This window comes from Micrasema longulum, unplaced genomic scaffold (genome assembly GCF_059751315.1).
Source record: "Micrasema longulum isolate JH-2025_06_02 unplaced genomic scaffold, ASM5975131v1 h1tg001080l, whole genome shotgun sequence".
NCBI lineage: Eukaryota > Metazoa > Arthropoda > Insecta > Trichoptera > Brachycentridae > Micrasema > Micrasema longulum.
Genome location: NW_028278268.1, coordinates 1 through 144,179, shown reverse-complemented (window position 1 = coordinate 144,179; position 144,179 = coordinate 1). Strand labels below are relative to the sequence as shown.

Here is a 144,179-nt window from a genome sequence, read left to right as displayed (position 1 = left end):
CGTAAACCCGATAAACATGTAAAATTTCAAGCTAAAGCATGCCAATCCATCTTCATCCACTGTTTTAATGGTGAAGAGATTTACGAAAAGCCGGAAGATCTACCCCAAAGTTGTGTGGCGAACTGACTAATCTACACATTCTGGATATCGGGGTATAAAAACAAAAGTTGCTATTAGAAGATTTAATAAATAGCAGATTTCGATTATGTCGAGATTCTTGCATTATATAAGGCTGAGACAAGCATTATCGACTAAAGCTAGATCCTTGCAATATGATGGAGTGCTGCGTTGGCTTGGACATGTAGAGCAAATGGATGGCAAAAAAAACAGCTTAAGGGATTTACCATGTGAATGCATGTTCATGAATGAACAAAATAAGGAAGACCGAGCTTTCTCGGTCTTCCCATGACTTTTCTTGAAGAAGACGAACCATCTGTCATTTAAGTTAAAATTTAGGCAAAAATTGTTTTTTTTTTTAACTCGCACTTTCGAATAGTATTATGAACGTGTGACAAGCATGGACGAGAAACGTAATAAAAAAATAGACGTTGATTTCAAAATCGTAAATCTGCTCATTGATTTAGTATTAAAAAAACACTTATCTGTCAATCCAATAAAAGGTCGGCATTTGAGTCACACGGATAATAATCTGCCATTGCGGATTGTGACATAAAAATACCAAATCAGCTTAGTTTCATTACTTAAAAGAAATGTTTTGCGTAAAGCAAAAAAATAGCCACAGAATTCCTACCTCAGTAAAAAAAATATGCTTGCTCAAATTCACCTAAATCGACAAATGCCTGTCTTTGTTTTTATGGTTAGTATACATTTATAGTTGGAAGTTTTATTGTTCAATGGAAGAAGTTGAGGAATAGATTTAGTTAATGAATTTACGCAATATAAAGGCTAATATTATCAAGTGTCTTGTAGCTACAAAGCGCATGTAGTAATAAAATTCTAGCAACGAAGAACACATTTTTTTTTAAATTTAGCAAAAATAAATGTATTGAATAGTGTTCCTTTATTATTAACTTTATTTTGTAACTTTATCAACGTTTTTCGGTATGTTTCTTAAACATAAACATGTCTTAGATGCTTTTTTATTGCATTTAAACTTGGCAAACATTTGATGAAATGTCAGTTAAGGTGGCAATTATCTTGTGTTCGGTTTATTCGAGAAAAAAAAGCTTTTTTATTAATGGGTTGCTGTGCTTTGTTTTTACAGCAGGGTCAAGAGTACTTTCTCTATCATGAACTTCAGAGTGACTTTCAGAGACATCTTTGAAAACACAGCCAAAATATAATGATTTTGTAATGGTTTCATTTTTGGGTTATTTCTCTAAGCTTATATTTTTTGCTAATAGATCGGCAAACCGAGAAAGAAAAAAACTAGTCGAAGTAAGCGAGTAACGCCCTTAATCTGGGCGGTGTTGGTTTAATCACAACCCCCTCTTTTTTTGGTTTAATGCATAGGCCGACAGGTAGGTCCCGTCTTAATTTTATACTCTACTATGGTTTTAACATTTTGCCTAATCTGTGACTTTATCTATGGTTCTACTGTCAAACGCTAAGTGGTACGCGTCCCCATCTAGTTGGATAATAAATAATAATATTGTTGGACGAGTAAACGAAGATTTCACCCACAAACGTAAGTAAAGTAAGTAACAAATATATATTTGGTTTCTAGCAAGCACCACAACTGACCAGTAGCTCAATCACAAATAACTACGTCGTGCTAATAAGCGACGTGATTACAATTTCTCACATGGTTGTTTGTCGTATTCGAGATCACAATGGAACATCCGTGTACACCTTGAATGTTAATTTATTTACGTTTCGCGACGTATAATCCTGCTGCGCAATCACATATTTGAATTTCACCGGTGTAAATATGGAAAATATTCCAAAACAGCTATTTTTTTTTATTCTTAATCATGCTTTTTATTGCATTTAGCCGGCGGTTAGCAAGCCAAATGTCAAGAAAAGCAGTCGCCATAGTAATTGTAATTTAATGTTCACTTTTTTGTATTAGATACTCCTAACTATTTTGTAAATGCCATATATTGTATTACTTTTTATTGTAAACGCCGATTTTTCGCCAATGAACTGTATTTATTTACGAGGAAAACAAAAAACAAACCGACACACACGTTGACTGCGATAACTTAAGCATCTTTATTATAATTCAATGTGATCGCTCAAATAATAATGGTTAATTAGCAAAAATTACAATTTCTTTATCTGCTACATACATACTAAGGTAATAGATTTCTCTGGATTATGTATAGTCTGAATGACAAGGTACAACCTGTTTTAAGGCAGACATTTTTATGCAAAAATAAACAATTACATCACTTCTTTCTAGTTAATTTATTATAAAGTTATACAATATATATATACCATTTATTATTTTAGAATGTTTTAAAAATGCAAAGTATGTTTTACGCACATCGATATTTATTTGTGATGGAGTTTCGATTTCTATTGATGGATTTCGATTTTCGATTGATGGAATTTCGTTTTTGACAGGAGTTTCGATTTTAGCGGTTAATTACCGCCAGACTTGAGAAAGGTCATATTTAGTTATTGTGATCTCACCGGGCATCGAACCTGGACTCCCGTGCGTGAGGCCGTCCAGGCGTCTTAGCTGAGGTGAATTCTCGAATTCTTCTGCTCCTCGCGCCATGCCTTCGGCGCATGGCGGCGCTGGGTATGGCTGACGACAGTCGCCTTAACCATAGACAGCCATCAGTTACATATTCTTATTATTATTTAGGAATAAAGCTATCAATTGATATATATTAATTATAATCGCAGTGGTGGTTGAGAAAATATTATTTTAATCAGTACAATTATTCTTTCAGTTGGAGGGCATGCCTCTTTTTGGAGCCAAGTTTGTCCTCCGGCTTCCTATTTGAGTGTAGTGTCGTCAGCAACTCTTCTTTCGCCTTCTTCTATTTTTTCATGGGTCGATTACAATTTTTCGTAGGTCGTATAACTATTTGCCTGTGTCTAGGCGTATGAAGAATACAGTTATGTCTGTGAATGAGAACTAGAACCCTGGAGAGTGTTTTCGACCCGATGCCTACTCTCCGGTAAAAATCCTTAGGAAGGAAAATGAGTGGGGATAGGTCGGCCTCGTAGTCTAGTGATTGGCGAGCCCGCCTACCGTGCTTGTAGTCCCTATGCTAATTCCTGAAAAGACGCGAAGAAATACCGATTTAAAAGGTTTCTGGATTTGTACCTGAAGCGTGGGGCTGATCACCTTTCCTTCACGTAGAAGATGATCGGTATATGCTGCATCTAGATGCTCTAGTGTACGAATGCAGTTCCTTATGCACCACCGAATGCGGAGGGGTGTGATGATTAGTTTTAGTTCACAAAATGCGTAATTTATTAAACTGCCATCTTGTTATTTTTGATCGCTTTTACCACCAGATCACATGAAGTTCATTATCAGAAGATGATGCGAGTAAGGGCCGATTGTTGAGCCACTAAAATTCCTCATTCCAGCATCTTATTACATAATGTGTGTAATTATATTATTTCTGAAGACAACGCAACATTATTTCTTTATTTTGAAATTTGTGATTTTATTTTTTAAATGCATGATTTGAATAATTTTCTGAATATTGATCTGCAGAACGAACTGTCAAAATTATGGAAATCGCTTCCGTGAATATAAAGGCTGAACCTGGGACTGGCGATCCAAAAGGAGATATTCTTCATGCTGAGGAAAAGGCGCCATGGCCTCACAAAACCGAGGAGTCAGGTATTGCTACCGTGAAGGCTGAACCGGGGACTAGCGATGTCCTCCGAATTGCGGAAAAAACTTCATGGCCGTTCAAAAGCGAGGAGCCAAGTGTTGTTTCCGTGAAGGCTGAACCTGGGACTAACGATATAGAAAGAGATACTCTTCGTACTGGGGAAAATACGTCACGGCCTTACAAAAGCGAGGAGCCAGCTGTTGCTACCGCGAAGGCTGAACCGGGGACCAGTACTGACCAGCCTAGAATAACCAGTGATATCATTATCTACACAGAGATGGATATTGATCATCCCGACATTAAACAGCAATGTTTGGACTCCTCTCGTCACAATGAAATCGCCTCAAGTAAGTTAGCATTCTTTTGCGTTTTACTATTTATTTAATTTTTCTCATTTAATACATTACAATTACGTTTCTTACATTATATGTAAGTTGTGACAATCTCTTGTCCTTGGAGAGGGGCTTACGCCGAGTTGATAGTAGGTACAAGTATTTTATGTAATAATACATTGTCATTTTTCATTTGGGCTTATAAATCCTGCTCCCAAAGAAAAAGAACAAATTACGGACAAAGGCACTATAATTTTCTGGCCCCTAAGCAATACAACTTTTTAAGTATGGACATATCGGTAAGCAAAATAAAAAACAATGTTTTAGATTTTATGTAACTCAATTATAACTAATGCCATAATAGGATGGGGAGGCACTCATAAATCAATATTAAAACCTCTCGAATCTGCTCAAAAATCTGTTATTAAAATATTTTTTAAAAAGCCCTTCAGGTACCCCAGCGTCAAGTTGCTTAAGGAATTCGATATATTAGGTATAAGGCAATTATATATATCTAGAATAATTGTGTTTGTGAAAGCAAATTATTCTACCAAATCCCAAAAGGAACACTCCCACACTACCAGGAGTCAAACTAGAGGATGGGTCACGGGGTCTACCGCAAACTCTGAATTCGGGCAAAGGAATTTCAGGTTTCTGGGCCCAAAAATATTTAATATGTTACCCGAACATTACAAAACCATGGCCCGAATTCAATTAAATATTTTTTTAATTAAATGTTAAACTTACTAAAAAACATTCTGAATTAATAAATGGTATATATATTGTATAACTTTATAATAAATTAACTAGAAAGAAGTCATGTTATTGTTTATTGTTGCATAAAAATGTCTGCCTTAAAACAGGTTGTACCTAGTTAGGCAGACTAGACATAATCCGGAGAAATCTATTACATAAGTACGAGTATGTATGTAGTAGATAAAGAATTTGTCATTTTTCTTAATAAACATTATCATTATAATTTTAACTTGTGTCCATAAATTGATTGCTAAAAAAACAAGACAGGAAGCTGAGGAATATGTTTCATATATAAGAACATAATATTTATTTCTTGAAAGTCCTTTCTTGTTTTATGAATGTAGGTATGTTTTAGAATCTTTTTTCATATTTCTTTTGAATCTTTACACAATAATTGATGTGAAAGTGTGTACTATTATAAATTAAATAAATAATACAATGACACTCCGGAACGTGCCTGTGGGCCAGTGGAGTGGCTACACCCATAAACAAAAAGGATATTATATTTAATGTACCTATTTTATACACATTTTATTTTGTAAACTATGAACTTGTATTATATATTGGATTAAATAAATAAATAAAAATATAACAAATCAACAATGTTTGAGTATGTCCAAAGCTTGCAGACTGGCTGGATTTCCTCCCTAGGGAGTTGTTTATATTTAAATTTGTTTCAACAGAGAGGGAAAACATTTTTGAGAAGGGAATATGGAAGTCTAGGCACTTACAGTTCTTATGGCCTGTCATTGGCTGGTTAAAGTAACCACTTTACACACTGTGTAACATTCATCATTCTGCCTATGTTTAAACATCTACATATCCCCAACTCTTCCATCTGTTGACTTTTTGTGACGTAAAACCTGGGAAAAGAAGAAGTATAAAAATTGGAAAATTGTTTTCAGGTGTTGCCTAGTAGGTGATTTGGTTCAGCCGGGTGAATCTCACCCGCGTGATAAGGGTTTCAGCTCTTTTACTTCACAAAAGTCAACAGATGGAAGAGTTGAGGAAATGTGGATATTCAAACATGGGCAGAATGGTGAATGTTACACAGTGTGTAAAGTGGCCACTTAAATCAGCCAATGACAGGTCATAAGCCCTGTAAATGCCTAGACTCCCATTATTGACTTCTCAAAAATGTGTCCCCTCTCTGTTGCAACAAATTTATAAAAAAAAAAAATCATCTCAAAACTCATAACTCATTATCTAAGGCTTGAAAACTATACAATGAGTTTCCTGAAGAAATAGGAAAAACCGTCAAAAGTATGAGTTTTTATACATTTTAATAATGGAAACTATTTTCTCAATTTTAATACGAATCGTATTTTAAGGGAATTTTATCCACCCTCTTTGCAATACTTTAACTTTTCACTCCTTTTAATTTTTCCTTTTTTTATTATTTTTTTTTTTTGAGATTTTCGATCTCATCATTCTTGTTTTTGTTTCAGGTTCACAAGCAAGCCAAAAACATTTCGAATCTTCGAAAAATCAGTCTAAGTTTTCTAAGAAGAGTTATCTAAAATCACACGACATATTAACTCATACCGGTGAGAAACCATTCTCGTGCACGGAGTGCCAATTTAAGTGTTCAGGAAAAAGTTATTTAAAATCACACATGTTAACTCATACCGGTGAAAAACTATTGTCATGCTCAGAATGCCAATTTAAATGTTTTTACAAAAGTAATTTGAAATCGCACATGTTAACTCATACCGGTGAGAGACCTTTCTCGTGCTCAGAGTGTCAATTTAAATGTTCGTTTAAAAGTAATTTAAAATCACACATGTTAACTCACACCGGTGAGAAACCATTCTCATGCTTAGAGTGCCAATATAAATGTTCCCAAAAGAGAGATTTGCTGTTTCACATGTTAATACATACCGGTGAGAAACCATTCTCATGTTCAGAGTGCCAGTATAAATTTTTACGTAATAGTCATTTAAAAAGACACATGATTACCCATACCGGTGAGAAACCATTCTCATGCTCAGAGTGCCAATATAAATGTTCAAGAAAAGGCGCTTTAAAATTACACATGTTAACTCACGATGGTCAGAAACCATTATCGTGTTTACACTGCCCATATAAATGTTCACGCAAGAAAGATTTGCAATCACACATGTTTAAACATACCGGTGAGAAACCGTTCTCTTGCTCAGAGTGCCAATTCAAATGTTCAGGAAAAAGTTATTTAAAATCACACATGTTAAAACATACCGGTGAGGAACCATTTTCATGCTCAGAGTGCCAATTTAAATGTTCTTATAAAAGTAATTTTAAAAAGCACATGTTAACTCATACCGGTGAGAAACCATTATCATGCTCAGAGTGCCTGTATAAATGTTCCAGGAATGGTACTCTAAAACGTCACATGTTAACTCATACCGGCAAGAAACCTTTTTCATGTTCAAAGGCCAATTGAAATGTTCCTGGAGTGGTACTTTAAAATGCCACATGTTAACACATGCCAGAGAGAAACCATTTCCTTGCTTAGATTGTGAAAACACGTTTTCCAAAAAAGAGGATTATATTCGTCATTCATTCAATCACATTGGTGAGAAAGCTCTTACTGTGAAATTACTAAAATGAATATCTAACTAAACCTGAAATAAGTCAATGATCCTTTATTTTTTTTTTCTCTTCTTCGGGATTATTCTTGTGGCTTTATTTGGTAATATGGTGAATTTGTTTAAAATTGCGCATTCTTTGTCATTCAGTGACTGTGTTGTGGTGATTTTGCATGAACTTTATCAACAAATCTTCTGCTACTTCCAAAAAATTACCGTTTTGCTCTTGCAATATTGTTCGTCACGTTTATGTAAGTTTTAAGTGTGTATGGTTTAGAAATATTGATAATTTATGTATAGTATAATAATTAGATTTAAGTTAATATTAGGACTTTCAAATTTGTTGCAACAGAGAGGGAATTTTTTTTTGAGAAGGGATATGGAAGTCTAGGTATTTACAGGGCTTATGACCTATCATTGGCTGGTTTAGGTGGCCACTTTACACACTGTAAGATTCACCATTCTGCCTATGTTTAAACATCCACATTTCCTCAACTCTTCCACCTGTTGACTATAGTAAAGTAATGGAGCTGAAACCTTTATGATGTGGGTGAGATTAATCCGGCTGAACCAAATCACCTACTAGGCAACGCCTGAAAACAATTTTCTAATTTTTCTACTTCTTCTTTTACCGGGTAGTTAATTCAACAATGTTTGAGTATGTCTAAATGCTTGCAGATTGGCTGGATTTCCTCCCACACAGTGTTACACAGTATGTAAAGTGGCCACTTAAACCAGCCAATGACAGTTTATAAGCCCTGTAAATGCCTAGACTCCTATATGCTCTACTCAAAAATGTTTTTCCTCTCTGGTGCAACAAATTTAAATATAAACAACTCCCTAGGGAGAAAATTAAGCCAGTCTGCAAGCATTTAGACATACTCAAACATTGTGTAATATTAGGACATGCATATAAAATAATGTTCATACTGTTTTGAGACCAAATAAATAAATAAAAATTTGAAATAACGTACAGTTTTTAAGTCTTTCTCTTCTATACATTTTTTAAATATAAAGCCATAATTTTAAGAAATATCAATTTATAAATGTCAATTACGTTGACATTTAGAACATGTCAGAAATTTGCAATATAAGACAGACAGATAAAACATCCTCTATGAGTATAATCATCTTCTCTTTTTTTGCCTCGGATTCTCTCTTGAATTGGACGGGAAAGTAAATAATTTCTCAAATGCGATTCACATCGATAAAATAAGGTAATGACTCGCCTACCGTCTGCATTGAATTCCGCAGCGAGACTTATTTTTGGAATCTCTAAGCTCAGTCATATCACTCCACTACTTCGGGAATTACACTGGCTACGTTTTCCACAGAGGGTGGAATACAAACTCTGTTGGCTTATGCATAAGTCACTGCTCAACTCTGCTCTGGAATATCTAAGAGTACTCTGCATTCCAGATGAACTAGCTGACAGACGTCTTACGCTTAGATAAGCCACATCTGCGTCGAAAGGAAAGGTTATTATACGTCTACGCAAAAAACGCACCAAATTCGGCGAACGCGCATTTGCGGTCGCAGGCCCTACGGCATGGAATGCTCTCCCAGCAGAGGTCCAGCACTGTGAGAGTGAATTGATGTTTCGGAAGAAACTTAAAACCGTGCTGTTCTCTAAATCATTTGAATAAATTACAAACAAATTACTTTGTAAAGCCCCTTGAGGTATTGAATTACGAAAATGGCGCTTTATAAGTTATCCATAATGTTTATTTTTTTAATCGCTTTGTAGAGAAGTCGAAGACCCCGTACAGACTAAAGAATTAGATCAAAAAAGTGATATTGACCATGAAGATGAAGTTGAACAATTTGTGCTCAATTCAGAAACTAAGCAATCTGGTGAGGTTACAAATGAAGAAACAAAGCCAAATGAAGAAATCTGCCACTCTGTAGCACTAACTATGCACAACACTCTTTCCTTTATCGTTCTTGCTCTAACTATAATGTTTTTTTTTCATCTATTGATATATTTAACATACACCTTAATTTATTTAAAAATAAATTAAGACTTATTATTTCTGGCTGCGATACGATCCCACTTACTATTTAATCATGCACACACCTGAACACTTACTGCCACACTAATACACATAAACACACATGTACACTTACTCTCCTACAAATACACATAAACACATCCTTTTGTTGTAACACAATTTAATAATATGTATGATTTTTATTTAGAAACGTTGCTGGTCTGTCTTTAAACAGTATTTTTTTATAAATGTTATTATATCATTGTCGACTGTTTGTTTCTTTAAAATAAATAAAGAAAAACTTCTGGGGAAAGATGGAACGTGCGAGTGGACCATCAAGCCACCCAAAAAGGCCTTTTCCTAGTTTTAAAAGTTTTGACCGATGTGTGGAAAAATTGGCAGAATAGCTATGCTCCTTGCGAGAATCTCGCTGTTGATGAAATGCTTCTAATAATTCGGGGCAGGTGTGCGTTTCAGCAACACATACGTCGAAGGGAGAAAAGCAAGCACCAGTTTGTTTGGTTTCCGTGACGACAAAGGTTTGGTTTCCTACACCCCGCGCGAAAGAAATAAAGTTAACCTTGTATCAACTATGCATGGCGACGACGCCATTGATCCTCAATCTGGATATTGCAATTTGATCAAGAGTGGTGTTGATACAGCAGATCAAATGTGCGCTTCTTACAGTGTGAGCCGAAACACGAAGCGTTGGCCAATGGTGATATTCTTCGCTATGTTGAATGTTGGCGGAATCAATTCGCATTAAGGGGAGATCCTTAAGCCCATCATTCACCCGCAGCTGTTATAGAGCCCTGGGGGACTGTCTGTCAGCTGCGCATAGAGGAAAGTTATTATAAATATTCCTAAGGAATACAAACTCTATGCAGATTAAGGAGGGGGGAGGAGGATATATGGACAGAGGCCAACACGTCGTCCCTACCGCTCAGGATCCCCTCAATGCCTTTGTTCTTTTAATTCAAAAATATATATTTACGCAAGCAATTTTTTTAAATATATATTTGAACCCCTGTATTTAGTAGCCTTACGTGTCATGTACAAGGCTAAGGTACTTGGAAAAAATCGTTTTTGTTTGTCTTGGAAATGGGATGTTCGATCACTGATTTTGGTTTATTACCTTTATGAGTCCAATCACCACTGTCGCAAAGTTCAAGAACAATGGCGCGTGATACCTTTTTTTAATTACAGTGTGAATATCTGCATATACACAAGCAATTTACAAAAATAAACGTATCCAAATATACAAAAAACTATTGCTGAAAACTATAGTAACACAACAAACATAAGTAAAAACATGGATATTTACAATGAGAGAACGGCTCTGAATAAAGAAGGGCTCCCTGGGTGGTCAGAGGCAGAGGATCCGAAAACCACCCCGTAAAGGGAGAACAAAACAAAAGAACGCGTGCGTTCCTCTCGGAAGGAAGCCCAGTCCCAACTGATTGAGCGTCCCACAGGAACAGTTGCCTGTCCCACCAAAACAAGTATCTATGGCGAAAATGAACGGCAACGTGAGACGAGGACGACCGAGGAAGACGTGGCATGATCAGATAAACCAAAATCTTAAGTCTGGTCATGTCAAAAGCAGATAGAACCGAAGGGCATGTATGACGAGATGTATGAATGTGGAGGAAGCTAGGAATGTATGCCAGGATAGACGTGTGTGGCGGTCTATTCTCTCTGCCTACCCCTACGGGGAAATGGCGTGATGGTAGTAGTAATAGTAGTAGTAGTATAAAATCAGCTTTAAAACTAAAAAAAAAAACTAAAATAAACCTAATTACTAACGACGTTCTTACAAAGTTACATCATCTTGCAAAAACGTTAGAGATGGGACAAATTAATCAATATAATTTAACGAATAAAAAAATTATTCGTTTGATGTTGTTTATGAAAAAAGTATAAATGTCTCATTTTTTGGTGAACAATTATGTTAAACACACTATAATAGGTTTGTATTTTCGTTTTTTATATCAATTTTCGAAAACAGAGTTTCATGATTGCACGAAATAACTGATACAATCGATTTGATCAGTGATCAGTAATTCCCCATCACTTAGTTTGAAAACTGTCATTCTAATTAAGCTTTTTTTTTAGGACTTTAGTCGGTGTTGGTTTAGGGTTAGACAATCAGGTAGGTCCCGTCTTAATTTTATACTCGTCTATGGTTTTTAACCGAGCGTGCCATTTTGCTTAATCTGTGACTTTATCTGTGGTTCTACTGACAAGCGCTAAATGGTATGCGTCCTTTGCGCGTCTCCATCTAGTGGATGATAAATACACCAATTACAATATTGTTAGACGAGTGATTGAAGATTTTACGTACAGATTGCCGCAAAAAGTAAGAAAAAAATATATATTTGGTTTTAGCAAGCACCACAACAGGTCAGGGGTGCTGAATTATCGTCAGGCTTGAGAAAAGTCATATTTAGTTAATGTGATCTCACCGGGAATTGAACCGTGGTAAGACACGGTCAGGGGTGAGATGACGCTTATAAGTTTTAGAACACAAAATTCGTAATTAATTTAACTGTCATTTGTTATTTTTTTATGACTTATCACCAGATCAAATTATGTTTATTAACAGATTATGTTGCTACAAAGGGCCGATTGTTTAATCAATATTATTAGTCGAGAATCAATAAAATCAACAAAAAGCAGCACTACTTATAAATAATCAACAGGCCTTAGATGTGTACAGTTAGGTAAAATTTAAAATAGTCAAAAAATATGTAAATTTTTTATATACGACTGAATGTTTGTAGACAGACTGGATTACCTCCCTACGGAGTTATTTAGATCTACATTTGTTGCAATGGCAGGTCATAACCCCTGTAAATGCTTAGACTTCCATATTTCCGTCTCTATTCTTTTTCCTATATTTCAACAAATTTAGAAAATTATGACACTTAGTATTTCATCTTGTCAACGAAAATTAATGAACTCTTAACCACCATAAAAGTTCGTAAAATTTTATATCTGGGGCATATAATGCGTGGGGAAAAGTACCACTTGCTTCATTTAATTCTGAAAGGCAAGATTGAGGGTCACAGAGAGGCTGGAAGAAGACAGATGTCCTGGCTGCGAAATATACGAGACTGGGCTGGCTTCAGGACTGTGGAGCAGATTTTCCGGGCAGCACAGGATAGGGAGACTTTTGCCAGAGTGATTTCCAACGTTGGGAATAACTGACAAGGCACTAAGAGAAGAAGAAGAATGAAAATTAATATAAAATGTAACTTAAGTAATTAATTACTCTTCTTTTATATTCGCGATAACTCACTAATAACAGTGGGTTAAGTGTTATTTGAGAACGTCAAAATGACTTTAACTTTAATTTCATCACCGTTCTTCAGTTCAGTGTTGAAATGCGGCGTTTATTAGCAAAAATTCAAAGCATCTTTTTGCAATACAAAAATAATTTAAAACAAATACATGAATATATTACAACAGAGATGAAGAACATTTTAGAGAAGGGAATATAGAAGTCTAGGTATCCACAGGGCGTATCACCTTTCATTGGCCTGTTTAAATGGTCACTTTACACACTTTGTAACATTCACCATTCTGCCCATATTTGTACATTAACACATAAAACAACAACAAACCATCACGCCGTTTCCCCGTAAGGGTAGGCAGATCTTTGTATACAGATCTCGCTTCCTCTACATTCATACATCTTCTCATGCACGTGCGCCGATTATTCCGACTTTTAACATGTCCATCTTCAAGTATTTGTTGGATTTGGTCATGCCATGTCTTTCTCGGTCTTCCTCTATTTCTGCATCCATCAACATTCGCATTGTAAATATTCTTAGCCGTTCTTTCGCTGTCCATTCGTTCTACATGTCCAAATCAGCGCAGAGCTCCTTTCTTGATTTTGTCGATAATGCTTGTCTCAGCCTTACAAAATATACGGATCTCTACATTTGTGCATCTATCGTACACAGTTTTACCACACATTCGCCCGAGAGATCGCATTTTGACAGCATTTAGCCTTCTTTCATCCTTGTTTCTCCAAATCCATACTTCGCTCCCATACATCAGGGTCGGGACCAGGACTCCGTTGTGAACTGCCGATTTTGCCTCTTGTGACAAACATTTATTTGCCAAGGTCGATTTAAGTGCGCCGTTCACTCTGTTCCCGGCACTCACCCTCCTTTCAATATCTTTCTCAGTCATTCCATCCCTGGTAAACATACTTCCCAGATACACAAATTCCTCTACTTGTTTTAGTATAACTCCATTCACAGTGATTTCACATTTAGTCATACTTTCATTTCTTTCAAAAACCATCACATTGGATGTATCCACGTTCATCAGCAAATGGCTTGGCTCCCTCGCATACAGCGTAGACCTTTGTTATCAAGAATTGCAGTTCCTCTTTGTTGTTAGCAAGAAGCACGGCATCGTCAGCATACAAAAGAAAATTGACATTTAAATCACCCATTTTTGCTCTCATTCTTAAGCCTTTCAGTTATTTCATGCGGTTATCGATATACACGTTGAACAGCCATGGTGACATATATATTTTTTCTATTCTTTCATATGTGTATGTTAGTAAAGTTAGAGAGCTGAAACCTTTATTATTGACCCGTGGACTTCTAGGTTTGTATATTCCCTTCTCTAAATGTTCTAAATGTTTTTCATTCATCTTAAGTGTTATACTAACAGTTTCCTGAATTTGAATCCAGTCCTTGTCTACAAAAATTTGAACAAACTCAAATCATTGTTGTTAAATAAATATATTTTCTTTAATGTGAAATTCATCATTATCATTCCCTTTTCGCACCTAATGGTGCATAGGGTACTGCATTGGTTAAACAATCGCAGCGTATCTTGATATTTTTTTTGTTACATGAAGGTAAGATGATCAGTCCTTCGCTTCAGGTACCAGTACAGGGACTTTTAAATATTCTAGTGTGAAAACATCCTTTTAAATAAATATTTCAAATCAACCATGTCGGGAATCGAACCTGAGATCTCTTGCATGGTAGACAAACGCGCTGACCATTACACCACGAGGCCGACATGTAATTACATGAATGTATTACTAGCAGCTTCAGATACAAAAATATATGTTTAAAGCCACGTGTTAGGTACATATAGTTGACATATTTGTATAACATTATTTGCGTTATTTTATTATTTTAAAAGATAACTTGTATTTGATTTTATTTCCGAATTGTGATTTTATTTTTTATTTAAATGATTTTTTATAATTTGCTGGGTCTTCATTTTCAGGTTTAAGTAAGAGAAATATGGAATTCGCTCCAGTGAATATTAAAGCTGAACCGGGGACTGGCGATGTAGAAGAAGGTACTCTCCTTACTGGGAAATGGGCGCTACGTCCTCCCAGTGGCGAGAAGCCAGATATTGCTACCGTGAAGGCTGAACCAGAGACTAGCGATGATAAAAGAGGTACTCTCCTTACTGGGGAATGGGCGCTACGTCACCCCAGTGGCGAGGAGCCAGATATTACTACCGTGAAGGCTGAACCAGAGACTAGCGATGATAAAGGAGGTACTCTCAATACTGGGGAAAGGGCGCTACGTCTCAGCAGTTGCGAGAAGCCATATATTGCTACCGTGAAGGCTGAACCAGAGACTAGCGATGATAAAGGAGGTACTCTTCTTACTGGGGAATGGGCGTTACGTCACCCCAGTGGCGAGGAGCCAGATATTACTACCGTGAAGGCTGAACCAGAGACTAGCGATGTTGAAGGAGGTACTCTCCTTACTGGGGAAGGGGCGCTACGTCCTCCCAGTGGCGAGGAGCCAGATATTGCTACCGTGAAGGCTGAACCAGGGACCAGTACTGACCGGCCTAGGATAACCAGCGATATAAAGAACTTCACAGAGATTGATGTTGACTATCCCGACATTAAGCAAGAATGTTTGGATCCCTCTCGTCAACATAAAATGGCTTCAAGTAAGTAATATTTTTTGATACGCTGTAACTCTGTCTTTCCTCAATTTATTTATTTGGAAGAACAACACAAGATTCTTAGACAATTGACATGAGTCCAATGAGAGTTTTTCACAACTAAAGTTATCACTTTTTGTGAACATACTAATTAATAAATCGAGTTGGAAAAGTTACTTTGTATACAGATCTCGCTTCTTCTACATCCTTATATCTTCTCATGGACGCCCACCGACTATCTAGACTTTTGACATGTCCATCTTCAGGTATATGTTGGATTTGGTCATTCCTCGTCTTTTTCGTCTTCCTCAATTTTCTGAATCCATTCGCTCTACGTGTTCAAACCAACGCAGAACTCTCTTCTTGATTTCGTCGATAATGCTTATCTCGGGCTTGATGTAGGCTCTCCTAAACATTGACCAAATTTACGTGCTCATAAGTGAGATTCACCCGGCTCAACCAATTCACCTACTAGGCAACGCCTGAAAACAAATTTCTAATCAATCTAAAATGCCAATCTTTTGGGGCTTAATTAAGCCTGTTGATTGGCTTAAAAAAAAGAGCAGTCGTTTTCTGAAACCGGTATTAAATTCATTTAAATATTTTAACACAAATTAAAGACGTTGTTTTTTTCCAATTCTCCGGTTTTTCAAAAGCGCAGTTTATTCTACAAATGTATTTCTTTTACCCCTTTTTTGTAACTTTACTTTATAAATTACATTACATTATTCTTGTTTTTGTTTCAGGTTTACAAGCAAAACTGAATGTTTTCACCTGTTCAGAGTGTCAATATAAATGTTCCACGAAGAGCAAATTGGGATCGCACATGTTTACTCATACTGGTGAGAAACCATTCTCATGCTCAGAGTGCCAATATAAATCTTCCCATAAGCGTAATTTAAAATTACACAGGTTAATTCACACTGGCGAAAAACCATTCTCATGCTCAGAGTGCCAATTTAAATGTTCACGAAAAGGAGATTTAAAATCACACATTTTATCTCACACTGGCGAGAAACGTTTCTCATGCCCAGAGTGCCCATATAAATGTTCACGAAAGAGAAATTTGCAACCACACATGTATATTCATACCGGCGAGAAACCATTCTCATGCACACACTGCCAATTCAAATGCTCTCGAAAAGGAGTTTTGAAATCACACATTTCAACTCATACCGGTGAGAAACCATTCTCATGCTCAGACTGTCAATTCAAATGTTTACGGAAAGGAAATTTGAGAACACACATTTTATCTCATACCGGTGAGAAACCATTCTCATGCTCAAAGTGCCAATTCAAATTTTCACAGAAAAGTTCTTTAAAAAGTCACATGCTAATTCACACAGGTGTTAAACCATTCTCATGCTCGAAGTGTCAATATAAATGTTTTCTTAAGAGAAATTTAAAACATCACATGTTAACTCATACCAGTGAGAAACCATTCTCATGCTCAGAGTGCGAATATAAATGTTCACTAAAGAGACATTTGGAGTCGCACATTTTTACTCATACAGGCGAGAAACCATTCTCATGCTCAGAGTGCAAATATAAATGTTCACAAAAGAGATCTTTGCAATCACATGTTAAGTCACACCGGTGAAAGACTATTCTACGTTTCCTCAACTCTTCAATCTGTTGACTTTTGTGAATTAAAAGAACTGGAACCTTTATCATGTGGGTGAGATTCATCCGGCTGAACCGACACACCTACTAGGCAACGCTTGAAAGCAGATTACTTCTTCTTTTACCAGTTTCTTTACTTAAAAATGTTTTTAGTATGTCCAAATGTTTGTAGACAGGCTGGGTCTCCGCCTCAGGGAGTTGTTTAGATCTAAATTTGTTGCAACAGAGAAGTTAATTTATTGTCCTAGATTTAATTTTCATTGTATTTTATTTCGAGTTTACCTCTACCTATGTGAATCGAGTTGTGGTGCCGTGGCTAGTGTCTCGGACTCACGGCTCGAACGCCAGTGGTTCGAATCGAGCTATTTACAACTCGCTGAAAATGGCCTTCAAAACTAAATATTTGCGTTAATCATAAGAACGCCAATATTATTTTTCATTAATAATATATTTTAAAGAAAAAATATCGTGTTTATTCATTTATTTAACTTTGTGTATATAATATTATTTGTACATTGGCGGGCTCATTGCCAAATGGCAATTTCTTCTAACCAACCATTAAAATAATACAATATTTTGAGTTTGTCCAAATTTTTGTAGACAAGGACTGGATTTAACTCCCTGGGGAGCTGTTTATATTAACATATTACAACAGAGATGAAGAACATTTAAGAAAAGGTAATATTGAAGTCTAGGCATCTACAAGGCTTATGACCTGTCAATGGCTGGTTTAAGTGGCCACTTTACACACTGTGTAACATTTGCCATTCTGCCTATATTTGAACATCTATATTCCTTCAATTATTTTATTTGTTGATGTTTGTGAAGTTAAAGAGCTGAAACCTTTATTTATGCGGGTGAGATTCATCTAATTGAATTATTTCACCTACATACTAGGCAACGCCTGAAAATGTTATTTTTTCAATTTCTATACTTCTTCATAGACCAGGTAATTTATCAACAATATTTTGAGTTTGTCCAAATTTTTGTAGACAAGGACTGGATTCAACTCCCTGGGGAGCTGTTTATATTAACATATTACAACAGAGATGAAGAACATTTAAGAAAAGGTAATATAGAAGTCTAGGCATCTACAGGGCTTATGACCTGTCAATGGCTGGTTTAAGTGGCCACTTTACACACTGTGTAACATTTACCATTCTGCCTATAAATATAGAACATCTATATTCCTTCAATTCTTTTATTTGTTGACGTTTGTGAAGTTAAAGAGCTGAAACCTTTATTCATCTAATTTCTTTATTACCTTTTCTTAAATGTTCTATATCTCTCTTGTAATATGTGATTAAAATAATAGTTTTATTTTTATAATTCAAGTTACGGAACATGTTACAGAAAATAAAGATTAATAAGCTTAAGATGTATAAACATAGGAATAAACGTATTTGTTTATAAATTACCTTAAATCAAAACTATTACTCAATGGGAAAGGGGGAAAAAGAGAAAAGAGGAAAGGAGGAGAGATTAAGGAAGGGAAAGGAGATGTTTCTTCAGACGTGATTTAAATGAAGATTTTACTGTTAATGGATAGAACAAGTTCGTAAATAAATAAGATTTATTATTTTATGCTTCACAGCAGGTCAGGAGGCTTAAATACGGTGGTGCATTACAACACAGAACACCCGGACTTAAGTAATATCACATTTTATTTTTGTGTTATCACCGGGAATCGAACCCTGAATCGTCCGCGCGTGAGTCAAGCATCTTAACCAGCACACCACGCAGACCGCCCGTTTTCTTAATAAAACAAAAAAAAAATTAAAAAATAAAAAACCCCTCTCCCCCTTATTTTAAATTAGACAAAATGCAAAACTAGAAGCGGTTAGTCGTAAATGAATAGCTGGCGCCTAACAAACCCTTGAAGATAGCTTCCAATGTTTTTATAATACATTTTATCTTTCTTATTTTTGTTCGATTGCAAATATTATTTTTTGCTAGTATTTTTTTTTTCATTTTATTAAAAATTAATGCCAGCAATTTTTATAAAAAAATTAAATATATGTAAATAGGTAATATTATAATTGTATATTTTACATTTCTACCCCTCTGATGTGGATGCTGGCTAAATGATGAGTGGAATCTGGATTCTGAAATACAGAACTTATGCTGGAAATAGGTACTATAGTCCTTAAAATGTAACACGATTAGAATGACAGTTGTCAGAAAAAGTGACGACATAACTTTGTAGTAACGTCAGAGTAGTTATTTATATTGACACACGAAAAATCATTTGTATCTGGCGTGTTAATTAATGTACAAAATCAGCTTTCAAATTTAAAAAAAAAAACGAACTAAACCTAATTATTAACGACGTTCTTACAAGGTTACATCATTTTGCAAAAACGTAAGAGATGGACAACTCGATCAATGTAAATTGATTGAATAAAAAAATAATTCAATTGATGTTGTTCATGAAACAAATATAAATGTCTCACTTTCTGGTGAATAATTGTGTTAAACACACTATAATAGAATTGTTTTTGCGTTTTTATATCAATTTTCGGAAATAGAGTTTCATGATTGCATGAAATAACTAATAAAATCGATTTGATTGATCATTATCAGTAATTTGCCATCACTAATGAAATCAGTTTGACCGCTGTCTTGTAATCAAGCTATATTTTAAGGACTATAATTGCTTTGTCATAATGCTATTCTTGAAAGCCCCCCGACAATTTAATTATAAAGACGAATGAGAAAGTGGCAGCACTAACAAATGCGTATTTATCTATGGCCTATGGCTTTTATTGCTTCTTGTCAGACTTCTTCCGTTGAATATTTTGTGTATGGAAAGAAAATGTTTTACTGAAACACTACAACATTTAGAATTATTATTTGCCTTTGACGTAACTCACATCTACATGTTATTAAATATATTTCATATCCATTTTTTAATGGATTTAAAAAACATATTGTATAATATATCTCAAATTCGTGTTTTGGCATTGACAAGCGATAAAAATAATTTTTAAATAATGTTTTTAGTGAAACTTCAATTGATAATGGATTAAAAAGAAGTAGTTATATTTGTTGCACATTTGTTGATACGCCCTCATCATAACATTGATCAGTGTAGCTAACGCGCTACCAGCGTCGTGTTGTGGTCCCGCTGCAGTCACTACGCACACGTCCCGGTCCGCTGGTTGTAAGGCAGTGGAGGCTAGGCGATCTTGTTGACTCGTTGAGGCCGGAGATGTCCTCAGAAGGGCCTCTTACTTCAGGTTGAAGTTGCCGGTTCCCGTGGTCAGGAATCCGTAGGGAGAGAAGTCCAAAATCCAAGTCCAGGGTGAAGCGAAGGTGTCAAGCGAAGTAAAGTGAAGTCGAGTAGAAAGCCGGGTTGGGGAGTAGCGAGTAAAAGCAAAACGTCGGAGAAGAAGTGATCGTTTATTTTCAAAGGTGCATGTTATATACAGTTCGCGCTACGTGCCCCACCATTCACCCTGCCGAGCGGGCCTAGCCGTCGCATGCCGCGCGGAGAGAGAGAGAGAGAGAGCGACAGAGAAGGCCGCCTGCCCGCTCTATCTGTCTCCCCCCTCCAGTTCTCACGGCATTCTAGCGGCGGCAGCGCAGCGCGAAACAATGAACATTTAAAAATACCAACTTAAACTAATTTACAAACTAAATGCCTATTCTAAATGCCTCGGTATGGAAAAGGCTACCCCCGAAAGTGACAAATACTAGTCTTTATTAGAGGGCAGCTCATTTCTAACACATACCGAGATCCCTAACTAACACATCTAGCGCGATGGCGGTCCCTACAAGGGCCGCATTCCATATTGACGTCCATCACAATCAGTGTTGTAAATTTTACGTTAAAATAAAACAAAAATGCCTAGTCGTCATTCAAACATGAATGCCGAGAGTTTTACAAGAAGGAAGTTTGACAGCTGGAGTACGATGTCGCATTCGATTGTAAATGTTGAGTGCTTTGTGGCACGGGTGGCTGTTACTCGTCGAATTACGGAAGTTGAATACGATTCTAAAGACGTACAAGTCCAGCATAATGCTCCAGAATTGAAAATGCAAGACCAACCTTTCATCTAATGCAGAAACTCCTGGGCAACCGAGATCTGAAACTGAGCAGAAGATGGAGATCAATAAAAGCTTATGTGTTGATAGTGTTGCTCAACAATGAACAAAATTGAGGCTTTAGAATTTTGGATGTGCAGAAGAATGCTTCGAATCTCATGGACTGGTCGTTTTTCTTTCACAGATAACATCAAACGCTATAATGCGATCCGAAACGTCGGTAAATAGTACAAACGACACACGGCACACTAACCAAGAAAAACTTATTGTGCTTTATTGTTTGAGAAATCCTAGAGCTAGACCTTTTGCGTGATAGGCAAACGTACTGACCATTACACCACAAGGCCGACGAATGTATTTAAAGTATTGAAATGTATTGGAATGTACACGAACGAATACACGTTATATCCCAATCATAGAATTAAGAATAGTCCAGAAGGAGCGTAGAATCATATTTGAATACATCGGAATGTGTCAGAAAATCTCCCCACTATGCCCCACTTTCGCCACGCGCATTCATGATAGCACCGCGTAATGTTGCACGATGGGAAAAAATATAATCATAATACAAATGTAAGGTAAAAAAAAGCAATCTTTTAATTTCTCTAAAATTTTATTTTGCACGCGGAAATATTGATTGACACAACAAAGTAGATAAGTAAAGGGTCATTTAATAGGAGTAATTGAATTTATGAACTTTGAACTTTAAATATAAAACAAACTTTATTTTACATAAAACGGATATTTTTGTATCACGTTAACTAATATTTGATGTTTTAAAGTTAATGTCGGTCAAATGTCCACTACAGAATTGTTTAATCCGAGGTCTAATTTTTATTAGTTCTCTCATTAGATAAGCAAAGTAGGGTAAACAAATTTACTACCCTGGCAACACTAACGAAATGTCCATTTTGATTTCTTCGACAATCTGACAGATAGAAAGATAATTCAATTTTTAAATAATGCATTTGCTACTTACACATTAATTTTCCAATTCCACATGAAATGTGATTCCATCCTGTTTCTTTAAGATTCAGAAGTATTTCTACACTTCAAAAGAACATAACACGGCATAGTTGAATTCAAATCAGGAGTTGCGTACTAAGCGACGTTTACAAAGAAACTAATGGGTCAACACGTAAAACGACTATTTTATGAGTAGTAGTCGCCTTCTGTTTGATACTCGTGTGCAGTTTCTGGGCTATTCCTAATTCTTTGATCCCAGTACAAATTTTGCATAATTGCTTATTTTTACGGAAATAAAAGTTTCGAAAGGATCAAATAAAACCATTATCCCAGTCAAGCACTAATAGATAACCTGTAGCCATAATTTCTATTTGTTTGTGGATTGTCTCTTAAATATCACATTACATTTTATCTGAGGCTCTACTGTCAAATACCAGGGATGCGCGTCCTCGTCCAGCGGATAATAAATAGATAAATTACAATATTATTGAACCACTAAACGAATACTTTTCTTACAAATCGCCGCTAAAAGTAAGTAACAAATATATATTTGATTTGTAGCAAGCACCAAAGCAGGCCAAAAGTTTCAATTGCAGCGGTTAATTACCGCCAGTCATAGAATCAACAATAGTCATGAAACTGCATACGCGCATCAAACAGAAGGCGACTAAACTACTCTTAAAGGAGTAGTTTTGCGTTTTACCCATTAATTTCTTTAGAAACGTCGCGTCGCTCAGTACGCAACTCCTGATATGAATTCAAATATGCCGTGTTGTATATTTTTAAATTGTAAAAATACTGCTGGGGTCTTAAAGAAACAGGATGGGATCACATTTTATGTGTAAGTAGCAAATGCATTACTTAAAAATTGAATTATTTTTCCTTTTGTCAGATTGTCGAAGAAAACAAAATGGACATTTCGTTAGTGTTTCCAGGGTAGTAAATGGTTTTTACCCTACTTTGCTCATCTAATGAGGGAACTTATAAAAATTGGACCTCGGATTAAACAACGCCGTGGTGGACATTTGACTGACATTATCTTTAAAACATAAAATTTTATTTCACATGACATAAAAATATCCGTGATATGTAAAATATTTTTTTTTTTATTTTTTAAGTTTAAAGTTCATTAATTAAATTACTCTTATTAAATGACCCTTTATTTATCGATTCTGTTGTGTCAATCAATGTTTCCGCGTGTACAGTCAAATTTAAGACAAATTAATAAATTGCTTTTTTTTAAATATCACTATCTTACATTTGTGTTATGATTACATTTTTCGCGATCTGAAAGTGTGGTAAAGTGGGGGTTTTTTTGGACGCAGTCCGATGTATTCAAATATAATTCTACGCTCCTTCTGGACTATTCTTCATTCTTTGCGGCCAGTCTTGAGTAGTCATATTAAGTTCTCGTGATCACATCGGGAATCGGACGCGGAACTTCCGTGCGTGAGGCGAGCGTCTTAGCTAGAGATAAATTCTTCTGCTCCTTGCGTCTCGCCTCTGGCGTGTGCGCAGCAGTGTTTTGCTGTGGATCGATTACAATTTTTGCTGTTAATTCGAGACTCGGGCACGCCTTTACATGACGGGAAACTTTTTTATTGTGTTTGGTTTTCATTGAGTTTTAACCATCGAAAAAGGGAATGATTCCAAATTGAAAGCTTAAATTTGATGTCTACTGTGTTCATAAAGTGTCGATCACAGAAAAATACAAATAAGAAATCATAGCATTTTAAAAATTGATTTATTGATTCACCGATCATGATCATGTTCGTAATTTATTATCAATCCACACAATGATTAAATAATATAATTATTATTACATGAATTTATGAACTTGTTGGAGCTTTTAAGGTTGAACCCGTCCTAACCCTACATTCGTTAACTATATTCAGGGTTACAATGTTCATAAACATGTCTGTAAATACAAATTACTTTTAAGGTCACCTAATTTAATAATTACGGGAGATATTGAAAAAATCTACATCAAAATATTTAAGGTTCATACAGTAGACACTCTTTATAAAATAAATTCTATAATACAAAAATATATTTAAAAAAATTAAAAAGAATTTGAAATGAATAAGTCACTCAGATACCAACATAATATCAAAATTCCTAAATTCCACACAAGTCATGGTCAAAATAGCTTTCTATTCAAATGTGTAAAAAAATATAATAATCATCCTAATGAAGTAAAAACTATGAAAAATAATATATCAGTAAATAAATTTAAAGTTAATCTTAAGAAATTTTTTGAACTCGTGTAAAAACAACATTAAATTTCAATTAGTATGAATGTATTATTGTTTAATGGTTTTTATTTATATATCCTATATTTTTATTTTTCTTTTCATGTACTCGTATTTAAAATTATATAAACTCTTATTAATAAACAACTAAAACAGTGTAAGTCACTCTCCAAGCACAAGAGTTAGTCTTTTTTATGGAGAGTTACAGTGATAACATTTACGAGATGTGGAAAAGTAGATATGTTTAGAATTTTACAAAAACATGTACTTTTTATGAAATTTATGAATAAAAAAAAAAATATTTAAAAAAAGATTATTAAGAAAGAACTTTTATTTGGCATTAAAACATAAAAAACAATTTTAAAAATCAGAGCATTCTAGGCACAAACTACAGCGATGTTCTATGCACATTGCACGCCGCGCGCTGTGACAGTGTTAATACTTAAGGGTGTATTAGAGACGTGTGTTTATGAATCTAGGGTTACGCCATAATAATAAACAGGGGAAAAAAAATCATTTATTCATAATTTGAATCATTTTTAGGATATTGATCTGCAGAATTAATTATCAAAGTTATGGAAATAGCTTTCGTGGATATTAAGATTGAACCAGGGAACGGCGATGTAGGGGATATTCTCCATACTGGAGAAGAGGCGCCATGGCCTTACAAAAACGAGGAGCTGGATGTTGCTACCGTGAAAGCTGAACCGGGGACTAGTGATATAGAAGGAGATATTCTCCATACTGGGGAAAATAAGTTTTCCCCTTACATAAGCGAGGAGTCAGGTGTTGTTACTGTGAAAGCTGAACCGGGGACTAGCAATATTGGAGAAGATATTCTTCTTACTAAAAAAGAGGTGTCATGGCTTTACAAAAGCGAGGAACCAAATGTTGCTACTGTAAAAGCTGAACCGAGGACTAGCGATATCGAAAGTGATATTCTCCTTTCTAAAGAAAAGGCGTCGTGGTCTTTTAAAAGCGAAGAGCCTGGTGTTGCTACCGCCAAGGCTAAACCAGGGACCAGTACTGACCAACTTTGGATAACCAGTGGTATAATGATCCACACAGATGTGGATATTGATCATCCTGACATTAAACAGCAATGTTTGGATTCCTCTCGTCACAATGAAATCGCCGCAAGTAAGTAAAACTCCCTTCCACATTGTCTCCTCTGAGATTTCACGTTTGAACTATAAAATTGCACGATTGTTGACACGAGGCGGCAGCGGACTTGTATCATTTATGCCGTCCATCGAAAATATTGCAACAATGGATAAGTAGGTTATTAATACGGTGTAGAAAAATTAATATTACGTTTCTAAAAGTTGTAGCTTTCTTTAATTCAATTTCACTGTTTTTTTGCCACTCTTATCTTTTATACCTGGCAGAAAAACGAATTCCATGCGGATGCGAGGCGAGAAATAGCGGGGGGTGAGGCCCAAGGACTTCTACGATATTATTTAGCGGAGTGGACTGAATGTAATTTTAAAATTATATATTACAGAATGAATTGTTCACTGTTGTGATTATTTCTGTAAAACTTTTAATTGTAAAAGGTTCATTGAACCGTTAATATATAAAAATAAAAAACAATGCATACTCACATAATTTGCAACCAATACCTTTGAATTATTTAACTACTAAACTGTTTATTGTTTGCGGTCTTATTTGCTTCCGTTACTTTATTATAAGATTTACGTTCGTTATTTTTATTTTTGTTTCAGGTTCACAAGTGAGACAGAAATATTTTGCCTGTTCCGAATGTCAATACAGGTGTCTAAAGAAGAGCAGATTGGCATCTCACATGTTCACTCATACCGCTGAGAAGCCATTATCTTGCTCAGAGTGCCAATTTAAATGCTCGCAGAAAGGTGCTTTAAAGTCGCATATGCTCACTCACACCGGTGGGAAACCCTTTTCATGCTTAGAGTGCAAATTCAAATGTTTACGAAAGAGAGATTTGAAACCCCACATGTTAACTCATACCGGTGAGAAGCCATTCTCATGCCCTGAGTGCCAGTACAAATGTTCACAAAAAGGGCATTTGAAATCACATATGTCAACTCATACCAATGACCAACCATTCGTATGCTCAGAGTGCAAATTTAAATGTTCGCGAAAAGATAACTTAAAATTACATATGTTTACTCATACCGGTGTGAAATCATTCTCATGCTTAGAGTGCCAATTTAAATGTTCGCAGAAAGGTTCTTTGAAATCACACATGCTAACGCATACCGGTGAGAAACCATTCTCATGCTCTGAGTGTCAATTTAAATGTTCACTTAAAAATCATTTGAAATCGCACATGTTAACTCATACTGGTGAGAAACCTTTCTCATGCCTTGAGTGCCAATTTAAATGTTCACGAAGAGATAATTTAAAATTACACATTTTAACTCATACTGGAGAGAAACGATACTCATGCTTAGAGTGCCCATTTAAATCTTCAACAAAGAATAATTTGAATAGGCACATGTTAACCCATACCGGTGAGAAACCGTTCTCATGCTCAGAGTGCCAATTTAAATGTTCGCAGAAAGGTGCTTTGAAATCACACATGTTGACTCATTCTGGTAAGAAACCATTCTCATGCTTAGAGTGCCAATATAAATGTTCGCAAAAGAGTAATTTGAAATCACACATGTTGAACCATACCGGTGAGAAACCATTCTCGTGCTCAGAGTGCCAATACAAATGTTCTCGGAAAAGGGATTTGAATACACACATGTTGATTCATACTGGCGAGTAACTATTCTCGTACTCAGATTGTGGAGATACGTCATAAGAAAAGGGAGATTTAATTAGTCACTCATTAAATCATATCGGTGAGAAAGTTATTGCTGTGAAATCACTTAAAATGAACATTGTATCAAACCTGTAATAATAATAATAATAATCACCATAGTTAAATAACAAAAATTACAATTTCCTTATCTACTACATACAAACTTATGTAATAGATTTCCCTGGATTTTGTCTAGTCTGCCTAACTAGGTACAACCTGTTTTAAGGCAGACATTTTTATGCAAAAATAAACAATAACATGACTTCGAGCTCGACATAAATTTCGAAACCAAAATGCTTGATTGTGACGTGAAAGCGTGTTTGGATAAACGTAAAAAATTGATGTAGCTTTTCATTGGTAATAGGTACTTGTTTTTGGTTGAATTCCAAAACTTTTAATAATTAATTTTCAAATATAGAATTCTTTTTGCGAATGTCAAACTCTGCTCTTCTCTCCAACAGGGGTGTACTTAATTTAGGAATACGATTTTCAAAACTGTATTGAATATCGGTTGATATTATTTTTGTATTACCAAAAATCCTGGAAATAGAAATAAATGAGTTAAAATTGTAAGCAATTTAAAAATATAATCTGATTGGGATCCATAAAAAACGAATGTTGTTTGTTAACATTAAAAACATTTTTTTATACACAAAAATTAACCACTTACCATTTTTTTATAATTCATTCTCGACGAATGCAACCCGGTGAGCGATAAAAAAAATCATTTTGGCTCGTTACTTTTTTCTAATTAATAAATCGCAGGTTTTAAGAGCTATAAATATGCTCGTGGCAAAGATCTATATTTCACTGAAAACCGGACGTAAATTGGTCCAGTAGTTATTCAGTCCGTCGAGGACACATATACGAACATTGCCTTTTACATATATAGATTAGATTCTAAATACCTATCTATCTCTATGACAACCGTCCGCCTTCAAAAGATGATGGTGATGTATACTAAACTTGAAGACCGGAAAAACAGATTTTCCGGTGACTGTATTGTCCTATACGAGACCAACACAGTCAGCCACAAAAGCAAAAAGTAAAGGCAAAATTCTCCATGTCTCGTTTACAGACATCTTTCAATCGCAATCGCTGACCACCGTGGGATCTTTCATTTATTTTATAAACATAAATGGAAAATCTGCCTTTTACAAACATTTATAATACTAACATATTTGGCTTAATATATATATTTTTTTAAAACATGAATTACCTTATACCCAAGATTTATTTTTTAAAAAATTAAACCAAAAATTATACAAGATTGATATAAAAAAAAAATAACCTAATAATTATACAGAATATTCAGTAGAAAGTTTAAATAATAAAACATTCTACAGTAAAACAACAAGAAAATCTTAAGCACTGTTTCACACAGCTAGGTAAAGTGAACAAAAAACTGTAAATATATATATTATGAAATGCATGATATATCAATATGATTACCATTCACCATCTTTGAAAAAGTTCAAAAGGTTTGTTCTATTGGAACAATACCCTACACTAAATATATCAGATACGTGGGAATAACTATTGCCGAGTTCATGAAGTCTATTTAATACGGCATTACAAGTATACACTGTCCGTGAATTGTTGCTACAAAACGGTGGCACCTGTCTAGTCATTCTTCCAGGCACCCTGAAGTTGATGAGAGATAATAGTTCAGGGCAATCCCATATTGAATTTACAATTTTGAATAAATTTAAAAGGTCTATAATTATTCATTTTTCTTCTATGGTTAAGTTTTGACAAATTTAATGTTTTTAGTTAAAAATCGTAGTTTAAAAATTCATGACTGATTCTAAGTTTAAAATTTATATACCGTAAGAATTTTTTTTGGACTTTCAAGAGAATTTTGGTGACAGTTGTAGTAAGGAGTCCATATTGTAGAATTATACTTTAACTGGCTTCTCACTAATGAAGTATACATCAACTTCAAAGTGCCTATGTTTTTGAATTCCTTAGTCACACGTAACATGAAGCCTAACATTTTTAGAGATTTACTAGTTATATTATTTATGTGCCTAATAAAGGATAATTTTTGATCAAAAACGATACCCAGGTCGCGCACCTCAGAAGTTGGGCCATATTTTAGCATCACAAAGCTCTCCATACATAATATCTTTCAGTATTCGGCCAACCTCCATTCGGCTCACATGACCGAGCCATCGCAGGCGTCTTTCTTTTAAGATCGCCATCGCCGAAGACTTCCGAGTACGGGTTAGTATATCTGCATTTGTCACTTTGTTCTGCCACGTCACGCCAAAAATACGCCGCAAACATCACAAATAAATAGCGTTGATTTTCCTTTCTTGGCGTCTGTAAGTGCGCCAGGTTTCACCGCTGTATAGGAGCGCGCTGAGTACACAGGGTTGATAAACTTGTACTTTGGTAAATATGGTAAGTTTATCATTTTTACAAACTCTGTCTTGGAGCTTTCCAAATGTGGTAGCTGCTTTTTCTATTTTATAATTGATTTCCTATTCTATGGTTGATTTCCTGGCTAACGAACAATCTCCAGACATTGTTGAACTGAAGTAACAAAACTTTGAACAGACCTGCAGTATTTGACCATCGATTTTAATTTCTGGTCTCTAATCTGTGTCTTGCCTTAAAACAACAGTTTTTTCAAACTTAATTCGATAGCAAAATTTTTACACACTGCCGCTGTTAAAAACAGATCCATGCAAAGTTGTAGATCTTCCTCGGAGTGCGCAATAAAAGTAGCATCATCCGCAAAAAGCAAATCTTAGATGAGCATCTGTCTTCTTTTAGAATTAGTTTGTTGGTTTCGTTTTAATATTGGTTATAACCTACTTCCACTAGCTATTAAAACAACTGGAAACTAGAAAGTATTCAAAAAGACTATAAAAATATGGATGAGGGAGCTAGGTAGAAGTAAAATGGAATGTGTCTCATTTGCCCAAACAAATATTGAATCGATTGCTCCACAAGTGTATAGCATATGTGAGATTTTTGTTCTTTTTTTTTATTTTTTATTTATTTATTAAATCATACAAAAATTTTTTTTGTACTCCCAGGAGTTAGCACAAACTCATTTTGGGACAGAAAAATATTTACATATAGGTATGTTAACAACAATAATATAGCAACAAATAGTAATAAAGTAACGAGTAATAATATGTACATAAAAACTGAAATAAGATAGCAAGCAAATATATGATACAAATTATACATCCGCTTGCCATCCTTTAAACAATCCATAGTAAAAATTGAAAATAAAATTGTTATATTTACATATTGCAAAAAATAAATATTTAAGGGAAAAAAGAACTGTGCGTTCATTGTGCGTTTTGTAATATAAATAATACAGATGTAATAAATTAATTATAAACATAAATACACAATGTTTAAAACTCTGAACATTTTGTTAATTATTTATGTTTATTAAATTAATCTTCTTTGTTTATTCGCAAATGTAAACATATTTAAAAAAAAGAGTAAATTGTTAAGTGTCCTCGGCATGGGTTACCCCAGTAAGGTCACATTATGTTTATTATTAATTATAGTTTGTAAGAGAAAAAATATTAATAAATAAATAAATGGCGTTTAGCAAAGCGATCTTGCATGGCATTTCATCTGACCTAGTGTGGAGGTATACCCCGCAGATTAGACTACACCATCTACTGACATGCATTACGTCTTGTTCAAATATCTTTCATAAAATAAATAAAATTAATTACCTAGTCAAGTACTAATAATAAACAGTCATCCTTAATTTCTTATTGTTTGTGGGATTGTCTATGGTAATAAATTTTGTCTGTGGTTCTACCGTCAAGCACTAAGTGGCACGCGTCCTTATCAAGTGGACAATAAATACAGCAATTTCAATATTGTTGGACAAGAAATTAAAGATTTTACATATAAATAAATGGCCGCAACAAGTAAGTAACCAATATATAACAGGTTTGAAGCAAGCACCACAATAGGCCAGAAGTTCCAATGGCAGTTGGCAATTACCACCCGGCTTTAGAAAAGTCATATTTAGTTATTATGATTTCCCCGGGAATCGAGCCCGGAACTCCCGTGCGTGGGGCGAGCGTCCCAGCCAGAGGTGTATTCTCCTGCTGCGCCGCCAGTACCGGGTGTGGCAAATGTCAGCCGCCTTAACCGCAGACAACCTTCAGTTGCATCTTCTTATTCTTCTCTTCTTTTCCACATCCGCTCCTAAGTGGAGCATGTGGACATCACCAGTTGCCTCCAGGAGACCCTATCGCCAGCCACCATTTTTGCCCCTTCCCACGCCAATCCAGCGCCCCTTAATTCCGCCGAATAAAGTCTAAAGATCGTCATTGACGGCCTTCTGGACGGCGTGAGCCCGCGGGTTTAAAGAATAGGCACCTTGGGTTAGGGTTCTCCTGAGGCATGCGCAGCACGTGTCCACTGCATCCTCAAAAGGCTCGTTATAGGAGGCTGCTGCGTCCGTTCTCGGACTTCAATGTTAGTTATAAAATCGAACCACCTAATATGCTTCTCAAGCACTTACTCTCAAAACTCAGATATTTGGTGTTTTGAGCTTTGGTAAGGTGCCAAGATTCGCACCCATATAGGAGTACTGGCGCTATACAAGAGTTGAATAGTCGGCATTTCGTTTTTACCGAGTATAGACTAGAGTTCCAGACAACACGCATCATGTTAAAAGTTGCTCCAGCAATTCCTAGGCGGGTGTCGAGGTCTTTGCGCATGCTTCCATCCTCAGTTATGTGAACTCCCGAGTATTTAAAGCTGTCAACTTTTTGAATCCTCTGTCCATTATTATAGACAGGCTGACATTATCAGGACAGGATTTGTCGCACACAATCTGAATCTTTTTTGCATTAATATTAAGACCCAGACGAGTTAAGTTTTTCTGCAGTGTGTCAACAATTTCCTGAAAATCACCAACAGACTTTTAAAAAAGAACTGCATTACCTGTATACTCCAAGTCGCGCAACTTTAGAAGGGAGTTCTTTTCTCTACCTCAATCAGGTCGTATTGATTTGCGTAAGATCTTCTTATTATTCAGGAATAAACGACTCGCACACTGAAGGTTCCGGGTTCGGTTTCCTGTAAACAAAAATACAATAAAATGTGATTTTTCTCAAGCCTGGGTGTACTGCGCTGTAATCAACCACTGTAATTGGGCCTCAACACCTGTTGTGGTGCCAAAATAATACAATATTTGGAATCGCATGGTAATCAATATATTTAGTCAATTATCAAATTATTACTTATTAGCCATACCATGGATCTTAAAAGCATACCTTGGTTTTATTCCTATCATGTTTTTACCTTGTGTTTTTCCAACGATAGATTACAATTTTTCAAATGTTATTTAACTTTTGTCTGTGTGCAGACGGTTAAATAATTTGAAGCGATGCTCGTTTGTAAAAATTAAAACGACCTTATTTAATACATTCTATCTTCGTATTAGATAATTTGTATAAAATTATTATTTTTAAAATTTTGATTCTTATTTCTCGCATAAATATTTTACTGTGTTTTCCGGGATCTTCATTAACAGATTTATCTATAAAAATTATGGAATTCGCTCCAGTGAATATTAAGGCTGAACCGGGGACTGGCGATGTAGAAGGAGATATTCTCCAGGCCGGGGAAGGGGCGCCACGGCCCCGCAGCAGCGAGGAGCCGGCTGTTGCTGCCGTGAAGGCTGAACCGGGGACCAGTGCTGGCCGGCCTAGGATAACCAGCGATATAATGATCTTCACAGAAATTGATGTTGACTATCCTGACATTAAACAAGAATGTTTGGATTCCTCTCTTCAACATAAAAATGCCTCAAGTAAGTAATACTTTTGTACACATTATCTACTCGAAAATTTTATCTTCGGACTGGGGATGATGGTTCGCAGATAAATTAAAATCCTTTTGCATAGTGGCATATGGCAGCGGAGTTGCATTGTTCATTTAAAAAGTGTATCATAAAGGTTAGTCATAGCGGCGCGCTACGAGAAATTTGAACACGACATTTATGATGCCAGTTTGACGTCAATCGTGTTATTTTCATGTCGATTTTATTCGACAATCATAGGCAAAATGGTAAATGCTACACAGTGTGTAAAGTGACCACTTAAACCGGCCAAAATATAAATGCATAGACTTTCATATTCCCTTCTTTAAAGTGTTTTCTATCCCTGTTGTAATTTGTTAATCTCAATGACTCCCTATGTGGTGAAAGCCAGTTTATTGTCTACAAACATTTGGACAAAAAATATTGTAATAAATATCCGTTTGCAAATAGAATCCAGATAACGCGTCTTATAGCTCAATCACAAATAACTATCGACGTGCTTAAAAACATGCCAAGCATTTGAGCGACCACAATAAACAATAATGAACATCAACAATATTTTGAGTTTGTCCAAATTTTTGTAGACATGGACTGGATTCAACTCCCTGGGAAGCTGTTTATATTAACATATTACAACAGAGATGAAGAACATTTAAATCTTAAACCAGCCATTGACAGGTCATAAGCCCTGTAGATGCCTAGACTTCTATATTACCTTCTCTTAAATGTTCTTCATCTCTGTTGTAATTTGGTAATAATGAACATGTTTAAGTTATCTCAGTCATAAGTCAACCCGTGTGTAATCTCTAAGTCAACGCTCGTGTTGGTTTGTTTTTTGTTTTCCTCGTAAATAAGTACAGTTCACTGGCGAGAAATCGGCGTTTACGATTAAAAAAAAAATACAATATATTGCATTTGCAAAATAGTAAGGAGTATCTAATATAAAAAAGTGAAAATTATATTACAATTACTATGGCGACTGCTTTTCTTGGCATTTGGCTTGCCGACCGCAGGCTAAATGAAATAAATAGCATGGTTTTATTTCTTCAAGTTAACTGCTCGTTTACATCAATTTTCTTTCCATCTTGGATAATTAAGCCGATCGCCTTCTTTAAGTTGATTCCTTTGGTTTTGTACTGCCGCCAATAGTTCATCTTTTTTCGTTTGTTTTTTATTTGATTAGCTCACGAGAAACATTTTTATCATTGTGTTGATTGATTCGTGAAATGGAGATCTTTCGGCTGATATAATATCCTCTTCCTTCATACTGCAGCCAACGGATGTAGCTATGCCGCAGAAAAAGATGCGAAGATTAATTGAAGTGTCTTCAGGAACCCCCTGTATTTCTAGGTTATTAATGTAATTGGACTACTCTGCTTTCGAGCTGAATCTCTCTAATAATAACATTACTTCTTTTAGTTTTAATTTTCTTGTACTTTTGTAATATGATATTCTATATAGGCAAATTTTTCGATCATATTGTTTTTAAGTTGTTCAGATGACTGTAAAAGTTTTTGCACCTCTCACCTTTTCATTAGTTTCGTTTATTTCGTCATAGCCATTTGCCATTCGTCGTACGTCTAATTGTAACCCAGATACGGCATTTAATAAATCTTAATTTTTTCACTGTTTTTGTTTCAGGTATAAGAACAAGCCAGAACAGTTTTGAATGCTCAGAGTGCCAATATAAATGTTCTCGGAAAAAGTCTTTAAAACGTCACATGTTAACTCATACTGATCAGAAACCATTCTCATGCTCAGAATGCAAATTCAAATCTGTACATAAATATAATTTGAAAACACACATGTTAACTCATACCGGTGAGAAACCATTCGCATGCTCAGAGTGTCAATATAAATGTTCTCGGAAAGAGTCTTTAAAACGTCACACCTTAACTCATACCGATCAGAAACCATTCTCATGCTCAGAATGCAAATTCAAATCTGTACATAAATGTAATTTGAAAACACACATGTTAACTCATACTGGTAAAAAACCATTCACATGCTTAGAGTGCCAATACAAATGTTCACGTAGTAATATTTTAAAAATCCACACGTTAACTCATACCAGCGAGAAACCATTCTCATGCTCAGAGTGCCAATTTAAATTTACACAAAAACGTCATTTGACAACACACATGTTAACTCATGCCGGTGAGAAACCATTCTCATGCTCAGAATGCAAATTTAAATCTGCGCATAAATGTTATTTGAAAATCCACATGTCAACTCATATCGGTGAAAAACCATACTCATGCTCAGAGTGCCCGTATAAATCTTTATGTATTAGCAATTTAAAAAGACACATGTTAACTCATACCGGTGATAAACTATACTCATGCTCAGAGTGCCAGTATAAATGTTCAAGGAAAATTAATTTGCAAAAACACATCTTAACTCACGCCGACAAGAAACCATTCTCATACTCAGAATGCCTATTGAAATTAACACAAAAACGTCATTTGAAAACACACATGTTAACTCGTACCCGCGAGAAACCATTCTCATGCTCAGATTGTGGAAACACGTTTTTCGAAAAAGTGGACTTAATTCGTCATGCATTAAATCACATTGGTGAGAAAGTCCCATCTGTGAGATTACTAAAAATGAATATCTAACCAAACGTTAAATGGGTCGGTGTTCCTTAATATTCTATTATTTTCCAGACCTAATTATTTTTCCGGTTATACTTTTGACGAACTTACTATGTTTTTTAAGCTGTGCACGTTTCATGACATAGTAATAAGCATAATTATAATTAATAATTCATATTTCACGGACAGTGTATACTTGTAATGCGGTATTAAATAGACTTCATGAACTCGGCAATAGTTATTCCCACGTATCTGATATATTGATTGAAGGGTATTGTTTCTATAGAACAAACCTTTTGAACTTTTTCAAAGATGGTGAATGGTAATTATATTTATTTATTCATGCATTTCATGTACAGTTTTTTGTTCACTTGACCTAGCTGTGTGAAACAATACTTATGATTTTCTTGTTGTTTTACTGTAGAATGTTTTATTATTTAAACTTTCTACTGAATATGCTGTATAATTTGTAGGTTATTTTTTTAAATATAAATCTTGTATAATTTTTTTTTTATTTTTATAAATCTTGTTTTTAAAATTCATGTTTTTGAAAAAAAATATTAAGACAAATATTATAAATGTTTGTAAAAGGCAGATTTGCCGTTTATTTTAATAAAATAAAATAATATATCTTCAAGTCGATACATAACATCTTATCCCTAATTTAACTCAAACAACTATATAATATTTTCTGTAACTCAATTATAACTTATGCTATAATAGGATGGGGAGGCACTAATAAATCAATATTAAAACCTCTCAAATCTGCTCAAAAATCTAAAATGAAAATAATTTTAAAAAAGCCCTTCGGGTACCCCAGCGTCAAGTTGTTCGAGGAATTTCGATATATTAGATATAAGGCAATTATATATATCTAGAACATTTATGTTCAAATCCCCCCAATGAACTAAAAACTATTAAAACTATCTATAAATTTTTTGAACAAGTGTAAAAACTGCTTTCAATTTTAACAAGTACGAATTTATTATTATTTTCTGTTTTTCCTTTCTCGTATATTCAAAATTATATAAATCCTCACAAACAAATCACTATAACAGTGTAAATCATTCTCCAAACACAAGAGTTAGTCTCTTATTTTCTCCAAAAAACAAAAAACTCTCCAGTTACAGTTATAACAACATACTACAACAGAGATGAAGAACATTTAAGAGAAGGTAATATAGAAGTCTAGGCATCTACAGGGCTTATGACCTATCAATGGCTGGTTTAAGTGGCCACTTTACACACTGTGTAACATTCACCATTCTGCCTATATTTGAACATCTATATTCCTTCAATTCTTTCATCTATTGATGTTTGTTAAGTTAAAGAGCTGAAACCTTTATTTATGCGGGTGAGATTCATATAATTGAATTATTTCACCTACGTACTAGGCAACGCCTGAAAATATTATTTTTTCAATTTCTATACTTCTTCATGGACGAGGTAATTTATCAACAATATTTTGAGTTTGTCTAAATTTTTGTAGACAAGGACTGGATTCAACTCCCTGGGGAGCTGTTTATATTAACATACTACAACAGAGATGAAGAACATTTAAGATAAGGTAATATAGAAGTCTAGGCAATTTTTGATAATGTAATATCCGTTTTATATAAAATATTTTTTTTTTCATATTTTAAGTTCAAAGTTAATTAATCAAATAACTCTAATTAAATGACTCTTTACTTGCACAATAAGTTTTTCTGGGTTATTATGCCGTGTGTCGTTCGTACTCTCTACCGACGTTTCGGATCGCGTTACAGCGTCCATCATCAGGGTTGATGTTGATGATTGACATCAACCCTGATGATGAACGCTGTAACGCGATCCGAAACGTTGGTAGAGAGTACGAACGACACACGGCATAATAACCCAGAAAAACTTATTGTGCATCTTAACGGCCGTGAAAATCTAAGAAGTTTAATTGACTATTTACTTATCTACTCTGTTGTGTCAATCAAGGTTTCCACGCGTTCAATAAAATGAGAATGAGAAATGAACAAATTGCTTTTTAAAATTTAATATTTGTGTTTTGATTATATATTTTCCCATCAAGCAACATTACACGGCGACATCGCGAATACGCGCGGTGAAAGAAGGGCATAGTGAGGGAATTATTGGACACAGACTGATGATTCAAATACGATTCTACGCTCTTTCTGGACTATTAATTCTATGCCTGTAGCCATAATTTCTATATTTGTTTGTGGATTGTCTATCACATAACATTTATCTGTGGTTCTTCTGTCAAGTGCGAGCAGTACGCGTCCCATCCCCTAGATAATATTAATGGACGAGTAAACGAAGATTTCACATACAAACCGTTGCGAAAAGTAAGTAATCAATACGTATTTGATTTTTGTTCATTTATTTGTCAATATACACGGCACGTAGTGCCTTTTACTTTAAAAAAGTACATCTTGTTTAAAAATAAACACTTCAAAAATTATACAGTAAATAAACGAAAAAAAAAGCATAAAAAGTTTATATGTAGTGGTTTAATTCAATGAACAAGTTAACATATTGTGTTAAAAATAAATCATTAAAAAGAATCATAGCGATAAAAATAGTCCAGAAGGAGCGTAGAATAACATTTCAATACATCGGACTGTGTCCAAAAATTCCCCCACTTTCGCCGCGCGCATTCGTGAAATCGCTGCGTAATATTGCCAGACGGGGAAAAATATAATCATAACATATCGTTTTTTTCGTAGGACTTTTTCAATGTACAATACAAAATTTAAAAATATAGATTACACAAACATCACTCTGTCAGATTTAAAATTTACACTAAAAATGTATTATGTAACTTAGTAGACATTATAATAATAAATATGTACATCTCCCCTCCCCTCCTTATCCTCTCTTCAAGCATTTTTGTCCTTATCCCGCCCAATTTACAGTAACTTAATGTTCTTAAAATAAATATTTAAAACATCTTTGATTATTGAGTACATGAAAATAACATTTTTATATGTATAAATTGTATGTATTTATTTGATATGTAATATATTTTCTTTACTAACTTTGTATACTATGTGGAAATCTGTTATTAGTTCTGAGTTTATACGCTATATCTGTTTTTTTACTAAAATATGTATGTAGAACTGTTGATTTCCCAAATAAAATAAAATAAATAACGCAAATGTAAGGTTAAAAAAAGCAATTTGTTAATTTCTTTAAAATTTTATTGTGCACGCGGAAACATTGATTGACACAACAGAGTAGATAAGTAAAGGGCCATTCAATAAAGAGTAATTGAATCAATGAACTTTGAACTCAAAATACAAAACAAATTTTATTTTACCTAAAACGGATTTTTTTATATCATTTTAAATAATATTTGATGTTTTCAAGATAGTGTCGGTCAAATGTTCACCACAGCGTTGTTTAATCCGAGGTCCAATTTTCGTTAGTTCTCTCATTCGATGAGCAAAGTAGGGGAAAAAAATACTACCCTTGTAACCCTAACGAAATGTCCATTTTGTTTTCTTCGACAATCTGACAGATGGAAAAATTATTACATTTTTAAGTAATGCATTTGCTACTTACACATGCATTTGCTAATTACACATGAAATGTGATCCCATCCTGTTTCTTTTTCCCAGCAGTATTTCTACACATTAAAACGACACAACACGGCGTAGTTGAATTCAAATCGGAGTTGCGTACTGAGATACGTCTACAAAGAAACTAATGGGTCAAAACGTAAAACTACTCTTTTAAGATTTGTTCAGTCGCCTTCTGTGTGCTGCGCGTTTGCGGTTTCTGGACTATTCTTTATTTTATGAAAGGAATATAAAAATCAAAAAGTATGAAAAATGTTTTTTGGTTTAAAGTTTTTTTTAAAAAAGGACAGGTAGGTATATCTTTAATCATTGGTACATTGAACAAAAAAAAAAATATAACAAAATGTAATTAAACTACAACAACAACAACAACAACAACAAACCATCACGCCGTTCCCCCGCAGGGGTAGGCAGAGAGGATAGAACGCCATAACACTCTATCTTGGCATACAGACCTCGCTTCCTCTACATTCATACATCTTCTTATGCACGCACGCCGATTATTCCTACTTTTGACATGTCCATCTTCAAGTATTTGATGGACTTACTAACTAAGTTTAAGAAAAATAATGTTTTTTTAAAAGTAAAAAAAAAGTATCACAAAAACATACAATTCATAAAAATATACAAAAACTAGAAAAAAGTAAAGAGAAAGCAAATAAAATTTAAAAAATATATAATTTAGGTACATAACTTTAGCTTGACAAATGTAAGTGAACGTTCATCATCTTTGAAATAATACAAAACACTTGATTTATATAAACCATACTTTATGTTAAATATACAGGGTGTTCTTTAAACCCTGTCACATCCGAAACCACGATGATCAGTATGGGCAAGAAGACATATTAGCATATTAAAAATAAAATTTAGAACAAAGAAAAAAAAAAAAATATATATTAAACAAAAAAAATGGTAGCTCACTTCTGCACAGGAAAAGCGAAGGGAGCGCGGCCGCGCATTTTTGGCGTATCAGACTTCCCCTCCCCCCTCCTCGTTTCTCCCTTGCAGACGTCAGAAACCATTTGCTTTTTCTGAAATTATATTTTTTTAAATTTTATTAGTTCTAAAAATTTATTTTTGAGTGCCAATATGTCTTCTTGCTCATATTGATCATCAATCATAATTAATGATTTTATTTTTGAAATGCATGATTTGAATAACTTTCAGAATATTGATCTGCAGAATCAATTGCCAAAATTATGGAAATCGCTTCCGTGAATATTAAAGCTGAACCGGAGACTGGCGATCTAGAAGGAGATCTTCTTCATGCTGAGAAAAAGGCGCCATGGCCTTACAAAACCGAGGAGTCAGGTGTTGCTACCGTGAAGGCTGAATCGGGGACTAGTCATATAGAAAGAGATATTCTCCATACTGGGGAAAATACGTCATGGCATTACAAAAGCGAGGATCCAGCTGTTGCTACCGTGAAGGCTGAACCGGGGACTAGTCATATAGAAGGAGATATTCTCCATACTGGGGAAAATATGTCATGGCATTACAAAAGCGAGGAGCCAGCTGTTGCCACCGTGAAGGCTGAACCGGGGACTAGTCATATAGAAGGAGATATTCTCCATACTGGGGAAAATACGTCATGGCCTTACAAAAGTGAGGAGCCAGCTGTTGCTACCGTAAAGGCTGAACCGGGGACCAGTACTGACCAGCCTAGAATAACGAGTGATATTATTATCCACACAGAGATGGATATTGTTCACCCTGACATCAAACAGCAATGTTTGGACTCCTCTCGTCACAATGAAATCGCCTCAAGTAAGTAATACTCCCTTCCGCATTATCTGCCCTGAGATTTCGTCCGTGAACCATACGTTTATTTATTTTTATATTAACGGTTCAAGGAGCCTTTTACAATAAAATGTTTTACAGAAATAATCACAGCAGTAAACAATTCATTATGTTATATATAATATGAAATATAACTATATAATTCAATTGAATAATTAAAACTTTACAAACTAAACAAAGTAAAATATATTTTTTTTAAAACCTACAAAAGAGTAAAATAGAAACATAAAATATCCAGGATGACAAATAAAATATAACAAAGTAAAATTAAAAATAATTTAACATAAACATTAAGTGGCTATTATTTAGCTAGGTAAGGAAAGAAAAAGGCTACAATAATACTTTATAAAAAATACGTTTTTTGGATCAATATGAAAGCTTAAATAATCTTTTTTTTTTATTTATATCCCTACAGAGATGAGGTAGAATTTTTTTCAAATTTAGGATTATGGATATTCGAGCGTTTACAGGGCTTATGACCTGTCATTGGCTGGGTTAAGTGGCCACTTTAAGTAGGTACTACAACATTCCCCATTCCGCTTATTAGCGAATATCCACACCGAATTTGAAAAAAAATCTACCTCATCTCTGTAGGGATATAAATAAAAATATATACCTACTCCCCCTTGGGAGAAAATCCAGATTTGTATGTGTACAAGTACACGTACCAAAAATAATGTTGTTAAATAATCTTAATAACACCTTTGTTTTATCAGTTGGAATTTGGCAATAAATCCGCAAAAGTATAATTTATATATAAAGAAATAAACAAAAATACGTATCCAAGAAAACAAAGTTAAATTTAATAATATGTTTTTAAATAAATTTAATCCTTTTCTAAAAAATAACGAGTGAGATTACATTTAAATGTATTAAATGAGTTAGTATTGAAAATATCAAATATTATTTCGAACTTATTTCCATACCTCTGTATTCTGGATATAGGTGAATGCATTTCGAAGTTGGTACGAGAATTGTTACAATAAAATATTTCTGTTATTCTAGTGCACCTACCAGGTATTCGAATTTGAACTAGTTCAAGTAAAGCGGGGCTGTCAATTATTGATTTCATTATTTTAAATAAGAATAACATATCGGCTATAACTCTTTTAGAATTGCATGATTGTTGACATCAAACGAGGTGGCGGCAGATTTCAGAGACATTCGCGCCGCCCTGCGAAAATTTTGACACAGTGGAAGTTTGTGAAAGTCACAGCCGTGGAATGTTAATAGACCCGCGGTCTTGACTCCCCGTTATTTACACCCATGGACAAAAAAAAGTTCGCGCTCCTAATGAAATTTATTTAACTAAAGCCTGGATGTTCTAACCACTGAAATAAGGCCTCATAGCATATTTTAGTAAAAAAAATACAGAACAGAAAATGATTGAAAAAAATGTTTTAATTAACCATTCATTAACTCTCTCTTCCCCGTGATGTGAAGCTAGTACACATTGCATCTAATAACTTTAATATCTCCATAAATATAATAAATGATGGGTTGAGATTTTCACTATTCCTTCGTTATACATTTACGAATAGGTAAAAACTTATGTAGTAGGCGATTTGGTTCAGCTGGATGAATCTCACCCGCATGATAAAGGTTCTAGCTCCTTTACTTCACAAGAGTCGACAGATGGAAGAGTTGAGGAAATGTGGACATTTAAACATGGCCACTTAAACCAGCCAATGACAGGTCGTAAGCCCTTTAAATGCCTAGACTTCCAAATTCCCTTCTCAATAATGTTTTCCCTCTCTGTTGCAATAATTTTAAAAAAATATTTGAATTAACTTAATAAAACGCGAATGCTCGCTTGTAAACACATGTTAGAAATAATATTGATGTTTGATGATATTTCTTGATAACACTCCATAATGAATGATTTTGATAAAATTAAATATAAATTCATAACTTCAAACTTTTTGAATTAGTTTTACTTTTGGTCCAAGAAATAAACAAAAAATAACTGTTTAGCAAACTATAGTCCTTAAATTATAGCTTGATTAGAATGACATCAGTCAAACTAATTTCATTAGTGATAGGAAATTACTGATCGCTGATCAAATCGATTTTTCAGTTTTTTCATGCAATCATGAGACTCTGTTTCCGAAAATTGATATAAAAACGCAAAAGCAAGCCTATCATAGTGTGTTTAACACAATTATTCACCAAAAAATTAGACATTTATACTTTTTTCATGAACAACATCAAATGAAATATTTTTTTATTCGATCAATTTACATTGATCAATTTGTCCAATCTCTAACGTTTTTTGAAAAATGATGCAACCTTGTAAGACCGTCGTTAATAATTAGGTTCATTTTAGTTTTAAAGCTGGTTTTATATATATTTATGTTGATTTATGTGTCAAGCATTGTATAAAAAAATAAATTAACACGCCAGATATGAATGATTTTTCGTGTGTCAATATAAATAACTCTTTTGACGTTACTACAAAGTAAAGCTAGGGTTTCCTAGGACAGTGGTGCCCGTAGTTTAACGGCCGTAGTGAACGATGATGCAGTGGACAGCCGTCGTAACGGTGACTAGAGTATGGTTTCCTAGGAAAACGGTATTATCAACACCATTTAACACCGTTTACCTCGGAAACCACTCTCTAGTCGACGTAACGACTGCTGTCCACTGCATCACCGTTCACTACGGCCGTTAAAATACGGGCACCGCTGTCCTAGGAAACCCTAGCTTTATGTCGTCAGTTTTTCTGACAAATGTCATTCTTATCATGTTATATATTGTTATTATATTATTTTTTATATTTTAATAGAACACTGTTATGTTAAATGTATCTGTTTTTTGTTTATTAAAGGCCTTTGTGCCTTGTATACACTAATAAATAAATAAATAATATAAATCGTACTTAAACGACAATTTCCTCCATCCGCTTTGAAATGAAACTCTGATTATTCTAAAAATACTTTTTGTTAGAGGTTTTTCGATTTCATTATTCTTGTTTCTGTTTCAGGTTCACAAGCAAGCCAGAAACATTTCGGATCTTTAAAGTGCCAATATAAATGTCCGAAGAAGAGTAGTTTGAAATCACACAACGTATTAACTCATATCGGTGGCAAACCATTCTCATGCACTGAGTGCCAGTTTAAGTGTTCGGGAAAAAGTTATTTAAAATCACACATGTTAACTCATACCGGTGAAGAACCATTTTCGTGCTCAGAGTGCCAATTTAAATGTTCCTATAAAAGTAATTTGAAAACGCACATGTTAACTCATACCGGTGAAAAACCATTCTCATGCTCAGAGTGCCAATATAAATGTTCAGCAAAAAGCTATTTAAAATTACACATGTTTACTCATACCGGTGAAAAACCTTTCTCGTGCTCAGAGTGCCAATTTAAATGTTCGTATAAAAGTAATTTGAAATCTCACATGTTAACTCATACCAGTAAAAAACCATTTTCATGCTCAGAGTGCCAATTTAAGTGTTCAGGAAAAAGTTATTTGAAATTACACGTGTCAACTCATACCGGTGAGAAACCTTTATCATGCTCAGAGTGCCATTTCAAATGTTCGTATAAAAGTAATTTGAAATCACACATGTTAACTCACGCCGGTGAAAAACCATTCTCATGCTCAGAGTGCCAATATAAATGTTCCCAAAAGAGGGCTTTGCAATCACACATGTTAATACATACCGGTGAGAAACCATTCTCATGCTCAGAGTGCCAGTATACATTTTCACGCAATAGTCATTTAAAAAGACACATGTTAACCCATACCGGTGAGAAACCATTTTCATGCTCAGAGTGCCAATTTAAATGCTCACAAAAGAGTTATATGAAATCGCACATGTTCACTCATACCGGTGAAAAGCCATTCTCATGCCCAGAGTGCCAAATTAGTTTTTCGCATAAGAGTTATTTGAGTTCTCACTTGTATACCCATACCGGTCAGAAACCATTCTCATGCTCAGAGTGCCTGTTCAAATGTTCCTGGAGTGGTACTTTAAAACGGCACATGTCAACTCATACCGACAAGAAACCTTTATCATGTTCAGAATGCCTATTTAAATGTTCCTGGAGTGGTACTTTAAAACGCCACATGTTAACACATGCCAGTGAGAAACCATTCTCTTGCTTACATTGTGAAAACACGTTTTCCAAAAAAGAGGATTTAATTCGTCATTCGTTAAATCACATTGGTGAGAAAGTTCTTACTGTGAAATTACTAAAAATAAATATCTAACTAAACCTGAAATGTGTCGATGGTCCTTTATATTTTATGTTATTCATTTTATTTTTTTCCTCTTTTTCGGGATTTTTCTTGGAGCTTTTTAATAATATGGTGAACAAAAGCGGCTGAAAGAGTTGAAACTTGAAGGGTCTTTAAATTGATTATTATATTTTTATTTAACTAAATTGGTTATTTCACACTAAAAACACCAATAAAAATACATTTATATGTATGGAGGCAGTCAAAATATGATACGCAAACGCACAAAATATTACTTTTTATTTATAAAACCTAAAAACCCGTCAGAGTTTAATTAAAAATATTATACGGTCTAATCATGTTATGACTCGTCTGGTTGGTGTATTTATTTAAAAAAAATATGATGCCTGACGGCTTATCTAAGCTAAAGGAATATAAAGTGTAGAAATTTTATGATTTAGCTATTTAAAAACACCGTTTTTGTAATAATTGTGGCCTTAAAAAATAAAGTTTATCAACATTAGACAATAATCATTATTTTTCTAAATCCCAAAAGGCGTAGTCTGCTGGTATAAAAGTATTCATATTTCTAAAACATTTTTTTAAATTTTCTGTTTTTTTATTTAAATTGAAAACAAATGAAACATAATTTTATATAATATTCCCAAGGAGTTTAGGGCCACGCAGATAACAATATTTATTTACAAACGTTAATATATTTTGAATTATAACATTATTTACAAAAGCAGAATAAAAATAATGATACACTACAAATTAAAAGGGGATGAAAAAGTTTTAAAAATTGCAAAATAAACATAATGCAAGGTATGGAAATAAATTCAAAATGATATATACGCAATACAATCGGTAAAAGAAAAATTTAAAAACATAAAATTTAAAAATTAAACAAATAAACCATCACGCCCTTTCCCCGTAAGGGTAGGCAGAGAGGAAACAACGCCATAACACTCTATCTTTGCATACAGATCTCGCTTCTTCTACATTCACACATCTTCTCATGCACGCGCGCCGATTATTACAAATTTTGTCATTTCCATCTTCAAGTATTTGTTGGATTTGGTCATGCCATGACTTTCTCGGTCTCATCCATCAACATTCGCATTGTAAATATTCTTAGCCGTTCTTTCGCTGTCCATTCGTTCTACGTGTCCAAACGAGCGCAGAGCTCCTTTCGTGATTTTGTCGATAATGATTGTCTCAGCCTTACAAAGTGTACGGATCTCAACATTTAAAAATTACATGCATGTATATGTACAAGATGAACGAGTACGAGAGTGCAAATGTTAAAAAATTACATGAATGAAAAAGTTTTTAAAACTAACAAAATATATGTACTCAATACAGGTTAAAAAATTATCAAAAGCGTATTAAAATTACATAGACATAGTACAAGCTAAAAATGTATGAAAAAGCGTAAATATTATTTCAATAGTATTAAAAATTACGTATACAAGCAAAAACGGTAAAATATTAAAAGTTATATGTTCAAGATGCGCATTCTCTGTATCAACTTACATTATTTATTCGAAGTGCTTCTAGAATGTACGCCAGTATGTATGTATTCCAGCTGCCAGGCACATTGCGTCCGAACTCGGGTAGCCCGGGGTGCGCCCGATGGAGGGTCAAAAGTAATTATCTATATTTGCTGACGTTATAAAAAAAAATGAGCATCAAATTCAATAACCATTTGATAAAAAATGAACTGGTACAGCAAAGTATTGCCCGTACACTTATGTTAAATATTTTTACTGTTTTAAATATAAAACGAGAATCTGTTAAATTCTGAAACAATCAGGTGTGTCCCGTTTTACTTGCAAATCAAGCAAATAACTTTTATCGGGAGCTAAAGAGGGCGAAATAAATCTAAAAACCTAGTCAAGTACCAATAGTTAACCTGTAGCCATAATTTCTATGTTTGTTTGTCGATTGTCTATCACGTTACATTTTATCTGTGATTCCTCTGTCAAGTGCGAGCAGTGCGCGTCCCCTCCCCTGGGTAATATTATTGAACGAGTAAACGAAGATTTCACTTATAAACCGCCGCAAAAAGTAAGTACCAAGTCTAAATTTGATTAGTATAAGCACTACGACAGGCCGGGAAGTCTAATTTCAGTGGCTAATTACCGCCAGGCTTGCGAAAAGTCATATTTAGGTATTGCGATCTCACCTGGAAGAGAATTCTTAGCTAGAGATGAAATCTTAAATTTTTCTGCTTCTTGCGCCTTAGTGTTTACGGCACTGCCAGTATTGGGTGTGGTAGATATCGGCCGTCTCAACCGTAGACCGCCATCAGTTACATCTTATTATTATTATTCAGAAATAGAGCTGAGGTGTTATTAAGGTGAAGACTCTGGAGATTTAAGAATCCGCCCCTCCGAATCGTTAAAATAAACGTTCACTACAGTCCAGGCAACATAAGAAGATACTTTTGACAGTTTAGAATAGTCAACAATATTTTGTCAATACAATGAGTTTGTCCAAATTTTTGTACATAAAGACTGGATTCAACTCCTCGAGGAGCTGTTAACATTAAATTATTACAGCAGAGATGAAGAACATTATAAAGAAGGTTATATAGAATATATAGACATGTTCTATCACAAATTCTGAATTCGGGCAAAGAAATTTCAGGTTTCTGGGCCCCAAAATATTCAATCTGCTACCCAAAGATTGCAAAACCATGACCCGGATTCAATTTATTACATTTGTAAAAAAAATGGTTACTGGGTTTAAGTCGAGAAAAATCTGAAAATTTACTCAAAATACATTCCTAAATAATAAATTAATATTGTGTAACTGTATAGTAAATTAACAAGTAGGTAGTAATTTTATTGATTATTTTTTGCATAAAAATGTCTGCCTTAAAACAGGTTGTACCTAGTTAGGCAGACTAGACATGATCCAGAGAAATCTATTACCTAAGTGTGTATGTAGTAGATAAAGTAATTGTTATTTTTGTTAATAAACTTTGATTATTATTTTTATTAGCAATTACTGTGCTCAGTGTGCCGTTCATTTTGTTGCCCGCATTCACTCTCCTTTCAACATCTTTTCCTACTCTTTCATCTCTTGAAAACATGCTTTCCAGATACACAAACTCTTCTACTTGTTCGAGACATTCGTTGTTTATATTTATTTTGCAGTCAGTGACCTGACTTCCCCTTTCAAATACCATCACCTCTGACTTCCTTTCGTTCATCGCCAATTCTCTCTCCAGGCATACATTATACATTCTAGAGTCTATTTTTTGCAAGTCCACGTTACAGCTTTCAAAAAGAACTGCATCATAAGCATACAACAAGCAGCTTACTGAAAAATTTTCCATTTTTGCTCCAATACCCATACATTTTATCTCTTTTATGCCGTTGTCCATGTGTAGATTAAACAACCATGGTGACATAACACATCCCTGTTGCGCGCCTTTTGAGATCGCAAACCAAGACGTGAATTCCCCATTCGATCCAATCTTCGAATAAATTGAATTAATCATATTGCGAACTCCTTAAAATTAACATATACAATAATTTGTTTCTTACGCTAAGTTGTCAATAACATGCAAACGTCAAAAGTCTCTTCTTAAATTGCCTGTAGATAGATTAGTCCTTAGAAAGCACGCTTTTAATTCCTGTAGTTTCTGTCCGAAGCGTATTGACTGAACTAATTTTAAGAATGCGGAACTCACTGGGCGTTTTCGAGACTATTTTCTAATTATTTCAATGCAAAATTGCAATTACCATTGCGGGACTGCCCCTCTGAATTAATTCTGAGACAGTCAGGTCTCGTCTTCATTTTATAGTTTATGGTTTTGAGACCCATCCCTGATCTAGCGCGCCATTTTGTATTGATAATGGTTTTTTACATCGAGCATTTCAAAAGATATCAATCTATGCATCTGTGCTTTTATCTGTGGTTCTACTGTCAAGCAACGAGTGGTACGTGTGGATAATAAATTTGTTAAGTACATCATTGAACGAGTAAACGAAGGTTTTATACACAAATCGTCGTAAAAATTAAGTGACAAACATATATTTGGCGTGTAGCAAGCACCACAACAGGCCAGAAGTTTCAATTACAGAGGTAAATTACCGGCAGACTTAAGGAAAGTCATATTTAGTTATTGTGATAACACCGGGAATCGAAATCGGAACTCCCGCGCGTGAGGCGAGCGTAGCAATAGGTGAATTATTATACGCGTAGTTATATTATTTAAAATGAAAATTCATTTTCGTCTATTTTCGATAAAGCTTGTTTTATTCTTGAGTATTTCAACTTGTTATCGATTTTAAAAAAAAAATATTATATTACATTATTCTTGTTTTTGTTTCAGGTTTACAGGCAAGACATAAATATTTTACCTCTTCAGAGTGTGGTTTCTCCCTGGTATGAGTTAACGTGTGTTCAGAATGTATCACACATGTTAACTCATACCGGCGAGAAACGATTCTCATATTCTGAGTGCCAATATAAATGTTCACATAAAAGTCAGTTGGACACGCAATTACTCGTGCTGTTATTAGATTACTTACTAAACGAAATATCCCGTCGTTCGCTTTTGTTTGTTATGGCTTATGACGCGGTTACCAATCTATACTTATACATGAACGATAATTGACGGCTAAAGGTCTCAACACGCGAAGATAAACCATAACTATCGAACTGCGCAGTTTTATGGAATGCTCCCAGTGTCTCTACACGCCACCGACAAAACTTTGGATTGGTCTGGTCGGCTGGAAGATATTGCTTTTAGCAATAAGTCTGCTAAAGTACTTATTCTTTGTACTTGAAGATTTAAATAAACAAGTAAATAAAAGCATCCCTGAAAATAGGCTTGAAAATGAATGCTTCAAAAACTAAAGTAATGAGTAATGAGTGATGCAAACCAATCATGTAACATCTTAGTAAATGGACAAATCATTTAAAAGGTTGATAGTTATATATACCTAGGACACGAAATAAAGCTAGGGAAAGATAATCAAGAGGTAGAAATAGAAAGAAGGCGAGGTTTAGCATTGGCCGCCTTTGGTAAGCTCTCATATATCCTCAAATCTCCGAAGTATTCACATTACTTAAAGAAGAAACTTTTTGATGCTTGAGTTCTCCCTGTACTGACATATGGCTGTGAAACTTTTGTGTTCACGACAAAATTTTACACAAATTATCAGTGACACAGAGAGCCATAGAAAGAAGAATGCTGGGTATTTTGTTTAGAGGCAAATTACCATTTCATAGATTAGAGCGAGAACAAAGGTCACCGATGTGGTCCATAGGGCTACCAACCCGAAATAGAGCCGGGCTGGTCATATACCCAGAATCACAGACTCTAGATGGACCAAAAAAGTCCTGGAATGGGTAGAAGTGTCGGCAGGCCTCAGACAAGGTGGTCTGATGACATGAGACGAGTTGCAGGAAGTGGTTGGATGCGGTTGGCTCAGGATAGGGAAATATGGAGACTAAAGGGAGAGGTCTATGTTCACCGTTGGACAAGAAACGGCTGATGATGATGATGATGAAATAAAACTGAGTCGATCGTCAGTTCTCTGCAAAAGCTTGCGTGAGAAACATTTCATCCACAGTCGAAGATAATGATGATAATGCGTTTTGGAAAACTAAATTACTGGATTACTAAATGTTATTTAATATTTGCATATCACCACTTACCGACTTTTCTATGTCTACCGGTTTCGAGACGTACCCGTCTCTTCGTCAGGACGCCAATTAAACCAACATGCAAAACCCAAGATTTTGGGTAATGCAAAAATAATATTATCTCACATAACGTATTCCTATCAGTTCAGCCGTGTAAGAAAGAAGAGCTTCGCAATCGCTCCACTAGGCTGGACGGCGCAGACAAATAAAACTACAACGATTTGTCATATACACGTTCAGTAAAACTGCGCAGTTCGAACTGCACGGTTTAATCTTTATGGTTTATTGTTACGTGTCTAAGAGACAATAGTGAATGTAAGAAAGTGTGTTACGTGATCACTTAACTCAGCCAATAATGACATGTCATAAATTTTCTAATTGCCGACACTTTGTTCCTAAAAGTTTCATTTCTGTTTAAAACAATTTAATAACCATCTGTAGTTGTATTTTTATGGAGAAAATTAAATTGTGGGTAATGTGTCATTGGTGGATGTACAAAAGACCCGTTTAATTCCACCGTCGCATTACATCATCTTCTTCTTCCGGGGACGCGTCGGGTCCCCCCGAAGTTGGCGATCACTGCAGCGAAAGTATTTCTGTCCTGCGCTTCTTTTATATTCCGCAGCCTGGACGACTGCTTATTGATGTACTCGCTGTAGTGATTTCTGGGAAAATACGACCAGAGTGGTTTCCCGTTGCCTACTCTGGTGCATCTTCCCTTAGTTGGTCGGTTCTGGTTTGGAGGCGGAAGAAACTCGCCTGTCATCCTCTCGTTATTTTCTGTGTATACACCATTATGAGTGTGATTCCATTGCCCAGGGTTGTCTACCAACAATTATTTGTTTTCAATATTGTTAACTCCCCTTCGCGCTGCTGCGGATATCCTAACCAATCTTCTGAACACATCCTGTGGTCTTGTCCCTTTCCCCTTCTCTATGATTACCGAATGGAGCTTCTCGCTACTATCCGTGACCCTGTTATAGGTCCTGTCGGATATACAGATCTGGTGGTTTCTAAAATGAATTTCAAGGCTTTTAAAAAGTTTTGTAATCATTTCGGCGAATTGATCATGTCCAATCAATTTAATCCCAGTCAGTGAAGAATTCACTTCCCTCTCTTCTCAATCCAATTAAGTACATATTATGTACTTCTGGATTACTTTCTTTCAGCACAAAGGCTACCAGATTTCAGAGAGTTCCTTCAGGCAGCTTTTCTCGTTTGACAACGAGCAAATTTTCCGTGTATGTGGGCACCGCCAAGGAGACTTATGTCCTCAGATGCGGTTTGCGGTATGTGGTGGGTAAGCTGCCCAGGGTTGTCCATCGCGACGTGGACGCAAACGAGTTGGACTAGTCAGTAGTGTTACCGGCGAAATGCAACTGGGCGTTCGCAGCATTTTATACAATAATACCCTCCAGTAAGATGTGACTCACTGCGACCCTACTGATAGTTCGAACCCCTAGAACATCATATGTGTTATTTTGTTTTTTTAAAAGATAGCGTAAGATTATTTTTTTAATGCATAATTTTTGATTTTGTGTTTAATATTCATATTTTGAATAATTTTCAGGATATTGATCTGCAGAATCGATTATCAAAATTATGGAAATTGCATCAGTAAATATTAAGACCGAACCGGAAACTGACGAAGAAGGAGGAGATATTCTCGATACTGGGGGAAAGGCGACATGGCCTTACAAAATCGAGGAACCGTGTGTTGTTGCCGTGAAGGCTGAACCGGGGACTAGTCATATTGAAGGGGGTATTCTCCAAACTGGGGAAAATGCGTCATGGCCTTACAAAACCGAAGAATTAGGTGTTGTTACTGTGATGGCTGAACTGGGGACTAGTGACATTAAAGGACGTATTCCCCATACTGGAGAAAATGCGTCCTGGCCTTATAAAATCGAGGAACCGTGTGTTGTTACCGTGAAGGCTGAACCGGGGACTAGTGATATTGAAGGAAATATTCTCCATACTGGGGAAAATGCGCCATGGCCTCACAAAACCGAAGACTCAGGTGTTGTTACCGCGAAGGCTGAACCGGCGACTAGTGATATTGAAGGAGGCATTCTCCATACTGGGGATAAGGCGTCCTGGCCTTGCAAAAGCGAGGAACCAGGTGTTGCTACCGTGAAGGCTAAACCTGGGACCAGTACTGACCAGCTTTGGAAAACTAGTGATGTAGTAATCCACACAGAGACAGATATTTATCATCCCGATGTTAAACAACAATGTTTGGATTCCTCTCGTCACAATGAAATCGCCTCAAGTAAGTAATACTCCCTCCCGCATTATCTGCCCTGAGATTTCGCCTGTGAACTAGAATCGCATGATTGTTGACATGAAATTGAGGTGGTCCATCGAAAATATTGCTTTTGAGCGTTTTGTCACCAGCTGTTATTTTGAAGGGTTTAATACATTTTATTTAGGCCTTATAATATAAAAATTGGAACTAAGTGTTTAATATTGAAATGAAATAACTGGTGAAAACGTGTAAAAACTCTACGGCCGTTTTTGTTTTTGTGATATTTATTTTTATGCTTAGTAAACTAAAAACTAATTCGTTTTAATAAAAAAATATCATGCAATCTGATACCTAGATCTCGTTCTATATTTCTTTTCTGAGATTTTGTAGCCAGGGTATTAAACATGTTAGCTGTCATATTGTTTTACCTGTTATTTGAAAAAATTCAAAATATTTAAGTTAAATTTATTTCAACAGACAGGGAAAAAATTTTGAGAAGGAAATACGGAAGTCTAGGCATTTACCTGACCTGTCATTGGCTGGTTTAAGTGGCCACTTTACACACTGTGTAACATTCACCATTCTGCCCATGTTTGAACATCCACATTACCTCAACTCTTCCATCTGTTGACTTTTGTGAAGTAAAAGAGCTAAAACCTTTATCATGCGGGTGAGATTCATCCGGCTGAACCAAATCACCTTCTAGGCAATGCTTGGAAACAATTTTCTAATTTTTATTATTCTTCTTTTACCAGGTAGTTAATTCAACAATGTTTGAGTATGTCCAAATGCTTGCGGACTGGCTGGATTTCATCCCTTTGAAGAGTTGAGGAAATGTGGATGTTCAAACATGGGCAGAATGGTGAATGTTACACAGTGTGTAAAGTGGCCACTTGAACCAGCCGATGACAAATCATTAGCCCTGTAAATGCCTAGACTTCCATATTACCTTCTCATAAATGTTTTCCCTCTCTGTTGAAATAAATTTAAATATGAATAACTCCCTAGGGATGAAATTCAGCCAGTCTGCAAACATTTGGACATACTCAAACATTATTTCGGTTAGTTTATTTTGTAGTCTTGACGATGTAACAGCCGTGTTCTGACGCCGGTCGGCATGTTAAATTAATTTTAGTAATTTTACACAAAACTACGTAGTTAATTATTTCAATTTCCTTGCTGTTTATTTTTCAATGTAGATGGTTTTATTCTAACTAACTAACTAACTAACCATCACGCCATTTCCCCGAAGGGGTAGGCAAAGAGGATAGAACGCCACACCACTCTGTCCTGGCACACTTCCTTTGCTTCCTTCACATTCATTCATTCTCATGCACGCACGTCGATTATTCCGACTTTTCACATGACCGCTTTCAAGAATTTGTTGTACTTGATCATGCCATGTCTTTCTCGGCCTTCCTCGACTTCTACAACCAGACACATTCGCATCATAAATCTTTTTAGCCGTTCTTTCATCATTCATTCGCTCCACATGACCGAACCTTTTATTCTAGATTTATTTAAACTCTTTATCCCTTTCTTGCTTAGTTTATTTTTTAAAAATACATTACATTATTCTTGTTTTAGTTTCAGGTTTACAATCAGCACAGAAATGTTTCGCCTGTTCAGAGTGTCAATATAAATGTCAAAAGAAGAGCAGATTGACATCGCACATGTTAAGTCACACCGGTGAAAAACCGTTCTCATGCTCGGAGTGCCAATTCAGATGTTCACAAAATAGTAATTTAAAAACACACATGCTAACTCACACCGGTCAGAAAAAATTCTCATGCTCCGAGTGCCAATTAAAATTTTCTCACAAACATACTTTAAAATCACACATGTCAACTCATTCCGCCGAGAACCCGTTCTTATGTAAAGTATGCCAATTTAAATGTTCTCATAAATTGATTTTGAAATCACACATGTTAACTCATACTAACAAAAAACCATTCTCATGCTCAGAGTGCCAATATAAATGTGCACGAAAAAGTCACTTGAAGTTACACATGTTAACCCATACAGGTGAGAAACCATTCTCATGTTCAAAGTGCCAATTTAAATGTTCACAAAGGAGTCATTTGACGTCACACATGTTAACTCACACCGGTGAGAAACGATTCTCATGCTCAGAGTGCCAATTTAAATTTGCTCATAAACATACTTTAAAATCACACATGTTAACTCATACTGCCGAAAACCCGTTCTCATGCTCAGTATGCCAATTTAAATGTTCTCATAAAATTACTTTAAGATCACACATGTTAACTCATTCTGGCGAAAAACCATTCTCATGCTCAGAGTGCCAATATAAAAGTGCACGAAAAAGTCATTTGGCGTCACACATGTTAACTCATACCGGTGAGAAACCGTATTCATGCTCAGAGTGCCAATTTACTTGTTCACAGAAGAGTCATTTGAAATCCCACACGTTAACTCACACCGGTGAAAAACCATTCTCATGCTCAGTGTGCCAATTCAAATGTTCTCACAAACATACTTTAAAAGCACACTTATTAACGCATACCGGTGAAAAACCATTCTCATGCTCAGTATGCCATTTTAAATATTCTCATAAAATTACCCTAAAATTACACATGTTGACTCATTCTGGTGAGAAACCATTCTCATGCTCAGAGTGTCAATATAAAACTGTACGCAAAAATCATTTGAAGTCGCACATGCTAACGCATACCGGTGAGAAACCGTTTTCCTGCTCAGAATGCCAATTTCATTGTTCACAAAAGAGTCATTTGAAATCACACATGTTAACTCACACCGGTGAAAAACCATTCTCGTGCTCAGTGTGCCAATTTAAATGTTCACAAAACAGTTCATTAAAATCACATATGTTAACTCATACCGGTGAAAAACCATTCTCGTGCTCAGAGTGTCAATATAAATGTACAAAAAAGAGTTCTTTAAAATCACACATGTCGACTCATACCAATGAGAAACCATTTTCATGCTCATAGTCCCAATATGAATGCTCTCAGAAAGGTGATTTGAAATTACACATGCTAACTTATACCGGTGAGATCCATTTTCATGGTTAGATTGTGGAAACACGTTTACCGAAAATGGGGATTGTCATTCATTTATTCAAATCGGTGAGAGAGTCTTGTCTGTAAAATTACAATAAATGAATATCTTTTCAGATCTTGTAAAGGTCTGTGACATTAACAGAATTTCGCACTGAAAAAAGGAGTGACACGAAAACGCATACATATTTAACAAATTACAACAGGGATGGAGAATTTTTAAATTCTGTAATGTCCTGCCGGTAAAACAACTTTGTGACTACAAATTGATTGTAGATCACTTTGTTGATCCGGAATGTAAAAAAAGAGTTTCCCATACTCAAAACACCAGATTAAAAACTAAGGGCTCTCTGTTTGTTCCCCGAATTACAAATTACTTCGGAGAGCGAACATTAAATTGCGTTGTTCCAAGGTTGTTCAATGATCTCCTACAAACCATCATTAACATGAAAGATCTTCAAATGAAAAAAAAGAACTGAAGAAATATCTTTAAGATACTTTATAGTGCGTGTTTATAAATAAATTTGTAAAATGTAAATAAAATAAATGTAATATAAACCTGTCATAAAAAAAATGTGTCTCTCCGAAAAGTCTTTAGACTTAGTGGGTAACAAATTTTTATATGTATTTTTTAATTGTAAAATAAACGCTGCTCTGCAGCACTGAAACTGAAGTATCGGTGGCCTCCGTGGTGTAGTAGTCAAGTTTGATTGCCAGAAACCTGCCTAGAACTTACCACTTAAAATTATTTTTTTAAAAACTAGATATACTCTCACAGAACGACTAAATTGAAATACCTATTTATCAATTTACTCTCAACACATATCCTTACAATTTATGTAATCCAAAACACAAAAATAATGTATTTTTACATAACTAATTTTAAAATTTGTTGCAACAGAGAGGGAAAACATTTTTTAGAAGGGAATATGGGAGTCTAGGCATTTACAGGGCTTATGTCCTGTCATTGGCTGGTTTAAGTAGCCGCTTTACTCACTGTGTAACATTTACCATTCTGCATATGTTTGAACATCCGCATTATCTCAACTCTTCCATCTGTTGACTTTTGTGAAGTAAAAGAGATGAAATCTTTATCACGTGGGTGAGATTCATCCAGCTAAACCAATTCACCTACTAGGCAACGCCTGAAAACGATTTTCCAATTTTGTATACTTTTCTTTTACCAGGTAGTTAATCCAACAGTGTTATGAGTATGTCCAAATACTCGCCGACTGGCTGGATTTTCTCCCCCAATATCACCCACATGATAAAGGTTTCAGCTCTTTTACTTCACAAAAGTCAACAGATGGAAGAGTTGAGGAAATGTGGATGTTCAAACATTAGCAGAATAAAAGTAAAGTGGCCACTTAAACCAGTCATTGACAGGTCATAAGCCCTGTAAATGCCTAGACTCCCATATGCCCCTTCTCAAAAATGTTTTCCCTCTCTGTTGCAACGAATTTAAATATGAACAACTCCCTAGGGAGAAAATCCAGCCAGTGTGCAAGCATTTTGACATACTCAAAACAAAGCTGAAACCTTTATTGTTGTGAAGAGATTCATCCTACTGATAGACAATAATTGATACTAAACATTCGATTGTATTCGTTTAATATACACACGAGTATGTACTCAAATCTAGCCGTAGCAAAGCATTGCCGGGTTCAGCTCTTAATAAATAAATGTGTAGTTTAAGTTTAATACTAAGTTAGGTTCGTCACTGTTTAATGTATGTATAAGAATTTTTTAATAAATCATATCGAGTCACACCTTTTTTCTCTCATTGATAAACCCCCCCCCCCCCTCAACCGTTTTTTAATTAGACCGAATACGAAACTAAATGAGGCGGTTAAAAACCTCCACTTTGCAAGATCCCTGTTTTTGAGAAGACTAATTAAACCAGCGACAAAAATACTATTTCTTTTAAGTTAAATATGCGATTTGTGCGTGGCGTAACAGGTAGCAAAAAGACTATTTATTTTAAGTTGAATGTGCACATTGAACTTAAAAGAAATAGTCATTTGGCTACTGCGGTCTGATTCTGAGTCCGTGCTATGAAATTAACTCATAAAAGATTGTGGTAAATTATCATTTTGCGCGCGGTGATGTAACATCGTGTTACCATTAGTAAAAGGCGGAATATTCTAAAGTTCAGACATTTGACAAAAAAATAAAGTGACATACTGTTTAATTACATCCGTTTCCCTAATTTATGCGAATAAACATATAATTTAGCCCTGTTTTAAAACAATCAATTAAAAATCAAAAATACGCCGCTCATGTTACGCGCGTGCGTCCCCTATCACTGCCATCAACCGACTTTAGATTTTAGACAACACCCGCCACAGAACAGCGTCTCTGTCGTCTATCTTCGTGCTCGCAGACATTTGACAAAAAAAAACATGGAGATATACTATTTAATAAATCCGTTTCCATAACTTATGCGAATAATTTAGCCCTGTTTTAACAAAATAAATTAAAAATCACAAATAAACCGCTCATGTTACGCGCGTTTCATCAACCGACTTTAGGTTTTAGACAACACCCGTCACAGAACAGAGTTTCTGACTTCTATCTTCGTGCTCTCTCTTGTATAAGGTATCTGTATAGATGTGTTGCTGAATTAGCGGACATTCATACTTCGCGTAGCAAGGATAAATATTTTTTGTATTAATATTTAGCATACCTGCTCAAAGGAGCTCGTGTTAAATTATCGCGAACTTAGAATCAGACTGCTTGTTTCGTTTCAAGCCGTGATTTATTTTAAAGATAACCTACAAAAAATGTTTATCAAATGTACCAACATATCGTGGGCATGCAAGAGAAATTGACCAAGTGACAAAATCCATTATGTTCAGGGGAGCTATTTTGGTGTTTTTCTAGAGTTAATTGTTTCTCAAAGATCAGGTTTTTCAAGTATGTGGTTGGTAATTTTACATTATATGTGCGGTACTTGCAACTTTTACGTAAAGTATAAACGTATTTAAAAAACACTATTACTTTTATATAAAAAAAAGAAAACCTTAGTCAATTTTACCTGTAAAATTTGACATGAAATTTTGCGGATAATCATTTTTGTTTCGTTCATTGAGGGGGTATTATTTTATTGAATAACTAATTATGTAACATTATTTTTTGGTACGTGTACTTGAACACACAAATCTGGATTTTCTCCCAAGGCGGAGTAGGTATATATTTTTTATTTATATCCCTACAGAGATGAGGTAGAATTTTTTCAAATTCAGGATTATGGATATTCGAGCGTTTACAGGGCTTATGACCTGTCATTGGCTGGGTTAAGTGGCCACTTTAAGTACCACAACATTCCCCATTGGGCTTATTAGCGAATATCCACACCAGGTAACATTTTTGATTTTTGTATTTATGTTACGAATTTGAGAAACCATCCACAAGCGAGTTGGAGCGCCATCTATGTATTGATATTGAAGTTAAGTATTTTAATTAAGCAGATTACTTTATTTTATGTAGTAAAGACTCTTCCGACTTAAATTAAGTAAAAGTAAAGTTAAATTAAGTACTAATAATCGCCCAGGCGGTCAAGCATTATGCGTCAAGCATTATGCTGATATTCGTACTGTTAGAACTTTTGACGGTGAGCGTTACACTGATAAGTTGTAGAAAACTTATAAGGAGGCTATGTCAGGGGTAGTCTTCTTCCTCAGGATTGTCCACCAATGATAACACTCGTACTTAGTAATTAAGAACTTAATAATTTATTTTATCAAGAAGGGAACAAGTATAATTATTTATGCAGGCCTATAACTATCGAATAATAATGACACAGTTGGGATGTGCAATTCCCCTTTTATATGGTTCAATTACCACAAATATCCCGTTTATTCACCTATTGCGTCGTATTCCAGAACTTACTAATAGGAATTTTTAATGCATCAACAGGATAAATAATCAGTTAGTTATGACGGGATTTCAGGAATTAAAAATGCGTATTTTCCATATATAAACAGGATAAAACTATCAATTCAATATAAAATTAGCTTCAATTTAATTATCAAAAGGAAGACGCTTAATCACAAAATGACAACATGGAAAAATCCCAATTATGAGTATTGGTAATTCATGATGGGTTAAAACAGTACGATGTCAAAATGTCAATAATCTCAATTTCGTCATTTTTGCAAATGGTCACTTTTACTTGTATAACCTAATAAGTACAGAATATGTACCTACGGTCGTTTGTTTATGGCCAAAATATGAAATCTTCTATATGTATGTAGAGGAAGCGAGGTCTGTATAAGATAGGGAGTTATGGCGTTTTATCCTGTCTGCCTACTCCTACGGGGAAACGGTGTGATGGTTTGTTTGTTTTGAAAGAATTAGTAAATTAATGCATTCGATTATTTTCATTCGAGTGGACATCTCTAAATTTCGGCGTAATCTGTGATTTTATCTGTGGTTCTACTGTCAAACGCTAAGGGGCACGCGTCCCTGTCCGGTGGATGATAAATACATAAATTACAATATTGCTGGACGAGTGAACGCCGATTTTGCATACAATTCGTCGCATAAAGTAAGTAACAAATATATATTTGATTTGTAGCAAGCTCCACAACAAGTTGGGAGTTCCAATTACAGGGGTCAACTACCGCCTCGCTTGAGAAAAGCCATATTAACATGATTAATTTTGATCTCACTGGGAATCGAACGCGGGACTCACGCGCGTGGGGCGAGCGTCTCAGCTAGAGGGGAAGTTTCCTGCTCCTCGCGCCTCCGCGTGCAGCACTGCCAGAACTGGGCATGGCAGAAGATGACAGCCGCCTTAACCATAGACAAACATGAGTTACATTTTTTTCTTATTATTCAGGAATAAAACTGTCAATTTATGTTAATTGGAATCGCAGTGATGGTTATCTTTATACATATAACTAGCGGACCCGACAGACGTTGTCCTGCCCGAACATTGGCTTGCCTGCCAATTAGCTGGTTCAGCAAACGTACTGTATTGTTGTTTATGATTTTTTCTCCCTCTAGAGAGGGCTAGAGCCAACCTTGAAATAAATGGCGACCGTAAAACGGGGCGACATTTAAATCGTAAGGCGACTTTGATCAGCGGATATATTGTTTATATTTATCTCTATAACTTCTGATCATTAATGAATTTCGGTCAATTTTAACTGTTTTTTTTTATGATAATGCGGAATACGCTTTAAATGCAATTGTTATACAACTTTATTTCAAGTAAGAATCGTCAAGCTAATTTTTTAATTATTTAGTTATAGACTATTTATTTAATGATAAAAGTAATTTCGTGTAATTTGCACTGTCTTGACATCACTGGGATTTATATCACTGAGTATCCATTATTATTATTGTTTTCATATTTTAATTTTTATTTAACGAATAATAAGAAGTTTTCTAAAATTAGCTGATATTCATTTTTTTAATAAACCAAGTGACATTTGCCCATATTTGAACATCTATATTCCTTCTATTGTTTCATCTGTTGATGTTTGTGAAGTTAAAGAGCTAAAACCTTTATTTATGATACATCCACCTGGTCCATGAAGAAGTATAGAAATTGAAAAAAATAAATTTTTAGGCATTGCCTAGTATGTAGGTGAAATAATTCAATTGGATGAATCTCACCCACATAAATAAAGGTTTCAGCTCTTTAACTTCATAAACATCAACAGATGAAAGAATTGAAGGAATATAGATGGTATGGGCAACTGTCGTAGCAAATAAGTGTCTATCGCAAGAGGCTAAATTAGCAGTTCATAATGGAGTTCTGGTACCAACCCTAATGTATGGAAGCGAAGCATGGAGTTGGAAAAAAAGGGACGAAAGTAGACTGAATGCTGTTGAAATGCGATCCCTCAGGCGAATGTGCGGAAAAACAATGTATGATAGGTGCCCTAATGTCGAAATTAGAGCAGAATGCAAGGCTGAGTTAAGCATTATCGACAAAATTAAGAAAGGTCTTTTGCGATGGTTCGGTCATGTGGAGCGAATGAATGATGAAAGAACGGCTAAAAAGATTTATGATGCGAATGTGACTGGTTGTAGAAGTCGAGGAAGGCCGAAAAAGACATGGCATGATCAAGTACAACACATTCTTGAAAGTGGTCATGTGAAAAGTCGGAATAATCGACGTGCGTGCATGAGAAGATGTATGAATGTGAAGGAAGCAAAGGAAGTGTGCCAGGACAGAGTGGTGTGGCGTTCTATCCTCTCTGCCTACCCCTCTGGGGAAATTACGTGATGGTTAGTTAGTTAGTTAGTCAATACGGGCAGAATGGTGAATGTTACACAGTGTGGAAAGTGGCCATTTAAACCAGCCAATGACAGGTCATAAGCCCTGTAGAAGTCTAGACTTCTATTTTACCTTTTCTTAAATGTTCTTCATCTCTGTTGTTATATGTTAATGTTAACAGCTCCCAGGGTAATTGAATTCAGTCCTTGTCTCTAAAAATTTGGACAAACTCAAAATATTGTTTTTTTATCTCTGTTTAAAATATGTGAGTAATCTGCCATAATTGTACTCGTATCACACCATAAGTTATGTAATGTTATTATTTAAAAATATGAAGTTTCATTATTTCTTTGTTTTTTAATTTCTGACTTATATCCACAATTTGAATAACTTTCAGGATATTGTTCTGCAGAATCAATAATCAAAATTATGGAAATCGCATCAGTGAATATTAAGACCGAACCGGGAACCGACGATGAAGATGGAGATATTCTCAATGCTGGGAAAAAGGCGACATGGCCTTGCGAAATCGAGGAACCATGTGTCGTTACCGTGAAGGCTGAACCGGGGACTGGCAATATAGAAGGAGATATTCTCCGTACTGGGATAGAAGCGTCATGGCCTTACAAAACTGAGGAACCCGGGTTTGTTACCGTGAAGGCTGAACCGGGGACTGGCAATAAAGAAGGAAATATTCTCCGTACTGGGAAAGAAGCGTCATGGCCTTACGAAACCGAGGAAGAAGGTGTTGTTACCGTAAAGGCTGAACTTGGGACTAGCGATATAGAACGAGGTGTTCTCCATGCTGGGGAAAAGGTATCATGGCCATACAAAAGCGAGGAGCCATGTGTTGGTACCGCAAAGGCTGAACCGGGGACCAGCACTGACCGGCTTTGGACAACCTGTGATACAATTATTTGCACAAAGACGGAAATTGATCAACCTGATGTTAAACAACAGTGTTTGGATTCGTCTCTTCACAATAATACCGCCTCAAGTAAGTCATACTCCCTTCCACATTATTTGCCCTAATATTTTGTTTGTGAACTGTAGAGTTGCATGATTGTGGATATAACATTGTGGTAGCAGCAGAATTGTGCTTTTCATGCCGTCCATCGAAAATATTGCAACAATGGAATATTGTGGAAGTCACAGCCGTGGGTTATTATAGTCCTATACTAATAAAACAATAACATGAAAAAAAACTAAAACTACTTCATTATAAATGTCTAGCTAATCAAATGTAAGAAATTAAAAATCATTATTATACAAATATAAAGTATATATATGTGCCGAGAATACATTTATTTATTTATTTATTTATTTATTTATTTATTTACGGACAAAGTCCATTATAAACATTACAATTAAAAGAAATTTTTACAAAGGAATAAAAAAATATAAGGAACAGAAATAAGCAGCAAAGACAGATGATAGATTTTTTAGATTAAGTAAAAAGCATAGGCTAACTATACAGATTCTTTAGCTGATTTGTAAAGAAAGACATCCTTACACCATAATAATCAAGATCTTGATGATCGTTCACCCGCCTGATCATTCTGGGCAAAGGCGACTGTGCACCATAATTGGTCCTGTAGTGACCGAGGAAAAGCATTTCATTATTTCTTAGTCTACGGGTGGGAACGTTAAAAAGAATCTTTTGCAAAATTTCAGGGGCATCAATGAGACAGTTCATAATTTTATACATGCAGATTATATCTGCAATGCATCTGCGTTTTTCAAGACTTGATATGCTTAAAAACCTCTCCATATCAGAATATGAATAGTCTCCTCTTTCCAATCCCATCTTCCATGCAATTTTTCCTATAAAACGATGTTGAACTGATTCAAGGCGCTTGATATGAACAGCATAATGAGGGGACCAGATTACAGATGCATATTCAAGAATAGGGCGAACTAAAGAGCAATAAAGTGTTTTAAGTGTAAGCATACTTTGGAAATCAGACGTAGTTCTATTAATAAAGCCTAAAATTTTTAAGGATCTGTTTACTATATTATCAAAGTGTTCCAGAAAAGTTAGTTTATTATCTAGGATCACTCCAAAATCTCTTATAGAGGTGACAATCGAAAGAACTTGGCCATTAAGTTTATAATCAAAAATAAAAGGATGTTTACATTTATGGTATGAAATAATTTTGCATTTATCGATGTTAAGTTCCATGTTATTAGTTTTGCACCAAGTATGAAATGCATTTATGTCTTCTTGGAGTCTGACACAGTCATCAATATTTTTAATTAGCTTAAGTATCTTGTTATCGTCAGCAAAAAGCCAGAATTTTGTAAAAGAAAAAACATTAGCAGCATCATTAACAAACAGATTAAATAGAAGAGGGGCCAAGTGGGCACCCTGTGGTACACCAGAAGTTACTAGGAAGCTATTTGATATGAAGTTATTGATTTTTACACTTTGTTTTCTATGTGAGAGGTAGGATTTTAAAAACGATAAAAAGGGATCTCTAATGCCTACAGCACGAAGTTTAGCACATAAAATGTTGTGATCAACTTTGTCAAAGGCCTTGGAGAAGTCTGTATACAGTACATCAGCTTGAAGATTATTCTCGAACGCTGTAAAAATAGTATCAGTAAAAGAAAGCAAATTGGTCGTCGTTGATTTGGCTGTCCTAAATCCATGCTGCTCCTCAATCAGCACATTTTTAAATATAGGTGTTATTTTTTTGTAATAATTGATTCGAATAGTTTAGGTACAGGAGATATCATTGAAATGGGTCTATAGTTAGTTACGTTAGATTTATCACCAGATTTGAATATCGGTCTTATTATAGAAATTTTCCAAATATCAGGAAATACACTCGTTGTTACATGTTACTTAAACATAAATAATGTAGTATAAAATATAATAAAACAAATATAAAGCAATGAAATACATAAAAATATAAATAATATGTGTACCAATTATATAAAGTACTACGTTTATTGATTTACATATATTTTTCAAAAAAATCTCTCGCTACACTATTTATATGTGCAGTTATTTTTATTTTAAAATTTGTTTTACATTTTGAGTCTTTTATATTTGGCAATGAATCATTAAATACTTTTGGAGCAATTACATTGTATTGCTTTTTACAAAAGGCGCAGGTGGTTGATACAAATGGGACAATACAGTTAATTTGTGTTGCTGAACGAGTGTTTATATTCTGTTGGGTTCTTTTGACCTCACTTAATTTATCATAAAATTTAAGTAGTAGGCACCTTACAAACAATTGTCTTACATCCGATATCTTTAACTCAGCGAATAGATCTTCCGTTGAATACCTCGAGGGTTTTTTGAGAATGATCTTCATGATCCATTTTTGTGCTATTTTTACTGGTTTAGGATTGAACGAGAGCAACCTCCCCGAGCTAAATTGCAATATGATAGTTTGCTTTGGCAAAAAGGAAAGTAAATTTATCTCATAAGTTGAGCATTCAAAATATTTCTTAGGCTTTTATAAATTATTACTTTTTATACAGTGGACTGTATTTTAAATTTAATATATAATAAATAAATGTCCTCAATATACGGTATGCAATGTTAGTAAGCCACGACCCCAGCAAACGAAATGGATTAGGAATGGAAGCCACTAACCTGGTTCGTTCAATTAATGGAATTGCAATGGTCCGACTGGTCGATTGCGAGCGGCTCCAACACTAGGACAGGCCCCCGACCTGGAGCTGAACACTGGTGGTTGGTGGAAACAAAGAGTTTGATGCGGCACACGTTCGAAAACAAAAACGCGCCATTCACTGCCCGAGGTCTTGCTGTGGGGGGTTATCAAAGGATACTGGCGGTGGGAAGTTAACAGATGTTGTGGGTAAAAAGTTGTGACAATAATCGACACATGTATACCCACATAATTCGCAACACATTTACTTATCTATTATAAAAGTGTATTTATTTATTTATTCATTCAAAATTACAAAATTAAATATTTATGAACTTATTAAGGCTTTTTAGGCTATGCCCGTGTCAAGCCACAATAAATAACAATAAATATACATAGTAAAATTAAATAGATCAAATTATTATGACATAGAATAACAATCAAGAAAAAAAGGTAAATGTAATAAATAATCTAATTCCAAAGAATACAATGCAAAAAAGATAATCAGAAATAATTTCAAAAATATTAATTATACAAATTAAGAATCACACATAATCAAATACAGAAAATAGTGGTATCAATAAAATTAACAAAATAATAGTAAAATATCGTAGTATTAAAAAAAAACTAAATAAGAGTATCATTTAAATCAACAGAAAAAGAATATATGTATAAAAGCACACAGAAATAATAATTGAGATATGTTTTCTAGAAACTCACTCAATACTATAGTAAGAAATAGGAGCAACAAATCATACATTTCTTGCTTTCCTTTCTCATTGAAGACTATAAAGGCTTTCTACAATATAGTGGTTTTATTTCCAGTCAGTTTTTCTTTAGGAAGCCTGAAATCGTCTCCACTTCTCGAGTGATAGTTATGAAATAATTGTATTTAATACATGATGTAATAACTTATATTTCCATATAAGTTATTAATTTAAAAAATACTTGGTACACTTCCACTTATTTATTTCGACCAATTAGCGCTTTCACCCTCTAATGGGCATCTTCAGACTTGTGAATATTATACAGTGTAAGGGTAATTTATATAAAACTAGTTATTATCTTAAGTGTAGGTGCATTTAAAAATAAGTTGAAAAAGATACAATACGCAATATTGCAATGGAACAGAGTGAGACAAATTATTGAAACATGTGTTGGCGGCGGTGTACTTTAAGAAAATATTCTATTATATGAAATATATTTATTGTTTTATTACAATGTACAGGTTCTAACTAAGGGGGCTAATAAGTAATAAGTATTTAATACATTTGAAAGTTGTTCGGTTTTTTTAATGAAATCGTACGGTTTAGGATTCTTTCTTCGTACATTTTAAATGCCTTTTTTATATATATACTCTACCTCTTTCTACCTGTAATTTTTTGTTGCTTAGACATATCTATCCTATAGGATTGAAGGGGTTTAATATTATTCTTGTTTTGGTTTCAGATTCAAAATTTACTCGTCCAAAGAAGGGCAATTCGAAATCACACAACGTGTTAGCTGAAGGCAGCGAAAAATCTTTCTCTTGCTCAGAATGCCAGTTTAAATGTTCACGGAAATGGCATTTGAAATCACACATGGTAACTCATACCGGCGAGAAACCGTTCTCATGCGTAGTGTGCCAATTTAAATGTTCGCAAAAAAGTAATTTGAAATCACACATGTTAACTCATTCCAGTGAGAAACCATTCACATGCTCAGAGTGTCAATTTAAATGTTCACAAAAGAGCCTTTTGAAATCACACATGTTAACTCATACTGGTGAGAAACGATTCTCATGCTCGGAGTGCCAATATAATTGTTTACGAAGAAGTGATTTAAAATCACACATGTTCACTCACACTGGTGAAAAACCATTTTCATGCTCAGAGTGCCAATTTAAATGTTCACGGAAAGATAAGTTGAAATCACACATGTTGACGCATACGGGTGCAAAACCATTCTCATGCTCAGAGTGCCCGTTTAAATGTTCTCAAAATTTTCACTTGAAATCACACATGTTGACTCATTCCGGTGAAAAACCGTTTTCTTGCTCAGAGTGTAAATTTCAATGTTCTCAAAAGGGTAATTTGAAATCACACATGTTAATTCATACCGGTGAAAAACCATTTTCATGCACAGTTTGCCAATTTAAATGTTCACATAGAGGTACTTTAAAATCACACATGTTAACTCATACTGGTGAGATACCTTTCTCATGTTCAGAGTGCCGATATAATTGTTTTAGAAAATGTGATTTGAAATCACATATGTTAACTCATACTGGAGAAAAACCATTCTCATGCTTAGAGTGTCAATTTAAATGTTCACGGAAAGATAAGTTAAAATCACATATGTTAACTCACACTGGTGAGAAGCCATTTTCATGCTCAGAGTGCCAATTTAAATGTTCACAAAAGATTCATTTAAAATCACACATTTTAACTCACACTGGTGAGAAACCATTCTTATGCTCGGAATGCCAATTTAAATGTTCACGGAGTGATAAGTTGAAATTACACATGTTAACTCATAACGATGACGAACCATTTTCATGTTCAGAGTGCCAATTTAAGTGTGCACAAAAGATTCATTTAAAATTTCACATGTTTATTCATACCGGTGAGAAACCACACTCATGCTCCGAGTGCCAATTCAAATGTTTGAATAGAGGTGCTTTGAAAGCACACATGTTTACGCACACTGGTGAGAAACCATTCTCATGTTTAGAATGCCAATTTAAATTTTCACGGAGAGACAAGTTGAAATCACACATGTTAACTCACACCGGTGAGAAACCATTCTCATGCTTAGAGTGCCAATTCAAATGTTCGCGAAAAAGTCATTTGCAATCACACATGCTAACTCATACTGGTGAGAAACCATTCTCCTGCTCAGAGTGTCAATTTAAATGTTCACGTAGAGATGCCTTAAAATCACACATGTTAACGCATACGGGTGAGAAGCCATTCTCATGCTCAGAATGCCAATTTATATGTTCACATAGAGGTACTTTAAAATCGCACATGCTAACTCACACTGGTGAGAAACCATTCGCGTGCTTAGAGTGCCAATTTAAATGTTCACGGAGAGATGCGCTAAAATCACACATGTTAACGCATACGGGTGAGAAGCCATTCTCATGCTCAGAATGCCAATTTAAATGCGCACATAGAAACACTTTAAAATCACACATGCTATCTCATACCCGTAAGTAACCATTCAAATGCTCAGAGTGCTTATTTTTTTTTTTTAAGTTAGGGTTCTTTTAAATTACACATATTTACTCATACTGGTGGTAAACCGCTCTCCTACTCAAATTCTGGAAATGCATTTTCCAATCTAAAGGCTAATTCGTCAATTGTTTTTTTTTATTTATTTATTATTTTTTTTTATATATATTTTTTTTAAGCATATATTTTTATTTTTTTGCACCACAACAGGCCAGGAGGCCCAATTACAGTGGTGAATTACATCACAGAACACCCAGGCTTGAGAAAAATCACCTTTTAATGTTTGTGTTCTCACCGGGAATCGAACCCGGAACCTTTCGTGTGTGAGTCAAGCGTCTTGACCACTACACCGCGGAGGCCGCCAGGAAAGGAATAACCCGCTAAGCCTCTATTTTGAGGCTTGTCAGCAGGTGGGATAGAGGGGATATGGAAGAAGGTAATGAAAAATACACCACAAAACCCAGACCAATTGAGAAAAAAATCTTTCTTGGATTTTTTTCTTGCAACTGGCGGGAATCGAACCCGCGACGCCAGTTTCACAGATAGCCGTCTAACCAACTGCGCCACGGCGCCTGTCATCTTTAAAATCTAAAAATTTAAATTTAAAAGTTAAATCTAAAAGTTTCGGAAAAGTTTATTCTTGCAAGGTGTTTGTTTAATCTGCAGTACCCTGGGCGGGCTCTGCTGGGCTGGGCTTTATTATGGCTAAAGCAAACCTTTGCGTGTACTCTTTTATCAGGTTTCTCAACACAGACGCAAGTCTAGACAGGGAATTGGGGAAATCTATATTTCTGTACATATCGGCAGCTTAGCAGGTATCTGTTTTCTTTTCACTAACTTCTAACTTATGTGTAGAGTCAGCATTACGTGGTGGGTTAAGCAACCCTCGATGTAATGCACGGTGTTGGTATAAAACTAATATAACACATGAAATAAATGGCAAAAATGTAGTAGGCTGTATTTGTTTTCTGTTAATAAATAAATAAATAAAGAATGCAGCAATTATAAATACAGTATTTGAGTTTGTCCGAATGTTCGTAGACAAAAGACTGGATTTCACCCATTTGGGAGTCATAAAGATTAACAAATTACAACAGGGATGGAGAATACCTTGAATAAGAAAATATGGAACCCTAGGCATTTACAGGGCTTATGACCTGTCTTTGGCAAGTGGCCACCTTACACCCTGTGGAACATTCACCATTTTGCATACGTTTGAACATCCATATTTCTTCAATTCTTCCATTTGTTGATTTTAGTGAAGTTAAAGAGCTGAAACCTTTATTGTTGTGAAGAGATTCATCTTACTGAATTATTTCACATACTAGGATAAGGAGATGTGTCACGTCTGTGGTTCTGCAGTACACTCACATCGTCTCTACCATGAAGAAATGAACTACAAAGGAACGTCGCCTATAAAGAGACCTCAGGGCGTGGCAACGCCAGTCAGTCCAACAAGTTCAGTCAGTCTCACAGTTCCAGCATGTAGTTTCTGTGCAGTCTCTTCATCCCATCATCGCCGCTACGCTCGCTCCACACAACCATATTATTCGCCATGTAATGAATATGCATTAAACAGCAATCTTGTCTTCTGTCAATCTCTAACTGGGGTAGGAACTCCAACCAACCCTTTTAACTACCAAAATCCTACACAATCATTGGAATTAATCGGCACCCACCTTAAAGCCTCTCATAATTTCACAAAAGCTATTATTGAGAACAACATTCCAGCGCCCTCCGACATACCCGTTAGAACAGATGTTCTAATACACGAAGGTGCTGGAGCTGAGGTTACTGTTCGTGAAAGAAGCACTCACACACTTCTGGTCGAACAATGAGAAGTCCAGCAAAATGTTCGCACGAGGTTTATTTACCCAGAGCACGAATTTTGTCATACCAAAAACCCGTACGACTTTTGGTCAAAGACATCTTTTCCTTATCGCACTGAGTGTTCAATATGTCGGGATAAAAACCACTTTCAAGATAGAAGTTATGGACTGGATTGTCCTTAGTGGGAGGGATTTGAGTGGGAAACTCCTAGGAATGCTGGGCTACCAATCATTGTTGGGGAGAAGGAATATTCATTTGGGGGTTCACTTTTTTCAACTCATTGGTGGCCGCATACATAATTCCGATATTCTGAATGAATTCGGTCTATTTGTCCCTGATAATTATCCTCGACCAAGGCAACACAGGTTGTTCTACCTACCACGATGCGGAACCGACCTGCCAATGGTTACGCCGGTAGGTAGAGCAATTGTGTTATTAAATCGTATCGCCTCGGATGTCGATATATTTCACCACATGTTCCTCAAGGTTCGCATCTTGGACCCTTATTTTTTATTATTTATATCAATGATACAGGTTTATGCATTCAAAACTCTTTTTTTTTTGCTATACGCTGATGACAATAAAGTATTTAAAATTGTGTCTTCAATAAATGATTGCGAAGTTCTTCAAGCTGACTTCGATAAAATCTGTTGCTATCGCAAGGACAATTAGTTATTATTGAATTCTGATAAATGTCTTGTCATGTCATTGACTCGAAAGAAAAAAAGTATACTATTTGACTACAAACTATCTGGGAAAATTGTCAATCGTTCAATGAAAGCGAGAGATTTGGGTGTACTGATGGATGATAAGCTTCTATTTAGAGATCACATAAATACAATAGTAGATAAGGCGTACAGACTTCTAGGGTTTATCTTACGAATCTCCGAGCCATTCTCATCACCAAATACATTCAAACTTCTTTACTATACTTATGTGCGAAGTCAACTCGAATTCGCTTCATTAGTATGGTCCCCTCAATATAATGTATATATTAATCAAATTGAAAACATTCAAAAGAAATTTATAAGGAGCCTGGAATATCGTTTTGGCAACATTGAAAATGATTACGGCGCATCTTTGATCAATTTTAATATAGAATCACTACAAAAAAGGCGCCTTACATGTGATTTAATTTTTATTTTCAAAATTTTCAATAATATAGTTGATTCGCCGTATCTTTTACAAAATATTGGTTTCCGTTGTCCTCTTCGCTATACTAGATTAAATTCCCTTTTTTATGTACCAACTTGTAAAAACAATTATACCTCGAATTCATTCATTAAACGTGCCTGTAGAAATTATAACGGACTCCGTATTGACGTAGACATTTTTAACTGCACGTTGCATTTGTATAGAAAATTTCTTCATGGGGTCGATTATTTGGGATAGTTGCTGAATGTGCATCTTGAGTGGTTTATGCTATGTATATGTGCCACATGTAATGTATGTTTTTGTATGATTTATATGTGCGTTTATGTGTGTGCGTGGATGGCTCGGAGTGTACATTCGGTATTTTCATTTATTATCTCCATGGAAAACGCAAATGTCAACAATTATTCTTTTCTCACTCGTAATTCTTTTTTTTTTTTTGTCACATTTAATGTTTATATCTTTTGCATAATTTATGAAAACTTAATTGGTCTTTTTATGTAAAAAAAATACTGTTTTTAATACTTATTATGTATGACTGTATGTTTTATTAATTAAATAAAATAAAAAAAAACAGTGGGATTTTTCTTAGGAGGGCAATTTCCAAATTGTAATATGTATGTCAATTTTACATGACAATTTACATTTTTTTATTCTCTTTTCTTTGTAATAAATCTGATTTGTATATTTTGTCTTGTGTTGAGAATTAATTGGATACTTTGTAATGTTCTCAATGTAACTAAAATAAATCAATTAAATGAAATGAAATGATTTTCCGAATGAATGTTTGAGTTTGCTGTTTACCATCAATGTGGTCCACATTTCTTTTATTTATGATTATTATGTTTCTGATCCTGTATGTGTAATGTGTCTGGTTGTAGAAGTCGAGGAAGGCCGAGAAAGACATGGCATGATCAAGTACAACAAATTCTTGAAAGTGGTCATGTGAAAAGTTGGAATAATCGACGTGCGTGCATGAGAAGATGTATGAATGTGAAGGAAGCAAAGGAAGTGTGCCAGGACAGAGTGGTGTGGCGTTCTATCCTCTCTGCCTACCCCTCCGGGGAAATGGCGTGATGGTTAGTTAGTTAGTTAGTTAGTTAGTGATCCTGTATAATATTTGTGGTGATATACTCGTACGGCTGTGTCGACTTATTGCTTGTCAACTCAACACAGGACTTGTAGTTCCATGGAGTTGGGACTCATGTCTCAAATAATGTGTAATCAACTGTTTACAAGTAATTAATGTTAGTTAATATAAGTATTTAATCACTTACCGCCTTTTGATGTCTACCGATTTCGAGACGTGCCCGTCTCTTCGTCAGGACACTCACTACACCAACATGCAAGTACTAATACACTTTCACCTTTACCATCACCGTAGTGTACACAGTATTTACGAAAAAATACATAAATTACATGCCGAGTTAAAGGGGATGCGAACACCACCATGTCCGAACATGCACTGAAATCAAGTTAATAATATTCAGCGATATGTTGCAGAATGTGTGGTGGTGGCGATTGGGAGGGGGAGGGGCTAAAGGGTTGAACGTTACAGAGGTGTACGTCCCGAAACCGGTAGACATATAAAGTCGGTAAGTGATTAAATACTAATATTTTTTTTTATTTTTTATTGAATATATTTTTTTTTTACAAAATACATTTTTGAAATACAAAATAGGTAAATATACAGAACATCTTATATATAACGTTTCTACCTCTCTAATAAAGTAGATACTTGTGTTTAGAGAGGGAGTTCGTTTCACATTTTTTTATTTTTTTTATAAACAAAGTAAATTAAAACAAAGTAAATTAAAATTAAAAATAAACAAGGTAAATTAAAAATAAAAATAAACATTCTTTGGTATGGAGTCTAGGAAGGGGTGAGTCTTAAATGTTTTTTAATTTTAGTTTTAAAAGTTTGATAATTTTTTATAGATTTTAAGTTTTCCGGAAGTTTATTAAAGTTTTTTTTACCTATGTACGTATAATGGTTTAACGCTGCTGTTGTTTTACATCTGTGCAAAATTAAATTATTAGAAAATCTAGAGTTACTTGAATTTTGCACTTCAATTGTTTTTTCTTTAAAAGTTTGTAAGATGGAGGCTTTATTAAAAATTTCTTCAATTGTTGGTATATTAAGTTCTTCGAATACTAGTTTTGATGGGTAAGTTCTGGGCTTTTTAAGAATTATTTTTGCAATCTTTTTTTGAATAATAGAGTGATTTTAAGTTTGTCCTATAAGCTCCTCCCCAGCCTATAATTCCATACTGCAGAATTGACTGTATTAAAGCATAATATACTGTTTTTATAAGTTTTAGAGATAAAATATTTCTTAGTCTAATGAATACATAAATAAGTTTCCTAATTCTTTTGACCATAGTGGCTATTTGTACTTCCCACTTCAAATTACTATCAATTATAATGCCTAGGTACTTAATATTATCCGCTTTTTTAATTGTCGAGCATAATTGGGGGCAAGAATGATTAATATTGTCATTTTGATTATGGATCGTGGTATTGAAATTTACTGGGAGGTCAAATTGGTTAATGGAAAAGGGTAGAAGGAAGTTTTTTCACTGTTTAGTGATAATAAATTACTATGAAACCATTTTTTTAATAAATTGATGTCCTCGTTGGCATTGTTCTTTACTTCTTCCCAATTAAGTCCATTTATAATTAGGACAGTGTCGTCAGCATAAGATATTATTTTCCCATTTAATTTTAATTTAAAAATTTCATTGACATATATAATAAACAACAAGGGGCCTAGTACTGTGCCTTGGGGTATACCAAAATTTATTAATTCAATTTCACTTAAGATGTTAAGAATTTTTACTCTTTGGGTGCGACATGTCATATAGCTTTTTAGCCATAATAGAGCTTTTCCTTCTTTCCTTCTATTTACTAAGATTTATTAAAATGTTTGACTATAAAGTCAAAGCTTTGAACACAAATACTATGTTTATAAGTAAATAGAAAATAATAAAAAAACATATTTGAAATGATAATAATTCATTGTTCAGAGCAGGTTTAGCATTAAACATTGTTTTTGTGTTTTTTTTTAAATATTGCAACAGACGGACCTACAAATCGATTAAAACAGCTTCTTATGCAGTATCCGAAGTAGGCAGAGGTTATATTGTAGTTTTTACAGCGCATTGAGCTCCGAGGATTGGTTTCGGATAATGAATTTGCACATGCAGGCGTATATTAGTTTTTTTTTCTGTGACGAAGTTGCATTTGTCGCAAGGAATATAATTTTCCTGGGCGTCCTCTATTTCTACGGACCACCCTAGTACTGCTGACATCATCGTTGTCTAAAATAACCAGAGATCCAACGTCCATTTTAACAGCGTCTAGCGAGCCTCTCGATGTCTTTTGATCGGGTTTCTCATTACTTTTAACGCCAAATTCTGGAGTTTTACATTCACTTAGTTGTATTTCTAGACCTGAAAATTAAAATAGTCAAATAAATCGAATATTCTACACTAAAGGGTACTTATAATTTAACACAGGGTAAAATTAGTTATTTTTACCTTTATGTGTTTCAGCGTGTTCTTTCAATAGCTTTGATGTTCTGGATCTAAAATTGCATTCGGAGCAAGAGTACGGCTTGCCTCCTGTGTGACAGCGCGTGTGGACACGAAGTGCATCGGTCGTCTTAAACGCGAGCTTGCAATCGGTACAGGGATACGGCCTCTCATCTGTGTGCGTTCTCAGGTGGACATTGCGAGCGTACTTTTTGGTGGACTTATAATCGCATTGCGGGCAGTAAAACGTTTTATGCGTTTTAGTATGCTTGACTCTTCTATGATTGTGCATGCTGGCGTTAGTTGAATAATCTTGTTTGCAATCCGGGCACGAGAATCTCTTTTTCAAATGTATTCCCGATATGTGATCCTTCAGCGTTTGCTTCGTCTTACAGGTGTAAGCGCACTCGGAGCAAGAAACGCTTCTCGTGTCTACGTGGACTTTAATGTGGCGCTTGAGGGTCTGTTTGGTATTCGTGTAATAACCGCATTCTTGACAAAGATGTAAAAAATTAGAGAAATGGGCTGCCATTATATGAGATTTCAGTCCGTTTCTATCGCCAAATTCAGCGCTACATTCGGAACAAGATAGATTTCGTTCCTTTGAACTCAGATGTTTGATTGCGTGGATTTTTAAAAAGTATATTTTTTTGGTGGTATAATTGCAGTCGTTACAACGAAGCGTTTTAGATTTCTTTATTTTAATCTTCGGTCGAACTGCTTTTGAAGAATATGGTTTCGTCACTGCCTTATCATCAACAAAAGTTTGGTTTAGCTTTATAAGCGACGTAAGATCTTCTTTTATATTAAAAGGAGAATCATCGAGTTTCACTAATGTAGTAGGATTCGCAACGGGAGTTTCTTCAAACTCCATTAATGACGAGTGGTCTTTTTTCATCTCAACGGGAGTTTCGTCAAAATTTGACGATATTACTAGTGCCGTGGCTATTGAGTCAGTGGGGGTTTCAACAAAGTTCCCAGAATCTTCTACCGGAGATCCAGTACCTAGAAGGTATCATTATTTTTAAAAAGCCGTTAGTGTTGTACAAGAAATACTATAAAGTCCATCATCTTATGTCACCGTGTATTTTTTCAGGTCGATTTTTAATTTGTCTCGAGTGCAATTTTTCAAGTGGTGCTTCGAATATCGACTCTTTCAGAGGATAGCATCCTTTTTCTATAATTGCTGGGTATTTTTTTTTTACCATTAATTTTTTCGTGTTATGTATGCCTTGAAATATTTTTGTAATGTACATAAATGTATATAACATGTGTAACATCGTTTGCTAAGAAAAGTAGCATGGATGATTGGCCTCGAGAGGGGAGACTACACTTACGGAGAAATGGAGTCAATGTTCAAAATCTCAAGTCTACAAAAACGTAGAAATAACATTGACTACATATTTATGTTTAATTTGCTGAATGGCTTAATTGACGTACCATCGTTACTGGAATAAGTGGCATTCAATGTTCCAATCCGCCGGTTGCGAAATAATAATGTGCTGTTCCTCGATCAGCACAGCACAAACTATGGCTCGCATGCACCAATGTCCCGACTGTGTCGTATTGTAAACTCGAGACAAGATCTGGACTTTTTTGGTGTAAGTCTTTATAGATTTAAAAAATCACCAAGATGGACCGGATCTTGTCTTGAGGAAGTAATTTTTTTTTCCTAGCTTTAATTTTATTTAGTTGTATTTTATTTTATTAGTGCCTAAATTTAATATAAGAAATTGTATTTACTTGCAATTGCAAATTGCAATCGTACATTTGGTACTTTTACTTCATCGCCGCGACAGTGCGACACATTGATGAACTTTTGATTTTGTTGGTGATTTATCTCCGATTTATTATTTAATAATAAATTATTGCAATCTTTACATAAATGTATAGCGGAGAAATACCTCAAAATTTTATTCAGCATTCATTATGTTTATAGAGATATTTAAGTTTTTGGGTGCAACGTGTACCAGCTACGCGTCACCGGAAAAGGAGAGTTAAGTAGCTTTTGTGTAAATGCTCTACGTATGTAGACAGGACATTGTTCCGAGACATTGTCTCAGAGATAGACGGACAGGCTGTCACCGCGGGACAATGATTACTCCTACCTTTAATGTTTTTTTTATAGTTTACTGCGTCTTTAACAATCCCAATACATCTTGGTATTTTTTCATAGAAATAACCCGCGCAGCTTCATTTTAGAGGCTCGTCAGCAGGTGGGAAAGAGATATGGAAGGAAGTTATGAAAAATACACCGCAAAACCCGGACCAATTGAGAAAATATCTTTCATGGAATAGAACCCGCAACGCTAGTTTCACAGTTGGTCGTCTAACCAACTGCGCCACGGCGCCTGTCGAAGAAAGAAACAATACACTATAAAAATCATAATTTTTCGCGAACTTGCTCGTAACAAACGCCGTCGTGTTTTTTTCGCGTTAACTGCCACCGAATTTTCGTATTTCCCCAACGTCCTGTCCTGCGCGGTCGGGGCTGTTCACGGAGCTGGGACGAGACAATAGTGTCCTATCTATTGTATTGTCCTCGTATACTTTAAAATAGTTATTACCGCAAAATGGATATCCAAGTGAGGCGTCTTTTCTCGGGCGTCCTCTTCTTCTGCGGACCACAGTACGGCTGACACCATCACTATCTGTAACAACCAGAGATCCACTGCTCGTGTTGTTAGTACTACTAGTATATCGCGACGATCCTCTCGACGATGTCTTTAGCCCGGGTTTTTTATTATCTTTAATGTTGATTATTTTGGTTTTACCTCTGCTGAGTTCTCCTCCTGGAAAATAACAGTGTGTATTTTTGTACTATACATGTGCATTACACCGCAACTGTATCTTCTCTGACATTAACTTACCTTTGAGGACCACGGCAACAGGCGATTCGTCAAGCTCCATTGATGACGCGTGATTTTCTTTTAATTCGACAGGAGATCTGTCTAACTCCACTAATGACGCGTGATCTTCTTCTGAGTCAACAGAGGCTTCGTCAAGCATCACTAACGTCGTAAGATTGGCTTTTAAGTCAGTGGAGACTTCGACAAACGTCATGGATGCTTCATCCATAGCAGAATCTTCTACCGGCGGTCGACTACCTAAAATGTAACATATTATCTTATCTGCTCCAAATGATGAATAGGGCGTTGAATTGGTATTCCAATGCAGAAATTTGTGGCCGCTCAAATTTGTGGTACGATCAAATCAAATCACCATAAAACTCGTGTGAATAAGGACAATATATATATATTTTTTTTTTTCATTTAACTTTTTGAACATAATGGTAATTGTACATTGGCGCGCTTATTGCCAAACGGCTTTTTTCTTCCAACCAACCAATAAAATAAAAGTTTTATTTTTATAATTCAAGTTACAGAACATATTCAGTAGAAAAAAAAAGATTAAAAAGTTAAAAATATATAAAAATAGAAATAAATGTATTTGTTTATAAATTACCTTAAATCAAAACTATCACTCAATGGGAAAAAGGAAAAAAGAGGAAAGAGAAAAAAGGAAAGGAGGAGAGATTAAGGAAGAGAAAGGAGATGTTTCTTCAGACGTGATTTAAACAGAGATAATGTAGTAACATCTTTGATGGTGGATGGGAGATGATTCCACAGCCGAGCCGCATGGACACTATATGAGTTAGAGAAGAAAGAGGAGTTGTGGATGGGTATTAAGAGAGTGCCTTGAGAATTAGAACGAATAGGTAAACCATGAACTGATAAGCGTTGAAATTTTCACTCAGGTATATAGGAGCGTTAGGACTATGAAGTACATTGAACAGAAGTGATAGGGAGTGATAGTCTCTCCGCTGTCTAATTTTGAGCCATTTCAGTTGCCTACGATAGTCAGAAATGTGGTCATATTTCCTAAGACCAATATTGTCCTGTCTCTGTCTAGAGCCACGTGGGCGAAGCCCACGTGGCTCTAGACAGAGAGCTGTGTAAAAATAAAATAGCATTTTCTTTGCTCAGTTTAATAGACTTTTAACAAACTTTAAAATATTCACTGATTTTCCTTACTCTTACCAAAGGAAGATTCTCGCATGAGAGTGGTAGTTAATTGGACACGCGTTGATGTAATTTTTTTCTTCTTTTTTGATGTAGATTTGATCTCAAACGGTAATGTCGCTTTAGGCCAACTAGTTTCCCTTTCTACCGAGGGCGTTACTGAAACAAAATACAAACGACATTATTTCGATTATGTCCAAATGTTTGTAGAAGAGTATTGTTCAGTGGGGATGGAGAATTCTCATCATACAATTTTTGAAAGAGGCCGATATCTTAAAAGATATACGAGTAGATATGAACAATATTTTGAGTTTGTACAAATTCTTCAAAGTGTTGAATTTCGTGAAGTTACAGAGTTGATACCTTTATTGATGCGAGTGAGATCCATGAGAATGAATTAATTCATCTTATTATTTCTTAATAACAGACGAAAACGTGCAAAAAAATACAAAAATGATATGTTCAACCCGAAGAAATCGAAAAATTGTACGTTTCTATGTAAGGCATTTTATTTATCAACAATATTTTGAGTTTGTCCAAATTTTTGTAGACAAGGACTGGATTCAACTCCCTGGGGAGCTGTTAATATTACTATATTACAACAGAGATTAAATCGTACATTTGTGTTAACATTTAAACTACTTACAAATACCCGGTTTCTTACCTTTGTGTGTTTCAATAATATGTTCTTTCAACAGCTTTGATGTTGTGGATCTGAAATTGCATTCAGAACAAGAGTACGGCTTGCCTCCCGTGTGACAGCGCGTGTGAACTCGAAGCGCATCGGCCGTTTTAAAAGCGAGTTTGCAATCGGAACAAGGATACGGTCTCTCCCCCGTGTGCGTTCTCAGGTGGACGTCGACAGTGTACTTCTTGGCGGACTTATAATCACAGTACGGGCAGTAAAAAAATTTATGCGTTTTAGTATGCTTTACTTTTCTATGCCGGTGCATGCTGGTTTTAGCTGCGAAGTTTTGGTTACAATCCGGACACGAGAATCTCGTTTTCAAATGTACTCTCGATATGTGATCCTTCAGCGTCTGCTTCGTCTTACAGGTGTAAGCGCACTCGGAACAAGAAACGTCCCTCGTTTCTACGTGGACTTTTACGTGGCGCTTGAGAGTCTGTTTGGTATTCGTGTAATAACCGCATTCTTGACACAGATGTAAAAAATTAGAGAAATGGGCCGTCATTATATGAGATTTCAGTTCTTTTCTATCCTCAAATTCAACACCACATTCGGAACAAGATAGGTTTTGGTCGTTCGAACTCAGATGTTTGACTGTGTGGATTTTCAAAAAGTATATTTTTTTGGTGGTGAAATTGCAGTCGTTACAACGAAGCGTTTTCGAATTCTTCATTTTAATCCTCGGTCGAACCGCTTTTGCACAAAATAATTTTGTCATTGATCCACAACGATCACTTCTTCTTTATTTGATTCAAGCCCCAATGTCTGTAAATATATTAATAACTGGATAAATGACAGGGTACAATTATTACTGAAATTCAAATTCATTTACTGAACCAAAATAACATTACAAATAAAAAAGAATACTTAAATTAAGACAACATATCAGGCCAGGAACCCTTCCGTAATGGCCCGATATTGTGAAGGCTCGCGGAATACTCGCGAAGTATGCTTAAAATTTTGTCGGCCTCGTGGTGCAATGGTCAGAGCGTTTGCCTACCATGCAAGAGGTCTCGGGTTCGATCCCCAGCATGGTTGATATGAAATATTTATTTAAAAAGGTGTTTTTTTTTCTCAATTGAATATTTCATAGTCCCTGGACTGGTACTTGAAGCGTAAGACTGATCATCTTACCTTGACGTAACAATTTTTTTTTATCAAGATACGCTGCGATTGGTTTACCAATGCACCATTAGGTGTGGAAAGGGAATGATGATGATGCTTAGAAAGAAAAGACAAGTCTATGAATCGTGTATACTGCCGGTGACGACATGCAGACTAGAAACCAGGTCTGTAACACAGAAAAGTAGCCAGAAACTAAAATGCACGCAACGATCCATGGAAATGAAAAAAAAACTGAATAAGAAATGAAGAAATAAGGACATATTACAACAGAGATGAACAACATTTTAGACGAGATAATATAGAAGTCTAGGCATCCACAGAGCTTATGACCTGTCATTGGCTGGTTTAAGTGGCCACTTACACACTGTAACATTCACCATTCTGACCATACTTAAACTGAAACCTTTATTTATGCGGGTGAGATTCATATAATTGAATTATTTCACCTGCAAATTATTGTTATTTCACCTGCAAATTATTTCTATACTTCTTCGGGGACCATTATTAATAATAATAAATCATTTTCAGGCATTTCCTAGTAGGTGAAATAATTCAATTAGATTAATCTCACCCGCATAAATAAAGGTTTCAGCTCTTTAACTTCACAAACATACTCAGATGAAAGAATTGAAGGAATATAGATGTTTAAATGTGAGCAGAATGGTGAATGTTACACAGTGTGTAAAGTGGCCACTTAAACCAGCCAATGACGGGTCTTTATCCCTGTGGATGTCTAGCTTTCTATATTATCTTGTCTAAATCAAAGAAAACATAGATAAACTAACTGTATTACAAAATAAAGCCTTTAGAATCATTTTGAAAAAAAACCAGATATACGAGGGTAAAGTCGATGGTAAATGAAATGAAATTATTAACATATAAACAAAGAATATTTTACAATACAATGATATTTGTTCATAAAATTATAAACTCTAATAAAAAAACAGAATTTTGGAAAAAAATTGATCGGAACCAGCGTGAACACGATCACAATACTAGAGAAAAGAACAAAATTAGACTTCCATTTAGGAAAAAGGCAAAGTCACAAAACTCCATTTTATTTAAAGCAATTAAAAAGTATTACGAAATGGAAAAAAATATTTATGAAGAAAAAAACATATCAAAATTTAAAATAATGGTCAAGACATATGTGATAAACAATTTATAAATTAAATATATTTGCAATGTTATTATTAGAACACACATATCAATATGTATGATATGTGTGCCCTACTTTAAGATTTAAATAAAATAAAAAATAAAAAAAAATCTCTTATTATTAACATCTCCCCAGGGAGTTGGATCCAGCCCTTGTCTTTAAATATTTAAACAATAAAAAAAAAACTGGTTTTTCATCAATTACACGTAAACATTAAAACGTTCGTATTATCGACCGCATTGAAGCATTTGAAATGTGGATCCCCGTAGAGTGTTAAGAATATCTTGGACCGATATGATAACCAACAATGAAGTATTACGTAGAGCCAATACTAACAGAGAACTATTCACCACTGTTAAGCTCCGTAAGATTTCATATTTTGGCCATGTGTTGAGAGGTGATAAATATGACAGCTTTCCTGGCTTCGAAACATCCGAGCATGGACCAGGATTAGAACTGTGAAGGAGCTGTTTCGCACTGCTCAGGACAGGGAAGCTTTCTCCCGAGTGATCGTCAACGTCGGGGAGACCCGACATGACACGTGAAGAAGAAGAAGACTGATGTGAAACGTGTCAATCTTTAAAATGACCGCGTTTAGATGCCTGGTGCTTTTGGTGGTTTTGGAAGCCGGGAAGTAGAACAGTCTGCACTGACTGACACGCCGGAGATATCTATCCGAAATGACCAACTTCTCGATATAATCTCTTATCGGGACCTTACTAGGTACTTAAAAAATTACATTAATTCATTTATTCCATTAAGCGCGTCTATGTTAATATTATTAATATGTCAATACCTGTCATACATTGAATTCTTACACATTTATCTAAAATATCGCATTTCAATCACGTTCACTCTGCTTACATCGTTTCTCTGCCAGTTCCACTTCTATATATAAGTGTTTAGACTAAAACTCCGTTGTACACGACCAGTCTAGCTTCAAATGCCATATTTTATTGGCAATTACTGCGCTTAGGATGCCGTTCATTTTGTTGCACGCATTCACTCTCCTTTCAACATATTTTTCTACTCTTCCGTCTCTTGAAAACATGCTGTATTGTTAATATATATGAATATATTTAATTAAACTAATTAAACCTTTGAAAAATCAATTCACTGGCCACACAACGCGTATAATATGTTTGTTTATATACTGAGATTTTTGACATTTGGCACAACAAATGGCGATTTCCATAGACAAAGATGTCACGTGGGTAGCGTTTGGTCATTACCAATTACTGATCGTCTATGACATTTCTTAAGAGATTTTCGTACCTACCTGGTTGAATATTTACAACTTTTACACCTGTTTTATCCAACCAATAATTATAAAATCGATTATAAGTTAAACAAAATGAATAATCATACTGGGAAATAAGTATTTGAGACCAAGAAACCAATTATTTATTTTTAAACTAATCGTAGCTGCAACGGCTAAAAAATTTTCGGCTGTAAAAAATTCTAAATTCCAAGTTTAGTTTAACTATTCCAATTGATCATAATCGATTTGCGATTTTAATCGGATTGTAGTCCAATTGATTACATTCGGTTTGTGAAGGAACGCTAATATTTCCGTTTAAAAAAATCACATGGTGACAAATTGTTAAATAATTGCCTTTCTATAATTTACAAAAAATATTATAGAATTTATGGCTGTTATTGCAAAATAAATTATAAACCATAAATACACTGGTCATATTAACAAGCGCGCATTTCTGTCTACTGCATACTCTAAGTCTAATCCCAATAACCAACTGATTGAACGAATTTCTTCTTTTGATTCTGTCTCTTTCAAACGGACACCGGCCACAGAACAGCGTTTCTGTCTTCCCTTTTATAGATTCTCTTCTCGTGCTCTTTCTTTGTCAGTAAAACATTTTTTTTTGCACTTCAACAGGCCAGGAGGCCCAATAACAGTGGCGAATTACGTCACAAAACACCCAGGCTTGATAAAAATTACATGTAATTTTTGTGTTCTCACCGGGAATCAAACCCGGAATCTTCCGTGTGTGAGTTAAGCGTCTTTACCTTTGCGCCACGGAGTCCACCGATTTATTGTGATATTGGCATCACTTTTATTCATATAATTATAAGGATAAATATATTTTTTATTTAAACCCAGAATATTTCTACAAATTTATTTTCCAATTCCGGTGTGAGAATGTCTGTTTGAAGATTATAAAAATACAACTTCATCATTCAAATAAATAAGAAAGATAAATATGTCATTTGCCTACCATGCAAGAGGTCTCAGGTTCGATTCCCGACATGGTTGACAAGAAATATTTATTTAAAAAGATGTTACACAGTGTGTAAAGTGGCCACTTAAACCAGCCATTGACAGATCATAAGCCCTGTAGATGCCTAGACTTCTATATTACCTTCTCTTAAATGTTCTTCATCTCTGTTGTAATATGTTGTTTAGGTTATGTTAAGTTTTTGTTATTTTTATCATGTGTTTTGTAACATAAGTAACATAGATGTATATAAATATGTTGTTTTTAAAACTGTCTAAATATTTGATAATTATCTTCGTTTTTTTAAGTTAGTTCTTTTTGTTTATTCTCAAATGTAATTTTAAAAAAAGTATATTGTTAAGTTTCCTCGGCACGGGAAACCCCAGTGAGGACACATTATTTTTATTATTAATTATAGTTTGTAAGCAAAAAATATGAATAAATAAAATAAAATAAATATCAAGTCTTGTATTCTGGGTCGATTTGTGTTACACAACCACAAAATAGTTAATTTTTGTCAGTATAAACCAGATTTTAGCTCCCGAAGAGTCAGGTATATTCATTTATATTGCAATACTTCAATTCTTAGAGTGGTCACATTTGAGTAACCTTGGAATAGTTCTCGGTACCTTTGTACGAAGTGTTATTAATATTGGTCTAATGGTTTTTAAGTAGGTAGCAAAGGTCAAAATCGGCGCACTTTCAGATTACTTCGGTGGCAGTGTGGCGAGTCGGTAAATTCATCACGAACTGAGGAAAATCTAAGGAAGATTCGCGGGCCAGACAATTATTTTGATTAATGAGTATTTTCAGATTGTTTTTCTGCCTGTCACTTCCGCTGATACCTCTCGATAATGTGCGAAAAAGACAATTGTACTTCTCGAGTTTTGGCCGCGGTTTCAAAAATTGGCCGGAACTTTGGCACAAAAAAGCTTTTTTCCATTAGCCATAATTTGTGAGTATATTGGAATATTTTTTAATTTCAGCAAATATTCGATAAGTTTTTGTTTGTTTTTGGACCACAACAAGCCAGGATGCCCAATTACAGAAATACATTACAGCACAGAACACACAGGCTTGAGAAAAATCACATTGATGATTTTTTGTGATCTCACAAGGAATCGAACCCGGAACATTCCATCTGTGATTCAAGTGTCTTGACCACTACACCGTGGAGGCTGCCATAAGAAACAATGAAAAACTAAACTGATTTTTTGATTTGATGAGAACAGTTAATAGTTCTAAGATCAACCATATTTAATTTCTGTAATTCTTTCAAAGCTAGTAATTTAAGTTCCTATGGCGTACATTGAAGAGCTATCTCATATAAGTTAATTTTGGAGTACGGTATAATCAGATGGGGTGGTGCGAGTGACACAGTTTTAAATGGTGGATTTGTACCTCAAAAATTCATGATTAAAATACAACTTAAAGTCCCGATACAGACATTTACGGAAGAAATATTCCATAAATCACAACTTATGACATTAAAGCAACTCTTAAACAATACTCGCTTACATATTTAAAAACTATTCTTACTCTAACGAAAGAAATAACCCCAACAATATAGCACATACAAAGAATATAACCACTAAATTCTCAACACAAAAATAACTTAAACAAATACCAACTGCTACCACTTTAGGACAAAAGGATTTTGAGTATTATACAATTAAAATCTATAACCTACTTTTACTGTCCATTCAAACAATTAGTAAAAAGAAAATGTTCAAAAAGGCTAGAGAAAATGGATAGTGGAGGGGGGTAGAAGTAAAATGGATTAACTTATGCGCCCAAACCAATAGTGAAGCACTTGCTCCACAAACGTATGGTTTATATTATGTTTTTGTTTTTTTATTGTGCGTTTTATAATATATGTCAACAGAAATGAAATATAAACACAAATACGTAGTGTTTAAAACTTTCTGAATATTTTTTTATTCTTTTTTTTTTCTTCTTGGCATATTTTCACACGTAAATTTAAAAAAAAAAGTAGATTGTAAGGTGTCCTCGGCACGGGTAACCCCAGTGATGTCACATTATTAATTATCAGTAATAACTGCAATAGCTTATAATGTGAAAAAAAATTGTATTTATAAAAAATAAATTTGATAGGATATTAATAGCAATCATAAAAATCTCCGTTGAAGCAGTTACTGAGATATTTTCAAAAAACTTTGAAAAAAGAATTGTGAAATTTTTAATTACCAACTAACTCAACGGAAAATGATAAGTTTGCGGTGTCAAGAAGTATAATTAAAATCTGTTTTTGTAAGATTTAGAGACGGTTTTAAATTACGCTATTATTTAGATAAGTAGGTTTATATACGGAGTTTATCATTAATAACTAATCTGCCGTTTTTGGTGGAGATTTCTAAGGTTGCATGTAATACCCTCATGTATAACATGAAAACGAACCATTAAATTTATGTCTTCTATTTCATTGTATATATTTTTATAATTTATTTATTTTTGTTTTTTTTACAATATACATTAGAGGTAAAACAGAGTTATAAAAAAACAAAGGATAATTACAAAGCAACGAAATACATTTTAACAATAAAAAAGTAAACAAAAATCCCACAAAGGCAAGGTTTGTTTGTGGGTATACAAGAAATGTTTATGAATTTTTTGCTCCTATAATAAATAGACGGTTAAAATATTTTTTGTGTAATATGAGAAAGAGAGTAGAAAATATTCTGCAAAATATTAGAAGGTCCTTTTTTATTTTATTGTTTTTAAAAAAAGAAATAAAAAATATTAACAAAACATAGAACTATTCCTTTTTATTAAAGGCCAAACAAACATATAGAAAAAGAGTTAATCCAGGATAGTGCGTGTTTTTTAAAAGAAGGAAAATTTTGAAAGTTTAGTATCAATGAAATATTATCGATAAAAAAGAATTTTAAAAAATTGGGCCTATAAAATATGCATGTCTGTGCTAGCTTCGTTTTACAATGTGGTATTTCTAGCACACGATTCCTTCTTTGACTTGATCTATTTAAATAACTTGTAAATACATTTTGGTTCTTAAATACATATGTAAAACATTGAAAACAATATATTTGTCTTATTTCCAATAGTTTAGCTTCTTGGAAAAATTGGAAAGAGGGAAAAGTGCAATTTTTGTGAAGCATTGTTTTTAACACTTTGTATCCCGGAGCCGTGTAAACACGTGATTATATAACCATGCGTTGTGTCCCGGTCCCGTGTTTCCACGTGGTTTACCAGCTGTCTAAAAAAGTGCGTTTTATTGACATCTAGTGACTTTTATTAGTACTTTTTCGCTGCTGGTAAACCACGTGAAAACACGGGACCGGGATACACAGCACACTAAAAGGAGTAAGGCCCTGTATATGTGCGAACATGGCAATGCGCAATTTGGCTCTTCATAAAGGCCAATGTTGGCAAAACCATCATTTAAAAATGACTTATTTAATTATTTCAAATAAATCTGAGAAGTTTCAATTGATTTAACCCAGTATTTTCATAATAATGATACTTTTAAGAAACCCTTCACAAAGCATGAAATTTCACAAAAATGGACCGGGCACAGGGTAAATTATATGTGTATTTGGCCAGAGCTCAAAATGTTAAGATACATTTTTGAACAGTTTCTAATTTGATAGTTATTTTAAAGAACTCGTAAGGTTTAACAACAAACGCCTATTTTTTGCGTTTTGATGCAACTTTTAACTTATTTAAATAATTCGGTTTCCCTATTTGTTTTTTGTAGTTGAAAATTATTTGTACCTTGCTTTTGTTAGGTATGTGCAATGTTTTATCGAATATATTTATCTTTAGATTATATTCTGTTGACTTTAACATTTTTCACCGTAGATGACAATAATAAAAATAAAGTACAATCAGAATAAACAAAATATCTCAAAATAACTTAAATATTACATTAACAATAATAAAAAATAAAAATCGTAAAAGTTTGACACATAAAATCATAAAAGTTCAGTTTCCCTATTAGAAATATGCGGGGAAACACGTTTATCAACACGGCATCACTTCTGTCAAACTTTTGACTTTTTTACTTGTACGAGGTGGCATTTACTTTAGTTTTAGTTCTGACATAAATATTGTGAACTTTGCTTCGAGCTGGTGCATAAATCACTTCAGATTACTTACAGGACGACCTTAAAACAAACTAAAATGGCCGGTAAGTCCCACCAACTTAGTAAAATCGACGCGTAGAATTAACGCTGTTCAATAATAATTTTATGTATTTTGGACAAACAACGGTATGGGAATGAACTGAACAGATAATTCGCGCTGTCCTTTATCGTCAAACGAAAGCGTGTCGCTTTTCTTACCTTAGGTTCTGTGATTGTCAAATGTAGTTCTAACAATCTTTTCAATGTGGCTGAATAAATTGAAGTTGTAATTATTATAGAACTTTTATTTATTCAGGGGTAGAGAGCAACGGAGAGGAGGATGCGAACAAATACAATTTATTACCTATGGCAGTTTTGAAAAATTTAATATTTTTTGTAAATAAATCTGTCGTTAAATTTACTGTTATACGTATCCATAATACGTGAACATTATGTTTTTTTATATGTTAGTTGCATTATTCTTTTACCTTGCTTGTTATGTACAAGGTTAAGATATACTTCAAAGCGATAGTTATTTATTTGTTTACTTAAAAAATTGTTTTTTTTTTTTCTTCTTTTAAATTTATATTAAATATACTTTAATGAAAAACTTTATTTCGTTGTTTTATGTAAGGATCGGTAAGATGTTTCGGCTGTGACCTGTTTCAAGAGGAAACCACAGAAAACTCGTCAGAAGAAGGCGGACCGTTGAAATTCGTCAACAGATCTTCCGATCCACTTGAACAGTGTTCGGCATTTGGTGTCCCGCTATCATTGAATCCTTTTATTGCCTTCACTATATCTGTCATGTATAATGTTACCTCTCTTGACAAGTCCCTATGACCAATCACTACATGCACATCGTGTAAATCCTCATTTAGACTTCTGCATCGCGCCTCCAGTTGCATTCTCTGCAGACTAAAAAAGGGGCAATGCATCAATAGATGGGAGACATCTTGTAGAGTAACATCATCGCATGGTCAAGTGCTGATCTCAGATATTTTGAATCTGTGTAAATAGCTCGTACATCCGCCATTTCCTGTCAGAATTTGTGTAAGTTCGTATCCTGAACGCTGCAGTTTCCTGAATTCAAAAGCACGGTAAATAGATGGAAATAACATTTTAGTTACTTTTCCTGTGGGTTCTGCTAAATAGCGTTCATTCCAGAGCTGTAAAGTTCTGCTTCTTATTTTTCTCTTAGCAAAACTCATTGGAAAGTCAGCAAAATCAGGAACTGTTTTTTTAATGTTGCTTCCCGAGCCTTTTCGTCAGCTCTTTCATTGTCAATTATGCAATACCGCAGTGTCCTCGAATCCAGCCAATGTACACATTTTGCGATCGATTTTTTGATATCTGGATATCAGTTCGTATACTCATGACCATTGAGTTCACCGAATTACGATCCGCAATCGCGTGAACACATGATTTACAGTCTGTCAAAATCGTTACATGTTTCCATCTATTAGGCGGTTTATTTAAAACGTAAACTATAGATTCTCTAATAGCGTATATTTCAGCCAGAAATACTGAGCAAAAGTGATCGAGTTTAAACTTCCTGGCAGGCAGTTCTCTTACGCCATCGTAGGGGACAAATGCTGCACCTACTTTGCCATTTAAGAGACTGCCATCAGTGAAGATCCTCAATTCATTCTCTTTCATGTCAGGCAGCGTTTGGTCATTGAATCCATAGTCTATCTGGTATCGCTCCGCAGGATGAGGAAGGGAGAAAAAATTTCCGGTTCCCTGATAAAACCTGTCAGTTGGCAAGTCTTGCAGAGTGAGACTCTTCTTGACCTCATAGGCTTCTGCAAGCTCCTCGATTCTAAGGTCGAGTGGCACGAAGCCGCTGAGAACCTGAGCAGACACCAAGGAGATTGTTCTATAGCCCTTGCAAGACCTGATGGCAATTTGTCTCTGAATGGAGTCCAATTTCTTCCTGTTATATTTTTTATGAACATTATGTGAACTCCCAAGTATTTAAAGCTGTCGACTTTCTCAATCCTCTGTCCATTATTATAGAGAGGCTGATGAGGGTCAGGTCAGGATATATAAAAAAAACACATTAGTATACATAATATCTAAAGAATAATATGTCAAAAAATAAGAGAATCTTGTAACGAAAAACTCCCTCAGAGACGTGAAAAATGTCAATGTCCAAAGTGATATTGTTCAACATAGAGATGGCCCTTCCAACAGGCATAACCATTGGCAAGTTGGTCCTGTATATTGGAATATGAAACAGTCAGGTAATTATCAGGAACATAAAAGCTAATGCTCCGCATAATTTCAGGGTTGTCAATAATACCGCGCAACAATCGAAAGAAGTGCGTAGTTAAATACACATTCCTTCTAGTCTTCAAACTGCTGTAACCGAGCATACCCTGGAGGAACTCAGTGGGATAAAGCCACGGATAATATCCGCACTCCCTCGAGTAGAGAAACCGAAGAAATTTCTTCTGAACCCTCTCCACCATAAGAGAGTACTTCAACTCACACGGTCCCCAAATCATCGAGCCACTCACGAGTCTGCTTCGCACCAACGAGTTATAAAGAATTCTCAGTACTCGTGTACTACCAAAAACCCTGGCAGGACGCAAGACGAATCCTAACATCTTCAATGAACTACTACAAACTGTTTCGATCTGATCATGAAATGTCAGGGAACTCACACAACACAAAAGTGATGCCTAGATCTTGAACCTTCGCAATCCGCATAAGATTCTGGTCATTCATTCTATAGCGGAAGAACATATTCAAAATAATTGTCTTAGACAATTAGATTTCAGAAATAATGTTTCATTCTCAAGTAGGACTGCGTCAGCTAATTTTCGCAAGGTTCAAAATCTCGCAACTCGGCGTACCGTACCATGTTGGATATGAGCTTTCTATACAAAATTGTTAATAACGTAATTGATAGCCCAGAAATTGTCAGAGGCATTTCATATCGAGTCCCTGTCCGTAGAACTCGTCAATCTGTACTCTTCGCCATTCCTAACTCAATGGCTAATTATTTAAAAGATAGCACTCTACGAAGAATACAGATTACCTATAATGACAGTTTTAGTGACATCGACATACTACATTGTAAATACCATATTTTTATCAGATCAGTTAAAGACATTTTTAATTTATCTCCTGCTTGACTTTTAACTTTTAATTTGATTCTTAATTTTGTCTTTCAATTTTAACTTTTTAATTTTAATTCTTAATTTTAACTTTTACTTTTAATTTTAATCATTTGATTTCAACTCTTAATTTATACTTACCTACATCTACTACCGGCATCGAATAATTTATTGTTAGTTGTGATTTTTTTTACAATTAAATTGAAAAGTTCACGGAAGCAGAGAGAGAGGGAGGAAAGTAGAGTAGCTTTACAATGTCTTCTCCTTTTTATGAACTTTTTATGTAATATTTTTATTTTTACTTTTTTTTTTAGAATTAAATTATTTTTCCCCTCTCCTCCTGCATTCATAATAAATTAGTGTGAAATCTGTAATTGGTCTTACTTTTTAAAATTGTTCTTTTGTACCTTGTTTTATATAAAGACTGTATGATTTCATTAATAAATAAATAAATAAAGAATAGCGTTTTGTGGGCCCTGGTGAAAGACATAACTGAGCATTTTGAAAAATTAAATATTATTTTATTTTCCTCATAAAAACAAAACACATCGTGGAATTTATACAATGGTTTTAATATGTCGGTAGAAATATATACATTAAATGTGTCTCAATTACATTATGAGGATAACTTTTATTATAACATTTTATTTTTAATTACTAACAATACTTTTTCAAATTTATATTTATGCTTCAATTTTTATTATTATCGGTATGCTTTCCAATTTATCTTTTTGTTTAATTTCTTTATTACTAATGTTATATTTTATAATGTGTATTTATGCTCCAATTTTTATTATTATCGGTATGCTTTCCAATTTATCTTTTTGTTTAATTTCTTTATTACTAATGTTATATTTTATAATGTGTATTTATGCTCCAATTTTTATTATTATCGGTATGCTTTCCAATTTATCTTTTTGTTTAATTTCTTTATTACTAATGTTATATTTTATAATGTGTATTTATGCTCCAATTTTTATTATTATCGGTATGCTTTCCAATTTATCTTTTTGTTTAATTTCTTTATTACTAATGTTATATTTTATAATGTGTATTTATGCTTCAATTTTTATTATTATCTGTTTACTTTCTAATTTATATTTTTGTTTAATTTCTTTATTGCTAATGTTATATTTTATAATGTGTATTTATGCTTCAATTTTTATTATTATCTGTTTACTTTCTAATTTATATTTTTGTTTAATTTCTTTATTACTAATGTTATATTTTATAATGTGTATTTATGCTTTAATTTTTATTATTATCAATATGTTTTCTAATTTATTTGTTTATTAAATATATACGGCCCAAGCCAATTACAACAGTTACATGAAGAAACATAAATGCAAGAAACTGAACAAAAAGAACAATTAAACTATTTGGCAAAGACAAACAAGGGCAAAACAATAATAGTATTCAATTAATTTTTATTTTATTTATTTTTATTTATTTATTCATTCAAAATTACAAAATTAAACATTTATGAATTTATTAAGGCTTTTTAGGCTATGCCCGTGTCAAGCCACAATAAATAACAATAAAAGTACATAGTAAAATCAATCGATCAAATTATAATGACATAGAATCACAATCTAGAAAAAAAGGTAAATGTAATAAATTATCAAATTCCAAAGAATACAATGCAAAAAAGATATTCAGAAATAATTTTTAAAATATAAATTATACAAATTAAGAATCGCACATAATCAAATATACAAAATAGTGGTATCATTAAAATCAACAAAATAATAGTATAATATAGTAGTATTAAAAAAAAAAAGAACAAAATAAGAGCATGATTTAAATCAACAGAAAAAGAATGTATATATATATATAAGCATAATTGAAATGATAATTGAGTTATGTTTTCTAGAAATTCAGTCAATTATAGTAAGAAATATAAGGAATAGGAGCAATAAATCATATGCCAAATAACAGTACGTACTAAATTAAATTATACAAAAATACATAATAAGAAAAACGTAAAAATTATCAATATATATAAAAAGCAAATAAAAGTAAAAGAGTATGGAAGGAAAGCAGATTTGTAAATTTTTGCTAATTTCGTACTTAAAAAAAATTGACAACCTCACCCCTCATACAATATATTAAAAAAAACGAAAGATCAAAAACTTTGAGCTAAACCATGCCAATCCAACTTCATCCCACACTGTTTAGTCGCGAAGAGATCTACGAAAAGCCGGAAGATCTATCCCAAAAAATTCCAAGTCGTGTGATGAATTGACTAATCTACACATTCTGGACATCGGGGCATAAAAACCAAAGTTGCTCTTAGAAGATTTGACAAATAGTAGATTTTGACTTCTGGTGACACGGTTGGGAACATGAAAAGAAATTGATTGCAACAGAGATGGGACATCACTTAAAGCATTAAGTATTTTGAAAATGCATATAAGGTCCGTCTCAGTTCTGCGTCTCTCCAATGAATACAGATTAAGAGATTGCTCTATTTCAAAATAGGAATAATGACCCCTTTGTAATCCGAGCAACCGTGCCACTTTTTTTAGAAAACGGTGTTGGACAGACTCGATATGGTCAATATGAGTCCTGTAGAATGGAGACCAAATAGGAGAAGCGTATTCTAGATGGGGTCGAACTAGTGAGCAATTATGTCTCATTTCTTTACTATTAATGCATATTTTCTAATTAATTTTTATGATTCAATTTTTATAATTATTACTTGCATGTTTTCTAATTTATATTTATATTCATTTTTTCTAATGTTATTATTATTTTTTGAATTTATTAAGCATCATTTAATGAAATTAAAAATAAATAAAAACACATGTAAAAAATAAGGTCCTTCCTAAACACAGAAATTTCCTAGCTAGTCGGGACCTGAAACAAAGAAACTCTACATTTTAAAACTGTGAGATACATAAATAAATAAATAAATTATATTTACTCTAAGTACTAGTTTTAGTCACAAAAAATTGAGTGTATCTGTTTTATTATCGTACGTGTTAGTGAGGGTGAGTATGTATTTAAGGTGTGTGTATATGTGTGTAGTGTGTAAGTGTGTAAGTATTGTATGTATGCGAGAGTGTGTAGAGAATATAAGTGGACTTATTGAACAATGATTATCAAAAAATATCTGTTTTTTTAAAACCGTAATGAGGAAACCTATCAACCTATCTATTGTTACGCATAATTTGTAAATTAATAAGTGTAAAATGTCAATTTAATTCAATATGTTTTGTTAACAGATAAAAATCCGTACAGCCGTATTCTGAAGACCGTCACCATCAAAGGAAAAGGATACATGTATTTTGACTTACAGCAATTAGGCCCCGCATACAGTAAGTTTCCCTTTTTTATTTATTTATTATAGTCATTAAAATTTGGCTCGATAGAATGACAGTTGTCAGCAAAAGTGACAACATTTGTAGTAACGTCTAAGGAGTGATTTATATTGACGCACGAAAAAGCATTCGTATCTGGCATGGCTTTTTTTTTTAATACAATGCTCGACATATACATCAACATAAATGTATAAAACCAGCTTTAAAACTAAAATAAACCTATATAATTTATTATGTAAATAAAACACGAGTGATACTTTAATCCACAAATTTGGAATATCCAGTGACCGGTTTCATCGCTTTCGTGACATCTTCGAGACTGGTATCTTTATTAAAGAGTTAAATGTATTTATACAAAACAGAGGTAAGGAATTTGTGTATCTGGGAAGCATGTTTTCAAGAGATGGAAGAGTAGAAAAAGATGTTGAAAGAAGAGTGAATGCGGGCAACAAAATGAACGGAGCACTAAGCACAGTAATTTCTAATGAAAATATGTCAATCGAAGCTAAACTGGCAGTGCACAACGGAGTTTTAGTCCCAACACTTATGTATGGAAGTGAAACATGGAACTGGCAGAGGAAGGATGAAAGCCGAGTGAACGCGGTTGAAATGCGATCTCTTAGACGAATGTGTGGGAAATCAATGTATGACAGGGTTACGAATGATGAAATCAGGCGAGAGTGTAAATCTGAGACAAGCATAATTGATAAGATTAAGAAAGGGTCTCTGAGATGGTTTGGTTACGTAGAACGAATGGACGACGAGAGAATGGTAAAACAAGTATATATGGCAAAAATGAACGGCAACGTTAGACGAGGACGACCGAGGAAGACGTGGCATGATCAGATAAACCAAAATCTTAAGTCTGGTCATGTCAAAAGCAGACAGAACCGAAGGGCATGTATGACAAGATGTATGAATGTGGAAGAGGCTAGGATTGTATGCCAGGATAGACGTGTGTGGCGGTCCATTCTCTCTGCCTACCCCTATGGGGAAATGGCGTGATGGTAGTAGTAGTAGTAGAGGTAAGGATAGACAATTCAAAGTTATATGTAAGTAAATTAAATAAAGTTATTTTTATCTTAAGGATCATTATCAACTAATTTTCTTTGGGTTAACTAATGAGTTAATATAATGCTATTTTAATGAGTTTAAGTATTTGATTTCATTTTTAGCGTCCCATCCTTCGTGAGTGTGGTTTTATAAATAATGATTTCTGAAAAACAAAGGGTAAAAAGTCATTAGTAAAATTATATTACAATGGGTAAAGTAATGGAGAATGCACGGCACGTGTGTTATCTGTTCATTAAGTCATTCTACGTTGGGTTTATTTTTTAATCTAATAATTTCGAGAATTTCTAATTTGTCAAGTTTATGGCCTTTAGGTGCAATATGAATTATTTTTACATTATTTTTTAATTCAAAGGAATGTTTATTTTCTATTAAATGATTGGCAAAATTTGAATTATCTTTATTATGGTCGAATATGGTCTGTTAAATAATATATATATTTTTTTAAATAATAAGATCAATCAAAAACTATAACAGATAGGAGCTAGATTACAAGACGTCTTGCAGCTACAGAGCGCATAGACAGTTAGAAATTAAGCCCCCATTTACACATTTCAAAAATTGACAAATAAGTTTATTGTATTAATGATGTATAAGCGTATAGACGATTGGAATTCTAGACCCCATTTACAAAATGTAGGTATTTTAAAGTTGATATATGAAAGCTTGATAACTAATCATCGTGCAGCTACAGAGCCCATGGACGAGTGGAATTCTAGCAAAGTTAAAATGATATCAATACATTTACAAAAAATAGAGTATAGTAGTAAATTTATCAAATGTTCATGCCAAGAAGTAAGCAATAAAAAACTAAATAAACAAAACACTGTTTCAACTCCATGGATAACAAAAGGAGATAGATGTCCGAAGAGAAGCTTTTGTAGATAGTAGGTAGATACCGTCGCCATGTGATCAATTTCTGGAAACGCACGTGTGTAGACTGGGGGATTATGCCTATTGTTCCAACGACTCGGTGTCCATTTTGGTCCGTATTATTTCGTCTTATGAGACGCAACATTCCTGTTCAATTCACTTTTGTACATGAATATTACACAAACGCGCGTATGAGCGGTTTGATTGATCATTTTGTACGTTATTGGAAGGCAGATATTTGAAATATGATGTATTTATCAATAAATGTCGGTTCACTTTTAGTAGCACTGTTGTAATTTATTAATTATGGATGTAGTGATCCAAATAGCAAAATTTAGGTACTTTCGCGTCAAAAGCTGATGCATTAAACGGTTTAAACGGATTCTAAAACATTTACGTTTGTAAGTGGAGATTCTTGATGGAAGTTCATTGTAATTTATTATATAACTAAAACACGAGTGATACTTTAATCCACAAATTTGGAATATCCAGTGACCGGTTTCATCGCTTTCGCGACATCTTCGAGACTGGTATCTTTATTAAAGAGTTAAATGTATTTATACAGAACAGAGGTAAGGATACATAATTCAAAGTTATATGTAAGGGAATTAAATAAAGTTATTTTTATCTTAAGGATCATTATCAACAAATTTTCTATGGGTTAATTAATGAATTGATATAATGCTATTTTAATGAGTTTAAGTATTTTATTTTATTTTTGGACGAAGGATGAGACACCAAAAATAAAATAAAATACTTAAACTCATTAAAATAGCATTATATCAACTCATTAGTTAACCCATAGAAAATTTGTGGATAATGATCCTTAAGATAAAAATAACTTTATTTAATTCCCTTACATATAACTTTGAATTATGTATCCTTACCTCTGTTCTGTATAAATACATTTAACTCCTTAATAAAGATACCAGTCTCGAAGATGTCGCGAAAGCGATGAAACCGGTCACTGGATATTCCAAATTTGTGGATTAAAGTATCACTCGTGTTTTATTTACATAATAAATTAAATGGATTCATATAAAATTTTATGATTTGAAGGTTACAGGCGCACTATTTTTTGAAAGTTTCCATTGTCCACTATTTGTCACATATTTTGTTAAGAATAAAGTATAAAACAATGCTATTAAATAAAAAGTCTTCCTTTTTTCCACTGTTTGTCTAAAACATGACTACACTTCTACACACTAACGACTTATAAACATTAACTCATTGTTTTCTAACATATAACAACTTATTTTCAAATTTGTTATAAGATTATAATCTACGGTTGGAGAGGAACTATAATTCACGCCCAGCCCGTACGGTGGCTGAGTGCGAATCTTTATAACTGTTTCTATACAAAAAATAACATGCAAAAAAATATCATTTAAAATACATGAGAAAATAACTTAACAAAAAAATAATTCCGAGTTCCCATCAGGTCGGCTGCCGTACAGCATCAGGGTACTCCTGGAGTCCTGCGTCAGAAACTGCGACGGCTTCCAGGTCCTGGAAAGGGACGTGCAGAGCGTTCTGGATTGGGGCAAGTCCGATGCCGCCGTGGAGATCGCCTTCAAGCCGGCTCGCGTGCTGCTCCAGGTAATTGCCGATTGTATTTCTTGAAACACTCTTCGGCATTTTAGTTTATGGTTTTCTCCGTACATTTAATCACTTTTATAATGTTACAATATATTACTTGAAAAATTCAACAAATTTATTTTAATTTCCAACCTTTTGACATTCGTGTCAAGTTATTTATATTATTCATAGAATTAAGAATAGTCCAGAAGGAGCGTAGAATCATATTTGAATACATCGGACTGTGTCCAATAATTCTCCCACTTGTTCGCCGCGCGCATACTTGAAGTCTCCGAGTAATATTGCCAGATCGCGAAGAATATAACCATAACACAAATGTAAGGTAAAAAAAAAAATAATTTGTTAATTTTTCTAAAATTTTATTGTGCACTCGGAAACATTGATTGACACAGCAGAGTAGATAAGTAAACGGTCATTTAATAAGAGTAATTGAATTTATGAACTTTGAACTTAAAATATAAAACAAATTTTATTTTACATAAAACTGATATTTTTATATCATGTTAAATAATATTTTATGTTTTAAAGATAATGTTGGCCAAATGTCCACCACGGCGTTGTTTAATCCGATGTCCAATTTTCATTAGTTCTCTCATTAAATGAGCAAAGTAGGGTAAAAAAATTTACTACCCTGGCAGCACTAACGAAATTTCCATTTTGTTTCTTCGACAATCTGACAGATGGAAAAATAATTCAATTTTTATGTACTGCATTTGTGACAAACACATTCATTTGATAATTACACATGAAATGTGATTGCATCCTGTTTCTTTAAGATCCTAGCAGTATTTCTACACTTTAAAAGGACACAACACGACATGGTTAAATTCGAATCAGGAGTTGCGTACTGAGCGACGTCTACAAAGAAACTAATGGGTCAAAACGTAAACCTACTCATTTATGAGTAGTTGAGTCGCCTTCTGTTTGATGTGCGTATGCGGTTTCTGGAATATTCTTAATTCTATGACATTATTATAAAAAGTTAATTGAACTGTAAATAAACAAAATAATTCTCGTCCCGCAGGATTTTACCGGAGTGCCGGCGGTCGTGGACTTCGCCGCCATGCGCGACGCCGTCCGCGGCCTCGGGGGCGACCCGGACAAGATCAACCCGACGTGCCCCTCCGACCTCGTCATCGACCACTCTGTCCAAGTGGACTTCTCCGGCAAGTTAGTGCATGTTCTGTTTTATTTACTGAAGCGCGTCTCATCGGTGATGAACGAAAGTAGATCAAAAGTGAGGGCACTGACTGCGTAATAAATGTAGACAACGAGTGTCTCGAACAAGTAGAAGAATCCGCGTATCTGGGAAGCATGTCTTCAAGAGATGGAAGAGTAGAAAAGGATGTTGTAAAGAGAGTGAATGCGGGCAACAATAAATGCTAATAAAATCATCTTATCATCTCAATTTTTGAGTTTGTCCAAATGTTCATAGACAATAGAGCTATTAACATATTACAACAGAGATATAGAAATAACATTTTCAGGTGTTGCCTAGTATGTAGGTGAAATAATTCAAATAGATGAATCTCACCCGCATAAATAAAGGTTTCAGCTCTTTAACTTCACAAACATCAACACATGAAAGAATTGAAGGAATATAGATGTTCGATTATGGGCAGAATGGTGAATGTTACACTGTGTGTAAAATGGCCACTTAAATCAGCCAAATACCCTGTAAATGCCTTGACTTCCATATTCCCTTATTTAAGGTATTCTCCATCCCTGTTGTAATTTGTTAATCTTATCATCTTATCGTCATGTTACAAAAATGATCAAGATACGCTGCGATTTTAGTACCAATGCAGTGCCGTATGCATCATTAGGTGTGGAAATTGAATGATGATGAGCACGGTCGAAATGCGAACTCTGACGCATGTGTGGGAAATAAATGTATGACAGGGTTACGAATGATGAAATCAGGCGAGAGTGTAAATCCAAGTCAAGTATGATTTATAAGATTGAGAAAGGGTCCCTAAGATGGTATTTTTTTTTTTTTTACATTATACATAAGAGGTGAAACAGAGTATTAAAAAAATAAAGGATAATTGCATAGCAATGAAATACATATTAATAGTAAACAAAAAATCCCACAAAAGCATAGCCTGTTCGTGGGTATACAAGAAATGTTTATGAATTTTTGCTCCTATAATAATATTATAGTAATTAACACATTGTAGTCGGGCGCTTCGAACAATAGACTCTAGCCTATAGCGGGTGTTTTTCGCGATTAGCGCAAAAATATATCGCTTTCTTAAAATTGACACAATTTCTAAACCAAATAATATTTTCGATCGAAATTCTCAAAGAAATCATATTTGACATTTGATCATCAAAAATAAATAAATTTAGGTAAAAAGTGGTCAATAATTGGTTTTACTTTGCATAATCGGTCGGAACTATCTATGATTTCTTCATTGTTAGAAAAATGCCACGCTTTCCATATCTGCCGAAACCGGTCTCTGGACATCGTTTTAGCAAAATAAGGAGTTTCGGTTGTTGGTTCAGTAGACCAGTACTCGTCCCTTATATCCTTTCGAACTTGTCCCATCAAAATAATCAGCCCCAAAAACTTTTTCATTTCTTTCAAAGTAATATTTTTCCACTTTCCCGATTTTTTATATAATTTGTAATTATGTGAGTTTTGGTGGTAATATCTATTAGATTCGTTTATAAAATATTCAAACAAATCATCACCGATAAATAACTCTATCGCATCACTTACAGTTTGAGGACAATGGACATTTGAATTCAAACCGCGGCGGCCTAAAAACGATTCCAGAACTGGAGGATTATCAAACGATGACCACTCGTCCACATCCTCATCTGAGCTCGTCTCCGAATCAGAATCACTTTCAATAGTGCGACGGTGAAACGTTCTAGGTCTTGGTATTTGTTCATCATCACTCGGTTCTTTGTCTGACAACTCTTCAATGTCATCATTCCATGAACAATTAGATAAATTGTCGGCATACACTTCATCGTCACTATCATTGGCTTGTAAAGACATTTTTGTAGGGGTAACGTCCTATACAATGCTCATATATTCAAATAAGAAAATACCAAACAGTAAACAAAACAGTGCGAGCGGTATGAAAAATAGTCCAATACGTGAAATGACTCAAACTAAACTGGAGATTGAGATCGCATAAAACTCTAGATTTCTGGCGACGCCTTTACAAGTGGCACACTAGCCAATCCGGACAAGGCATCTCAAATAACGTCGACAGACTGTCGCCTAGCACCCCAGGTAGCAAATCACCCTTCAAGGCGTTTTATTTCACGCTGATAACAAACCCGTTTAATGCCGTTTCCCGCCAACAACCGACAGTCGACAAAAACGGCATTTGCCGTGTCCCGCGGTTGACCGACAGTCCGCGAAAAACGGCAAATGCCGTGTCCCGACGACAATGTGTTAAAAAAGAAAATAAAAAATATAAAAAAAACATTAAAATATTCCTAAATCCTCATGGAAAAAAAGAGTTTTTATCTTTGGTTTGAATCCAGGATACTGCGTGTTTTTTAAAAGAAGGAAAATTTTGAAAGTTTGGGATCAATGAAATATTATCAGTAAAAAAAGAATTAAAAATTTTTGGGCCTATAAAATATGCGTGTCTCTGTGCGAGCCTCGTTTTACAATGTGCTATTTCTAACACACGATTCCTTCTTTGACTTGATCTATTTGAATTATTTGTGTATAAATTTTGGTTCTTAAATATGTATTTTAAACATTGGTTTGGTCATGTAGAACGAATGGTAAGACAGGTATATATTTATTTATTTATTTTAAAGAAACAAATAGTCGACAATGAAATAATAACAAGTTTCTAAATAAGAATCACACATATTATTTAATTGTGTTACAACAAAAGGGTGTGTTTATGTGTATTTGTATGAGAGTAAGTGTAGATGTGTGTTTATGTGTATTAGTGTAGGAGTAAGTGTTCAGGTGTGTGTAAGCGTGAGAATCATTAAATAGTATGTGGGATCGTATCGCAGCCAGAAATAATGAGTCTTAATTTATTTTTAAATAAATTAGGGGGCATGTAAAATATATCAATAGATGAAAAAAAACATTAAAGTTAGAGAAAGAACGATAGAGAAAAGAGTGTTGTGCATAGTTAGTGCTACAGACTGGCAGATGGAATAAATACTTATTTCTTGTCACACAGCTAGTTCATCTGGAATGCAGAGTTACCTTAGATATTCCGGAGCAGAGTTGTGCAGTGACTTATACATAAGCCAACAGAGCTTGTATTCCACCCTCTGTGGAAAACGTAGCCAGTGCAATTCCCGAAGTAGTGGAGTGATATGACTGAATTTAGAGATTCCAAAAATAAGTCTCAATGCGGCATTTAATACAGCCTGTAGGCGAGGCATTTTATTCATCGGTAGACCTGCGTAGATACCATTACAATAATCGACTCTAGACACTACAAACGCATTTATTAATTGACGGGCGGCATCAACTGGCAAATTTTTGCGTATGCATTTAATCTGTCTCAGCTGGTAGAAGCATGAACTTATCGTTCTACTAATTTGAGCGTCAAGAGAAAGGTCAGAATTAAGGATGACTCCCAGTAGTTTAACGGTGGGTAAAGCGGTACTCCTCACATCGGGTAGTGCCGTATCCTGGATCAAATTCTGTCGTCTGGCTGAAGCAATCCATAGCTGTAGTGTGATGGTAGTAGTAGAGTAACCCTTCGTACCCCAAATGTAAACGCTTCCTTGCAAATATTAATAAATTGTTTATTACGTTTTCCAGTACCGACGCCCTGCAGAAGAACCAAGAGTTGGAATTTGAAAGGAACAAGGAACGCTTCATGTTTCTCAAGGTATGTCCGTATTTGTCTTGTTACGGGCCTTATTAAATTCCATTTCTTAAGGAGGATATGTGGTGAAGAGCAGTTTGATAAATAGATATCTTGTCAATGCTGCTGGCTTAACGAGCAGACTTAGTTCTGCAGCCTACGCTGTTAAAAGGATCCCACGTCTCACTGATGTAGGAACAGCTAGATTGGTCTATTTCGGGGAGGGAGGGTGAAATTGTCTTTTTGATTTGAATTTATTCATTTGTTGAGTTTTAATTTACTGACGTTTATAAGGGATCGAATGAATCCTGTGTAAGGAATATACTAAACTAAACATAGTTTTATCCAACAACGTTTGATTATGTCCAAATGCTTGCAGACTTGCTGGATTTTCTCCCTAGGGAGTTGCTCATATTTAAGTTTATTTCAACAGAGAGGGAAAACATCCTTGAGAAGTGAATATGGAAGTCTAGGCATTTACAGGGCTTATTACCTGTCATTGGCTGGTTTAAGTGGCCACTTTATTCACTGTGTAACATTCACCATTCTGCCCATGTTTGAACATCCACATTTCCTCAACTCTTCCATCTGTTGACTTTTGTGAAGTAAAAGAGCTGAAACCTTTACCACGTGGGTGAGATTCATCCGGCTGAACCAAATCACCTACTAGGCAACGCCTGAAAACAATTTTCCAATTTTTATACTTCTTTAACCAGGTAGTAATTCAACAATGTTTGATTATGTCCAAAAAAAAAGAAGTATAAAAATTGGAAAATTGTTTTCAGGCGTTGCCTAGTAGGTGATTTGGTTCAGCCGGATGAATCTCACCCACGTGATAAAGGTTTCAGCTCTTTTACTTCACAAAAGTCAACAGATGGAAGAGTTGAGGAAATGTGGATGTTCAAACATGGGCAGAATGGTGAATGTTACACAGTGTGTAAAGTGGCCACTTAAACCAGCCAATGACAGGTCATAAGCCCTGTAAATGCCTAGACTTCCATATTCACTTCTCAAGGATGTTTTCCCCCTCTGTTGAAATAAATTTAAATAGTTTTATTCATTTCAATTAATTTATTTTTAAAATAACATATACATTACAAACTTACTTACATTAAGAGACTCTTGTCAAAGTAGTAGGAGAATCCTGCTCCGGATACATGGAACAGATCAACATCCAGAGCGATGTTGTTCAGCGTAGCGGTAGCCTTTCCAACGGCAGGTTGGTCCTGTGTATCGGAATATGAATAAATCTATGCTGACGCTGTCTTAGGTAATTATCAGAAACATACAACAAACCAATGCTCATCATAATCTTAGGATTGTCGACCATACTGCGCAACAATGGATAAGAATGTGTTGTCAAATACACATTCCTTCTAGTCTCTAAACTGTTGTAGCCGAGCATACCCTGGAGAAACTCGGTCGGGTAGAGCCGAGGATAATACCCGCACTCTCTCATGTGGAGATATCTCTTTTGGGATTTTGTCTTTCGTAAGAAGGTACTTCAGTTCGTGTGGCCCCCAAATCGTCGAGCCACTCTCGAGTCAATGTGTACCCGTGGGTATTTTTGAAAACCCTATCAGTGCACAAAACGAATCCCAACATCTATGCTTTACCACTGATTGTCTCTATGTGATCATGAAATGTCAGGGAGCTCACAAATCTAACCGCAGTTTACCTCTCGCATGCGGGTATATGTGAAATGAATCCTCGGTGACAATAATCTCTTGCAGTGGGGGGCCAGAGCCTTCGCCCGGATGCTGATAGTGCCCCCGGGGTCCGGCATCGTGCACCAGGTGAACCTGGAGCACCTCGGGCGCGTCGTGTTCTGCGAAGGAGAGCTGCTCTACCCGGACTCCGTGGTCGGCACGGACAGCCACACGACCATGGTCAGCGGGCTGGGAGTCCTGGCTTGGGGGGTGGGAGGTGAGACACGATGTTAACAATAAATTTTTCTTTGTGTATTCACTATTAAAAACACAAACTTCAATTCAAAAATAATCGCTTAATATCATTTGAGTGATTTTCTTTGTAAAGATTCGAGAAGAAATGCTATATATACGATTTTACTCGCTCTAGAATTTTCTGAAACTCAGTTAATGGCCAATAGTTATTATTTAACCGATTATATTTGTAGATCTTCTTCTTCTTCTTTTTATGGTTCCTCTCCCCGATGGAGGTTGGAAATCATCATTGCGATTCTTACTTTATTGGCAGCTGCCCTGAAATACTAAATGCCTACTAAATGCACTCTTGTACAAGCATTACTACTACCCATTCTAGATTACGCTGATGTTTCCATGACTGATTTAAGCTGTGAGCGACTCGATAAACTTGAACGACTTCAGAATACATGCATAAGGTACATTTTTGGTCTTAGGAAATATGACCACATTTCTGATTATCGTAGGCAACTGAAATGGCTCAAAATTAGACAACGGAGAGACTATCACTCCCTCTCACTTCTGTTCAATGTACTTCATAGTCCTAACGCTCCTATATACCTGTGTGAAAAATTTCAACGCTTATCAGTTCATTGTTTACCTCTTCGTTCTCATTCTCAAGGCACTCTCTTAATACCCATCCACAATTCCTCTTTCTTCTCTAACTCATATAGTGTCCATGCGGCTCGGCTGTGGAATCATCTCCCATCCACCATCAAAAATGTTACTACATTATCTCTGTTTAAATCACGTCTGAAGAAACATCTCCTTTCTCTTCCTTAATCTCTCCTCCTTTCCTTTTTCCTCTTTCCTCTTTTTTCCTTTTTCCCATTGAGTTATAGTTTCGATTTAAGGTAATTTATAAACAAATACGTTTATTTCTATTTTTATATATCTTTAAATTTTTAATCTTTTTTTTCTATTGAATATGTTCTGTAACTTGAATTATAAAAATAAAACTTTTATTTTATTGTTTGGTTGGAAGAAATTGCCATTTGGCAATAAGCCCGCCAATGTACTAATAACATTATGTACAAAAAGTTAAATAAATAAATAAAAACAAGGACTGAGTGCTGCAATGGTACCAGTCGCGCAAGTTTCAAGCCATGAGATACGCCTTCTACCCGCACTGCGTCTCCCTTCAATCCTTCCCTGTAGAATGACTTGTAAAATGTTATATTTTTCGCCTCTCATCCCATGCCCAAAGTACTCGAGTTTTCTTTTCTTTATAGTCTTCAGTACCTCTTTATCTTTTTCCATCCGTCGGAGAACATCATCGTTTCGGACTCTATCCACCTGGGAGATTTTTGATATCCTCCTTTAGCGCCACATGTCAAAGGCTTCGATCTTTTTTGAAGTGTTTTGGCTGAGCGTCCACGTTTCGACGCCGTAAAAAAGTACCGAGAAGACGCAACATCGAGCAATGCGCATTCGGAGGTCTAAATCAAAGTCTCTCCTGCAAAGAAAGCCACGCATCCTGAAAAAGCAGTCTCGCGCCACCTCTATTCTGACTTTGATCTCTTGCGAGTGATCCCATTTATCGTTCAGCCAGCATCCTAAATATTTATATTGATGAACTTGCAGATACAGGATACAATTTTTAGTTAATGGTATTTATAACTCAAATATGCCAAAAACGTAGGAAACTGGATTTCCTTGTATACCCACGAAATAAGTGTTTTACGTTAGTAACTAACTATCTAACCGACTAGCTAAACAATATTTTGAGTTTGTCCAAATTTTTGTAGACAAGGGCTGGATTCAACTCCCTGGGGAGCTGTTTATATTAACATATTACAACAGAGATGAAGAACATTTAAGAGAAGGTAATATAGAAGTCCAGGCATCTACTGTCAATGGCTGGTTTAAGTGACCACTTTACACACTGTGTAACATTCACCATTCTGCCTATATTTGAGCAATTGAAGTAATATAGATGTTGTTTGTTTACTAAAAATATGTATCAACAATATTTTGAGTTTGTCCAAATTTTTGTAGACAAGGACTTGATTCAACTCCCTGGGGAGCTGTTAACATTAACATATTACAACAGAGATGAAGAACATTTAAGAGAAGGTAATATAGCAGTCTAGGCATCTACAGGGCTTACGACCTGCCAACGGCTGGTTTAAGTGGCCACTTTACACACTGTGTAACATTCACCATTCTGCCTATATCCGAACATCTATATTCCTTCAATTCTTTCATCTGTTGATGTTTGTGAAGTTAAAGAGCTGAATCTCTGTTGTATCTCTGTTGTAACATCTCTGTTGTAATATGTTAATATAAACAGCTCCCCAGGGAGTTGAATCCAGTCCTTGTCTACAAAAATTTGGACAAAGTCAAAATATTGTTGATACATATTTTTAGTAAACAAACAGATATAGTGTATAAACTCAGAACTAATAACAGATTTCCACATAGTATACAAAGTTAGTAGAGAAAATATATTACATATCAAATAAATACATACAATTTATACATATAAAAATGTTATTTTCATGTACTCAATAATCAAAGATTTTTTAAATATTTATTTTAAGATTAAAAAAAAAATATTTTCAGGCGTTGCCTAGTATGTAGGTGAAATAATTCAATTAGATGAATCTCACCCGCATAAATAAAGGTTTCAGCTCTTTAACTTCACAAACATCAACAGATGAAAGAATTGAAGGAATATAGATGTTTAAATATGGGCAGAATGGTGAATGTTACACAGTGTGTAAAGTGGCAACTTAAACCAGCCATTGACAGGTCATAAGCCCTGTAGATGCCTAGACTTCTGTATTACCTTCTCTTAAATGTTCTTCATCCCTGTTGTAATATTTTAATATAAACAGCTCCCCAGGGAGTTGAATCCAGTCCTTTACTACAAAAATTTGGACAAACTCAAAATATTGTTGATAAATTACCTGGTCCATGAAGAAGTATAGAAATTGAAAAAATAATATTTTCAGGCGTTGCCTAGTCTAGTATGTAGGTGAAATAATTCAATTAGATGAATCTCACCCGCATAAATAAAGGTTTCAGCTCTTTAACTTCACAAACATCAACAGATGAAAGAATTGAAGGAATATAGATGTTTAAATATGGGCAGAATGGTGAATGTTACACAGTGTGTAAAGTGGCAACTTAAACCAGCCATTGACAGGTCATAAGCCCTGTAGATGCCTAGACTTCTGTATTACCTTCTCTTAAATGTTCTTCATCCCTGTTGTAATATTTTAATATAAACAGCTCCCCAGGGAGTTGAATCCAGTCCTTTACTACAAAAATTTGGACAAACTCAAAATATTGTTGATACATATTTTTAGTAAACAAACAACATCTATATTACTTCAATTGCTCAAATATAGGCAGAATGGTGAATGTTACACAGTGTGTAAAGTGGTCACTTAAACCAGCCATTGACAGTAGATGCCTGGACTTCTATATTACCTTCTCTTAAATGTTCTTCATCTCTGTTGTAATATGTTAATATAAACAGCTCCCCAGGGAGTTGAATCCAGTCCTTGTCTACAAAAATTTGGATAAACTCAAAATATTGTTGATAAGCGTTTTACGTTAGTAACTAACTATCTAACCGACTAACTAAAGATGTTACGATTTGTAATTGTCGAGTGTTCATTTTACTTCCTAGTGGGGTCTCGAGGTCGTGTACTATTTCCACGGCTGTCGGCGATTTGATGCCCTTCTGGACGTTTTTTATTGATGATTCAATTCCTGTACTATCAGCTGACAGTGGACGGTCGTTCTGGGTCGTTCTGGGGAGTCCTACAATTTCTTGCGGAAGTATTGATTTTAAAATTAGTTTGAACTGCGATATTTCATTGCTAGACTGGAAAACTGAAGCGTTTGGCTGATCATCTCACTCTCATATAACGGATTTATTTATTTAATGAACGCCCAGAGGGCTCTTACCACATGAGTTAACTAACTAACTAACTAACCATCACGCCATTTCCCCAGAGGGGTAGGCAGAGAGGATAGAACGCCACACCACTCTGTCCTGGCACACTTCCTTTGCTTCCTTCACATTCATACATCTTCTCATGCACGCACGTCGATTATTCCGACTTTTCACATGACCACTTTCAAGAATTTGTTGTACTTGATCATGCCATGTCTTTCTCGGCCTTCCTCGACTTCTACAACCGGACACATTCGCATCATAAATCTTTTTAGCCGTTCTTTCATCATTCATTCGCTCCACGTGACCGAACCATCGCAAAAGACCTTTCTTAATTTTGTCGATAATGCTTAACTCAGCCTTGCATTCTGCTCTAATTTCGACATAAGGGCACCTATCATACATTGTTTTTCCGCACATTCGCCTGAGGGATCGCATTTCAACAGCATTCAGTCTACTTTCGTCCCTTTTTTTCCAACTCCATGCTTCGCTTCCATACATTAGGGTTGGTACCAGAACTCCATTATGAACTGCTAATTTAGCCTCTTGCGATAGACACTTATTTGCTACGACAGACTTTAAGGCACCATTAACTCTGTTACCGGCACTAACCCTCCTTTCAATATCCTTGTCCATATTTCCATCTCTAGTAAACATACTACCCAGATATACAAATTCTTCGACCTGTTTCAAACTATCTCCATTTACTATAATCTTACATTCAGTCATAGTTACATTTCTTTCAAAGACCATGACGTTCGACTTTTGCACATTCATTAGCAAATCACTCTCCTTGCACACTTCGTAAACCTTTGTAACCAAGGATTGCAGTTCCTCTTCGCTGTCAGCTAGGAGGACTGCGTCATCGGCGTACAGAAGGCAACTGACAGTTAAATTACTCATTTTCGCTCCCACATCCACAGTTAAAAGTACTTAAATTAAAATTAAATGTTAACAAAACTAATTATATGAATATAGGAAACAAAAGAATAGAAATTACACCATCAATTGTAATAGAAAATGAAAAACTTAATGAAGTCACTGAAATTAAATATTTAGGTGTAATGTTGGATTCAAAACTTACATTTCACCAAAACGCTAAGATGGTAATAAATAAGATTGCAAAAACAATACCAATTTTGGGAAGGATCAGAAGATTTATTGATAAGGACTCCTGCAAAACTATTTACAATGCAATTATTGAACCACACGTTAACTACTGTAGTAGCATTTTATTTTTATCAAACAAAGAAAACATAGATAAACTAACTGTATTACAAAATAAAGCCTTTAGAATCATTTTGAAAAAAAACAGATACACGAGGGTAAAGTCGATGGTAAATGAAATGAAATTATTAACATATTAACAAATAATATTTTACAATACAATGATATTTGTTCATAAAATTATAAACTCTAATAAAAAAACAGAATTTTGGAAAAAAATTGATCGGAACCAGCGTGAACACGATCACAATACTAGAGAAAAGATCAAAATTAGACTTCCATTTAGGAAAAAGGCAAAGTCACAAAATTCCATTTTATTTAAAGCAATTAAAAAGTATTACGAAATGGAAAAAAATATTCATGAAGAAAAAAACATATCAAAATTTAAAATAATGGTCAAGACATATGTGATAAACAATTTATAAATTATGTATATTTGCAATTTTATTATTAGAACACACATAACAATATGTATGATATGTGTGCCCTACTTTAAGATTTAAATAAAGAAACATGCAATTAATTCTAAAAAAAAAAGATAGAAAGAGAAAGGAAATAAAGTGAAGATCAGTAGAGAAACACATCCAAAAGAGAATTGAGGGGATGGCCATTTGATGGATAGGATAGCTGATTTGATCGCAGCAAGTCCAAGAGCTCAGCGTAATTATAAGCAGTTCTGTGGATGATCAAAATACGCTGCATTTGGTTTACAAGTGCAGTACGCCATGGGAAGGGAAACGACGACGATGCTTGCGTATTTCAGCCTTTTTGTGTTGCGTATAATCCGGACTTCGATGACAGCATCGTGGCTCACCCTCCTGTGTTCTGCAGGTATCGAAGCGGAGGCCGTGATGCTGGGCCAGGCCATCTCCATGTTGCTGCCGGCCGTGGTCGGGTACAAGCTCGTGGGGGAGCTGAGCCAACTCGTGACCTCCACGGACCTTGTTCTGACCATCACAAAGGTATTTGTCTTTATATATAATTCCTCTGTAATAATTTTCTATTGGATCTGTAAAAAAAAATAAGGGACTATTTATTCAGTGCTCGTTTAAATCGTTGTAAACCCAAATCAAAAAAGGCCAGATCTTGTCTCGAGCTAACGATATGACAGACAGGTCATTGGAGAATTAAGGCCATAGTTTGTTCTATGCTGATCGATGAATAGTACTTCATTGTTTCTCAACCTACGAGTCAGTATATTGAATTTTTCTTGTCCCAGTAATGATGGAACATCAATTATACCATTTAGTATGCCGAACATATATATGGAGTCAATATTAGTTCTACGTTTTTGTATACTAGAAATATTGAACATTGACTCTATCAGCAAAAGAATAATTACCTCTCTCTAGTCCAAGCATCCACGTTACTTTTTGAAGCAAGCGATGTTGGACTGATCTAATGTGATTTATGCGAATATTAACTAACATTCAATACATTTTTTAAAAACGCATTCTTGAATAAAGTGCACCACTGTTGGTGAGAAGAGCTGAGTTCGACATTTGCAAAACGAATTGTATATTTGAAAATGAATTATTTTTTGTTTTGGAATTCAACCATAAACAATAACCTAGGTACGTACTTATCAATGAAATGTCTTTTTCCATGGTAATAGCAGGCAAGCCAACGTTTGGGCAGGACAACGTCTGTGGGGTCCTCTAGTATGATATATAGTTTAATAGTCTATCAACAAGAATACATGTAAAGGTACATTTTTTGTCTTAGGAAATATGACCACATTTCTGAATATCGTAGGCAACTGAAATGGCCCAAAATTAGACAGCGGAGAGACTATCACTCCCTCTCACTTCTGTTCACTGTACTTCATAGTCCTAACGCTCCTATATACCTCCGTCGTCGCTTATCAGTTCATGGTTTACCTCTTCGTTCTAATTCTCAAGGCACTCTCTCAATACCCATCCACAATTCCCCTTTCTTCTCTAACTCATATAGTGTCCACGCGGCTCCACTGTGGAATCATCTCCCACCCACCATCAGAGATGTTACTACATTATCTCCGTTTAAATCACGTCTGAAGAAACATCTCCTTTCTCTTCCTTAATCTCTCCTTTCCTCTTTGTTCCCTTTTCCCATTGAGTAATAGTTTTGATTTAAGGTAATTTATTAACAAATACGTTTATTTTTATTTTTATATTTCGTAAGCATGCAAGAGAAATCGACCAAGTGACAAAATCAATAATGTTCAGAGGAGCCATTTTATTGTTTTTCTAGAGTTCAATTGCTTCTCAAAGATCAGATTTTTCAAGTAGGTGGTTGGCAATTTTACATAATATGAACGGCACTTTTAACTTTAATGTAAAGTATAAATATATTTAAAAAACATCTGCAGGCGATTACTAGTAATTAATTTAACTCGGATAGAGTCTTAGCTTCATAAATAAAGTAATTTGCTTTAATACTTAACCTCAATATCAAATACATAGATGGCGCTCCAAACGCGCTAGCGAAAGCTTTCCTTGTTTCATGACATATATACTAAAAACCAAAAAATGTCACCGATATGGATATTCGCTAATAAGCGGAATGGGGAATGTTGTAGAATTCTACATAAAAGTGGCCACTTGAACCCAACCTATGACAGGTCATAAGCCCTGTAAACGCTCGAATATCCATAATCTTGAAACAAAAAATTCTACCCATCTCTGTAGTGATATAAATAATAATATACCTACTCCCCCTTGGGATAAAACCCAGAATTGTGTGTGTATAAATATGTAAATATATATAAACATACCAAAAATAATATTGTGTTATGAGGGTTAAATAAACACAGAAATACAAAATAAATTAAAAATAACAAATAATTACAAAGTGTTACATAATAATCTAAAGAGTAAATTATATTAATGAACTTTTTATAAAAAAAACCGTATCTGTCAAATACAAAACGTATACTAACTACTAACTCTTAACTAACTCTTCATTGGTGTGAATCGCCCACAAGTAAAATTGACTAACGGTTAGTTGGTCAATTCTTTGGATCTTAAATTTACTAATAAAAGTGACTATGTGTGTTGGTCAGTTTTACTTGTCAAAAATCTGTGAGCTTCTATCAAATGGTCACATATTTTACAAATTAAATTCTTTTTAGAGTGTCGGATCGACTTGGCATTTTTACGCGTCAAGCATTATGCTAATATTCGTACTGTTAGAACTTTTGACTGTGAGCGGTACACTGATAAGTTGTAGAAAACTTAGAAGGAGGCTATGTCAGGGGTAGTCTTCTTCCTCAGGATTGTCCACCAATGATAACACTCGTGCAGAACTTAATAATTTATTTTATCAATAGGGGAACAAGTACAATTATTTATGCGGGCGTATAGCTATCGAATAATAATGACACAGTTGGGATGTGCAATCCCCCTTTTATATGGTTCAATTACCACAAATATCCTGATTATTGCGTCGTATTCCAGAACTTACTAATAGGAATTTTTAATGCATCAACAGGATAAATAATCAGTTAATTATGACGGGATTTCAGGAATTAAAAATGCGTATTTTCCATATATAAACAGGATAAAACTATCAATTTAACTATCAAAAGGAAGACGCTTAATCACAAAATGACAACATGGAAAAATCTCAATTATGAGTATTGGTAATTCATCATGGGTTAAAACAGTACGATGTCAAAAAGTCAATAATCTCAATTTCGTAATTTTTGCAAATGGTCACATTTAATTTTATAACCACGATATCTTCAGCTTTTTAATCTGTATTTTCTTTTGAATATGTTCTGTATTGAATTATAAAAATGAAACTATTATTTTATTGGTTGGTACAAGCAGAAATTTCCATTTGGCAATAAGCCTGCCAATGTACAACAAGTTTAACGAATAAAATGTCTGTTGGCAGCATCTACGGCAGCTCGGCGTCGTGGGGAAGTTCGTGGAGTTCTTCGGGCCGGGCGTGTCGGCCCTCAGCATCGCCGACCGGGCCACGGTGTCCAACATGTGCCCCGAGTACGGGGCCACGGCCGCCTTCTTCCCCGTGGACTCTGTCTCCCTCAAGTACCTCCTGCAGACGAGTAAGGACCTTTGAATATTTGATTGTGACATATAAAAATACGTTATAGGGTATTATCACTCGAGAGGATTATCGGATTTAAACTACTCTACAAATAAAAGATTTTTAAAGATTCTCCTAGTGTCTATATAAGCCCTTATAATTAATATTTGCATTCATTATTTTCGTTTGGAAAATAAGGTCTTTCGAAAACGATCGTTTCGTAAGTTGGTAATAAAATTTGTCACAGAAGTTCACGAGTAATGCATTAATTTTAATGTTGGTAATGCCACAGGCTACAGATACAAATATAAGAAGAGTTGTCCATGCATATTATCTTAAGCCAGTCGAGTTTGATGATGGACGCTGTAACGCGATCCGAAACGTCGGTAAAAAGTACAAACGACACACGGCATAATAACCCAGAAAAACTTATTGTGCATCTTAACGGCCGTGAAAATCTAAGAAGTTTAATATTGAATCAGTTCAACATCGATTTTTAAGAAAGATAGGCTGGAGGTTGGGCTTATCCAGAGACCCATATACGTATAATGAGTTAGAAACTACCTTGAATATATCTTCTCTTCAAGACCGTAGCAATAAATCCGACCTTCTAGTCCTATTTAAAATTCTCAACTCACTCTTTGATGCGCCTGAACTACTGAGCTCGATAAAATTAAATATCCCAACTAGAAACCTCAGACAAAACTGACTCTTTCATACCGATAACCATAGAACTAACTATGGTTTCCATTCCCCTATGCCCAGAATTCTCAGGTCTGCCAACAAACATACCAGTCTTGATTTCTTTGATAACAAGTTGTCTTCTTTCAAACGATCACTGAATCAAATTCAATTATAAACACCTCTCTCCCGCTTCCACTCCCACAAAGTCTACTATTAACCATTTTCACCGTCTTTCTTATTTTGTTATAATAATTTTCTATGCATAAATGTGTCCATAAAAATGCCCATTGGGCGTATATATTAATAAATTTCTTGCTAACTATGAAACATAGTGATAGGGCTTCTCTATAGGTGACGCATTATTACTCTGAGCAAATTTCCCTATTACTGGGTGAATTCTGACTTGCATCTTCTTGGTGTGTAAATCAGTGCATGAGATCTCGCTCAAGTATAATTATTGGGAACATACAAACTGATCTCTTTCAGTATACAATATGTAGTTGTGTATTTTTATTTGTTCAGATCGGTCTGACGAAAAGGTGGCCATAATCGAAGAATATCTGCGGATCACCGGACAACTTCGTAACTACGCAGACTCCTCCCAGGACCCGGTCTTTTCTCAGGTAATTATAATACGCATATTTATCTTTAAATATATAATGAAAATGTTCGAAAATGCTATAAAAAAATGGATAGTAGAGCTAGGTAGAAGTAAAATGGATTGTCTCATACGCCCATACCAATATTGAATCAACCGCTCCACAACTGTATAGCTTATGTTAGGTTTTTGTTATTTTCATTGTGTGTTTTGTAATATAAATAATATAGATGTACATAAATACCTTGTTTTTAAAACTGTCTGAATATTTGTTAATTATCTTCGTTTTTTTAAGTTAGTCTTCTTTAACAAATTACAACAGGAATACCTTAAATAAGGGAATATGGAAGTCAAGGCATTAACAGGGCTAATGACCTGTCATTGGCTGGTTTAAGTGGCCACTTTACACACTGTAACATTCACCATTTTGCCTGTGTTTGAACATCCATATTTCTTCAATTCTTCCATTTGTTGATTTTAGTGAAGTTCTTTAACTGAAACCTTTATTGTTGCGATGAGATTCATCTGACTGAATTATTTCCTATACTAGGCAACGCCTGAAAACAATTTTTCAATTTTTAAACTTCTTCTTGGACCAGTTGGTTTCATTACAATATTTGAGTTTGTCCAAATTTTTCTTTGTTTATTCTCAAATGTAATTTCAAAAAAGTATATTGTTAAGTTTCCTCGGCACGGGAAACCCCAGTGAGGTCACATTATTTTTATTATTAATTATAGTTTGTAAGCAAAAAACATGAATAAATAAATAAATAAACAAATTCTTCTGTATGTGTGATGTCACTGAACTATTCCTAAACGGCTTAACCGATTTACGTGCGGTTTTCAGCGAAATGTAGATCTTTGCGCTGCGCGTGTTCGTAGATATTAAATTTTCAATTGAATCCGTAAATTAAAAAGTTCAAAGGATATCATTTTTTTTTCATCGATCTACCAGGGTTGCATTCGACGAAAATGCATACACAAAAAAATGAAAGGATGTTGTTTTTTTAAATAACGACGTCACTCCTTATATCTGTGTACATGTACATATACGTGTAGTATTTCCGGTTTCCGCTTAAAGCCCCCGCACCTTGTAAGGAACGTTTTGACCATAGAAAAAAAAGAGTATAATTTGTGTAATTTGACATTTCAACCAGAGATTATGTCAACTTTCTAGGTTTTTCTAAATCGAAATGTTCGTCAAAACAACCATGACATAGAAATGAGCAAATTACGATCAACTTAATGAAGTAATCAAAGCAATATTCCATGGATTCTTGTCAGGTCAGTGAAAGTAAGAACGCCAACCGTTTCATGACGTCACTACTGAAAGGTGACACACTGATTACGGTCATTTGGCGCGGTATTTGATAAATGTCACTTTAAAAAACATATCTTTGTAAATAACGCACAAAAAAAATATTTTTGCTTAGTTAAATAGTACGCTAATAGGAAAAAAAAGAAAACAGTGGAATTCCTCATTATCCGGAGCATAAAAGCCAATGTTCCGCATAATTTCAGGGTTGTCAATAATACCGCGCAACAATGGAAAGAAGTGCCTAGTTAAACACACATTACTTCTGGTCTTCAAACTGCTGTAACCGAGCATACCCTGACGGAACTCAGTGGGATTTTCTTCTGAACCCTCTCCACCACAAGAGAGTACTTCAACTCACACGGTCCTCGAATCACCGAGCCACTCTCGAGTCTATTTCGCACAATAGACTTACCATGTTGTTTTCCTTTTGTTTTGTGTCATTTTTAAATTTGATGAAAACCCGACACAATTTGCGTTAACTCCTAATACATAATAATGAGGAACTTCAGCCCTACGGGAAATTGGATACAAAAAATGTTTTCTTACGCGAGGTATAAATTAGAGCATTAAATTGCATCACAAAGTTTCTTGAAAATGTACGGAAAAAATAATAAAATATATTTTGATAAAAACGCACTACTTTAAATGACGTCACTGGTTCATGTGAATCAACCTGATCTGAGAGCTATGGAAGATTTCCGGTCTGCTTGTCGCTTCTGGACCAATGGGAAGAACTGAATGAGAATAAGCGGAAATGAACCTCTGACGTCACACGCGGAGTTATTTCAGAAATACAAAACTTTGAAAAATCGTAGCGCCAATAATACGATATATAAAAATTAATTTTTGACTTAGTTTAACAGTCTATTAACAAATATTTTTTTTTTTTAAAACTACTGAACTTCCTCATTGCATCTGTTTTTAGGTCGTGGAATTGGACCTCAGCAGCATTGTGACTTCGGTCAGCGGTCCCAAGAGGCCGCACGACCGAGTTTCGGTGTCCGATATGAAGAAAGACTTCTCCGAGTGCCTGACCAACAAGGTAAGATGTGTTTGCAGTAATTTGAGTGTCTGATCGACGAGGTAAAGACAGAGGGCTCTTACAGTATTTGGTTAAGAAATACATAAAGTATTATAGTAATTGACACAAAATATAATCCGAGTTATTTCACTAATGTGTTAATTATAAAAAAAAAAAGAAAAAGGACGTAAGTAAAGATGAATAGCAATCAAAAAGAGGAGAATTGAGGTAATGGTCATTCAATGTAAAGGATAGCTAATTTGATAGCAGCAGGAGTGGTGTGGAGCGAGTCCAACAGCTCGGCATAATCATTAGCTGTTCTGTGGATGCTCACCAGGGGGGGCAAGAATGGTGTGTGAAGTTTGTCCTATTGTACTCACACTGGAACTATTTATATTTAAAAGCATTAAAAAACTTACATTTTGAGAGGTGTTTTCTTAAATGTGGCAAAACTCAATACTGCTAGGAAAAATACACACAAAATATTGTTTAATCCACCTGCTATGTTGTGATAAAGAATGAGATATGAGTAATTAGTACTTATAGATATGAGAATTTTATAATGTGGGTATTTAAAAGTCTTAGAGAGAGAGGCCAAAAAGCTAACTGAACCGAAGCCGACACGGGACGCGGAGATTCTGTTGAATACGCGGTATTGTTAGCGGTAAAAATGCTGCGTGAGTTCAGATCATTTTTTCACCTCCCCGATGACGCACATGGATGGATTTAAATCTTCAACTGACGAGCGGGTGCATAAAGAGGCTCTGTGCCTCGATTATGATGGGAAGATAAAGATGTCATACCTTCACTTTGACGGTATAGTTGAAGATAAATTCCCTCTAGCGATTATAAATACATACTACCGACCCCCCACCTTCAAGTTTTGGGTAGCTACATCGATATGAAACAACGGGAAGCGTACGTCACAATACACATATCTTTGCTCCAAAATGATATAGCTTCAGTATGACGTCATAGTTGAAGATGAAAGTCTCCCGACCGACTACAAAGGTATACTACCGATACCCCCACCATCAAGTTTTGAAGTAAGTACATCGATTTATACCGACGGGTCAGAACCCCTCGATACGTTTATCTACGCATTAAGTGTCAAAACAAATTTCCACCGAGCACTTTTTCTTTTAATTATGATTTATATAAATTTTTAATCGTTTTGAGGCTGGCAATTTTTTTCTTAAAAGCCTATTAAAAATATTAGAGAGAAATAAATAAATTTTGAAGTCAAATTAAATTCCGACATTATTGTCACTTTAATAAAACGAAAGTCTAGAAGTGAAAATAATGTCGCTAGGTTCTGTCCTATTAACAAATAAGGCGTTCTAGGCGTTAGAAAGTTACCACTGTAAAAAAATAATATTATATTTTTTTCATCTGTTTTGCTATCTTTCTGAGATAACGTATCGAGAGTCGGCCTTGTAATCGCTCAGTACCACCTCAGTAGATAAATTCAGATGATCGTTAAGCATATTGTTTTAGCAATGCTTAAAAGTCATATAAAAATCATATTTAAGCAATCTATTTTTGCTTGAATTGGGATTTATTGGAGTTTATAATCGCTTTGAAGTGGGTACTTTCTATCACAGAAGCCTATTTAAAATATAAATGAGAACTATTTTAAATGTTAATGGCGTAAGGAACGCGGAGTAATGTTTGCGGTCATTCCATTGGCTAGTTTCGATCATATCATGTGGATATGACAAGAAGGTAGAACACATCGAGGTAGATGCAGATAGTACTGAAGTTAAGTATACCGTCTCGATATATACAGATGAAGATAGCAATCATAATCGAGGCACTGAAGTGGGGAAAGAAGCTGGCGGAAGAGTTCTTCGAGGGGCATAAAGAAGCTCGTGCCACGGCTCACCACATGGAAAATAGTCAACACGTTCTTAAACAATATCCTGTAATTTATTTATTTATTTATTTATTAACGGACATTGTCCATGTATACAATTTATAAGGTTTAAATATTACAATAAAAGAATAGTTTAAAACATTTAAAGAAAAAAGAAAGAAGCATTGACAAACATAAGGGACATCGAGACAAGATCTGGACTATTTATTTAGTGCTCGTTTAAATCCTTGTAAACTTAAACCAAAAAAGTCCAGATCTTGTCTCGAGTTAACAATACGACAAAGGCGGGGTCATTGGAGAATTTAGGCCATAGTTTGTTCTATGCTGATCGATGAACAGTACTTCATTGTTTCTCAATCTACGAGTCGGAATATTGAATTTGACTTGTCCCAGTAATGATAAAACATCGATTATACCATTTAGTATGCCGAACATATATATGGAGTCAATATTAGTTCTAGGTTTTTGAAGACTAGAAATATTTAACATTGACTCTATTTCAGCGTAAGAATAATTATCTCTCTCTAGTCCGAACATCCACGCTATTTTTCGAAGCGAGCGATGTTGGACTGATTCAATGTGATTTATGCGATTGACATAGAATGGAGACCAGACCACGGAGGCATATTCTAGAAGAGGGCGAACAGTTGAGCAATAAAGAGTTTTAATTGTACGGATTGTGATTGAGGATATTCTGTTAATGAAGCCAAGTAATTTCAGTGATTTATTGACTGTATTATCTATATGCTCGTTGTATGTCAGTTTATAGTCCAAAACAACTCCTAAATCTCTGATGGACTTGACTACATCAATTTTGGAGTTTTCTAATAGGTACTCGAAGGAAATTGGTTGTTTTGTTCTATGAAATGACATTATTTTGCATTTTTTAATATTCAGTTCTAATTTATTGACTTTACACCATCGGTTAAAAGAGTTAATGTCTGATTGAAGAAGAAAGCAGTCTTGTAAAGTTTGAATTATTTTGAGAATTTTGCTGTCGTCCGCGAAGAGCCATAAACAAATTGAAAAGTAGTCATGTGTTTTCCTGGAGTTGGCTGGGTTGGATCTTCTTCTTCGTGTAGAGTTGCAGTAACATTTGCATGGGCAGAGATAACCCAGTGATGATTATTACTAACACACCAATGGGCTAACCCGCTCAGGCACAAGTCTGCTTTTAGAATTCAGTTTAGTATATTAATTACATAGGATTCATTGAATCACTTATAAGCGTCCATAAATTACAACTATACAATACAATATGACAATTCAACTCGTATATCCAAATCAACAACACAATCAAAATCAACAAAATGAAATCAATAAACACGAATCTAATGCCAAGCTGTCTTGTCCTGATTAGAAGAGAATAGAGCGTATGCCATCCATCAATTATTCCTGACTTGTCTATCAGAACATGGCAGGTTAGGGTCGGAGAGATGCCGCTGTCTCAGACGTCACTAGTTCATATGTATCGACCGATGATGAGAGAGCGGTGTCGGCACCAGAACTCCATTGCAAACTGCTAGCTTCTGGATTGTCTTCTTTCTGGGCATGGATGCCAGGGATTCGTCGGGCAGCTTTTCAAGTTTGGCACGAAGCATTTTTTCTTTGCACGAGGACTTGTCCTCGGATGTCGTGTGCGTCTCCGCTGTGGCGGGGGAGCAGCATTCTTCACTCTGTCCGGAGACGATTACGTGACATGGATATTAGGGCAAACCAAACCCAGTGATGAACAAATTCCTCACCGACTGAGCTTCGTCTGTCCTATAACCGGTCACCATTCAGGTTGCTGCATTTTCCCCATTGTGGTATATAAATCGGGGAATATTTTTACAGGATTATGACCCGTCAATGCTTAGACTTGGCCACTTTACACACTGTGTAACATTCACCATTCTGCCTATTTTTAAACAACTCTTCCACCTGTTGACTTTTGTGAAGTAAAAGAGCTAAAACCTTTATCATGCGGGTGAGATTCATCCAGCTGAAGCGATCCACCTACTAGGCAACGTCTGAAAACAATTTTCCAATTCTTGTACTTCTTATACAAGTTAGTTTAATCAACAATGTTTTGAGTATGTCCAAATGTTTGTAGACAGCCTGGATGACAGATCGTTAGCCCTGTAAATGCGTAGACTTCCATATTCTCTTCTCAAAATGTTTTCCTTCCCTGTTGCAACAAATTTAGACCTAAATAACTCTAGGGAAGAAATTCAGCGTGTCTACAACCATTTGGACATACTCAAAACATTGTTGATACAGGAATAACTCGATTCGTATGTTTCGTAATAATTTTAATAAAAAGTTGCATCAAAAGTATCCAAACTCGTTTCTTCTGTTCACCTCCAACTGGGGTAAGAGCTCCTCTCCCTTTAACCAACGAAATCCTACAATTGTCAAATAAATAAATACATTTTGTTGAAGATATTGCTCGTACCACTCTGCGCTGATGATCTAGCTTTATGAAGTCCAATACACTCATAAGTTAGAACGTCATCGCAAACTGAGACAGCGAAATCAAAATAAATAAATAAAATTGTAGTTTGGTCCTTCGAGCCGCATATGTTGCCGCGGCACGCCGGGCGCAGTCCTGTCGCACCATGATCCGGGAGCTGAATCTAATCAGCGATATGAATGTGAATGGATTGCTGAAATCTGTATAGATCTGAAAAATTGGTCCTTCGAGCCGGATTTCCGCAGTACGCCGGGCGCAGTCCTGTCGCGCCGTGACTCGGGAGTTAGATCTAGTCACCGATCGGAATGTGAATGGATTACTGAGATCAACACCCGTGCCTCGGACGCGCGAGAAAACGAGCGTGCGTTGTAGAAATGTACGACGGTTTAGCTGCGGGGATTGTGATTTAGAGTGTGATGAAATGATACCTTCGCCCGAGTGTCGTCCCTTGGATACTGTTCTAGGATGAATCTAACCCGGTGAAGATTCAAAACAACTTCTTCCGCGATTAATCCATCGTAAAATAATACCAAGACGTCTGTATTTTGGAGAGATATGGCTGCTGGCAAAATGGTGTTTGCGGTGTAGGAGAAATTCGATGTAATAGTTTTTCTGTTACTATCTCGCATATTGCGCGAAAAAGGCAACTGCACGTCTGACTGATTATGCCTAACTGAAATCGACAAAATCGACGTTTCGCTGTCTCGTTTTCCGCACCCCAAAACTCAATCAATTTAGAACAAGTAACAGAATGAAATTTCCTTAGTCTGTCCATTTTCCGTTTTTCAAAATTATTGATCATATTTGTATTCCGTTCGTCCGAAAACGGCAGATAAAACTGGGCTCTTTTTTGGATTTTCAGACGGCCCTAGCTTACATAAAAAACAATTTATCAAAAAGGTAAAACCATAGAAATACACCAATGATATATACATATCTATAGTGTGTAAAAAAATCATTGCTCTAGTGCCAAAATCCAGACAGAAAATACGGGAATACGTTTGTCGGATCGCGTTTCCTCTTCAGATTCATCATTATAAAGTATACTTACATATTTTGCTTCATAATGCTTTTACGTAACCATAGAAAAAGATTCGGTGTTTTTTAGGAAAACCATCAACCTATTAATACACATAGACGCACCCGGAACCCTCTAAAATTATGACCAAATGCTCAGTCCTGTCCAACGCGTATACAGTCGTTCTTTAACCGCCAGCCGGGTTTTGACGTGAACTTGACATTTAAGTCGAAACCGAAATGCTTGGTTGTGTCGCGAAAACGTGTAAAAATCATTCGGCTAAACGTAAAAAAGACGGTGTAACTTTTCATTGGTAAGTAGAGGTACTTGTTTCTGATTGAATTCCAGAACTTAAAATAATTCATTTTCAAGTATTGAATTTAATTCGGTACCTACGTACTTGTTTATGGTTGAATTTTAAAATTTTAAATAATTCATTTTCAAATATAGAATTCTTTTTGCAAATGTCAAACTCTGCTCTTCTCACCAATGGGGTGCACTTTATTTAGAAATGCGATTTTCAAAAATGTATTGTACAAGTTTAGAATGATTTTTAGTTTACATCGCCCTTGAGGTGATTTTCAGAAAAAAGACGCTGTGTAAATTGACCAAAGTGAAAACAATAACCTGATCTCTAGACAGGAACAACAATAAATGGTTAACAAAAATTACAACTGAGATGGAGATCATTTTAGAGAAGGGAATATGGAAGTCTGGGCATTTACAGGGCGTACGACCTTTCATTGGCTGGTTTGAGTGGCCACTTAACACACTGTAAAATTCACCATTATGCCTATGTTTTTTTTTTTTAATTTTATTTATTTACACTCTTTATCAAAATACATGTTTGAACATCCATATTTCTTCCATTTGTTGATTTTAGTTATAGAGCTGAAAAATTTAAATGGTGAATATTACAATCTGTGTAATGTGGCCTCTTAAACCAGCCAATGACAGGTCATAAGCCCTATAAATGCCTAGACTTCCTTATTCCCTTCTCAAAAATGTTCTCCATCCCTGTTGTAATTTGTTAATATTAATGACCCCGTGCGGTGAAATCCAGTATTTTGTCTACAAACAATTGGACAAACTCAAAATATTGCAACTTTAAATGGGTTTTAAACGAGCTACAAGAAAATGGATTAAATAATGTTACGATGAAATGAGGAGTTTTGAAACCCCCCATTTCATCACGATTTCGTGGATATTCGATGAATTGTCGAGCGATGATGAACCCTCCCGCCGCGATTCGGCAAACAAAACCCAGTGATGAAATTATACACCACGGGAGAAATGTTCACCGAACGCAAGGGGATGTTTGTATGTGAATATATTTAATTTATTTTTATTTTTTAAAGTTAATTCGAAGGCATAATTTTACGTAGAAATAAAGGAAAATGTCACAGAAGTGTATGTGATCTAAAATGCTTGTACTTCTTTTCAAAAACAAAAAAAAATAATTTGCTTCCGCCACTTTCATGTTCAATTTATTATCTTCAAATTATTACCCCAAATTTTAGTTCGATACTTCGTCTTTATTGAGATACCGGATATCCAAACTTAGTCTAAATTTTAAATGGCGTAATCTGCCGATCTAAAAGTAATTATATTTTAGTTACATAAAACTTTTAAGTATATTTTTAACAGAGACACCTTTAAAAATACTGTTTTTATCTAATTTATGTTTTTTTTTTGTTTTATTTACTGCGCAATTAATACAAACATTAGTTTTAAAATGGCAAAATCGAATGATTTACTCATTGTGCGTGCGTTTTGCCAGACTAGAGTCTTGAGTTAGGCTTCTTTGTTTATTCTCAAATGTAGAAATAAATAAAAAATAAAGTATATTTAGTGTCCTCATTATTTTTATTATTAATTATATTTAAGAAAAAAAATTATACTAGATTTCAATAAATTATTTTTTTAAAATGTCTGTCCCAAAATAAATACATATTATATTGAATAAAGGGCTTCGGGCGGATTATCCGCTCTCCGTTTTGGTTGAAATAGCGTTCCCTTGTCCAGAAGGCAACTACAGCTGTGATAGAAGTACCGTGAACCTATCACACCAGAAGTTCCTTTTGGAAGAGGGCCTTGTGCCGGGAGACGGGTCTGGGCATTGACGGAGGTTATGACCTGTCGCGTGACGTGCGCATCAGCCTTCATTCTACATTGCTGGATTAGCTTTATGAGACCATCGCACTCATAAGGTAGTCCACCAAAGTGGAATAAATCCGATATATCAGATCATAATATGATCGAATCCGACCAATGAATGGCTCCAAAAATTTAGTCCGCGTCCCTTACTTCATCAACATTTCCAATAGTTCTCATTTATATTTTGTATTTTGTGATAAAAACTCCGATAAATCCCAATTCTAGCAAAAATGCTCGCTTGAACATGATTTTTATATGACTTTTGACAATTACTAAGACGGTATGCTTAACGATCGTCTGTATTTATCTAACGAGCGATTACAAAGCCGGCTCCTTTGACGTCTCGATACGTAGTACACTCAGGAAGATAGTAAAACAGATGGAAAAAATATAATAATTAATTTTATTTTTTATAGTGGCAACATTTTACGCCTAGATGCTCTCATAATTTTTTAACAGGGCACAATCTAACATTACGCTTCCCATCATTACAAGACAAAAATACTTGATTTATAGCTAGGCCGCAATTTTAAACGCTGTCTTTATCTGTATATATCGAGACGGTACACTTAACTTCTGTACCATCTCTGTCTATCTCGGTATGCTCTACCGACTTATCTCGACGTCATATGATTGAATCCGACCAACGAATGACCCCAAAATTGGTCCGCGTTCCTTACTTCATTAACATTTTAAGTAGTTCTAATTTATATTTTAAATAGGCTTCTGTGATAAAAACTCCGCACTTCAAAGCGATTATAAACTCCGATAAATCCCAATTCAAGCAAAAAATGCTCCCTGGAACATGATTTTTATATGACTTTTGACAATTACTAAGACGGTATGCTTAACGATCGGCCGTATTTGCAATTCAAGTCTGTGTTAATGCCTAAGAAAGAGCACGAGAATATAATTTATTACGAGTAAGACAGAGACGCTATTCTGTGGCCTGTGTTTGTGTGAAAGAGACAAGAAAAAATTCGTTCAGTAAGTCGGTTATCGGAGTGAGCTGAAGAGATGAAGAACATTTTAGAGGAGGTAATATAGAAGTCTAGGCAGCTACAGGGCTTATGTCCTGTCATTGGCTGGTTTAAGTGGCCACTTTACACACTGTAACATTCACCATTCTGCCCATATTTTAACATTTAGATTCCATCAATTCTTTCACGATGATGTTAAAGAGCTGAAACCTTTATTGATGTGGGTGAGATTCATCTAATTGAATTATTTCACCTACATAAAAATTAAAAATTTAATTTCAATTTTTATACTTCTTCACGGACCAGGTGGATTTATCAGCAATATTTTTAGTTTTCCCAAATTTTTGTAGACAATAGCTGGATTCAACTCCCCGGGGAGCTGTTAATATTAACATATTACAACGGAGATTAAGAAAATTTTAGAGAAGGTAATATAGAAGTCGGCCTCGTGGTGTAATGGTCAGCGCGTTAGCCTGCCACGCAAGTGGTCTCGGGTTCAATTCCCGATATGGTTGGTGTGAAATATTTATTTGAATGGGTGTTTTCACACTAGAATATTTCATAGTCCCTGGACTGGTACCTGAAGCGTAAGACTGATCATCTTACCTTCATGTAACAAAAATGATCAAGATACGCTGCGATTGGAGTACCAATGCAGTGCCCTATGCACCATTAGGTGCGGAAAGGGAACGGTGATGATGATGATGAATATAGAAGTCTAGGCATCTACAGGGCTTATGACCTGTCATCGGCCGGTTAAAGAGACCAATTTACACACTGTGTAACATTCACCATTCTGCCCATATTTGAACATCTGTGTTCCTTCGATTTTTTCATCTGTTGATGTTTGTAAAGTTAAAGAGCTGAAACTTTTATTGCGGCCACTTAAACCAGCCAATGACAGGTCATAAGCCTTGTTTTTTTTTTTTTTTTTTAATTTTATACTTCTTCTATATTACCTCCTATAAAATGTTATTCATCTCTGTTGTAAAATTTTAATATTAACAGCTTCCCAGGGAGTTGAATCCAGTCCTTGTCTACAAAAATTTGGACAAACTCAAAATATTGTTGGTATATACCCATGTTTTTCTTTTCTCAAATGTCTGAACTTTCCGAAAATTCCGTCTTTTGCTTGTGGTAACGCGATGGTTCATCACCGCGTGGAAAGGAATTTTATGGCACACCTTTTTAAGAGTCAAGAGGCCACTTTAATACGGCAAAAACAAATCAATGTAATTAATAAATAAATATTCTTACCAGTGGATGATTTGTGTTAACTGATTTTAAATTAAAACTCAAACACCATTTTTAGCGTGTCCAAATCTTCATAGACAATTGAACTCACAGAACACTCGCGAGACTGAATAACAATAGACGAAAGAAAATAATAAAAATAAAATCGCAGCGTTTATTTATCGTTTTTTTTTTTCATGAAGATAAGATGATCAGTCTGACGCATCAGGCGCCAGCCCGGAACTAAAATATTTCAGTGTGAAAACCGCTTTTTAAATAGATATTTCACGTCAACGATTGTATTACAACGATACTATTGTAGGCAAACGCGCTAATTACTACGCCACGAGGCGGACGTAAAATATCAGTTATTAAATTACGTTTTAAATGAACATTTCGGGGATTTAACTCGGGATCTCAAGGCTGGTAGGCGAACGCGTCAACCACTACGCTACTAGGCGGACTTATCGCCATTCGATCGTAAAACACTCGTCCAGGATTCTGGTTCTGTTTCACACACATAACTGTATTCTTCATCCGCCGGGACACAGGAAAGGCGTTCTGCGTAGGAAATAGAACCAGGTCCCTGGTCGAGCGTATCTGACTCGATGGTGACTTCCGAGTAAAAATCTTTAAAAAGTCGCCAAAAACGCTATGGTGGCGTTGAAAAGAAAAAATATAATTCGCTGACACTTGAAGCGTAAGATTGATCATCTTATCCTTCATTTAGAAATATTGCGATGGCGCAAAACTGTATGATGATGTTAAAAAATAATTATAAATCACTGACATTTGAAGCGTAAGATTCATTATCTTACCCTTGGTGACAAAAACTCGCGATGCCATTACAGTGCCCTATGCACAATCGAATGCACAAAACGCTATGGCGGCGTTGAAAAGAAAAACTATAATTCACTGGCACTTGAAGTCTTATCCTCCACGAAGAAATATCGCGATACGATCACAGTGCCCTATGCACAATCGAATGCACAAAACTGTATTACGGTGTGGTAAATAAGCTATAAATCACTGGCACTTGAAGCGTAAGGCTCATCATCTTACTTTTCGCGACAAAAATCGCGATACTGTCGCAGTGCCCTATACACTACCGGGCGCGCTAAACTGTATTACGGCGTTCGAAAACAAATTATGAATCACTGTCATTTGAAGAGTCTTTTGTCAATTGATCATCTCATCCTTCACGAAGAATTATCGCGATACCATTACAGTGCCCTATGCACAATCGAATGCATAATACTGTATTGCGGCGTTGGTAAATAGATTATAAATCACTGGCACTTGAAGCGTAAGGCTGATTCACTCAATCTTCGTGACGAAAAAAGTCGCGATATTTTGCAGTGCCCTAAGCACCGTCGGGCGTGCAAAACACGTGTCGGTGTTGCGGTGACGAAAAATGAATCACTAACGATAATAATATATGTATGTTTTCACTTCGAATTTCACTAAGGGACTAACTCTGAAGGGTTTTACCGACCCTTATATACGAAACAAAGGACAAATTTCTTTTTTTTTTGTGGTGGGGGTACCAAATTTGCCCTGTTCAATTTAAAATTGCTGATATCTTTATGAAAAATAATTTATTCCAAAAATATTTATTGTTTAATTTTTACAAATATTTTATATTGATTCATAGACCTTTTACAAATATTTTATATCAATAACTTATAGGCCTTTTACAAACATTTTATATCAAAAACTTATAGGCCTTTTACAAATATTTTATATCAATAACTTATAGGCCTTTTACAAATATTTTATATCAATAACTTATAGGCCCTTTACAAATATTTTATATCAATAACTTATAGGCCCTTTACAAATATTTTATATCAATAACTTATAGGCCCTTTACAAATATTTTATATCAATAACTTATAGGCCCTTTACAAATATTTTATATCAATAACTTATAGGCCTTTTACAAATATTTTATAAACATAACTTTACCCATTTGCAAAAAAATACTTTATATTAAATATCATAAGGCTTTTACTAGTAAGTTTGTAATAATAACCCATAGGCCCTTTACAAATATTTTATACCAAAAACTCATAGCCCTTTTACAAATATTTTATATCAATAACTCACAGGCCATTTACAAATACTTTATATTAATAACTTTACCCACTTGCAAAAAAATACTTTATATTAAATATCATAAGGCTAAACTAGTAAGTTTATATTAATAACTCATATACCTTTAACACATATTTTATATTAAAGACTCATAGGCCTTTTACCAAAAAATACTTCTACTTCTACTACTAACATCACGTCATTTAACCGTAGGAGTAGGCAGAGAGAGTGGACCGCCACATACGGCTTATGACCTGTCATTGGCTGGTTTAAGTGTCCACTTTACACACTGTGTAACATTCACCATTCTGCCCATCTCGCGGGTGATATTCATCCGGCAGAACCAAATCACCTACTGAGCAACGCATGAAAACAACATTCAATTTTTTATACTTCTTCTTTTACCAGGTAGTTAAACTTAAACCAGCCAAGGACAGGTCATAAGCCATGTAAATGCCTAGAATTCTTTATTCCCTTAATAAGGTTTTAGCTCTCTGTTGCAATAAATTTGAAAATGAATAACTCCCTGGGGAGAAAATCCAGCCAGTCTGCAAGCATTTAGACATACTCAAGCATTGTTGAAGTAATGTTTTTTTTTTTATTTATTAATTTTTCACGCCCAAAAGGCTTTTACGTACATGGAAGTTATATAAAACATGAGTATATTAACAACGTAAATTTAAAAAAATATAATATAAAGAAATTATATATATAATATATATGTAATTTTTAATACTATTTAAATGTTATTTGTGTTTTTTTTATACTTTTTTTAGCATGTATACATAATTTCAATACGTTTTTGATAAAAAAAAATTACCCTGTATTGGGTGTGCGCATATTTTGTTAATTAAAAAAAATGATTTTCTTTTGTACTAGTTCAGTATGTATATATACATACATGTAATTTTTAAACTTTTTCAATTTTCTTTCCCAGATTGCATAATGTAAACATTATTTTGAATTTATTTCCAAGCCTAGTCTTCTGTTTATTTTGTTATTTTCAAGTATTTTTCATACCCTTTTTAATTTGTAGTATATCATAAATTTAATTTTTCTGCTTTTGTAAATAATATTATAGTTTAAAATGTAAAAACGTCTTTAAATAAATTTTCTTATCTGTATGTCCCCAAATGAGTTTTTTTTTTAAAAAAACTCCTTGGGAATATTGTATATAATTATGTATAATATGTTTTCAATTTAATAAAAAAAAATTAAAAAAATTAAAGATAAGAACAGTGTTAAGAAGTACCTATAGTTGGTATAAAAATAAAAAGATGATTGTATAAACAACATAAATTTGAAAAAATACAAAATTAAGAAATAAAATATAAAACTATTTTAAGAAGTATACTTGGTTTAAAAAAAAAATATATGCTGTAGAAGCTAGATATGATTTACAATAGATAAACAAATAAAATATAAACATATCGAAGAAATGCAGTTTATTTTGCATAAAAAGTCTGCCTTAAAACAGGCTGTACCTAGTTAGATAGACTAGACATGATCCAGAGAAATCTTTTACCCAAATGTGTATGTAGTACATAAAGTAATTGTTAAATTTATTTCAACAGAGAGGGAAATTTTTTTGAGAAGGGAATATGGAAGTCTAGGCATTTACAGGGCTTATGACCTGTCATTGGCTGGTTTAAGTGGCCACTTTACACACTGTGTAACATTCACCATTCTGCCCAAGTTTGAACATCCACATTTCCTCAACTCTTCCATCTGTTGACTTTTGTGAAGTAAAATAGCTGAAACCTTTATCACGCGGGTGAGATTCATCCGGCTGAACCAAATCCCATCATCTTCCATATTCCCTTCTCAAAAATTTTTCCCTCTCTGTTGAAATAAATTTAAATATGAACAACTCCCTAGGGAGGAAATCCAGCCAGTCTGCAAGCATTTGGACATAATCAAACATTGTTGAAGTAATTGTTATTTTTGTTAATATGTTAATATTTTTAGCGGCCTCCGTGGTGTAGTGGTCAAGACGCTTGACTCACAGACGGAAGGTTCCGGGTTCGATTCCCGGTGAGAACACAAAAATTAAATGTGATTTTTCTCAAGCCTGGGTGTTCTGTGATGTGATTCACCGCTGTAATTGGGCCTCCTGGCCTGTTGTGGTGCAAAAATAAAATAAATAAACCATGATTATTTTTTTTTTTTTATATAAATATTTCATGCCGCGGATTCGATCCCGCGAGGGGTCGATTCCAGTCGTCTGCAAAAATTTGGACGCGCTCAAGATCCTGCGGATTTTGACGCGCTCGAAATGTGGGTGACGTCATTGGTCGGATGCATTTTCGAAAAGCATTAGTTATGAGTCATGTTCGATAATGTAATTTAAGTCATTTTAATGCCATACTAATTATTGTCATTAAGAAATATGAGTCACACAAAGCGCGGTGACCATTTGAGTGGCTTTTTTTTGAAACTCGACCTTCGTTTGTTTATTTATTAAATATTTCGTGCTGATGCCGTGCTTCTTGCTAGCAGCAAGGAGACCCACAGCTCTTGCCAAAAGCCACTTGCTTATGAATGTTGATAAATCCAAAGGGATGGTTTTTGAAAGGGATGAAAATATAACTAAATGTGAGATCAGCGTGAGCGGAGATATTCTGAATCAGGTAGAAGAATTTGTGTATCTGGGAAGTATGTTTACTAGGGATGGAAAGGAGGGTGAGGGCCGTAGGGGTAGGTAGAGAGGATAGAACGCCATATCACTCTATCTTTGCATACAGACCTCGCTTCTAATTCATACATCTTCTCATGCACGCGCGCCGATTGTTCCTACTTTTGACATGTCCATCTTCGAGTATTTGATGGACTCGATCGTGCCATGTCTTCCTCTGTCTTCCTCGTTTTCTGCATCCATCAACATTCGCATCGAAGATCCTTTCAGCCGTTCTTTCGCTGTCCATTCGCTCTAAAACGCAGCACCCCTTTCTCAATTCTGTCGACGATGCGTGTCTCAGCCTTACACAGTTCGCGGATCGTAGCTGTTGTAGCGACTGATCTAATTTTTGGTTTCTCCAAAAAATGTACTTACTCCCGTAAGAAATGATTTATTAAAAAACCAAAGCGATACACGCCGATGGAAAATATTTACAGAGTGCCAAAAATGATAGGAAAGTGTGCGTAACCTAGCCAGTAATGTTCGGAATTCGGTTAGAAACTATTAATTATGTAACTAATTAGTACGCCATTAAAACAATATCCTGGTTCTTGAGCGTGAATCAGTGTCCAACGCATCGATTCCGATTTCCCGCACGTTTCTCCGAGAGATTACGTCACGATTCGTGTTCATTTCGAACGTTGTTCCTAACCGTTTATTTTTTTATAGAACATCGTCACGAATCTTGACGTCACAATCATCGATGCCAAACATGTCGCGTTTTTCTAGGGACATTTTTTTTATGAGCGAAGTGTGGAGTTGGAAAAATAACGAAGAAAGTAGGTTGAATGCTGTCGAAATGCGATCTCGCAGGCGAATGTGTGTCGAGAAAATGTCGAAATCCAGGCTGAGACGAGCATTATTGACAGAGGAATAATCTACCTACTAATGTTAAGAACGCCCCTTCTTTATTTACATTTAAGTCAAGATTGAAATGTCACTATCTAAATATTTCAATTGTTCCTTTATCCTTCTTCTCTCCTTCCCATCCCCTCTCCTCTCTTCATAGTATAGTGTTAGTTTGTTTTAAATATATATTTATTTTTGTTAATCTTTGCTTTTAATTTTTGTATAAAATTGTAAGATTCAATATGTCCATGTATTTATAATTTTCTCAAACTGAACGGTTTGGGTAGGTAGGGAGAAATTGCCTTAAGGCAATATGCCCGCCCTTATATGTATATTTATTGTATATGTATATAAAGTGTCAAATAAATAAATAAATAAATTATGAAAGGGGCGCCGCGTCGGTTCGGACATGCGGAGCGAATGGACGGCGAAAGAACGGCTGAAAGGATCTGCGATGCGAATGTTGATCGAGTCCATCAAGTACTCGAAGATGGACGTGTCAAGAGTAGGAACAATCGGCGCGCTTGCATGAGAAGATGTATGAAAGTAGAGGAAGCGAGATATTTTATTATTATTATGGATAACGTACCTATAAACGTATTACTATAGTATAGAGTGAGTTTCTAGAAAACATATATTAATTATCATTTCAATTTTTTTTTATATATATATTATTTTTCTGTTGATTTCAATGATACTTTTATTTTCTTACAATATTTGAGTTTGTCCAAATGTTTGCAGACAAAATAATGGATTTCACCCCCGCGGGAGCCATTAAGATTAAAAAATTACAACAGGGATGGAGAATACCTTAAAGAAAGGAATATGGAAGTCTAGGCATTTACAGGGCTTATGACCTGTCGTTGGCTGGTTTAAGTGGCCACTTTACACACTGTGTAACATTCACCATTTTGCCTATGTTTAAACATCCATATTTCTTAAATTCATCCAATATTGTAATAAAACCAACTGGTCCAAGAAGAAGTTTGAAAATTGGAAAATTGTTTTCAGGCGTTGCCTAGTATGGAAATAATTCAGTCAGATGAATCTCTTCACAACAATAAAGATTTCAGCTCTTTAACTTCACTAAAATCAACAAATGGATGAATTTAAGAAATATGGATGTTCAAACATAGGCAAAATGGTGAATGTTACACAGTGTGTAAAGTGGCCACTTAAACCTGCCATTGACAGGTCATAAGCCCTGTAAATGCCTAGACTTCCATATTCCCTACTTTAAGGCATTCTCCACCCCTGTTGTAATTTATTAATTTCAACATTTATTTCGTTTATTTTTAATACTACTATATTTTACTTTTATTTTGTTGATTTTAATTATATCATTATTTTGTACACACAATATTTTGAGTTTGTCCAAATTTTTGTAGACAAGGACTGGATTCAACTCCCTGGGGAGCTGTTTATATTAATATATTACAACAGAGATGAAGAATATTTGAGAGAAGGTAATATGGACGTCTAGGCATCTACAGGGCTTATGACCTGTCAATGGCTGGTTTAAGTGGCCACTTTACACGCTGTGTAACATTCACCATTCTGCCTATATTTGAACATCCATATTCCTTAAATTCTTTCATCTGTTTATGTTTGTGAAGTTTAAGAAAAAAAGGGACGAAAGTAGACTGAATGCTGTTGAAATGCGATCCCTCAGGCGAATGTGCGGAAAAACAATGTATGATAGGTGCCCTAATGTCGAAATTAGAGCAGAATGCAAGGCTGAGTTAAGCATTATCGACAAAATTAAGAAAGGTCTTTTGCGATGGTTCGGTCATGTGGAGCGAATGAATGATGAAAGAACGGCTAAAAAGATTTATGATGCGAATGTGACTGGTTGTAGAAGTCGAGGAAGGCCGAAAAAGACATGGCATGACCAAATCCAACAAATACTTAACGGTGGACATGTCAAAAGTCGGAATAATCGGCGCGCGTGCATGAGAAGATGTATGAATGTAGAGGAAGCGAGATCTGTATGCAAAGATAGAGTGTTGTGGCGTTCTATCCTCTCTGCCTACGCTTACGGGGAAACGGCGTGATGGTTTGTTTCGAAATGAACACGAATCGTGACGTAATCTCTCGGAGCAACGTGCGGGAAATCGGAATCGATGCGTTGGACACTGATTCACGCTCAAGAACCAGGATATTGTTTTAATGGCGTACTAATTAGTTACATAATTAATAGTTTCTAACCGAATTCCGAACATTACTGGCTAGGTTACGCACACTTTCCTATTATTTTTGGCACTCTGTAAATATTTTCCATCGGCGTGTATCGCTTTGGTTATTTAATAAATTATTTATTTTGGGAGATGAGACCCAACACTTATGCATGGAAGGGAAACGTGGAACTGGCGGAGGAAGGATGAAATGGAAGGATGAGATTTGGCGGCCTCCGTGGTGTAGTGGTCAAGACGCTTGACCCACGCACGGAAGGTTCCGGGTTCGATTCCCGGTGAGAACACAAAAATTAAAAATGTGATTTTTCTCAAGCCGGGGTGTTCTGTGATGTAATTCACCACTGTAATTGGGCCTCCTGGCCTGTTGTGGTGCAAAAAAAAAAAAATGAAAGCCGAGTGAACGCGGTTGAAATGCGACCTCTTAGACGAATGTGTGGGAAACCAATGTCTGACAGGGTTACGAATTATGAAATCAGGCGAGAGTGTAAATCTGAGTCAAGTATAAATGATAAGATTGAGAAAGGGTCTCCGAGATGGTTCGGTCACGTAGAACGAATGGACGACGAAAGAATGGTAAAACAAGTATACATGAACGGTAACTTGAGACGGGGACGACCGAGGAAGACGTGGCATGATCAGATAAACCAAAATCTTAACATTTTACAACAGAGATGAAGAACATTCAAGAGAAGGTAATATAGAAGTCTAGGCATCTACAGGGCTTATGACCTGTCAATGGCTGGTTTAAGTTTAAGTTGATAAATCACTTGGTCCATGAAGAAGTATAGAAATTGAAATAATAATATTTTCAGGCGTTGCCTAGTCTAGTATGTAGGTGAAATAATTCAATTAGATGAATCTCACCCGCATAAATAAAGGTTTCAGCTCTTTAACTTCACAAACACCAACAGATGAAAGAATTGAAGGAATATAGATGTTCAAATATGGGCAGAATGGTGAATGTTACACAGTGTGTAAAGTGGCCACTTGAACCAGCCATTGACAGGTCATAAGCCCTGTAGATGCCTGGACTTCTATATTACCTTCTCTTGAATGTTCTTCATCTCTGTTGTAAAATGTTGATATAAGCAGCTCCCCAGGGAGTTGAATCCAGTCCTTGTCTACGAAAATTTGGACAAACTCAAAATATTGTTCAAAATCTTAAGTCTGGTCATGTCAAAAGCAGACAGAACCGAAGGGCATGTTTGACAAGATGTACGAATGTGGAAGAGGCTAGGATTGTATGCCAGGATAGACGTGTGTGGACAGACAGCTACTGCTGCGAAAGAGGAGGCAAGAAAATTAGAGCGGTGAAAGGGTATCAAAAGGGTTCCCTCGTTACTAGAACGAAGAGATTGTCCGTGTTGTGATAGAGGTTCGTAGAGCTCTCTAAGATAAACAGGCGAAGTCGGATTATTTAAAATATCGTGAAGAAGTGCTAATAAGCGACGTGATAACAGTTTCTCACCATGGTTGTTTATCGTATCCGCGATCGCAATGGAACATCCGTGAACACCTAATATTGAATGTCAAATTATTTACGTTTCGCGACGTATAATCCTGCTGCGCAATCACATATTTGAATTTCACCGGTGTAAATATGGAAAATATTCCAAAATTGCTATTTTTATTTATTTATTTATCATGTTATTTATTTATGCATTTAGCCGGCGGTTGGCGAGCCAAATGTCAAGAAAAGCAGTCGCCATAGTAATTGTATCAGATACTCCTTACTCTTTTGCAAATGCAATATATTGTATTATTTATTAAAGTAAACGCCGATTTTTCGCCAGTGAACTGTATTTATTTACGAGGAAAACAAAAAACAAACCGACACGAGCGTTGACTTAGAGATTACACGCGTTGGCTTATGACTGCGATAACTTAAGCATGTTCATTGTGATCGCTCAAATGCTTAGCATGTTTTTAAGCACGTCGATAGTTATTTGTGATCGAGCTACTGGGCGTGTTCAAATCACGCCAGGGTCACCGATGTAGGATTTTGCTGGTTGAGGGTGTCGGAGCTCCTACTCAAAATAGAGATTGATTGCGTCGGGACGTGTTAAACTCACACCGAAACGTCGGGGCGTGTTCAAATCACGTCAGGGTCTCCAATGTAGGATTTTCCTGGTTGAGAGTGTCAGAGCTCCTACTCCAGTTAAAGATTGATTGCGTCGCGACTTGTTAAACTCACGCCGGATCGTCGAGGCGTGTTCAAATCACGTCGGGGTCACCAATGTAGAATTTATCTGGTTGAGGAGGTTGGAGCACCTACTCCAGTTAGAGATTGATTGCGTCGTGTCATGTTAAACTCACGCCGGAACGTCTGGGCGTATTCAAATCACGTCAAGGTCACCAATGAAGGATTTTGCTGGTTCGTAGGGTTGGAGCTCCTACCCCAGTTAGACATTGACTGCGTCGGGACGTGTTAAAACTCACGCTGGAACGTCTGTGCGTGTTCAGATCACGTCAGGGTCACCAATGTAGGATTTTGCTGGTTGAGGGGGTTGGAGCACCTACTCCAGTTAGAGATTGATTACGTCGTCACTTGTTGAACTCACGCCGGATCGTCGAGGCGTTCAAATCACGTCGGGGTCACCAATGTAGAATTTCGCTGGCTGAGAGGGTCGGAGCTCCTACCCCAGTTGGAGATTGACAGAAAATACGAAGTTTATGATTAATGCGTATTTATTACATGGCAAATGAATTGAATTATGTCGTCCGAATGTTACGGCGGTGATGAGTTGAACCAAATGGAGTCACTTGACTCATGCTCAAACGCTCAGTAATACCCAACTTTTATTTAGTCAATATTTTGAGTTTGTCCAAATGTTGTAGACAAAATACTGGATTTCACACCCTAGGGAGTCATTAAGATAAACAAATTACAACAGAGATTTGTTCCACCTACTTGCAAACAAACCAATGAATGACCGCTAAAATTAGTCCGCGTTCCTTACGTCATTAACATTAAAAATTGTTCTCATTTATATTTTAAATAGGCTTCTGTGATAGAAAGTGCTCATTTCCAAGCGATTATAAACTTCAATAAATCCCAATTCAAGTAAAAAATGCTCGCTTGAACCTGATTTTTATATGACTTTTGACAATTGCCAAGACGGTATGCTTACGATCGTCTGTATTTATCTACTAAGGTAGTACGGAGCGATTACAAGGCCAACTCTCGATACGTTCTCCCAGAAAGATAGCAAAACTGACATAAAAAATACGATAACAATTTTTTTTACAGTGGTGACTTTCGAACGCCTAGAGATACTCTTATATGTTAATAGGGCAGAATCTAGTGACATCTTTTTTCGCATCTAGGCGCTCGTTTTCTAATCTGACAGCCATGTCGGAATTTAATTCGACTTGAAAAATTATTTATTTCTCTCATATTTTAAATTGGCTTTTAAGAAAAAAATGCCTACCTCAGAACGATTGAAAATTTAAATAAATCGTAATTAAAGGAAAAATTGCTTAGTGGAATAAAATTTGTAACACTCAATGCGTAGATAAATGTATCGAGTGTATATACATCAAAGCTTGATGGGGGGGGATTGGTAGTGTATCTTAGTCGCCGGTCGGGATAATTTTACCTTCAAGTATGACGTTATACTGAAGCTATGTCATTTTAATGCGTAGATATGTATACCGTGACGTACGCTTCCCCTTGTTTCATATCGATGTACTTACCCAAAACTTGAAGGGGGGGGGGGGGTCGGTAGTATTATTTATTTATTCATATTTTCCTCTTACAAACTATAACTTACTTTTTTGAAATGTTTTTACTTTTAAAAATAAACAAAGAAGACTAATTTAATTAACAGAGATAATTAAAAAAATATTCATAATTTTAAAAACTAGGTATATATGTACATCCATATTATTTATATTACAAAACGCACAATGAAAATAACAAAAACCTAACATAAGCTATACACTTGCGGAGCAGTTGATTCAATATTGGTTTGGGCGAATGATACAATTCATTTTACTTCTACCTAGCTCCACTATCCATTTTTTTATAGCCTTTTTAAACATTTTCTCATTACTAATTGCTTTAATAGATAGTGGAAGTAGGTTATAGATTTTAATTGAATAATACTCAAAATCCCTTTGTCCGAAAGTGGTATTAGTTTGTGTTGCCGACGTAAAAGCACATGCACCAACTTGGCGGCCCTTCCTGGGGCTTTAATGTAGCATAGGGGGCTTCAGTATGTGTAAGCAATGTACCACCTCCTCAATAAAGACCAGTATTTGTCACTTTCGGGGGTGGTCATCGCCATACTGAAGCCCATATAGATTAGAATTCATAAAAATATTTGTATGCCCATAATATATTGTTATATTATTCTGTATGAGTGTTGATCGCCGCGCGGTCGGCGGGGAACTGCGGCCGGGTAGCGGGAGGGTGCGGACCTTATACGTGGCGCGAGAGAGACCGATAGAGCCGGCAAATGTGCTCGCTATCTCTCTCGCCGCGTGATTGGTCAACCTAGTACCGCCCGCTATTGGCCTAGCCCGCCGCCGCACGGAAAAATATGTTGTATATATAGCCCCGCCGGGGAAAAATAAAGTCAGTCATCTCGTCACACTACTAAGGCTTTTTACTCTCCACCTCGTCTCCCTGCCTCGCTTCAAACCGGACCTCATCGCCACCTGTATTCGAACACCGCTACCCCCTGGACTTGGAACTCGGATACTCTTTGGATTGGATTTTGGACCCCGGATAATTTGGACCCTTGGCTACTTCCCCGGAACACACCCCGCCGTTCCCACCGACGGAGAGATACCGGCCTTACAACCCGGTTGCCTGACTCAGGATTGCGGCCGCCAGCGCTACTCGCTAGCGACCCCGCAAGGGATCTCTAGGCAGCGATACCTCCCCCGGAGCTTATCGTTCGTCGGCCGAGGCCCGCCTACGCCCGGCCACTCTGCGTTTGACACCAGCGCCTATAGAAATACAGTTCTTGTGACGGGCGCGATTGCTACGGACGAAGCAGTGATCCGCCGCGTCTGTTACAGTTTGTATTTGTTTAAGTTGTCATTGTGTTGAGGATCTAGTGATTATTATTATTATGGATAACTTATAAAGCGCCATTTTCGTAACAAAATACCTCAAGGGCGCTTTACATAGTGATTCTTTTAAATTTGTAATTGAATTAAAATAATTTATTTGGTTGTCACATGCTACGGATTTATTCAAATAATTAAGAGAACCAGTGGGTTTTAAGTTTTTTCCGAAACATCACTTCACTTTCACAGTTTCGGACCTCTGCTGGGAGAGCATTCCATGCCGTAGGGCCTGCGACCGCAAATGCGCGTTCACTAAATTTAGTGCGCTGTTTGCGTAGAGGTATAATAACTTTTCCTCTCGCCGTAGACGTAGCTGATCTAAGCGTGAGACGCCTGTCGGCTAGTTCATCTGGAATGCAGAGTTCCCTTAGATATTCCGGAGCAGAGTTGTGCAGTGACTTGTACATAAGCCAACAGAGTTTGTATTCGACCCTCTGTGGAAAACGTAGCCTGTGTAGTTCCCGAAGTAGTGGAGTGATATGACTGAATTTAGAGATTCCGAAAATAAGTCTCGCTGCGGCATTCAATACAGATTGTATTATTTATTATTTGTATGTGATGTATTGAGGGGGTTATGTCTTTCATTTGAGTAAGGGTAGTTTTTGAAACTTATCTATATCTATAAGAATTTATCTTCAACTATTCTGTCAATGTGAAGGTATGTCGTCTTTATCTTCCGATCATAATCGAGGCCCTGCTCAGCTAATCCCATGACAACATCCACCCCCGACATCCGACAGAATCCCACATTTAGATTTATTCGGTGATTTTCCGTTTCAGGTCGGCTTCAAAGGCTTCGGCTTGACTCCCGAGAAGCTGTCCGCCTCCGGCAGCTTCACGTACCACGACGGCCGCGAGTACAGCATCACGCACGGGTCGGTGGTCATAGCGGCCATCACCTCCTGCACCAACACCAGCAACCCCAGCGTCATGCTGGGCGCAGGTCTGTGAACGATTCGCCGGTTTGATTTTAAATCTGAGAGATAATCTGGTAAATTAAATACACGCGAAGTGAGGATATATAAGACTAGTGCGAGACCCGTCTCGACGCGTCCTGTAGAAACACGAGCGGACACCTCGAGAACAAAGAACCTGCTGAGAATTTAGAGATGAGGGTCCTCGGTTCGATTTCCAACACGGTTGATATAAAATATTGATCTAATAAGGTGTTTTTACATTAGAATATTTTCATAGTCCCTGGATTGGCTCCTGAAGCGTAAGACTGATCATATTACCTTCATGTTAGAAAAAAATTGTCAAGATACGCTGCGATTAGTGTACCAATTGCAGTGCCCTATTTCATTTTCAATTTCAATTCATTTATTTGAATACAACACTACTACTACCATCATGCCATTTCGCCGTAGGGGTAGGCAGAGAGAATGGACCGCCCACACGTCTATCCTGGCTTACATTCCTAGCTTCTTCCACATTCATACATCTTGTCAAACATGCCCTTCGGTTCTGTCTGCTTTTGACATGACCAGACTTTAGATTTTGGTTTATCTGATCGTGCCGCGTCTTCCTCGGTCGCCCTCGTCTCACGTTGCCGTTCATTTTTGCCATAAATGAAACAAGTGTTTTACCATTCTTTCGTCGTCCATTCGTTCTACGTGACCGAACCTTCTCAGAGACCCATTCTTAATCTTATCAATTATACTTGGCTCGGATTTACACTCTCGCCTGATTTAATCATTCGTAACCCTGTCATACATTGATTTACCACACCTTCGTCTAAGAGATCGCATTACAAACGCATTCACTCGGCTTTCACTTCTTCGTCATTTGTTAGCATTCGGCCTTTTCACTTATTTTTTACATATTCGATTAAAGGTTTTAATATATACGAACACGCACAGCGCAAAAATCTATATTTCTCTGAAAACCGCATGTAAATCGGTTAAGCTGATTAGGAGGAATACGGTGACATCGCACATACAGAGGAATTATATATATATATAGATAATATATATGTGTGGATTTAGGTATGAATATGTATTATTTTACATATATTTTTAGACACCATAAGAAAATATATAAAATCGTGTAAATGAATGCCTCGACACGGGTTGTGCTCAGGAGGTATTCATATTTAAAAACTTGGCTCTTTCTGCGCAGGTCTCCTGGCCAAGAATGCGGTGGAAGCTGGTCTGAAAGTTCCGCCCTACATAAAGACGTCTCTCTCCCCGGGCTCGGGAGTTGTCACCTATTACCTCAAGGTAAAAATTATACTCGTACGACAATATTTTCAGTTTGCCCAAATTTTTGTATACTGGATTTAACTCCCTGGGAAGCTGTTAATATTAACATATTACAACAGACACAAAGAACTTTTTAGAGAAGGTAATGTACAAGTCTAGGCATCTACAGGGCTTGTGACCTGTCGTTGACTGGTTTAATTGGCCTCAATAAAGGTTTCAGCTCTTTAACTCCATGAACGTTAATCAGATGAAATAATTGAAGGAGTATAGATGTTTAGATATGGGCAGAATGGTGAATGTTACACCATGTGTAAATTGGTCTTTTTAACCGGCCAATGACAGGTCATAAACCGTGTAGATGCCTAGACTTTTAACCTTTTCTAAAATGTTTTTCATGTCTGTTGTAATATGTCAATATTTACAACTCCCCAGGGAGTTGAATCCAGTCCTTGTCTACAAAATTTTGAGCAAACTCAAAATATTGTTGATATATCCACCCGGTCCACATTGCCTAGTATGTAGGTGAAATAATTCAATCAGATGAATCTCGCCCTCATAAATAAAGGTTTCAGCTCTTTAACTTCACAAACATCAACAGATGAAAGAATTGAAGGAATATTGATGTTCAAATATTGGCAGAATGGGGAATATTACACAGTATGTAAAGTGGCCACTTGAACCAGCCAATGACAAGGTCATAAGCCCTGTAGATGCCTAGACCTCTTATTACCTTCTCTAAAATGTTATTCATCTCTGTTTTATTAATTATACGTTTTTCTAATGATCAAAAGAGAATGATAAATCGTCCCGGGGTGGTATTCTGAATCTTCTCTATCCCCTAAAGTGATTAATTTGTAATTTGAAAGTAAAATGTGGCGATTGCACGTTGGGTTTTGTAGGAATCCGGCGTGGTGCCGTACCTGGAGAAGCTGGGGTTCGACA

At 35.3% G+C, this 144,179-nt stretch overlaps 9 protein-coding genes and 1 long non-coding RNA gene across 15 annotated transcripts; 8 read left to right on the top strand and 2 right to left on the bottom strand.

The window, feature by feature from the left end:
- The first annotated feature begins 3,642 nt into the window (after positions 1–3,642).
- LOC148277126 (uncharacterized) lies at positions 3,643–6,852 on the top strand. 2 transcript variants are annotated; one of them, XR_015823578.1, is made up of 2 exons: positions 3,643–4,114; positions 6,304–6,852. XR_015823578.1 is itself a non-coding variant. In XM_088233297.1 (2 exons), the coding sequence occupies exons 1-2, from the start codon at positions 3,661–3,663 to the stop codon at positions 5,769–5,771; spliced, it is 465 nt and encodes a 154-aa protein (XP_088089423.1). In that variant the 5' UTR covers positions 3,643–3,660; the 3' UTR covers positions 5,772–5,926. The 2 variants fall into 2 exon arrangements, 1 of the variants encoding a protein (XP_088089423.1); XM_088233297.1 differs by lacking the exon at positions 6,304–6,852 and adding an exon at positions 5,761–5,926.
- A 4,787-nt stretch (positions 6,853–11,639) lies between these two features.
- On the top strand, positions 11,640–17,395 carry LOC148277125 (uncharacterized). The gene is made up of 3 exons (XM_088233294.1): positions 11,640–11,772; positions 14,676–15,362; positions 16,103–17,395. The coding sequence occupies exons 2-3, from the start codon at positions 14,693–14,695 to the stop codon at positions 16,954–16,956; spliced, it is 1,524 nt and encodes a 507-aa protein (XP_088089420.1). The 5' UTR covers positions 11,640–11,772; positions 14,676–14,692; the 3' UTR covers positions 16,957–17,395.
- A 2,967-nt stretch (positions 17,396–20,362) lies between these two features.
- LOC148277124 (uncharacterized) lies at positions 20,363–22,088 on the bottom strand. The gene is made up of 2 exons (XR_015823577.1): positions 22,006–22,088; positions 20,363–21,073 (listed from the first exon to the last, which is right to left on the bottom strand). It is a non-coding gene; the product is annotated as an uncharacterized LOC148277124 (long non-coding RNA).
- A 324-nt stretch (positions 22,089–22,412) lies between these two features.
- On the top strand, positions 22,413–27,166 carry LOC148277123 (uncharacterized). The gene is made up of 3 exons (XM_088233264.1): positions 22,413–22,523; positions 24,788–25,384; positions 25,969–27,166. The coding sequence occupies exons 2-3, from the start codon at positions 24,820–24,822 to the stop codon at positions 26,994–26,996; spliced, it is 1,593 nt and encodes a 530-aa protein (XP_088089390.1). The 5' UTR covers positions 22,413–22,523; positions 24,788–24,819; the 3' UTR covers positions 26,997–27,166.
- Positions 27,167–30,880: 3,714 nt separating this feature from the next.
- Positions 30,881–35,913, top strand: LOC148277122 (uncharacterized). The gene is made up of 3 exons (XM_088233290.1): positions 30,881–30,943; positions 32,563–32,841; positions 34,492–35,913. Exons 1-3 carry the CDS (start codon positions 30,931–30,933, stop codon positions 35,469–35,471), a joined length of 1,272 nt encoding a protein of 423 aa, XP_088089416.1. The 5' UTR covers positions 30,881–30,930; the 3' UTR covers positions 35,472–35,913.
- A 1,772-nt stretch (positions 35,914–37,685) lies between these two features.
- Positions 37,686–45,535, top strand: LOC148277121 (uncharacterized). The gene is made up of 3 exons (XM_088233259.1): positions 37,686–37,783; positions 40,190–40,789; positions 43,806–45,535. Exons 2-3 carry the CDS (start codon positions 40,222–40,224, stop codon positions 45,038–45,040), a joined length of 1,803 nt encoding a protein of 600 aa, XP_088089385.1. The 5' UTR covers positions 37,686–37,783; positions 40,190–40,221; the 3' UTR covers positions 45,041–45,535.
- Positions 45,536–47,020: 1,485 nt separating this feature from the next.
- Positions 47,021–56,157, top strand: LOC148277120 (uncharacterized). Of its 3 annotated transcripts, none has more exons than XM_088233287.1 (3): positions 47,021–47,077; positions 52,245–52,946; positions 54,510–56,028. In XM_088233287.1, exons 2-3 carry the CDS (start codon positions 52,277–52,279, stop codon positions 55,895–55,897), a joined length of 2,058 nt encoding a protein of 685 aa, XP_088089413.1. In that variant the 5' UTR covers positions 47,021–47,077; positions 52,245–52,276; the 3' UTR covers positions 55,898–56,028. The 3 variants fall into 3 exon arrangements, with proteins under 3 accessions (XP_088089413.1, XP_088089412.1, XP_088089414.1); XM_088233286.1 differs by lacking the exon at positions 47,021–47,077 and adding an exon at positions 48,943–49,105; XM_088233288.1 differs by lacking the exon at positions 47,021–47,077 and adding an exon at positions 56,081–56,157 and having other exon boundaries at positions 52,146–52,946; positions 54,510–54,802.
- A 4,237-nt stretch (positions 56,158–60,394) lies between these two features.
- LOC148277119 (uncharacterized) lies at positions 60,395–70,938 on the top strand. Of its 2 annotated transcripts, XM_088233285.1 has the most exons (4): positions 60,395–60,512; positions 62,593–63,192; positions 67,271–67,404; positions 70,365–70,938. In XM_088233285.1, exons 2-4 carry the CDS (start codon positions 62,625–62,627, stop codon positions 70,872–70,874), a joined length of 1,212 nt encoding a protein of 403 aa, XP_088089411.1. In that variant the 5' UTR covers positions 60,395–60,512; positions 62,593–62,624; the 3' UTR covers positions 70,875–70,938. The 2 variants fall into 2 exon arrangements, with proteins under 2 accessions (XP_088089411.1, XP_088089410.1); XM_088233284.1 differs by lacking the exon at positions 70,365–70,938 and having other exon boundaries at positions 67,271–69,156.
- Positions 70,939–75,016: 4,078 nt separating this feature from the next.
- LOC148277118 (uncharacterized) lies at positions 75,017–83,755 on the bottom strand. 2 transcript variants are annotated; one of them, XM_088233283.1, is made up of 7 exons: positions 83,644–83,755; positions 80,238–81,026; positions 79,592–79,732; positions 78,422–78,658; positions 78,119–78,343; positions 75,558–76,556; positions 75,017–75,470 (listed from the first exon to the last, which is right to left on the bottom strand). In XM_088233283.1, exons 2-7 carry the CDS (start codon positions 80,977–80,979, stop codon positions 75,232–75,234), a joined length of 2,583 nt encoding a protein of 860 aa, XP_088089409.1. In that variant the 5' UTR covers positions 80,980–81,026; positions 83,644–83,755; the 3' UTR covers positions 75,017–75,231. The 2 variants fall into 2 exon arrangements, with proteins under 2 accessions (XP_088089409.1, XP_088089408.1); XM_088233282.1 differs by having other exon boundaries at positions 83,410–83,700.
- A 4,623-nt stretch (positions 83,756–88,378) lies between these two features.
- LOC148277117 (cytoplasmic aconitate hydratase-like) lies at positions 88,379–144,173 on the top strand (the record flags this gene model as incomplete). Its single annotated transcript, XM_088233256.1, has 13 exons — positions 88,379–88,950; positions 95,238–95,330; positions 98,719–98,876; positions 99,901–100,046; positions 103,642–103,711; positions 105,421–105,613; positions 111,599–111,729; positions 114,647–114,818; positions 116,006–116,106; positions 118,325–118,441; positions 141,817–141,979; positions 143,155–143,255; positions 144,137–144,173. Coding segments are annotated over exons 1-13 (1,489 nt in total), but the record flags the coding sequence as incomplete, so codon positions are not given.
- Between the last annotated feature and the right edge of the window lie 6 nt (positions 144,174–144,179).

Excerpts from the sequence above, each read along its gene's own strand:
- LOC148277126 (XM_088233297.1), top strand. The coding sequence starts at position 3,661 with ATGGAAATCGCTTCCGTGAATATAAAGGCTGAACCTGGGACTGGCGAT.
- LOC148277125 (XM_088233294.1), top strand. The coding sequence starts at position 14,693 with ATGGAATTCGCTCCAGTGAATATTAAAGCTGAACCGGGGACTGGCGAT. Across the intron at positions 15,363-16,102 it reads TCAACATAAAATGGCTTCAA|GTTTACAAGCAAAACTGAAT; the intron begins GTAAGTAATATT and ends TTTTTGTTTCAG.
- LOC148277118 (XM_088233283.1), bottom strand. The coding sequence starts at position 80,979 with ATGACAAAATTATTTTGTGCAAAAGCGGTTCGACCGAGGATTAAAATG. Across the intron at positions 78,659-79,591 it reads CATGCGAGAATCTTCCTTTG|GTAGTCGACCGCCGGTAGAA; the intron begins GTAAGAGTAAGG and ends GTTACATTTTAG. Across the intron at positions 78,344-78,421 it reads TGTTGCCGTGGTCCTCAAAG|GAGGAGAACTCAGCAGAGGT; the intron begins GTAAGTTAATGT and ends GTTATTTTCCAG.
- LOC148277123 (XM_088233264.1), top strand. The coding sequence starts at position 24,820 with ATGGAAATAGCTTTCGTGGATATTAAGATTGAACCAGGGAACGGCGAT. Across the intron at positions 25,385-25,968 it reads TCACAATGAAATCGCCGCAA|GTTCACAAGTGAGACAGAAA; the intron begins GTAAGTAAAACT and ends TTTTTGTTTCAG.
- LOC148277120 (XM_088233287.1), top strand. The coding sequence starts at position 52,277 with ATGGAAATTGCATCAGTAAATATTAAGACCGAACCGGAAACTGACGAA. Across the intron at positions 52,947-54,509 it reads TCACAATGAAATCGCCTCAA|TTTCAGGTTTACAATCAGCA; the intron begins GTAAGTAATACT and ends TTCTTGTTTTAG.
- LOC148277119 (XM_088233284.1), top strand. The coding sequence starts at position 62,625 with ATGGAAATCGCATCAGTGAATATTAAGACCGAACCGGGAACCGACGAT. Across the intron at positions 63,193-67,270 it reads TCACAATAATACCGCCTCAA|ATTCAAAATTTACTCGTCCA; the intron begins GTAAGTCATACT and ends TTTTGGTTTCAG.
- LOC148277121 (XM_088233259.1), top strand. The coding sequence starts at position 40,222 with ATGGAAATCGCTTCCGTGAATATTAAAGCTGAACCGGAGACTGGCGAT. Across the intron at positions 40,790-43,805 it reads TCACAATGAAATCGCCTCAA|GTTCACAAGCAAGCCAGAAA; the intron begins GTAAGTAATACT and ends TTTCTGTTTCAG.
- LOC148277122 (XM_088233290.1), top strand. Across the intron at positions 32,842-34,491 it reads TCAACATAAAAATGCCTCAA|GTATAAGAACAAGCCAGAAC; the intron begins GTAAGTAATACT and ends TTTTTGTTTCAG.